General features: G+C 33.3%; 7 protein-coding genes, 1 long non-coding RNA gene and 6 pseudogenes across 10 annotated transcripts; 7 read left to right on the top strand and 7 right to left on the bottom strand.

Moving 5' to 3' along the window:
- Nucleotides 1-5,576: 5,576 nt before the first annotated feature.
- Nucleotides 5,577-8,741, bottom strand: LOC120118030 (annotated as a pseudogene).
- Nucleotides 8,742-14,011: 5,270 nt separating this feature from the next.
- LOC120118032 lies at nucleotides 14,012-17,126 on the bottom strand. Its single transcript, XM_039138179.1, has 10 exons — nucleotides 16,546-17,126; nucleotides 16,314-16,451; nucleotides 15,805-15,993; nucleotides 15,545-15,682; nucleotides 15,304-15,422; nucleotides 15,094-15,226; nucleotides 14,858-14,987; nucleotides 14,682-14,761; nucleotides 14,470-14,604; nucleotides 14,012-14,383 (listed from the first exon to the last, which is right to left on the bottom strand). The coding sequence occupies exons 1-10, from the start codon at nucleotides 16,990-16,992 to the stop codon at nucleotides 14,150-14,152; spliced, it is 1,743 nt and encodes a 580-aa protein (XP_038994110.1). The 5' UTR covers nucleotides 16,993-17,126; the 3' UTR covers nucleotides 14,012-14,149.
- Nucleotides 17,127-19,400: 2,274 nt separating this feature from the next.
- Nucleotides 19,401-33,269, bottom strand: LOC120118035 (uncharacterized protein At4g22758-like). Of its 2 annotated transcripts, XM_039138184.1 has the most exons (3): nucleotides 32,524-33,269; nucleotides 32,216-32,419; nucleotides 19,401-19,430 (listed from the first exon to the last, which is right to left on the bottom strand). In XM_039138184.1, exons 1-2 carry the CDS (start codon nucleotides 32,753-32,755, stop codon nucleotides 32,238-32,240), a joined length of 414 nt encoding a protein of 137 aa, XP_038994115.1. In that variant the 5' UTR covers nucleotides 32,756-33,269; the 3' UTR covers nucleotides 19,401-19,430; nucleotides 32,216-32,237. The 2 variants fall into 2 exon arrangements, with proteins under 2 accessions (XP_038994115.1, XP_038994114.1); XM_039138183.1 differs by lacking the exon at nucleotides 19,401-19,430 and having other exon boundaries at nucleotides 32,114-32,419.
- LOC120118088 (DELLA protein GAIP-B-like) lies at nucleotides 26,487-28,741 on the top strand. The gene has a single exon (XM_039138222.1). It carries the CDS (start codon nucleotides 26,656-26,658, stop codon nucleotides 28,534-28,536), a length of 1,881 nt encoding a protein of 626 aa, XP_038994153.1. The 5' UTR covers nucleotides 26,487-26,655; the 3' UTR covers nucleotides 28,537-28,741.
- A 13,438-nt stretch (nucleotides 33,270-46,707) lies between the features above and the next one.
- Nucleotides 46,708-47,552, bottom strand: LOC120118047 (annotated as a pseudogene).
- An 11,821-nt stretch (nucleotides 47,553-59,373) lies between these two features.
- Nucleotides 59,374-60,786, top strand: LOC120118061 (annotated as a pseudogene).
- A 1,150-nt stretch (nucleotides 60,787-61,936) lies between these two features.
- LOC120118087 lies at nucleotides 61,937-62,490 on the top strand (annotated as a pseudogene).
- A 26-nt stretch (nucleotides 62,491-62,516) lies between these two features.
- On the bottom strand, nucleotides 62,517-62,993 carry LOC120118063. Its single transcript, XR_005515714.1, has 2 exons — nucleotides 62,693-62,993; nucleotides 62,517-62,642 (listed from the first exon to the last, which is right to left on the bottom strand). It is a non-coding gene; the product is annotated as an uncharacterized LOC120118063 (long non-coding RNA).
- A 3,653-nt stretch (nucleotides 62,994-66,646) lies between these two features.
- On the bottom strand, nucleotides 66,647-70,903 carry LOC120117955 (annotated as a pseudogene).
- Nucleotides 70,904-72,451: 1,548 nt separating this feature from the next.
- On the bottom strand, nucleotides 72,452-74,449 carry LOC120118086 (10 kDa chaperonin, mitochondrial-like). Its single transcript, XM_039138221.1, has 6 exons — nucleotides 74,397-74,449; nucleotides 74,241-74,291; nucleotides 73,668-73,764; nucleotides 72,865-72,945; nucleotides 72,640-72,779; nucleotides 72,452-72,548 (listed from the first exon to the last, which is right to left on the bottom strand). The coding sequence occupies exons 1-6, from the start codon at nucleotides 74,447-74,449 to the stop codon at nucleotides 72,500-72,502; spliced, it is 471 nt and encodes a 156-aa protein (XP_038994152.1). The 3' UTR covers nucleotides 72,452-72,499.
- Nucleotides 74,450-79,932: 5,483 nt separating this feature from the next.
- Nucleotides 79,933-83,172, top strand: LOC120118026 (probable sulfate transporter 3.3). Its single transcript, XM_039138174.1, has 10 exons — nucleotides 79,933-80,309; nucleotides 80,385-80,592; nucleotides 80,674-80,845; nucleotides 81,445-81,510; nucleotides 81,594-81,707; nucleotides 81,783-81,899; nucleotides 81,967-82,380; nucleotides 82,467-82,740; nucleotides 82,828-82,904; nucleotides 82,982-83,172. Exons 1-10 carry the CDS (start codon nucleotides 79,952-79,954, stop codon nucleotides 83,138-83,140), a joined length of 1,959 nt encoding a protein of 652 aa, XP_038994105.1. The 5' UTR covers nucleotides 79,933-79,951; the 3' UTR covers nucleotides 83,141-83,172.
- A 417-nt stretch (nucleotides 83,173-83,589) lies between these two features.
- Nucleotides 83,590-87,976, top strand: LOC120118029 (annotated as a pseudogene).
- Nucleotides 87,977-91,911: 3,935 nt separating this feature from the next.
- LOC120118028 (nudix hydrolase 25-like) lies at nucleotides 91,912-100,234 on the top strand. Of its 2 annotated transcripts, XM_039138177.1 has the most exons (7): nucleotides 91,912-92,208; nucleotides 92,539-92,589; nucleotides 92,676-92,768; nucleotides 92,881-92,975; nucleotides 93,496-93,607; nucleotides 93,728-93,855; nucleotides 100,223-100,234. In XM_039138177.1, the coding sequence occupies exons 1-6, from the start codon at nucleotides 92,143-92,145 to the stop codon at nucleotides 93,830-93,832; spliced, it is 522 nt and encodes a 173-aa protein (XP_038994108.1). In that variant the 5' UTR covers nucleotides 91,912-92,142; the 3' UTR covers nucleotides 93,833-93,855; nucleotides 100,223-100,234. The 2 variants fall into 2 exon arrangements, with proteins under 2 accessions (XP_038994108.1, XP_038994107.1); XM_039138176.1 differs by lacking the exon at nucleotides 100,223-100,234 and having other exon boundaries at nucleotides 91,913-92,208; nucleotides 93,728-93,947.
- Nucleotides 98,604-100,860, top strand: LOC120118027 (homeobox-leucine zipper protein HOX3-like). Its single transcript, XM_039138175.1, has 4 exons — nucleotides 98,604-98,795; nucleotides 98,978-99,177; nucleotides 99,304-99,383; nucleotides 100,489-100,860. Exons 1-4 carry the CDS (start codon nucleotides 98,708-98,710, stop codon nucleotides 100,823-100,825), a joined length of 705 nt encoding a protein of 234 aa, XP_038994106.1. The 5' UTR covers nucleotides 98,604-98,707; the 3' UTR covers nucleotides 100,826-100,860.
- Nucleotides 100,861-104,772: the final 3,912 nt, after the last annotated feature.

Below are 104,772 nucleotides of genomic sequence, written 5' to 3'. Positions count from 1 at the left end.
ATAAGATGAAGATACACGACCAAGCGACTTCACTGACAAAGTAATTGTTATTTCTTAAGGTCTCAAATTCGAATATCATAAATATTAAGGACGTGAGCGTTCAATATCAATTAATTTATAATTATCTTTAAATATATATTATATTGTAATTACTTATCATTTCGAGAAAATAATAAGTCCATACTTTTACGTTAATTTCTTTGCGGATACATTTCATGCTTTTAAATTTCAATGTATGGAGAGCATCCGTGGGTTATTAAAGGAAATGATAAGAAATTTTTAAAAGTTAAAAAAAGTTTTTATTTCAGAAAATTAATTAGGAAAATATATTATTTTAAATGTTTGATTTAATAATAAATATTTAAATTATTATTTTTATTATTTTAAATATCTAACATTTTATTATATTATCATTTTAAGATTTAATTATCAATATCCATAACAAAAATTTATCATTCAATAAATATATGACATGCACTTTGATTTTGATTTTGATTTAAAAAAACTCAAAAAAAATCTTTGTTGGGACTCACCCATCTAAGTCAGGTGCAGGTCTCCAGTTTGAGCCATTGTGTATGTAGAAAATCCTCGTTGAGAGATTTATCCACCCAATAAAGTGAATGATCCATATTGTTCCGGATTAATTAGAGAGAAACCTTGAGAACCGAGAGGATAAGAAAAAAGAAATCTTAATCCACAAAGTCTACCTATTTGTGTTAAATTAATCACGGCAAAAGTGCCCAAATAATGATGTTCTACAGGATTTTGGGATCTCTCGGCATCTTTAGGGTAGACCTTGCGTCTTTGAGTGAATTCAATTGTGGAAATCCCGGCGTCTTTAGCATTTAAAAAAGTTGACATTTTTACACAAATATCATCTTAACATAAATTAATTACTTGTTAGGCACTGTTTAAGAATATTTTACAGATCTAATATATTTTAAATATTTTCTATAAAATTATTCATGCATTAAATTACACAATACAATTATGTCTACCAATTACTACTTGACATTTTCTGATGCGTTTTTGACCTTTCAAAATCCTATACGTATAATATATTCTAGGATTTTGAAAAATAATTTTGCAGAAAGACGCGACACATTCGCCGCATAGGATTTTGAAAAATAAATATTAGTTATAAATATTTATAAAATTTTATAAATATTTTTCAAAATTCTATGCGGTACATGTACCGCGTCTTTCTGTAAAAATTATTTTCAAAATGATGATGATCTGTAATATTTTATAAAATTATTTATATTTTAAATTATTTACCCTCAAAGTTTCGTAGAATATACTATACGTATAGGATTTTAAATGGTCAAAAACGCATCAGAAAGTGTCAAGTGGTAATTGGTAGATATAATTGTATTATGTAATTTAATGCATGAATAATTTTATAGAAAGTATTTAAAAATATGCTAGATCCGTAAAATATTCTTAAACAATGACTAACAAGTAATTTTTGTTAAGGTGATATTTGTGTAAAATAACTAATTTTTTTCCTAAAATCCCATTAAGACGCCTAGAAATCCATTAACAATGAAAAGAGCCGAGAGATCTCAAAACTCTATAAAAAAAACACTATATCAAAAATTAATCAGATGAGTACATTACTTTAGGAATTAAAAATTCCCACATTATTATTTGGGCACTTTTGCCAATTAATCACCACCTATATTTGATGCCATCATACTCCCGTAAATTAATCACCCTCTTACTGTTGCACGAAATTCCTAGATTATTTTAAACAACCATGGGTTCAAGTGACACAGACTATCCATTTGATTCAAGTGATAATGCAGATTCATCAACGACGATGAACTAGTGACTAACGATTGGGTGAACGATAAAGTAGGGTCTGAAGGATTTAAATATTTCGTACGATGATAAGACGACAATCAACTAGTGGAGGTCCGAAGACGAAAGGGTGGATGGTGAAAGTTGATTTAACAACATAGATTCACCGTCACCGTTGAATCAATTAGTGATTTAAGAATTTGAGGATTAATGATAGAGATATTTAGGGGAAAAAGGGAATTTAAGAATCTAAAGTTTGTTTCAAAAAACATACATGACATGTAACTTAATTTTTTTATTTGCTTTTATGAATGGCAAAAATGTCAGAATAATGCGGTATGAGAATATTTTTCTCTTATAATAACGTGGTTTCAACATTATTTCTCTTTCTACACGTCTAAATACCCTAAAATATCTCGGCGTCTTCAGGCTAAAATTTTACTCCATAGGATTATTTGATGTCTTTTGTAAAATTCTTTCCATGTGCATTTTTGGAGATTTTCCCAAAAAATCACTTTTTCCGTAAATATTTACGTGTCAGATACCATTTGAGATAATATTCTCGATCTAACACCCTTTAATTTATATATTATTTATTTAATTGTTTTAGGTTTTTTTACAGATATAATACTGTCTCCCTTTCAAACTCTAAGAATGCAGCGAATTTCAGCTATTGTTTATTATGATGGAAAAATTCGGGAAGATGAAATCGACGTTATTTTCGTATCAAATCATTATGTTAAAATATCATTCAAGAGAAACATAACTCTTGAGGAGGTGATAATGAAGATTTCAAGGAATGTTCATGTTGGAAGTACTAGAAGAATGTCGTCGTTTCAGTACAGATTTTCAACATCATTGTTTCCGTTAACTTATACAGATTTCCATCCAAACGAAGCAGATCACCTTCCATTTTATAACTGCAAAAAAATAAAATACTAAAAAATAAATAATACAATAATTAAATAAAATACTAACAAAATATTAAATATAATAAAATATCCTTATAAATGAAATTTGAACGAGGTTTGGTTTTTTAGAGGATTTGAGAGAATTTGAGAGGATTTGTTGTGGTGAAAATAGTTGAGGGAGTGTATTTATAGGGTGGGATGGAGGGTGTGAACGGTCAGTGGGATCGGTGGGATGGAAGGTGCATGGGCCGCACCTTCGGTTTTTATTCTGCCCCAACGTAGGCTGCACCTTACCTCACGTGGTAACACATCAGCATAAGGCGTCCTTTCTGCAAAGAGTGTTAGATCGGAAATTTATCTCAAAGGGTGTATGACACGTAAATATTCAAGGAAAATGTGATTTTTTAGGAAAATCGCCAAACAATACACTAATCAAAGGAAGAACCCCATTAATTATGCATGCAAAATTTTAGTCAGAACACGCCGAGATTTCCTAAGATCTTTTGGCGTGTACTGTAGAAAATACCTTAGATGAGAAATAATATTAGAACCACGATATTGTGGAGGGAATTTCCTATACTGCATTATTCTGGCATTTTTGCCATGAATTTGGATGACATGTTTTTATACTCACATCAACTGTTAAAGCTTAAAATTATAATAAAATAAAACAGGCATAAACTTTTAAAAAAAAAATATTAGGCATCTAAAGTAATAAAAATATATAGTTATTTTTCAGTTAAGTATATTTTAAATAATAATTACTAAAATTATATCCGTTATTTACGAATTTGACAAAATCATCTTTTGTTGGATAAAATAATTGATGATTGTTATACCTCTTGCAGCTCTTCTCTGGAGGGGATACGCTGTTATCGTTCCTCTGTCTATCGAAGATTGAGACTTCCGAAGTTCCTCGAAACCTCTAGAAGGTATTCTCTAGAATTTCTCGAAGCTTATAGAATGTTACATCCTCCAGATAATTAGTAGTCCCTTGATGTGACCTCTGGTAAGCATACGTGATCAATCAGATTTGTTGTAAATATTCTCTGAAGGCAACACCCCGTTACCACTCTTCTATCTATCGAGCACAAAGACCTTCGAATTTCCTCAAAATATCAAAAAATATCCTCTTAAGTTCCTCAAAACTTATAGAATGTTACGTCTAAGCAAATATATTATCTGGTAATTTGATTTTCCACCAGATTATTGTAAAACTCATTAAACAAAATTGAGAAAGAGGAGCTTCTTCTTCTACATCTCTTCCTATCGTGAGATAGAGAATATCGTTTATCATCTTCAAATCGATCATTAATTTAAAATTGATTGACTGTGATTTTTTGTTCAAATTAAAAGAGATAAACCACGTAAAACCGTTCCAATTTAAATATTAATATCAACAACGATTTTGGTGTCAATAATCAAACTAATTTCGTAATGTTGTTTGAAAACTGAACTCACACAAGGGGAAATATAAGAAAAAACATAACAACCATAAAGTTTTGAGTATTGACCAAGTATTTCCTCAATTAAATGGAAACCGCATTTAATTGTCTATTGGTTGATCCAAATAAATAATTAGGTTCCACTTGGATTATTCCTTGAACGTCAATCAAATATCTTCTAGAAAATAAATTCTTAAAAAATAATTATTGAAATTAAATTAAATTTAGATCATATATTCAAATCTTTCTTTCATCAAAAGCTATTATCAAATAAAATTATTTTTTGAGATACATTTTTCTAATTAAAATTATTACTTTCCTGAAGATAGTGAATTCAAATAGCTGTATTTGTAAATATATATAATCGATGGCTAAAAAGAATTTTAAACGTGATATTTTACACAATCCTTATGTTCCATCTCCATTTCTTAAAATAAATGAAAGGTATGCCTCACCTTAACTTCATCATTATCTTAATTATCATAATTAAGCATTTAATCTGCGCCGAAAGTCGTTAAACCAGGGGTTGATACAATCATTAGACAGATCATAGTTGCTTTCTTCTGCTACAACACGTGAAGTGAATAATAAACTAAACTAATCAAACAAATCTTGTGTAGGTATAATTTCAACCCACATGCTTAAAATTATGTATTGTTGCCTCAACGTAGTTGTTCGAATTCAAAGTTTCTGTAAAAAAAATGAATATTTATTTTAGTTACCTAGACCGCTTAATAAATTTTAAAATAAATAATTATAAATATTTAAAAATTATAATAAAATAATCAGTTACAAACTGATTGAACCGATAATTTAACTGATGGGACCAGAATTTTGGCAATATGAAAGCGGGCTGTATGATATTGCATGTTGCAAAGTTACCGTTAAAGCTAATAAGATATAGTATCAAGTGTTAGACCGATGGAGCTGTGTTTATTATTATTATTATTAATTGCAGGGATTATTTTATTGCAAATTGAGTGTCGGCATGTTAGGTGGTGTCTGCATGTTAGGTGGTGTCTTGTGCTTGAAACAACAATCAATTCTGGAAAAGCAATCTTTGCTTCTTAATCTGAATTTAAAGTCAAAATATATTACCATTTCTCTGTTGTTTTTATACTTGTTTTGTTTCTTTACAACCTACCTGTCAACCTCAACCATGGCCCATGGAAGTTCAGAACGAGGAAAAAAGAACAGCTCCAAAACAATATAAACAGACACTTTATATAATTTACAAATCGATGCATGTAGTTTACAAGTAACTCAAATTTGGCCCCCCATATATGGCGAAAATGGTGCAAATGTGAAGGAAAATGGGGTTACTTACCCTTTCATTCCCCTTCCCCCAAGAAGATGACAAAAAGAGCTTTGCAACCTGGAAATGCAATGGGAAAATGACAGACTTTCGATTGTTGTAAATATGGAACTGTGTTGTCCCCGCCAATCGGTGCCGGAGTCGGTCTTTTTTCAGTGGTTGAGCAACTCTGATTGAGCATCCTACAATGATCAAGCACACGAAGTCTTGTAAATTTGTATGATATGAAATTATGAATACATTGAACTGAAGGTTTGGTTTTACCGTTTTGTTTTCCGCGTGTTTTCTGATGAATTCGACTATATAGCGGTGTCTTAGATACTCCTTACTCGGAGTTCGACGCTCCTCAGATCACGAAGGTGTTGTAAAATTTCTTGAAGAAGATAGATCCCTTTGTCTCCTTTGTTCAATGAGCTGGTGCAATGTTTTACGAACTCCCTATCTGCCTCGAGTGCTTGTAATCTCTCGTACACACGATCCACTTCTTCCTTGATAGCGATTGTTTTGCTTTCGAGTTCCAGTGAGGAATGTTGATGGGATACGGAACGGAAGCCGTTTTCGTGTCCGTTTGATATCGTATCTTCTATGTCTGCATCGGTGGCATTGAAATGTGGGAGAAGTCTCTTTGCCTTTGCAGCCATTGGGATTAGTTTGTCTTCGTGATGTTTCCCATTCACTCCCTTGAAATGACCATTGGCAACTCCATTCGTTTCGTGCCCGAAATGGGAACTTTCGTGGAAGACGTTACCGTTCTCTCCGTAAAAGTACTCGAAATGCTGTTCTGCTTCTTCATCGTTTAGTGAAGCCAACTTCTCTTCCAAAAACATGAGCTGCTCTAGAATGGATACCCTCTTTTCTTCGAAGCAAGCCAATGACTCTTCCAAATACAAGACTGCATTGGCAGGCGTGTTCGGGTTAACATCCTCTCGAACTTGATGGTTTTCGAATCTATCTTCTCCCTTCGATTCATGATTTAAATCGACCGATACACCATCACTGTCCTCAGCATTGCTGCAAGATGCTGAACTTGCGCTCCGAGAGCTGTAGTCTTTCCTTCTTATCGGCATCATCATTCTTTCTTTAGCCTCGTAATCCAGCACCTTCCTGCGGTATATCTCGAGTTCCTTTTCGAGCTCCACTTTCTCTTTCTCCCTCTTGACCATAAGCTCATTTAGAAGCTGCAAGGCTTCCTGATCATACTCGGATTGTTCTTCCATCATCCTCTGATACTGCAATGCTTCCATCTGCATTGCTGCTTTCTCTTCTTGAATCCTAGTTATCATCGCCATCGTTTGGCTTGCGGCCACCGCGGAAGCACTCCTCTCTTCTTCGAGCTCCATATACAAAGCATTCAAGGCCTTCCTTTCGGTTTTTAATGCCGATTTCAACTTCTCAACAGTTAGTACCCCATCAGCACCCTCAATGTCACTGAAAATATTTCCATCCATCGGATCTTCGGTTCCGGAGTCTCTTCTGTCGAGCAACAGCAATTTCTTGTGCAACTGGTGGAAACTTTCGATCGAAGTTGGTGTATCGGGAACTTTATCTTCCTCAATCTCATAAAGATCAGAAGATAAAGAGAAATGGTTCTTCATTGCTTGGTCACTTGTCTCAGCTGTTGCAGCTTTAAACAGTGTTATTTCATCCTCAGCATCATTGGAGCCTAATGCAAAGAAACACAAGATTAACACCTCAAAGAACAAATTATTAAAACTAAAAACACATTCTAAATATGAAATTAAGGTTCACCATGATCTTCTTGTGTGCATTCATCGAAATTTTGCATTTGAATATCTTCATTTGGTTGATTTGCTGAAGAAATTGCAGCAAATTGATGAACTGTTCAAATTGTTAATCTTAATGACTAAACAATAGGCATTTGGTAAAATTTATACTAAATTGAATCAAACAAGTACCTTGATTAGTATCTACATTGATTTCCCCTTCCCTTGTTGCTGCATTTGTTTGAACATCATCATCTTCCTCCTCCTCATTGGATTCCATTGATTCAACTACTGCAAGCACTGCAGTACTTGTTTCATTTTCAGTTTCAGTCTCATGGGTTGAAAGGGGTGTTACTTCTTCAGCTGGACTGCAGTTATTCTCCATAGCCAACTTGACCGGTGCCGGACGAAGCGAATCAAAGTCGAAAATAACATCTCCATTATCAGAAACACATTGATTTTCCTCTCTGAGCTTGTATATCTTTTGACTTCCCTCGGCATCAGAATCCATTAATTCAACTGGAATCAAATGACAATCATCCCCCTCGATGTAAAACTCCAGATGCTTGGCTAGAATCTCAGGAGACTCGTCTTTCATTGACAAAATGAAGTCTCCTTCAACAGATTCTTGATCTTTCTCTATAACCGCACAATTTCCATTAGCAGTCACTTGATTGCAATCAAAACTAGAAATGAAACACGAAAACTCATCTTTTTCCACTCCTCTCTCTTCATCACCATCAGAAATGATGCCAACGCCCTTGTTTTCTTCAATCCTCTGTTCATCTTCTCGATCATCAGCCACAACACCTGATCTGATTCCATCTGAAGCATTATCTTTATCAACTTTTTCTCCAGATTCAGCAATTAAATTTCCTTTCTGGGGATATCCAGAACCTCCCAAGAAGGCTTGATCATGAAATAAGGAAGATTCCACTTTTTCTCCAACACGACACCGCAACAAGAACACTTGAAATTCTCATCGCCATTTTCCATCACTTCCGGCGACGACGAGGACAAGCAATCCCCGCACATATCTCGAGATTCAGATAGTCTCCGATGATTCGAGCAAAAACCAAGTTTAGAAATCTCATTGGCATGATCATCACACACGAGATCTCTATAAGAATTTTTATACTTGGATGGCTCAAAGACATGATCGAGCCTAGAACACCAAAGGCAGGGCCTTTTAAGACCAAAGTAATCAGCAAACTTGACGATCAGATAAGAAAACAGAGAATTCAAAAGGAGAAGAACAATCATAACCCATTCTAGTAAAACATAAACAAGAATAAGAGTGATCCTGTTAGTGTTTTCATGCAACATAGTTGCAAATTTGTTGGCAACCATTAATGAAGCTCTGTGTTTTCTGCTATGTACAGAGAGATTTTAGAAGTTATAAAAAGGGACAAAACAAGCATAAGAAGAAAATGAAAGAGCTTAGCTTTCAATGAGAACGAAAGAAGGAAGAAGAAGAAGATACAAGAGTCCGGAGAATTGAAAGTGGTATTTCAATAAAAGAGAGAGAATAATCATAAAGCTTAAAGAAATGGGTACTAGACTTGGAAAATCAGAACAGGGGTTTGAACAGGAAAATGACAGCCAAAGAAGACGGGAAAACTGAGGGTTTTTTTCCTTATTTAAAAAAAAGGAATTAAATAAGAAATTATTATATAAATATTATAATAATAAGAATGTTTATGGTAAGAAAAAGAGGTAAAAATTGTTTGAATTTCAATGGAAGGGTAAAGGAGAGCCAGCTATGGAAGCCCCCACCCATGGAGTCCATACCGTCTGGGTCTTTGTTTTCGGACAAACAAAATGGGAAGGTCCCACCAACCTTACCGATGAGTTGGTTGAGACCACTCTCAAATTTAGATGTGGGCTCCATTTTAGGACAGGTTGCTAATTCATGTTAAATCTCAAATATGATTTTCATTTATGTCTATTTTGGGTAAAATTAGAAGGAAATAGATATCGTTAAAAAAATGGATTTGGGTATAGTATCTGATTAACTAGGGATAGGAATGTGTTTTTTTCTTTTCTTTTCGATTCTCAAAAGATTTTATTTTGATTAATCTATATTGATTTGTATTTTATGTTTAATTTTGATAGGTGAATCATTTAATAAAAATTTTCTACATACATAATCGAGACCTGCTTAAAAGCAAGTAACTTGCCACTTAAATCAACCCTCGTTACTAAGGATAGGAATGCTTTTACGTATAAATAAAATTATTTTAAAATAATTTTAGTAAAATTATTTTAAAATAATTTTAGTAAAATTACAACAACAACAACAACAACAATAAAATCATATTCTCATATGCAATGGGGTAAGGGCCAAGGGGGAGGTAGGGTAGTAGGCTGCCCCCAACGCATGGTTGAGAGTAGCTTCCGTGGAAGACCTCCGGCAGTAAATTTTTTTTAAAATAAAGATAAAATGCAATGCATGTATAAATTAATAAAGAAATACATAATTGAACAGTTTTCATATGCAGTCTTCATATGCGCGTTTGTACTGGAAAATACTTCCAGCAAATAAATCTATGCGTAAAAATCTTTGTATATAGACAGAAACATAAGACCCGACCAAACTTAAAAGAGGAAACATGAAGACAATGTTACACAATAGTCGACGATAGCAAGCTACGAGAAGGTATAAAGTCAAATGGGATAAAACCTAAACTAAGGCAATACTACTCCATTATCATAGTTCTACGACTTCATAAATTCCAATGACAGAAACGTTTAAAAAGTAGAAGTCATGAAAATAACTACAAAGGCGTTAAAAGAAGGCAGAGATGACACACCTTATGTATGTGACCCGCACTACTCAGCTACCATGGTCTTAAGTCTCCATAATTTTCTATCAGAGGTCATGTCCTCGGTAAGGGCTAAATCCTTCAAATCAGATCTCAAGCAGTCTTCCCACTTCCGCCTTGGTTGTCCTCTCTTTCTGACACCGTCGACTGTAATCGACTCAACCCTCCTGACCACATCTGACGGTTGTCGCCTAAGGATATACCCAAACCACCGTAGTATTCCCTCCCTCAATTTTTCGGATACAAGCACCACCCCCAAGAACATCCTAATAGCAGAGTTTGGTGTCATATCCCACAGAGTCTTACCACATGCCCATCGAAGCATTCTCATTTATGCGGCCTCCATCTTCCTTACGTGATCCTTCTTGATTGCCCAACATTCTGATCCATATAGCAACCCTGGTCTTATTGTCATTCTATAAAATTTTCCCTTAAGTTTTAGAGACACCTTCTTGTCACACAAAACTCCAGTAGCAGCCCTCCACTTTAGCCATCCCTCCTTTATACGGTGTGTAACGTCATCATCTATACCCCCATCTTTATGTATCATAGACCCTAGGTACTTGAAACAATCCTTTAAGGGGAGGACGTGTCCTTCTATGCATACTTCTACATCTTCATTGTTTTGGTTCCCACTGAAATTTGAACATAAATACTCTGTCTTTTCAATATTGATCCTTAGACATTTTTCTTCCAAAGCAGTTTTCCAGGTAGTCAGTCTACTATTCAACTCAGTTTTTGTTTCAGCAACTAGTACAATGTCGTCAGCGAAAAGCATGCACCATGGAACATTGTCTGGTGTCGCACAGTAGATGTCGTCCATAATCAAGACGAAGATGTAAGGGCAAAGTGTCAACGCCTGGTGGAGTCTGATTTCCATCGGGAAAGCCTCGGTGTCGCCAACTGTAGTCCTGACGTATGTAGTAGATCTACAGTACATATCACGAATCGCCCGGATATAAGCAATTGGGATCTGTCTCGTTTCCAAGGTCTTCTAGATCGTATCGCGGGGAACGCTATCATATGCCTTCTCAAGGTCAATGAACGTCATGTGAAGATCTCTATTTTTTCCCTATATTTCTCAATAAGCCGTCAAAGTAGATGAATCGTCTCCGTAGTAGACTTGCCTGGCATAAAGCCAAAGTTTTCCGAAACCCTAGTAACCTGTCTTAACCTAGCTCTATAACCCTTTCCCATCTTGTTCTAATATTTTTTTAATTTTAATATTAAATTGAAGATAAATTAAAAATATAGAAATAAATGAAATTTTATAAAAATATATTTTAATAAAATAAAATGGTGTGTTTAAGGAATACCTCTAAACTTCACTTAGTAACGATTTATAAAAAAAATGTATTTTAGTCTTCAATTTTCATTTCTTCGCAAGTTAGTACTAAAATACAAAAGGAATAGTTTAGAGTAAAATCGTCTCCAGATTCATAATTCTTTTTAAAATCTATTTATCCATAATATTACCATTTTGTAATATTTTAATGTATTTAATAAATTAAACAAATTGTTTTATTCATTAAATTGTAATTCTTTTAATGATATTGGTTAATATTTGATTTCGTATTTGATCTTAAAATAAATCTTTTTAATTAAAAAGAATATATATTTTATTACTCCCTAATCTTTGAAGGAACCTACTTTTTCTTACTTTTGCCATAGTTCTGCTTTTCTTTTTGTTGTGTTCTTTATATTTTAAGGTTTTTTTCTTGATTAATTTATATAGATTTATATCGTACATAAATATTTTAGTTGTTAAGTCTCCCAACGAGATATTTTACATACATAAAATCACGAACTTAAGACCTACTTAAGTAATACAAATACTTACAAAACCGACCCTTATTGGTATTACTTTAATCATGCTTTAGTGTCTAAATTCTACCCCCACTGACCTTTTAGCTCCTCTAATCCCAACCCCAAAGTTCAAATTAAACAAGTAATTGAACCATTAAAGATGATTTTGTTACCCCTCTACACTGTTCAAACAGTTGAGTACCAATTTGTGAGAGCTTTATAGTGTGTTTTTTTTTTCTTTTTGACCTAGGGCAGTAAGGGGTGATCCCACAAAAGGGGATGAAAATATCCAGTAAGCCCTAAAATTTTGCAATCAAATATATAAAGGGCCACTCTATGACAGAAAATGAGGAAAATATTATGGACGATAAAAATAGGGAGACAAGACCAACCATATTTTATTGATTGATTAATTTAAATTAAATATAATAAAAATTTGTTAGAGATATAATTATTAAAATTGGAGGGTGGAAGGAGATTTTCATTTACATAAATATGCTTTTATTATTATTAAAACCGAAGATGATAAAATATGTTTAATTGTGGTTTGGGTCCTTCTGCTATTATCAGATTTAGTTATAAGTCTATATGCTTTTATGATCAACAAATGGATCGATCAATAATTTTAGCAAGTGGAGGGTCTTTTTTTAACACTTAACCTAATCACAATCATTAATTGTAGATTGGGAAAAAGAGAGAATAATTCAACGCAATTTTAGAAAAATAATAAATGCATTTGTTGAATTGGTTTCCTTAAAATGAGATTAGAATGTTTAATTGTTGCTTAATGGGGGAAATTGAGCAAATTAAAGGAAGGTGCAGGGGGCCTAAAAGCAATATTAGTTAAACTAGATTGTTGATTTCAGTTGAGATAAGCATCATTGTTAAACTGTCTGAATCAAATAGCTATTTAATGTACAGAAATACTGCATCTCTCCACCACCATTTAATTGTGTTGGATATAATAAACTTGCGATTCAAACTCGATTCAATTTTTTTAAAATTGATTTTTTTTACTGGATTCAACGTTAAAAAGATTAATGATATATATATAAACCACATATGAAAAATATGAAGAAATATATATATTTCGTAATGATTTAGAAAGTCATTTAAATTATAATACAAGCACACTAAAGGTTTCAAAAGTTTAGATATCAAAATGTAAACACGGTAAAAGTTTGGTAATCATTTATAAACGACTTGAATTTTATAAATTCAGTATGACATAAAAAAATTTCGAATTAAAAAATAAGATTCATCGACTCGATCAATTAAAAAACTTATTTGACTCGATCGAATCGAATACTCGTCTTATATGCAATGATTGAGTTTTCTTTGTCTGAATTCCTGAAGACCATTCATGGCATTGGTTTTTTGGTACAAGGGGATTGGCAATGGCAATGGCAATGGCGGGATAAGATTCATTAGATGGGTGGCGCATGGACTTTGGATTCAATGATGAAAAGCAATTACTTTATGAAAACCAGGTGTTATAAGTTATAGGATACCCATGGACATTGTAGGAGGAGTACATATGTACAATGTTAATGAAGAGAGAAAAAGGTAAATAGACACAAATGGGGGAGGTTTGCAATGATGGTGAGTTGAGGCTCGTTTAGAAGATGTAGGACATAAAGGAAACACCTTTATGCAACCAACTTGAGAGCACTTGGTCATGGTTGCTCCTCTTCTCGATCGCATCGCTTCTTGTTTTTTTCCCCCCTTTTATTTTCAAAAGCATATCTTTGTCGTGCTATTTGCACCCTCAAAAGTTTTTGCACAGGCTCTGTATCAACTTGAGGGTGTTCTTCAGCCAATAATTATGGATGCATGACTGAAAGAATGAGCTTTAAGATACTTCCAGTTACCTATGGACAGGTCTTATTACAATTCTGTTCGATTTCCATCGTTGAATTCCATCGCAAATGCGATACTTAAGCACGATAGAAATAGTGCAGATGGTTGCCATGTATGATACGACCAGACAGAGGTGCAGGAGACAACAATTTAGGAGGCTAGTGGTTTCAGAATTAAATAAAGAAATTAGTCGAACCAACTCATATGCAAGATTTCAATATACAAGTCATTAGAATAAATTACTTATAATAAAATACATGTAATTGCAGTAAACCCTGCTCATATTATGCAAGGTTTCCCTCATGATCCTTGGGCTTCTTGGCTTTTTTAAGACGAGAGCCTGTGTTCTGAGACTATAAACACTTTGTTTTCCTTTTTCTGTTTTCCCCTTCTTTCGTGCTAGAAACTCCAGATCGAAGATCTTGTAACTGAGGAAAGAAAGTACCTAAAAGCGAAGTCTTTAAACCGGCAACTGAGAGCTGATAGAAACATACAGTTTATTCCAGTCCGAAGTATCCATGTTGGGAGATACAACAGCAGCACCTACACCAACCGCGACGATCAGTAAGGCCAATGCTTTTAGGCACACATGGCCTCGCGATAGCTTTCCTGATATATGCTTACAGTACTTGTCTGCATCCTGATATAGTGCCCGTATCGCGGCATCCGACTCACTGGTCATTGCTTTCTCATTCTGGACATCACCAAATATAAAAAAAGGATAATCAGGTCACGTCTTAAACGACTTGAAAAGTTTCCCTTCTGAAGCACGGTACGCACCTTGTTCCTAAAACACTTGACGGTTTCCCTCAAAGGGTCAAGAGTAGTTAAGTTTGCAGAGTGTTCTTTCCATTCATTGGAAAGCCTTCGAAGTATACGAACACTCGATTCTAGGTTGTCGGAATAAACCTTGTCCTGTTCACACCAAGCCAATGCTGACAATCAAAAAGAAGATAAATGTTTGCTAAAAACTAGAACAGCTGATTGCTCACCCACTGCTTATAGCATTCGGGGTTCTGGTTCAAACACCATATGACTACTCCAGCGGCTTCTTTCGATAATTCGGGAGAGCCTGTTTATATAAAAGTTAAAGCTCAAGCATTCACATCAACGAAGTAGAGGACGAAATGGAGCCGAGACGAGGGGGGAGAAGAGCGTAAAAACGTACTTTCTCCAGCTGCTTTGACAACAGAGTTGAACATCTGCAAAGACATTTGTCTCATTGCTTTGCTTCCATGAACACCAGTAAGAGCAACTTCCTTGACAGTAGGATATATGGCCTCGAACCTTTCTGTCGCCTGCATCAATAACATAAAACTTACAAGAATGCGAGAACCGAGAAACTATAATGATTTAACATCTAAGAACCGAGACAGCATTCGTGCAAATAAACTCTTAAGCTACCTTCACTCTAGATGATGCAGCAGGGAAGGTAGATCGAATTACTATCTCGAATGAAAACGGTGGAACCAAACGTTCTCCTTTTCTAACAGCAGCATTTACTAAAATCGAGCGAGCCTTTGAGACAGATAAGATCCTTCACCAAGGAAAACAGTTCAATAAAGCTTATGGATTTAAAACTCGATAAAGCACACTATATAGAAGCCATAATACCATTCAACCAGCTGTAAAATTAGATCTCTGGACTGTGGATTACAGTTCTTGCCACCAAGTATAGGCAAGAGGTGATGTGCCCACATGTACAGCCCCACAGGAAGATCTCCTTTGGATGCCTAGACAGAACAATGTTGACATATGAAACAAGATGCATATCAAACAGGAAAGAGTAAGAGTTCATAAACTGCCTTCGAACTCATATTTCGGACGGAATTACATTGTCTCTCCATCTACTGACCTGAACTATCATCCATACAAAAACGGGGAGCTTATCTTGTCCTTGATATTTGGGATGTTCTCTCAGCTTTGGCAACACACTAAGTAAAGCATCAGGTTTACGCCGCAATACCATTGCTAATGCCACAAATATACCGACCTGCAAAACATGTGTCTACATCAAAACCCCATATGATACATTAAAAGCAACCGACAACAAAATAACAGATGAACAGCAACAAAAATAACCGATTCGACGGTAAAACTGCCGGTATATTTTACCTTGGACTTTGCTGATGTCTGTTGCACACCTTTATTGGAGCCCTTAGCACTTGTTTGTTGGGCAGCCGAGTCCTCAAGAATGATGTCTACAGACCATAATACGAAGAAACCAAGTGCCTCAAGGGATTGTTGGCTAATCCAATCAACAGAGATCTTATGTACAACATCAGAGATATGAGAAAGTGGTATCTGTTAATGTACAAATTAGCAACTTCGGTCAGGGGAAGAAAATAGCTAAACGTGAAAACAACAGCGAAGATATCACAAAGAATAAACGTGCACAGTGCTTTTCGAAGACACATATTTACACGCGCAAAAGCCTAGATGATAAAACCATGTATGATAGCTCGTTAATGCAATCAAACAACAAATCAGGAATTGGTAAAAGTTCTCCATGAACTCAGACATGCAAGAACATAATGCATCAAAATCTCCTTCCTGCAACAATTAAGCTAACATAATGAACATATTGCAATTGTGATAAAATCTATAATTATAAAGAAACTCACATCAGCAAGCTTGACGACTGTGCTCTCCCTGAATATCTTCAACCAAGGAAACTGCCCCGCTACCACTTGCTGGAATGCTTTGCCATAGAAATCCGCAAACTTTTGCATTTGAATTTCTTCCTGTTCGCTACTCAATTCCTAATTCCACAAACAAATGAAGAAACTTATATCAGATTATCATCAATCGATTATCCAACAAAAAGACATAAATTTATCACCTTTCGACACTTACCGCAAGATAAACGGAGAGATCATTGGCGTCGATCTTCGCGGAGGCCTCTGCAACGGTAACCTTGGGATTCTTCGTCTTCTTTTGCTTCACCTTCTTTCCCTCATCAGCCGGCTTCCCGTCAGACGTAACGCCATCCTGGTCACTGTCCATGTCGGAATCGTCAAGGCCCGATTTTTTCTGCTTAGCTTTCGCGTTGTCCTCAACGACAACAACAGAAGCACCGTAAGCTCTTTGCACTTCAAGGATCCGAAGGCGACTTTCCTCGGCCTGTTGCTCGACGGAACGGAAAACGCTGGACGTTCCATCTGGTGGAGCTCCGTTATCGGCGTTAGGCTTGTTCTTGGTCTTGCGTTGGCGTTTGGGGTATGACACCTTCTGCCAGCCGTGGTCAACGTGGTTTTCGTTACCGGTGACGTTGGTCGTTTCATTAAGATCGACTGACTCCATTGTTGGAAAAAGTTTTGGGAGGGAGGGGGAAGTGATAGAGGAAAATGGAGTAACGGTAAATATATAAATAAGGAAAGAAATGGATAATTGGAATGGATTATCAGGAATTAAGCAACGCAAAATGCGTAATTCCTCTTGCTGATTTTAGGCATGCATTGCAGACGGAGGAGACAGACGATTAGAGATTAACGGACAAAAATATCGGTTGATAAAAGTTCTCCTTTCGTGACTTATAAAATAATATTTTCTTTTATAAGGTAACTTACCAAAATATGCAGTCAATAAATATATATATATATATATATATAATTTTAGAAATAAAATTCTAGAACTAAAATAATATATGAACAGCTTCAAACTTTAATCCACTATCCAACAATTGCTAATTCACAAAATCCTTTCAAAAAAAAATTAGAGAATCTTTCGACTCATTCAATAGATAGTACCATTAATAAAACAACTTTAGTCATGCCAATTATACTGTCACTGCAAAAAATATATATACTATAAGATGTTTGCTATCCTGCATGTCCTGCTAGAAATGAGCATAAATCCAGTTGTGACATCTTTTAATTAGTTAATATATTAAACTACAAGCATATGATATTAATTATAGGTTCGAACATCAGTGTTTGCATTATATGTGTACGTTATCAAATGTTAAAAAATAATTTGAACAGAAATAGAGGAACTGACTATTTTCATGTTGGTTTTTACTAAGAACTTTACAGCCTGCATGAACCTAATGACCTAGGTTAAGAAAGTAAAAATTATAAACATATATTATTTTATAATCATCATAGTATTTAAAAAAACACGCTACAGCCTACACTGCAAAAATAAAATAAAAGCTAAAGATTAAGCCCAACATGAACCTTAACCTCTATCTTCAGCTCCGTGGCTTGGATTTGCTTAACTACGTTTGGAGGGCCATACTCTTGTTTGGGCCATCATTTCTTTAATTCATAACTCAAATTGGATTCGAATTACATTAAAAGCCGAATCGAATAAAACTTTTTATAGTATTATATTTTGCATTTGTAAAATTCAAACACGACACTTTATTTAAGAAACATCAAAAAGAATTTCAATGACAAAGTCAAATATACATGAATACATATGAGTCTACTTACCTTATCAACCTATAAAAAAATATCATAATTTGATGTATGACACATACGAAGAGTTACTACAAAATACTTTGATCAAGATCAAAAGAATAGAGAGTTGAATCTAAAACCAACCATCTTTTCTAGCAAAATGACGATTTTCTACATTAATTAAAAGTCATATTATATTATTATCATCAATTACAACTCTTTAAACTAAAAAAATAAATCATATTTAATCGTCGTGACATTTATTCTCTTAATAATGTTATTAATTTATATAAAAAATAATGCTATTAATCATTACTTAATAAAACTCGTTAAATAATTTTAATAGTAAAATGATATTATTCTTTAAACAAATATTATCTCATAAACATTAATACTATTAAAAATTATTACTACTTAACCGCATTCGAAGAAATGATTAAGATTAAGTAAAGTTAGTGGAAACGTAGCGCCTATAGGTTGGCTAAAAACATGAATTCCCCTTACTAATATAAAGTTAAAACGGAAAATATAATAATTAATTGATCCTTATTCCCATATATAACGGGACAAGAATGAAATAAGATTGTAGAATATCACCAACGTTAAATTAAGAATAGTTTCCATAAAAAACTCTAAATTATGATTTACACATCGTAACCACAAAATTAAAAAACTTACTACATGACAATATCTGAACGGCCTCCCTCCACCGCCAAGTAGGGGCCAGTTGATGGACCCCACACTGGACGGGAATCTTAACACGTGTAAGAATCACATGGTGTGTGGGACCCACAAATCAGGAATTTACCAAACACTGATTCCCATCAAAACGTATTGTTTTCACACGTGTAAGAACCACGTCGTGTCGTTCTACTGTCAGTGTTACCTTCACAGAACCCCCTTGTCTTTCCTCTGAAAAATTACAGTATTTCAGATTTCAGAGCTGTGAACGGAAATAAATAAATGGGGCTACCTATCTAACGGCGTTAAGACCAGGACAGAGATTGGTACACCTCTTTCCTCTTCCCGTTAACTAAAACGGGGGTTCGAAGACGGGGAGTGTTTGGCCGTTGACGGTGACGGCGGGGCCGTCTTTGTCGAGTAGTCTCCCTCATTAGGGTAGGCATTAAACTGACATTTGATTATTCATGTCAACCTATGAGTCGGTTGACGCCGTTTTTAATATTTTTCTCAAATTAATTTACTAATAATTTTCTTTTTATTATCAATTTAATTGAAACTTCATCGCAAAAAAATGGTCATAGGTAATCTATTTAAATGCCACGTGTTTAAAAATTCAGATGTAATTAATATTTTAGTTATTAATTTATAAGTAAATACACAAAAATATTATTTAACTGGATGAGTATTTGGTGATAATTTACTGATGAAATTATGTCATTAGTTCGTGTAATTATTTAATCTTTAAATTTAAATTATGTCAGAGTTCCAACATTTTTAAACTTTTAAATCTATCTTTTTATTTCCAGTGTAAAATTAGTGCCCCTTCAACTCTATAAGATGTGGTAAATAATTAATTATTTAATTTAAATTAAATTAACAGATTTAATAATTATTATTTAAATTAATACCGAAACTTTAAAATTTACCACTAAAATAAATAACATAAAAAGGGATATTTTTTATTAATTGATGTCAGGTAAAGCAAGTTGGCAGCATATTCCCCACCCACGTTGCGGCAGTCATGCATGAACCTAGGGATGGAACCGAACTCGACGGGTCTGACCCGACTCTACCCGATTGTGTTGTGGTTTTTTTTATATATAAATATTTGTGTTTGTATCGGGTCGCTCTGATTTTTTAAAATTGGTGTTCGGGTTGGTTGTATTCGAGTTTAAGGTGAATAATATCCGATTCGAAAAATTATAATTTTACTTTATATATTTTGAAATAATTACAATAATGTTTCTCTATATATTTTTTTCAATTAAATCACGTTTTTATTAGATACAAATATTTTTTTAAAATTTTTTCTGGTCCGATCAGGTTCGAATTTTATTTTAAAATATCGAGTCGGTCGGATATGATCATATTTCGTGTGGAGGAGTCGTTATTATCGAATTAGATCGAGTGAACCAAAAATCCAACGCAAATCGACCTATAACCACCCCTATATTAACCATTTTTATGTTATAAAAAATTATTTAATTGGTGGCACGGCAGCTGCATGATTACTTCATATGAATCGACATGGAAACCTGGGTTTGGAATAAGAGGTCAACGAAATTAACCATTGAGCAAAAGATCAGCCATTGATCAGCCCGGGCTGACTTAATCCTGAATTTCTTGCTGACCAACCATTTCCGCGTGACCTCGCTACAGTGTACTACTGACACACAAAGTAGGATGGAATACAGATGTTCCTTCCTCGTGCCCACTGTTGTTTAAGATATGGCTGCACTTTCAATTTTTTTGGGTAAAATCCATATAAGGTCACTCAATTATTAAGTATTTTTCAATTGAGTCATTTTTTAAAAATATTATAATTTAGTTATTCAATCAAAAAAATATTATAAATAAATCACTAATGGTTAAATATTAAATTGAATAATTATGAATGTCGTTATAATAATAATTTTAGTCTATAATATTTATACTTTATCAATTTAGTCCTAATTAAAAATAATTCAACAATTTTAATATTTTATAATTAAAATTACCATTAATTTAATCTATGTTTTTCTCTTAAAAATATTATATTTTTATATAGTAACTTATTGATGCTTCATAGTGGAGTGGAAAGCAATTGTTCAATTGTTACTTTGATTCGATGAACTTGCTTGGTTTGATAGTATAGTAAAACTGGAGTAAATTATAAAAAAAATTAAAATTAAATATGAAAGATTAATTTTATTAAATCGGTTGGATTTAGAATCAAATTGATAAAATGTATAAGTTTTGAAAAGTGCATCCATTATTATACTAGGCACATTACACGTTTTGTTTTTTAATTTCAACAACAAAACGACATGTTTGTAACAATGTTTAATTTAAGTGATTAAATTTTAATTTTTATAAAAGATGACATTTTTGTAAACAAATTAATAATTAAGTGACTCAATATGTACTTTATCCATTTTTCTTTAATTTTGAGTGAATAATATTGATATGATATTATTTTAAAAAAAAACATGAATTCGAGTGAGGTTAGAATTTCTGAGTTTTGAAGCCTAATAATGACATGGCGCGAAATTGTGAAATGTGATTTATACCCTTCATTTCAGCCACACAAAGATGGACATAATAGTCTATTGCATGCCTTGTTAATTTTACTTAAAACAAGGTATTTGATTTTAACATGTATTTTTCATTTTTCAATGTCATAATTAACAAAATCCCTTAAAAACAAAACTGAATTCAATAAAAAGGGTAACATTAACAGATTTATATTTATTCTTGTTTTTATATATTCACATATATTTAATTTATTAATCGATTAATCAAAATCAGGAACTTCAGAGACAAGGGAGATACTTTCAATATAATTTGTTCAATCCGCAAACATCATGATTAAAACCCATAACATAACTTAATGGATCTAGTATCTTATCCGACCAGATCAAATGATTATTGGTGATTTTATATTTAATGTATTAATTATGTATAATTTATGTATTATTAGTAAATAGGATTATAATACATCATCAAAATTTAACAATTATATTCTTTAATTTTTTAAATGATGTAGAAATAGTTAACCAACAAATAATATAAATAACATCTAATAAATATATTAAAATTAAGAATGATTTTTTAATACTAAAAAAAATTATACTTCAACCATAAAGACATAAAATAGCCCCCAGCCCAAATGAATATGCTTCTTAAAATGTCAACTCTACAATAATTTATTTTCTTAACCTTATCCTAATAGTAGCACTTTAAAAAAATGGTCCTAAGCTGTAAATTGTAATTAATAACCATAAATTAGTTCCGATTTCAAGGGTTGAAAAAAAACATAAAGAAAAAGGAGAAATATAGGTAAACTTTAAAACATTTATAAAATACTAATATAATAAAAATGTGGGTGTAGATGTAGAAGTATGCATAGAATGACACATTCTCCCCTCAAAGGATTGTTTCAAGTACCTAAGGTCTATGATACATAAAGATAGGGGTGTAGATGATGACGTTACACACCATATAAAGGCGGGATGACTAAAGTGGAGGGCTTCTACTGGAGTTTTGTGTGACAAGAAGGTGCCTCTAAAACTTAAGGAAAATTCTATAAATGACAATAAGACCAGCGTTGCTGTATGAATTATAATGTTGGGCAATCAAGAAGGATAATGTAAGGAGGATAGAGGTTGCATAAATGAGAATGCTTCGATGGTCATGTGGTAGGAATCTGTGGGACATGACCAAACTCTGCTATTAGGATGTCCTTGGGGTGGTGCCTGTATCCGAAAAATTGAGAGAGTGAAGACTATAGTGGTTTGAGCATGTCCTTAGGCGACAACCGTCGGATGCGGTCAGAAGGGTTGAGTCGATTACAGTCGACGGTGCCAGAATGAGAGGACGACCAAGGCGGAAGTGGGCTGATTGAGATATGATTTGAAGGATTTAGCCTTTACCGATGACATGACCTCTGATAGGAAAGTATGGAGACTTAAGACAAGGGTAGCCGAGTAGTGTGGGTCACATCCATATGGTGTATCATCTCTGCCTTCTTTTATGCCTTTGTAGTAATTTCCATGACTTCTACTTCTTATACGTTTCTGTCATTGGAATCTATAAAGGCTTAGAACTATGGTAACGAAGTAGTGTTGCATTAGTTTTAGGTTTAACCCATTTTGACTTTATTCCTTTTCGTAGCTTGCTATCGTTGACTTTTGTGTATTATTCTCTTCATGTTTTCTCTTGTTAAATTTAGCAGGGTCTTACGTTTCTGTCTATATGCAGAGATTTTTACGCAGGGATTTATTGCAGGGATTACTTCCCATTACAGTCGCGCATATGAATACTACATATGAAGACTGTTCAATTATGTATTTTATTTATTTATACATGCATTGCAATTTATCTTTATTTTTAATTTTTTGACTGCCGGAGGTCTTACACAAAGCTGCTCTAAACCTGACATTGGGGACAACCTACTAATCTACCTCCCCCTTACCTCATTGCATATGGGAATAGGGTTTTGTTATTGTTGTATAATAAAAATTAAGATAAAATTTAACTCACATTTAAACCTAACTAGGGTAAACTACACTTTAGTACTCTAACCATAATTTTTATTCTGTTTTGGTCACCCACTTATTTTTTTCCTAAATTCATACATAACATTACGTTTGGTTTTATTTGGTCATCACTGTTAATTTTTTAATAGTGATGTTGATGTGTCACCATAAGACAGTGCCACGTAATAATTGAAAAAAATTAAAAATGTTACATCAATAGTTCTGTTAATTTGTTATTGACAGGTGGCCAAAATGAAACTAAAACATAATGTTAGAGATGATTTGAAACAAATAATATTGAATGATCAAAATTAAATAAAAATGATAGTTGGGCCGTTATACGTATATTACCCATGAAATTAAGATTAATAAAATCGTCGAATATTTTTTATTAGTTTGAGATAATTACAAGGTAGTATTTATTCAAAAAATTCTCAATTATTTTACAAAAATATTCAAACATCCTTATAGAAAACATACTCGAACCTAATACCTATAAAATAACAACATTTCCTTAACCCGTGGCTTAATTCATACAAAATCATCGGATATCTAAATATTAAATAAAAATTTATATTCTATCCATTTAAATAACACAAAAAATAATGTGAGCTCATGAATAATATAGGGGGATAGGGTAGGGCAACAGGTCGCAGTAACTTTTAACAGGGGGAAGATGAGTGGTTAAACCTAGTAACCAAACAGAAATTCAACTGTAAAATAAAAATGTAATTAAACTCTGAAAAAAGATTGTGTATTAAAGGTAAAAAGAAAATAATTGAAGTGGGGATGACATTTTAACAGGGCCCCACAATACTTGTACAACGTTTTAAAAATATTTTTAATTAAAAGAATGAGGGTAAAAATGTATTTTTCTTATCTTATCCGCTTGAGCTGTAGTTGTTGTAGTTAGCCTATGTGGTTCATCGGTAGTCGCGCCCATCACGAGTGTTTTTTCTTTTTAAATCAATACTGATTCCTTTCAAAATTTTGTAAAATAGCTTCCAAGTCCCTCAATAATATATTTGATATAAAATGAACCACTTTCTCTTAAGAAATTATAAACATGTTACTCGATTAAAATTTGATTTAAATGCACCATTACCGCTTAAACTATACACTTTGTGTTGATTTATCCCCTAAAGTATTTTTTTTTGGATATTTTGTCCTCTAAAGTTTAAATTATTATCTAGTTTGCCCTTAACCATTAACATCATAAAAAAATACGAGGCTAATTTACATATTTACTTACTTAACTATTCTGGTGGTTCTTTTTTGGTCGCTCAACTATTTTTTTCTCTCAAAGTCATCACTAAACATGTGAGGAATAAGAGAGTCATGTTTGATATGCAAAACTCCTTGCACTAGAACTCAACGTTCGACCGAGAGTTTGATTTGGAGTCCGTGACGGTGCAGGGCAAGGAGTTTCGAGATGTCGATACCGATAGACACCCTTTGCCTCTCTCATTCGGACACCGTCCCTCTCCTTCCTTAATAGCCAAAATATGTATGTGTTGCAGTCTTATATATAGATTTAGCTTTATTAAATTAAATATGTATAATGGTGTGAGGTCTTACTAGACTTGCATTCTTCTGGTACTGAAGTGACTAAGAAGATTTATCATTTCAAAAAAAGAAAACATTGTTTAGTCAGTTAAAGGAAATAAAGGAAGCATTGAAATTCGGCTACTTAATCATCAAAACTGGATTAGTGTAATTGAGGTTTCTTAGAGGCAAAAATGAGGGGTTTGAGGTTTATTAAGCTTACTCTTCATCGTTGATATATATATATATATTTCACATTGCCTCCCAATAAGAAACGTTCTCTTTAAACAACTTGGAAGTATCAGTTTATTTTAAAGCATATGTATATCAAAATATCACCGACTTACAAATTCTTAATGTGATTTTACAAGTGTTTCTTATGAGAAATATGCAAATCACATATTGTGAGAAATCTATACTGAGTTTTCATGGCTAACCACTAACCAGGTTTATGAGGCACCACTAGTTGCACATGACGAAACTAAACAACCAGTTGCTCCCGTAAGGCAAGATCGGATTGACTTCTTACGCCACAAGCCCCGTCTCACCTTCACTCTGCCACAAACCACTCAACTAAAGTACGCTGTAGTATGCTACATCTCCTCTTTCTTCTGGGATCTATACGTTTCAAATCATGAGTCTATCATCAAACTCGAGCACTTCACAACTTCAGCATTACAGCTCAAAGAAACGATTCACTATATATCGTCTATAGGTATCGACATTCCCGAAACCCCTCACCGTGCACCGTCATGGACTCCATATCAAACTCTCGGTCTAACGTTGAGTTCTGGTGCAAGGAGTTTTGCATATCAAACACGGCTCTTTTCCTTCTCATATATTTAGTGATGATTTTGAGAGAAAAAAATAATTGGATGACCAATATGGAAGCAATAAAATAGTTGAGTGATTAAATATATAATCTACCATCATATTTTTTAACACAATTAACTGTTTTAGACGAATAAAATAACAATTTAAACTTTAAAGAGTAAAATGTCTCAAAAAAAATACTTTAAAGAACAATTCAATACAAAGTATATAGTTTAAAGGACAATATTACATTTAAGTCTTGAAATTTTATTATAAACGACATGCAGTCAGTAGAAAATGAAACATTAATTTAATGTAATTTGATATAATGATACTCATAGTTTTTAAAATACATGTATTTTATTAAATCGGTCTCAATTTAAAATAATTTAATAAATTTATTTTTTATATTTAAAATTCAATCAATGTAGCGTTTTTGTGATAATGTATAATTAAGTGAACACATTGGATTAAAGTAACAATTTGATAACTATATTTCGTCATAAAATATCAACAATTTATTATTAAACAATTATTGTAATATGAAAGTAATATAACGTAATAGTTGCTTAAAATCTTTCTTTACCAATTACAATGTACACACTCTATAGATACGACCGCTAGAACTTGGTCTTTTAAGGGGAAGAATAATATTTTCTCTTACCATTAAGATTGCTCAATGAGTTCCAATGAGTTCTAATAAATTGTAATTGAGTAGCTTATCAAGAACCTTTTAAAAAAGTGGCCTATTTATTTTTGAATACATAGTTGAGTGACTCTAATGTATTTTACCCCTTTTTATTTTAGTTTTTTATTTTATTTTATTTATATGTGATGATGAAGTGGAAGTAGTAGTGAAAAACCAAGCAAAACCCCCAATCCCCAATGCTCAGATTCTTCACCCATTATCTTTTCTCTTAGGTTTCTGACAATCGCCACACAAATCCACAGATACCATTCACAGAAGACACACATACACAGAGGGGGAGAGAGAGAGGTCAACCATGAAGAGAGACCACAATCATCTGCAACCCAACTCAGACCCATCATACTCTCTCTGCGGTAGTTCCTCGACCGGAAAGGCGAAGCTTTGGGAGGAAGAAGCCGCCGAACAAGACTGCGGAATGGATGAGGATTTGGCGGTTCTGGGTTACAAGGTTAAGACTTCGGACATGGTCGAAGTGGCTCAGAAGCTCGAGCAGTTGGACGAAATTATGTGTAGTGTTCAGGATGATGGGATTTCGCATCTTGCTTTCGAGACTGTTCATTATAATCCTTCAGATATGTCGACTTATCTTGAAAGTATGCTTTCTGAACTTATTCCTCCTACTTTTGACCCTTTTGGTCCTTCTGGAACGACGGCCGTGGCGGCGCCGTTGACGGGTGCGTTAGATGATTCTTTTCTCGGCACCGCTGAGTCGTCTACTTTGACGACGTTGGATTTCGAGAGCAATAACCGGAAACATAAAAAAAGTGGGAAACAAATCTTTGAGGAATCTTCTTGCTCGGATTATGATCTCAAAGCAATTCCTGGTAAGGCTATTTATTCTCAAAGCTCTCAAACCCAAATACACGATTCGTCGTCGACTTCGACTCACAACAACTTTAAATCCGAAAAACGCTTGAAATCCACATCCGGGTCGCACTCGGATATCTTCTCTCCTCCTCCTCCTGCTTCATATGGAATTCCGACTGATTCAATTCGTCCCGTTGTCCTTGTCGACTCACAAGAGAATGGAATCCGGCTTGTCCATGCTTTGATGGCATGTGCAGAAGGTGTCCAGCAAAACAATCTCAATCTCGCCGAAGCTTTGGTGAGACAAATTGGATTCTTAGCTATTTCTCAAGCCGGAGCTATGAGGAAAGTGGCGACGTATTTCGCTGAAGCATTAGCTCGAAGGATTTACAGATTGTATCCTCAAAACCCACTCGACCACTCTTTATCAGATGTTCTTCACATACACTTTTACGAGGCCTGCCCTTATCTAAAGTTCGCTCATTTCACAGCGAATCAAGCTATTCTCGAAGCTTTTGAAGGCAAGAAAAGAGTCCATGTTATCGATTTTTCAATGAACCAAGGCATGCAATGGCCTGCTTTGATGCAAGCTTTGGCTTTAAGAGCCGGTGGTCCGCCAGCTTTTAGGTTAACTGGGATCGGACCTCCTAGCCACGACAACTCGGATCATTTGCAGGAAGTTGGTTGGAAGCTGGCTCAGTTAGCTGAAACGATTCACGTTGAGTTCGAGTACCGTGGGTTCGTTGCTAATTCTTTAGCCGATTTGGATGCTTCGATGCTTGATCTCAGACCGAGTGAAGTTGAAGCCGTGGCGGTTAACTCAGTTTTTGAGCTACATAAATTGTTGGCTCGGCCCGGTGGTATCGACAAAGTTTTCTCCGTGGTTGAGCAAATGAAGCCTGAAATTGTTACCATCGTCGAGCAGGAAGCGAACCATAACGGTCCAGTTTTCTTAGACCGGTTCACTGAGTCATTACATTATTACTCGACGCTGTTCGATTCGTTAGAAGGGTCGGCGAGCGGTCAGGACAAGGTTATGTCGGAGGTGTATTTGGGGAAACAGATTTGTAACGTGGTGGCCTGCGAAGGGGTGGATAGAACCGAGAGGCACGAGTCGTCGACTCAGTGGAGAAACCGATTGGTTTCCGCTGGATTTTCACCGGTTCATCTGGGTTCCAACGCGTTCAAGCAGGCTGGTATGTTACTCGCCCTGTTCGCCGGCGGAGACGGGTACGGCGTGGAGGAGAGCAGCGGTTGTTTGATGCTTGGATGGCATAAACGCCCACTCATTACAACTTCAGCTTGGAAGGCCGCCAACTACTCCTCCTCACCTCCACCATTACCAACTGAATTCAGACGAGTTGACTAACGAGTCAACTCAAAGACTGGTCCCTTTGTACGAAACCCTTATCTTTATCTGTCAATGTTGGTCGCAGAACTGGCTGACGCTTCCCGTTACCCATCCCTTTATTATCATCATTTTTCTGTTTAGGTTTATTTTTCTTAGAAGTTTTTATTCTTGGAAATCTTTTTTGTAATTTTCTGTGTGAAATCAAAAATGGGTTAATGTGTTATATATAGCTTTGCTGGAAATAAGTGAAGATAAAAAAATTGCAGAAACTGAGTTGAAAACTCAACAGTTGACAAAATATTGGACTGCAAATATCCCCAGCTTGCTGGCTGCAATAAGTGCACAGCACTGAAAAATTACCAAATCTGTGATATACTTTCCTTTCAGGCATTTAATCAAACACATTGGCAATAACAATGAAAGCATTAGTTAAGGGTATTTCTGTTTGCATATTGTTGAGGAAAAACAAACTATTTACAGAACCCATCACTGTTTTAAATGTCAGCAAAAGCACAAACATAGGAAAGTGAAAGGAAATGCCCACTTCACTTAAATGTCAACTTCTTAATCATGTGTTTTAGCTTTATTTAAAAAGTCTTTCACTTTCTCATCTTCCTTTTAAATTTTCTCGGGAAAACATTTTTCACTTCCCCAGTGCGAGTCCTCACTGATTATGTCTTGCCTTAAAGCTATTTACCTCTCTTCTTCTTTTTGATCTTTCTCTATATGGTTTGCAATTCCCTTTCTGCAATGAGTTATGTTGCTTTTGCACTGAGAATTGATTGTGATTGCCAGTTTGTAAATCAAACTCATTTCATCTTTTTCATGACCCAGGAAAACTTTGATGGCTGCCAGCTAATCTATGCATATATTGATAATTTACGATAAATATAAGTTAATATATGTTTAGAATCGTTTTTAATCAATAACAATATATGCGTATTATAGGTTCATTTGTTCAGACTCAAAACTTTTGAGGAAAATATCATTCTTTTAATATCAAATTTCTATTATTTATTATTATTTATATATATATATATATATAATATATTGATTGATGTTAAGTAAAAATTAATATCAATTTTTTATTATTTTATTTATAATTCTGATTTAAAAAATGGGTTATATATAAAAAGGGTAGATTGGTGAAGATTTGTGAACACAAGAGAGGGCATTATAATGGTATCATGAAGACTAGTAGATCTTGATAAGTGAAAGAAATGACACTTCTCATATTAGCTTTTTTTTAGGAATTGGACCACCTTACGTTACATTACACTGATATAAACTTGTTATAGTTCAATTTATTATACTAATGATAATTAATATAGAGAGACATGTGCAAAATTTTATATTAAAAAAACAGATTTTTTAAAATTAAAAAAATGAATTTATAAAATTTGTAGAGAGATAAAAATATTTTTAAAAAAAACATATATAATAATTTTAAATTTTCAAATAAATGAGGCGACTATTGCACCCGTCCTCTTTCGGTCCATTCATGTTAACATGTGACTTGTTATCCTTTACATTAACGTTATAGTTTTTTCTTTTTAGTTGTATTGTCATGTTCTTCAAAACTGTGAAATTTGAAGTGCTCGTCGCTCTCCCCTATTTGACCTTTGACTCATAATTTTCAACACGTTTAATCAGTCAACTTAAAAATCTCAATCATGAATATGATAATATTTTACTTGTAAGTTGTTATACACGTGCGTGTGCGATGAATAGATTTTAGATTGTAATTTTATGGATGGAGGACATATAATTTCATATATTATTAATAAATAAAAATATCATCATAAAAAGTTAAAATTAAATTTATTACTAAAAATGTGTCATCGTATAGCTTATTAATATGATTTGATTTTTTCACTGTACATGATGCGGTTTAAATTGACATTTTGACTACTTAAATTCATGTTCTATGTAATAAAATAAGGGTTATTATTTCATGTATTGATCTCGCGATTTTTACCGTATTTGTTTGCTGGGCTTTAAGCCTAACATCGAACCTTATTAAGGTTTCAGAGATTTGTTTGGGTTCAAAAACCAAAGGCTGGCCTGACCCTTGGGAAATTGTACTGGACTAATTAATGAACCTCTATTAAGGGTATTGAGAGAGGCCTACAACAAACCAATTTCACTTGGGGGTTAAAATAGAAAAGGTACTTCCAGGACAGGTCGCATGTTAATGTTCATATTATAAAAATAATATAGTATGGGAAAGATAAAGAGTGCCGCATTTTATGAGGTAGTACATGACATTGGATGATAATGCGTCCAATGCGTGAAACAAGCTTTTAGGTGCATTGTCATCATAAATGGGATATTTGAAGCAAGAAGAGGTGCTCTAATTCTTTAATCATTTAGTGATTAAGGACTTGAGCATCTTCAAGTGTAAGTCATGAACCCTTATATTAATCCAGAACAAATATGTTTAAATCTTAAAAACATTTATAAACCCCATATTTACTTAACCTGCAAAGATAGGTATTCAAGAAGATTTGATGAAAGGAAGAGAAATCGAAATTGAAAACCCAGTCAGTTTTGGAACGGTCAGCATAATTAGCTGGAAAGCTCAAGTGATTCTCAAAAGGTCTTCATGTTTCCACGTTTACCAAGAAAACCTACAAGTAGATATTATTGTAAGTCGGCATCTTCATTCTTCAACACAGCCCATAGGCCATGGTCCCTTGGCTACTGCACAAGTTTTGCTGAAAACGACTCTAATGAAAAGGAAAGAACAATGGAACATCAAAATTGATAGAAAATGCCGTGCTGGCCGTAAGTCACCGTGTACTACATGATTAGCACAACGGCTTGCTGGGGACCCTTATCTCTCTCGATTCTTCTTAAGAATATAAACGAGTTCAATAAATTATTTATAAATCAAGTTAAATAAATAAATATTAATATTTTTTATTCATTTTCTTAATAAATGATCATAAACAAATATATATATATTTTATTCATTTGTGTTCATAAAAGTTCAATTATTTGCTCATTTATAAATGTTTATTCGTTTTTTTTACTTCTTTTAAAAGCTTAAGGATTAATAGTAATTTTTTTATTTTTTAAACATATAAACAAACATGCCGGTAAATATTAAAAACATTTAGACAAATATGGGTAAACATTAAACGAACATATTGATAAATATGCTTATGACGTCAAACGAACAGGAAACAAACACCTTCAAAGACCAAAAACGAACACCAACATAACTTTTTCGTTCGTTCTTGATTCTGATGTCCCCAAATGATTTGCCTGATCGATTCATAAAATTCAAAGATAAGAACTAGTGATTCTGATGATTCGAATCCCAACATTTACAAGTGATTTCTTGATCTCCAACTCATGACATCGATCACGTGGTAAAGCAGAAATAGAATTCGTAAATTGTCATAGTTTGAATGCTTCAAAATCCAACTACAGTGTCCTACATATTTTTAAGCAAATCGCCATATCCAACTAGCAAATGAGAAGCATCATGGAAAGCAACTTGCAATATCAAAGGCAATTCTGAAGAACACAAATATAATCATCAATTGAACACCGTAAATGTTCATTCTTTATTGCAATGCAAAAACACTGGAAACCAAGTAGAATTTATTCCTGCGGGTCTTTTCTCAGTTAAATGAGAAAAACAAGATGAAGAACATAAAACCAACATTCTACTAAGGCCATCGGCAATGATAATGGACTTGGGTTTTAGTTTAATGGGAGGAAATCTTAAGATTGAGGGATTTATTAAACCATGCCTTCCAATTCCCAGGTGATTTCCTAGTAATTGATTCAGCTGATTTTGCATCGTTTTCCACTTTCTCAGTTATCTGCTTCTTGAATAGCATGAAATTCCGTGCACCTTGTGATCCAATCGTCTCCCATGGACTCAGTGCTGCAATGAAAAAAATCCAAACACCAAAATCATTAATTTCGTGTTCTGGAGTGAAAATTGACTTGAGTTAACAAGAAATCAAAGTTGGATTTGAATAAATTTACCATCTGATCCAGCAGTGGGGCAATAAAGGAGGAAATCATTAAGATTGGATCTGAGAACAGGGAGGCGACCCTCACGAGCATAAGATTTCAAAGCGGTATCAATGACGGCAGCAACGAGCTCTTCCTCGTTAACAACAAAACGGATCGGCCCAGCACTTCCAATAACGGTGACGCTAATCAAGAGCCGGTTGCCCTTGGGAACCTGTTTCTTCTTCTGCTTGTAAAGCAACATTCTTTCCAACTTTATATCAAAAACCCAAAATCAAAAAAAGAATCTAAACCAAAAAAGATGAATAAATATTTCACCAACAACCGAAAACAGTGCGTTTATTTCGTAATTTTTTTTCTGGGATGTTAAGCAAAACAAAAACAAAATCTGGGTTATTGGTGGGATCGTTGTTTATGGGTCAAGGCCGAGGCAACGGTAGTACCAGCCTTCTTTGCAAGAACCGAATGCGAAAGCAGAAACGGCGGAAACAGGGATGGTTTTGCTCGCCCTCGATTTACAAAGGGAGAGCATCAAAATACTATAGCTCCAAATTGTTTCCACCATTCACAAAAAATACCAAAAGATCAGTGTTTTCTATTCCAATAAAAAAGGGGAAAATCCAGGGGGAGGGAATTTTCTGGGGTTCTCAGCTTTCAACAAAGAAATAAAGAAAGCGTTTCGGGAATTTAATTGAGACGGAAGGGTTTGAGGCTTTGAGCATAGGATTTAACCTATAAAAGCAAAAAGGCTTTGATTTCTCTCTCTTCAGTTTTGTTGTGAAATTTAGGGTTTGATTTGTGTGAGTATTTATAGAAGTTGTTTCCGTGTTAAGTTGGCATTAAAGGCTGCAAATGAGTAGAATTACGCCTCCGGTCCCTCACATAACCAATGCCCGTTAAGTTGGTATTAAGGGCTGCAAATGGGTAGAATTACGCCTCCAGTCCCTCACATAACCAATGCCCCTTTCCTCTGCCAACCCATGACCCAAAAACGCCATATTTTCTCTTTCTTTCTTTAATTAATAATAGTGTTAAATTTCTTTTCTAACCAATTTTTTTTAGTTTTTCAAATTATATTATATTTAAATAGAATTTTGTTTTTTTTATATATATGTAAGTAAGAGTGACAATGAATTTAATCAAGTTCTTGAATTATCTAAATCTGATAAAAGATCATCTTAATAAAATTTAACTACGATCTAATTCTAATGTTAAAAAAAATTCACTCGTTCCAATAATCTAATTTAAATTAAAAATATGATTAGATTCATTTTAATATAAAATTTCACAATTTTTTAATCAACTATTAGAAATAAAATGTATTCATATTTATGAATTTATAATTTCGTTAACAAAATGTTAATTTCAATAATAAATATGATTTTCTAGAAATAGTTTAATTTTCTATATTTCTAAATAAAAATAATACAAAACGTAAACATTAATTTTGTTTGGATTCAGTTATATTAAATCCAAACACTATAAATATTAGGAGTATGAATATTTAATGTCAAGTGATTAATAATCATCTTTAAATTGATATTATCTTATATTTATTCTATATTAATAATAATAAAAAAACACTACACCGAATCCGAAAATAAAATCATTGAGTTTAAATCTCGCCACCAATAATCCACACCCGATTCTCACTCAAAACCAGAACTCAATGGCCCATCAAACTCAACTATCAATCATATAATTAAGCATTGGTTTTAAATAGTAGGTGGCTAGGTGGTAGTATTTTTCGTAGACCAACCGTCCTAAAGGATCCATCCCACTTGCTTTTCTTTTCTGATTACATACTTAATGGTATATTTAGAGATGAAATGGGTTAGTTGGGTCGGTTTTTGTTACCCGATTCGATCTGAGAACAAGAAGTCATCCACCCGAGACTTGACCCGACCCAACAAAAACAAGTTTTTGCCCGATCCGAACCCAATCCGTATTTAACTTAAAAATCATACCCGATCCGAAATAATAAAAAAATATTTTTATTCAATAAAAACAATGAATAAAAACAATGACTTAATTCAAAAAAATATATAGAGAGGTATTATGGTAATTATTTCTAAATATATAAGGTAAAATTATATATTTTTTAGATCGGGTCGGGTCGAATACTTTTCACCCTAAATCCGACCCGAACCTGATTTTTTTTTAAAAAAAATCCGACCCGACCGGTTGTAACCCATCGAGTTCGAATCCCATGACCATCTCTAGGCATACTCCTTACTTCCCGCGTATAAAATCTATATCTATCACAATAGACACCATTTAACAAAATTAATAAAATATTTAAAACAATACATATTATATTATACAAGAATTCGTAAAGTGATTTTAGTAGTAAAAGATAAGTTATTTCTTCATAGAAATCATAAATTCGAAAATTTATGTCTGCAAGGTGTGTTATTAATTGATTAAGAAAGTTCTGAACAAATATTATCTTATAATTATTTCAAACTATTCAATATATATATATATATATATATTATGTAAAAATAATATAAATTGTTAATAATATAATAAAATTTATCACCTATTACAATATCTATTAATAAACTTAATTTTCAAATAACATATATAGATAGAATTACACTGAAATTTAAATTAAATATCATCGATTAAAATTTAAATAAATTCATGAAACCTACCTCCATCCTCTCTTATTCACATTTTCACCTGTCGATCGTAACAGTATAATATGCTAGTTGGACACTTAATTGTATATTGATAATAGAAATGAGTGGTCCGACTCGACTAAAAAGGTATATATGTCAATGTCAATCATTCAATTCCCTAACCCTAAGTGAATCATATAATGTTATATATATTTATTTTATTCATTTATTATTTTGTTTCTATACCATTTGAAACCTAATAGATAGATGATTACCTGCCATCAAAAGTTTTATGAGTTTTAATGGGTAAAGTACATAAATGGTCTCGATTATTAAACACTGTTTTATTGAGTCATACGACTAGTAAAAGTTATAAAATGATCTTTTAATTATAGAGCGTAATTTTGTTGAGTCTTTCAACTATTAAAAGTTACAAAATGATCATTTGATTATTTATATGTTTCACATATTATTTTCCATTAAAAATTGACAATTATCTGATATATTAATTTAATGACCGAAATATACTAAAATCATATTTTAATGATATCTATTGATATTCACGTTGCTTTCCAACGTTAACTCGATATCATAATATTTCAGGCCACTAAATATAATATTTTCATCAACAATTAAAAGACACGCCGGAAATCATTTTAAAATCACAGTTCATCAAACAATTAAAGACGGTAATCAGCACGCCACTAATATGATATTTTCATCAACAATTAAAGCCGTACAGTTCCCTGGTTTGGTATTTTGTTTCTGTTATTATAATATTGACAGATAACTTATCAATTTGAGCTGATAACATTTCACATGCATGCACCGTATGCCGTTTATCTATGTCGTGCTGCCGCATGTCATGTACTGTTTTCATCGATGCAAGTAAAAAAATCATGGCTGTCATCTGCAAATTAAGCACCGAAGTTCGAGAGAGGAACTGTCATTGAGTATATTCTCTGTATCAATACTTCGGCGGCTAGCTGTTGTTGTTCAATGCCCCAAATCTCTCGTCCCTCCAACATTTTGAAAGAAACCCTACCTTCTGCATGTAGGTGGTGATAGCATATAGGTCATTAAAATGTTCTTTTTATGGGCGGTGGACTAGCCATTTGACTTGTAAGATATGAATGCAGATGCAGCTTTTCCATCATAGCAACATCAATCTACGTCTCGTATCACAAGGGATTGCAGTGGATTGGAGCGTCGGCCATTTATGGTTGAGGAAATGAGACCATTGTACTTCGAAGAAATTTCTTACTAAGTCGTAACTTCATATCCTTTTTTCAACTATCGAAAATTTTAGATTCGTTAATTAATTTTTTTAAAAATTCATGTTCTTTGAGCTTAAAATTTTTTGATAAATTTTTAGTAGGGTTCATAATCTATTAGAAATAAATTTATTATTAGACAGTCATATCCATCCGTCATGGTAATCTACAAATAATTATTATAAACTTAGATTTAATACCAATGTTAAGTGTCAATGTCACTGGCATGGTTAGAAAGGACGGCTGAAACCCTATTTTCTTTCTTTCTCTCAACATTATATCCATTGTCTTCATATATTATTTATAGGTCACTAATTACAACTCTCGACTTAAATAAAAAATCATTTATAACTGTTATAATCCAAATTTTACGATCAAGATGAATATTTTAGCTTTGTCCCATGTATGTGGTACGTGGTGAAAAGCATGGACCATGAATAAGGAGAATTGTGATCTATCATAATCCATCTAGCAATTACTACTATATTCTTAACAGAGGTAAAGAAAAATAGGGTTGTCTTGTGTGCTGTATGATTCCCCCCTTTTTTTTAATGTTTCCCATTACAAAAAAATAAACATGTATCATTATGCACATGTTGGGTTGAGTCACTCATACAACCCCATAACTCACTTGTTGGTCCATACGGAAATCGGTCAGTTATGCCTTGGATTCCTGCTTGCTCAGTCATGAACATGGTTGATGGCAGAGTCACATGCGATTTGTAGCCAGAAAAAGAGAGAGGCACTTCTAGTTATCTCACTCCATATCCCATGGACAATGCGACCATATACCAAGGACATATTATAGATACAAATGTCTGGTTCGTCTTATCTCAAAATCTGATTTAGAAAAAATTAATCTATCAAATCAGATCAAATTAAAACCTATAAATTCCAAGTGTTTTTATGATCTCTAATCACATTTAGATGGATTAACGATGTATCAATCATACGATCAGTGCATCAAATATAAATTTTATTATAAAAATATATTTAATGTACGACCACCGATTAAAATTTAAAATTAATATAGTCTAATAGCTCAAAGTTATCCTAGCCTACAAATTGTGTCATTTTTAAGTAGGCTCGGATCGAGAACCTTACATTTGTATGACTTGGGGATCCGTATAATCAAAGGCTTGGAGATCTGGCCCAATTGTTTTAACAATATCTAATTATGGTTTTATTTATTTATATCAAGAACATTACATTTTTATGGCTTAGAAAAATATCAACCTTATATTTATTACTCACGTGGAATGACACATCATCATTTAGACAGATAATATTATTATATTAGTACTTTAGATACACAAGACATGCCATATCAACGATAAAAATCGGTTGTTAATCATAAAGGTGGAACTAGGAATTTATTAGAGGGGTTAATTTTTTTTTATTTGAGGGAAGCTAGTAAATTTTCTTTCTTTATTTCTCAAAAATTTAATCTTTCTAGTATTAGTTAATATTAAAAAAAAATAATTGACAGGTACCCATGCACATGTTGGTCCTTGCGATGTTCCCGCCCATGGTCAGTCAATTATCAATTTTCATCAGACCGATAATCATTTTGACTCAAAATGAAAACATTGAGACCTAAGTATTAAATAGAAGAATAGAGACAAAGTAACTATTTAGTCAAACATTTTGATATTATGCTAAAATCAATCAACCCTTCAATTATTTTAAAGTTTTTATTAAATTCTTTTACTATGTATTATCTACTGTAGATTATCTCGTCAATACTTAGATGGCCACATCAATATCACTGATTGTCATATCGACATCATAGCTCGTAAGAATTAATTTTGTTTTTCATTAATGAAAGGAGCAAGTTAATTTTTTTCATAATTTAAAAATTACATCAAATAACAAATAAATTTAAATATTACATTATTTTTCAAAAATAAATTTTTTACATATTATTAAGCCAAAAATATAATAGAAATTGAATGTATATAGCACACATTATATTGAGTCTTGGCCTATATATAGGTCACAATTAGATTTGTCTAAATATTCGGTATTCCTACCCCCCATTAATAATACTGAATTTTTTTATTGCAAATCATTTATCTTCATTATTCAACTATCCTCGATTTAGTTGCATATAATAAAAACAATTGCCCTTTAAAATTTTACTCAATCTTTTTAATATACATCATCAATCATGTAATAGATTTTAATATCTTCCTTCAAACATCTTTAATATAATAATTGTGATTAGATATATTATGATGGAGTGTTTGACATCAAGCATGCAAATAGAAAACCTAATGACAATTGCTTATATATAATAATATCAACATATAATAGTCATTTTTCTAAGTAAAATCATGAAGAAAATGGATGTTTACCGGAAAATAATCGAAGAAATTATTCTACCATTTGAAAAAATATAAGAATTTTGATATGGCCCATTGGTAAAGTTAAATGTAAAGTGAAAATTTCATGCTTGAAGCACACCCAAACACACGCAATTACATAAATGTAATGTGGAATCAGCTTCTTATTTACTTCAAACATGTATTAAACAACATTCTAAACTTGGGCGTTGGATTGGGAAAATATTAGACAAATGAGAGAAAAGGTTGACTGGCATCGGCTGATCTGGTTCCCAGCTCATGTCCCAAATTCTCTGTGGTTGCTTGGATGGTGATGCTGGATAGACTGACAACAAAGGACAGACTTGGGCGTTTTGGTATTGTGACTGACAATCTATGTGGTCTGTGTGGGGCTAGTCAAGAAACTTTAAAGGTAATCCCCTTGATTTATATTCTCAAGTTAGCTTGGACTAGTTTTGTCTACTTTATCTGGGAGGAGCGAAGTCACAGATGTTTTAGAGGAGTGACTCGCTCGACTGACTTAATTGTAAATAGAATTAGTGAGACTGTTAGAATCAAGCTTCATATATGTCATATGAATAGGTCTGATGCTGTAAATAGTCAGTTGTGCCTCAATTGGGGGCTGATATTGTAGTCATATTGTTCTTTGTAGCAGCCCTGCTGCTTCTTTTGGATGAATAAAATTTACTTATCCAAAAAAAACATTCTAAACTTGGGCGAGGTATGCACCGAGCCCTTTGATCACGTCAACTCCCAGATCCAACAGTGCATGTGGAGTCGAAATATCCTCGGTCAGCTTCACGTACGTGATAGTCAAATGCACCGTGCTTCCCTGAGATTTTGAGCAACATCTATTTTGACAGCGTAAGTGCTGAACTCACCCGTCAAGTCCCCCTCGATCAATCCGTAAGTTATCGATTTGGTAAAGGAATTGATCGAGGTGATGGCCAGCGTTGCGGTTTGAGTAACCCCTTCTATGTTTCAAAAGAAAAAAATATTTTATCATTCAAAGGAATATAACTAGAGATGGTAACAAGTTGGGTTAGATTGATTTTTTTGGCTAACACGACTCGACTTAAGAAATATACACACTCCATCCAAACCCGACCTAACCCAAGAAGCAGACAATGTTCATCCAACCCGATTCGATCCGATGAGTATATTTATTCCACTCAAACTCGAATCAATTCAATTTTTTGGGTTAAAATACATATTCAACCAGACCAAATCCGATATAAATATATAAAAATTATTTTTATTCAATAAAATAAAGAGCTAATTAAAAAAGAAATATTATAATGATTATCCTTAAATTTATAAAAAAAAAATTACCCTAAATCAAATCAAGGATCATTTACCTTAAATCGGATACAACCCGACCTCGTCTCTATAAAATCCGACTCTCATTAAAAGATCTTATAAAGAGGGAGTAAGCATGATTTGACTTACGAAAAACATAACTCCATCGGATGATTGCACCCAAAGCTCCCCACAAACCATCGAGCAAATCACATGATTTAACGATGTCGGGCACGATGGTAGTCAGCTGGAATGGCTCGTTGCATATTGTCGGCTGAAGCACTGATTTCTACGTCAGCCTCTAGTGTACCTATTAAAGAAGACATTTTTGATTAAATAGTTTAGTGCTTGTGAATAAGATTGTAGAACCAAAACCCATTATATAGACTACCAGCTTGCGAGGAAAATTAGTAAGTTTAAGGCAAAAACTTGTTGGTTTAATATTTTTATTTGGAAAGAAGGTAGTCTAAAATACACTCCAACAATATAAGAGTAAAACATGATTATAATCGGTTGTAATAAAAAATTTATCAACAACTTTTTGATAAACTGAGTAACATTTTAGATTAAAACTGAAAATATTACATTCTCCATTACAAATCATATAAATTGTCTAATTATTTTGATTACAACCTAAAAAGTACTATAAAAACTCTGTAAATAGATTTTAATATTTTCATCATAATCTTTTTAATATAATACTTGTGATTAGAAAATAGGGTAAACTACCTATTAAGTTAATTACCTATTTTTTTCTGTTCCATTTTGATCATCCAACTATTTTTTCAAAGTCATATATAACATTATGTTTTGCTTCCTTTTCGATCACCCTGCTGGCGTGACATTTAAAAAAAAAAATTCAATGATGACGTGATATTACGTTATAGTGACATGCCATTATCATTATTAATTTTTTTACGGAAGGTGACAAAACATAACCAAAGCATAACATTAGATATGATTTTAAAAAAATAGTCGAGTCACCAAAAATAAATATTTAAATGTTTTTTTCAACTAAACAGTCAAAATTTTAAATAATATATAGATATACAAAATTCATGAAAACATTTGAATAATTATAAATAACAGATTATACTAATGTACAATAGCATTAAGGTTAAATTTGGTATAAATATGAGAGTTAATATTTAATTTATTTCTTTTGTATACATTTTTCAAATTGTCACTTTCAAGTAAAAAGATGGGTTTTTTAATTAATTTAGATTAGGTATCATATGCACATTATAAAGTGATCATTTTAAACTAGTTTGTCATATTTATATATCGAAATTTGAATCATAGACTTTAATCAAGAGATTTGATATATCATTTTGCTAAATCAATCATTTATAATAACAAGATTCCGGCGTCTGACCTTATTATTCTAACAATAAATGTTATTTATTCACTCACAATCATGCATGTTAGTATTTAACAGTTGGTCCCAATTACTTTAATCCTTTCTAATATAGTGTTCTCTTTCTGTAATTTTTGTCCTTCCGATGGCCTATTGTTTCTCACCCTCCGTAGTAATACAAGTATTCCTAAACCCTAACCAATGAGAATTATTGTAATAAGAGATTTCCCTTTCACGGTATCAATCATCAATCGCCTTTCATGTCGGCCATTACGTACACAAATAAACACACGACACGATACTTAGCTCAAGCAACAACGTCAACACAGAAGCTTTTCATGCATCAATCAAGCACACCCAAACACACGGAATTACATAAATGCGTAGCGGAAGCTGTCGAAATCAGCTTCTTATTTACTTGAACAAACATTAAACAACACTCTAAGCTGGGCGAGGTGTGCACGAGCCCTTTGATCACCTCAACTCCAGATCCAACAGCGCCTGCGGAGTCGAAACATCCTGGGTCAGCTTCACATACTGTGACCGATTGGTAAACGGATTGACCGAGGTGATGGCCAAGATTACAGTTTGAGTTACCCCACCTATGTTTTCTCACCCAAAAAAGGAAAACAATCTTATATTCAAAGGGAAGAATATGTAAAAGATTCCACACACAATATCAAAAATTACTCTAATATTTAATTAAATGATCATTTTGATCCTTACTTTTTAGAGTATTTTAGTCTTAATATTTTATTTTCGGATAAAATAATTATTTATGGACAAATGACCCATAGGTGAAAGGGATGATTTGTCTTACCGATAACATAAGTCCATTGGGTGATTGCACCCAAAGCTCCCCATAGACCATCGAGCAAATTGCTGATTTAACGATGTCGGGCACGATGGAGTCAGCTTGAATGGGGCGTTGCATCACCTCGAAGAATTTGTCTGCTGAAGCACTGATTTCTACGTCAGCTTCTAGTGTACCTATCAAGATGACATTTTTTTAACAAGTGCTTAAGAGTTAGTGGTGTGTTTTGAAGATCGAAGAAACCCAATTCCATTATAGACTACTAGTTTGGGAGGAACAATAATTTAATATTCCTACACAATCATCCTCGGATTAAATTTATTCATATCTACATGTCGTAATTAAATTTATTAATTAATGAATATATTAATCTAAATAAAATATTTGATATTCCTACATAATCAACCTCCTTGACTAAATTGATTTTATTGCAAATAATTTAGCCTTAATTGTTCAACAACCCTCAACTTAATGTATAAATTATAAGAAAAGTTTATCCATAAAAGCCAATCCTTTTTTATTATTATTATTATAATTTGAGTAGTTTAAAGTGAAATTTTAAAAAGTTCACTATATAATTTGTACACGTGGCAATATTTGTAAATTTGTTTTTTAAAAGAATTTTTTGGATTTTAAATGTTGGAGATAATATATATCACATTTGAATTATATCCTCTTAGATGTTATAATAATGATATGTATATTTTTAAAAATAACATTCAACTAACAAATTTAATATTTATCAAGTTGTGATTATAATATATTTTGGTGGTGTGTAATTAACTAATTATATATATAATGAGATTGGTAATAAAATCTAATGACAATTGAATATGTAAAATGACATCCATATATAAAGTCATCAACTTTTAAAAAAAGAGTTGGATCATTCTCCGATCGAAATTGCAAAGAACGATATATATAGCATGTTATAGGAAAAATATTGTACATTTTAAATTAAACATAAACTATTTTTAATATATTTTCAAATTTAATTGTATGAATTAAATAATTTATGTTTGAGGCATTAAATTATCGACATAATATGTTAAAATTCATTCTATAAATTTCGTGAACTGTATCAATGTTATATTTTAAAGTTTAATTTTTTTTGAATATTCTTTAGATAATTTATGGAATTTTAAAAGAAATTAATGAAACCCTTATACTTGATAAAAGTTAATTTTAACCCTTCTATCAAATCATTATTTATACGTGGACCGTACATCAATATTATAGATTGTTATCTTAATACTGTAACGATAATTTTTATCGGTAAAAGAATAACATTAATATAATTTATAAAGTTAAAATTAAAAAACTGATAAACATAATTAATAATTTTAACAGACTGTAAGAACAAAATTAACACTTAACCCGATAATCTATTACTAGAGTTGATATAATCATATGATTCATGCTTGTCGTATTCATATTATTTGTGTCAAATCAAATATGGGGTGAAAGTGATGGCTCTTGAAATTATGGTGTAAATTTGAAAATTGACATGGTCCCATAGGAAAGTCGTTGAGATCACTTATCATTAATTCAGATTTTGTACACGTAATAGTTGGATATATAAAATTAAATTATTTTATAAAATAATTTTATAGATGATCGGTCACACTTAACCTAAATGATTGATGATGATTTTATTCTGGATAGTACCTAGGTTTTCTTTAATTCAATCTTGAATAGAATTAACACTCAATTGGGTATGCCCTATCAATAGTAAAAGAAAAGGTAAACCCTAAAAATGTTGAAAGACATGAAGAAATCATACACGACACACAAGACGTAGAGAAAAACATAGAAAGCTGCGCGCTCCCACTCTTACAGCCTTATCAAACACGGAACAAAGATCCCAACTTTACTCATAGATGGATAGTTTTGAGTGATAATAGAAACATTCAACACGGGATTTTTCATTTAATAAGCGTTGAACTATTTTTCTTTGACGAGGCGAGCACCAATATCGCCGGTGAGTTCGATATAGAACTGGCGCATACTCTCGGGGTGTCCGATGCCCTCGTTTTTCATTTAATAAGCGTTGAACTATTTTTCTTTGACGAGGCGAGCACCAATATCGCCGGTGAGTTCGATATAGAACTGGCCATACTCTCGGGTGTCCGATGCCCTCGTGCAGCATTTCATATTCCAAAATCCAGTGCACTACACAGCCTTTACCATCCTTCTTCGGGAGGGTTTGAATAGTAACCACAAAACTCTTCCATAGGTATAAGGAGAAAAAGAGAGATGAAGGGAAAAGGAAATGAAAGATTTGTTGGTTTGGGTTAAAAATGATGCATACCGTGCACATAATTCCAGAAAAGGTTGGCACCGGGCTTCCCGAATTCGCCTTGGTGTAAATCGCATGATTGTACTTTCTCGGAGTTGGTGTGATGCACATGGTGCGGCCTGTGTGCCCACATATGATGAAATTGTTCGGGAGTAGCGTCGATCTCTACATCGAACTCGAGTTTACCGGTTGGAGGCGACGATGCCATTGTTTCATAACCCATATTTCTCTTTGATTATAGCAAGGATTAGCTTCGAACATTTGTGCATTGGTTGTCACCTTTTATAGACCGAGAACAAAAATCCTCTGCCCCTCTACGTGTCCCTCTTTATGTCCATCTAATAACATTTTTCTGCAAGATTAGTACATGATTCTCATTTTTCAATTCAATACAATAAATCCACACCTTTAGATTTTGTATTGTTATTGTTAACTTAACAGTTGATTCTGGAAAAGCACAACAAGCAGCTTTCGACTGTATTTTCATACAAATGCAAGAAACAAACTTTCGGCTTTTCATGTAAAATAAGAAAGAAATTCAAAGGGAGCAATGGTGTCATTTTGTATTAACCAATTTTTGTGAGCTTATCTTCTCAGTTTACCACTTAATCAAAATGATAAATATACACGCCAATGTCAAACTCTTGTATTCATGTAAATAGAACTAAATTTGCAGACTCGGGGGAGGGGGATGACAGTGATGAAGATTATTTTGAGATCCATCCTCTTGAGTTGATTAAAGGGTGTTGTGAAACTGGAAGGCAAGTCAAAGAAGGAAGATTCAAAGCAAAGTTCATTCACAAGGTTTTACATGTTGGTCTTAAGTGATCCCAGCTCGATGTTATCGGAAGATTCGTCGACCTCGCTCTCTGATTTTAATCTTCACGTGTTTATACTTGGGGAGCTAAAAGTGATAATACAAAACTTTTCATCGACTAATTTTCTGGGCAAGATGAGTTTGGAAAGGTTCAGAGTAATAGTTTTTTAAAGAAAAAATCCAAAAAACAAATGTCATTAGATCATCTCAACCTAATCCCACGACTAGCACGGCAATTCCTAAAAATATTATAAAATATTATACCTCATGATTTCATAACGATAATATAATGAACACTTAAAAAGATCCCTATAAATATTGTATTATGAACTGAAATTTCTAAAAATATTAATTATTTCTTTAACCACAAATATCATTTAGTTCGTGTAATTATTTTAAGGTTAATGTCATAATTTAATAAAAATTTAGGTAAATATACAAAATAATTCTTGACTATTAAAAGTTATAAAATGATCTATCAATTATAAATGATTATTTTATTGAGTATTATTAAAAGTTATAAAATGATCACTGGACTATTTATATGTTCCAAACTCAATCCTTTTCTATTAAAAATTGACAGGACTTTAAACTATTGATTGAAATATTATAAAATCATATTTTAATAATGTATACTTCTACCGTAATTGCTTTCAACGGTTATGAGATTGAATTTTATCATATCTCAATCAACAGGTCAATGTCCAACTCAAACGACTTATAATTTTTAACGAAAAATGATGGATTTAGAACTATAATAGTCAAGTGATCATTTTAACTTTTAATATCGGAGAATTCAATAAAATATACCCTACAGTTGAGGGACCATTTGTATACTTTACCCAAGAATTTATACTGAAAGTTTGAAAATTTTAAATTTGAATTAAAAATATCAGACGAAAGTAAGTGTTAACGTTAGATAAATATAATTAGACGAGGTGTTGATTTTAGAAGTCATGAAGTGTTTTAATCTTTTCCACGTCTTTCGAATTCAATTTTTAAACAAAAAAAATAGTATTATCTTTTAAAGAAAGATTTTTTTAAAAATTCTTTGATGATCGAAATAATTTTTTTTTCTATAATTCCATCTTGAATAGAACTAACACTCACTTGGATATGTTGTATCACTCTGAAAATAAAATGAATTATTCGTCTAGCTCAATTGATAGAACGCAAGACTTTTAACCTTGTGGTCGTGAGATCGAATCTCATGGTGGACAATTCATAATTGTGGAGGTCTTCCACGAAAATTGCTTTCAACCTAGCGTTAGAGTCAACCTACTAGTTATCTCTTCCTACCCTATTACATACGAGAATAGGTACTTACTCTGAAAAGAAAGAGAAAACCTTAAAAATGTAGAAAGACATCAAGAATCATGCACACCAGAGAAGACGTTCATTTAGAAACATAAAACAGAAGACATATAGAGAAACATAGAAAGCTGATGATAGCTCCCACTCTTACAGCCTTATCAAACACGGTACTAAAGATCCCAACTTTATTCTTAGATCGGTACTTTAACAGAAACAATACACGATTCAACATGGGATTTTTTATTTAATAAGCGTTGAATTATTTTTCTTTGACGAGGTGAGCACCCATATCGCGGGCGAGTTCGATGAAGAACTGGCGCATACTCTCGGGGTGTCCGATGCCCTCGTGCAGCATTTCGTATTCCAAAATCCAGTGAGCTACACAGCCTTTACCATCCTTGTTGGGGGAGAGTTTGAATTGTAATCACGAAGCTCTTGTATTCCTCCATCAGATCACCTTCAAGCATCGTGAATACTATCGACTTGTTGTCGTGGTCGTAATCGACCACCTGCTTCGCTGTTTTAGCCTTTCCTTCTATATATTCACACAAAACCATATGGGATATCTTGAGAAAACGACAGAGAGATAAAGGGAAAAAGAAACGAAAGATTATATGTACCGTGCACATATTTCCAGCAAATGGTGACACCGGGCTTCCCGAATTCGCCTTCATGTATATCGCATGCTTGTACTTTCTCCGAGCTGGTGTGGTGCACATGGTGCGGCCTGTGTGCCCACATATGGTGGAACTGTTCGGGAGTAGCGTCGATCTCTACATCGAACTCGAGTTTGCCGGTTAGAGGCGACGATGCCATTGTTTCACAACCCAGACTTCTCTTTGATTATAGCAAGTCTTAGCTTTGAAGAAATGGTTTTTCAGTTGAAGTACTGCATTTGTGCATTGGTTGCCACCTTTTATAGACAGGTGTCCATGTCCTATGTAGTCCGCAATCCTCTCCAAGAAGACACACCAGATTCATAATGCATTAATGTTTAAGATGAATACACATATATAATATAAAATTTTGTACAGAATAAACATAAATAAAATTTCAGTATATATATAATTAATCGAAAAAATAATTACAAATTAAATTTTAGGTAAACACTTACTCATTCTCATGCCTTAATGGATCCATTACCGACAATCACACAACTTCAAACAAAAATCTTCTATGTTCTTACATACCACAAGTAGATTTTACAAAATAAATTTAACTTTATCGAATAACGTTACTTCAAAAATAAAATCTTTTATAGTCCCAAAAAGAATATTGCTGAATCTTTATTTGGTTGAATAAAATGTTTGTTCAAATAAATATATTTATGATAAATTAATTTAAAACTTTGATTTTGAAACCAATTCGAATTCTACAAAACAAATCTGTAAAATATCATCCAATATAAATAATTCTTTCAAAAAATTAACACTTTTAATAAAATATATCAATAAAAAACTATTTTCATTGTTTTTGCACTGATTTCGATTATTGAATTTATGATAGACAACAAATAATTGAGCTGACACATTATCTTCTTATAATAGTGGGGGCAAAGTTTTTATTGTATAAAATTTTATATATATATAAACACTTATATTTGGTCTGTTAATCAAGTATTTATCTTTATTAGGTCATGAGTTTTAAACTTATTAAGAGCACTCTCTTTATTTCTCTAGAGTATTTCTTTCCTTCTCTCTAAATAAGATTAAATTTAATATTTATCAAATATATATATATATATATATATTATAATGTTTGTCAAAAATATAATATTTCCATTTACTTCGCATATTTTATTATTAGTGCTCCCACCGTGATATGCACCATTGGAACTTGCTACTTAACATCGGCAGTGCTATAATTTTGATGCACATGCTGAGATTTATACATTTACTATATAAATTATTTTAGAGATCAATGAACTATAAAATATAATATTAATTTTATTTTGATCATTGGATAAGAAAATGAACTTTATTTATAGAATAATATATTAGATCCTTATTATATATTTTATCAATTTGATTTTAATTTAATTATAAGTAATACAATAAATTTTAATTTTAATTATTTATATAATTACCAAAAGGTGCCCATTGTGTTGATAAGATCACTGATCAAAGCGCCATCCTCTCTCTCTCTCTCTCTCTCTCTCTCTCAATAGAGCAAGAAACAGATTTCCCATCTGACTTAGAAAGCATAATTTGTTGAACTTTAATGCATGTTGGTACACTTTCGTGTCAAAACTCCAATGGTTACTATAACGGAAAAAAGAAGAAGAAGGGAACCATTTCAACAGTCCCTAATTTACCAAGACTTAGATACTCACCATCGAGTAGGCCTACCTACCTGTCTTGTCAACCATTAATGCTCCATACAAAGACTCTCTTTTACTACATCTGTTTCATTCCTTATATGCAACTTCTTTTCTCTCAATCGATATTTGCATATCACTATCCATTTTCCTTGGAAGACAATCAAAGAGTAGTTTCTAAATGCATGCAATGCATTTAAAAACACAGGAACAAGGGTGGTGCAAGTCATCAATGCCGCGGTTCGGTTAACCGATGATTTTAAAGGACAAATTACAACAATGGCTAACCGATGATTATTAGCTTCTGCAAGAGCTTTTAATTTAGATATTAATCGGTGAATATAATAGATGGTAGGATGTTTGAAAGAAAAGAAAATTAGAGAGTTACTTGTGGAGTAAATTAGATAAATTATTGTGTTAAGACGTTGAGGCATTAAGAAAATAGGCATCGATATTTTGGGTCAAGGCGATGAGGCTTGCAGTATACTCGACAAGATCAGGGATGTCCTGGTTCTGTTTCTGGAATTCCATGGTCCATTTCACCAGTTGGCGTGATGTAAAGGATGTTCCTCCAGCTATCATAAGAATGCAGGAGATCACCCTCCACCAATCTACTCTTAATTAGAATGATATATTATTTTGTTACATCTACACTTAATTTTTTTTAAATAAATGAAATATTTAGAGAGTGAGAGAATTTATAATGCAAAAATACATGAAATTTAAATTTATTGAATGATCTTAATGATAAAAGAGAATATTATTCTTTTAAATAACTAGAGTTCAAATAATTACATAAATTAAAAAAAAATTGTGAATAGATTATCGATCAAACTTTCTGACTAAGCATGGAGAACAAAGGGGTGGGTGGAAGCCATAAACAAGGGACTTTGATAAAAGTAAAGGAAGAAAGGATGAGGTAGCTGCAGTCTCATAAGTCCTTCTATATTACCTTCTTCTCTATTTTAAATTACACCAAATATTTATAAAGGCAGTTAATAATATGTTGGAAGGGTGCAATATCCAAGGTGTTTCGAGAAACCGTGTTGGCCCTGCGAGACAGGCATCCTCTTTGAGAATAAATAATGGAAGCATTCAAGTCCATGAAACCAGACATGCATGGCTGCCATTTCTGTGAATAATGTTAATAAATCTAAGCCACTTGAACCCTAGCTAACGGCATTGATCACCTGAGTTCCTCTAAACGAGTTACTGTGTTAGAGAATATATTGGTTGATGATCATCCATACATAATATGTGATGATAATTATATCATTAAAAAGCTAGATGTTGGTGAGAGTGATCATTGAATACTAGAACTATCAGCATTTGAGATTGTATAGTGTCTATTGTTTTTTGTTGGAATTCAAACTCTTGGAATTATGTAGAAAAGTCAAGAAAAGTGGCTAGAAGTTGCAACAATATGTCGGAAAATTTAAGATGGCAAAAGCTAGAAGAATCTTGAATTACATAGTTATTAAGGTGGTCCCATGAAAGGATAAGTTTGCAGCAAACATGAAATAACACGTCAAGTAAAATTGAGAATTCTAAAGTCTTCAATCAATGTCATCGTTTAATACACTATATATATATATATATATATATATATATATATATATATATATATGTAAGCCATATGAAAAACACAAGTGAGATATGAGGAAATGAGTGAATAACGAGTGAGAGAAAGAAAAATATAGAGAATTGTGAGAAAGTTTAGCAAAGTTATATTTGTGAGTTTGTAAACTAGCAGCAGCTAGTATTGCAGTATTGTAATATTGAGAGTGTCGTTGTAACGTATTTTGTTTCGTATAAAAAAAAGTTTGAGTATAAATTACAAGAGAGCCCATCTACGCTTCCAACAAGTGGCCTCAGAGCTTGGTTCGAGTTCAACGTGGTGAGAAGATGGCCAACATGATTCAACCACAAATCCCGAGATTGACAAAGACGAATTACAGCAATTGGAGCATTCAAATGAAGGCGTTACTAGGCTCCCAAGATTGTTGGGATATCATCGAGGATGGTTACACCGAGCCTGAAAATACAGTAGCAGAAGCAGCCCTGGCCAATGAAGAAAAGAAGGTTTTAAAGGAATCCCGGAAAAAAGATAAAAGAGCATTGTTCTTTATTTTTCAAGGAGTAGACGAATCTACATTTGAAAAATTTCTGATGCGAAGACCGCAAAACAAGCGTGTGAGATTTTGCAAAATCTCTACAAGGTGCTGAAAAACAAAGAAGGTACGCTTACAAACTCTCAGAGCTGAGTTTGAGATGTTAAAATGAAAAATACAGAAACCATCGATGATTATATTAGCGTGTGAAAGCGGTCGTAAATGAAATGAAAAGAAATGGTGAATCACTCAACGATGTTAGAGTGATGGAAAAAATTTTGCGGTCATTGACAATAAAATTCGATTACGTGGTGGTGGCAATTGAAGAATCGAAAGATTTATCTCTTATATCGATCGATGAGCTTGTGGGTTCACTTCAAGCCCATGAGCAGAAAATAAAACAAAATGAAGATTCGAAAAATTTGGAGCAAGCTCTACAAAGCAAGATGAATGTCAACGAAGGAGAAACTAGTAGTAGCTACACACGAGGTCGAGGAAATCGTTGTGGTTATCGTGGAAGATACAGATGAGGACAAGGAACTCATGGACGTGGTGGCCGATCATATAGCACTGTTCAAATAAATAGAAACAATCCAACATCAGGTCGTGGACGAGGATTCCGAGGCAGAGGTAGGGGCAGATATCAACAAGAAAATAAATCCCAGGTACAATGTTATAATTGCAATAAATATGGTCATTATAGTTATGAGTGTAGATCTGCTCCTAAACAGGAAGAAAGAAATAACGTAGCATCAGCTGAAGAAGCATGATAAAAGGCAAGCAACTACCGAGAAATTTATGGGCTGAAGCAGTTCGATGTGCAGTTTACCTATTGAATAGATGACCAACAAAAAGTGTGAAGTATATGACGCCAAACAAAGCATGGAGTGGACAGAAACCAGGAGTTGGACACCTCAAGATTTTTGGATGCATTACATATGCCCACGTTCTAGAACAGACTAGAAAGAAGCTTGATGACAGAGGAGAAAAATGTATTTTCATTGGCTATGATGAAAGGAGCAAAGCTTACAGATTATATAATCCTCTTACAAAGAAGATAATAATTTCAAGAGATGTCGAGTTCGATGAAGCAGACTATTGGAGATGGAGCAAAGAGGAAAAGAAAGTTGAAGGACTATTTTTTAAAGATGATGATCTTATCAATCAAGTTGAACAAGATGATCAAGGTCCTCAAGAAAATGTACCATCGTCGTCAAGCAACAGCAGCGATGCCAGCAACATAATAGAAGATCCTGAAGCATCTCCCACAGAACTTCGAAGATCCACAAGAGAGAGAAAAATGCCAGAAAGGTACAACGATTATGAACTAAATAATGTTTCACTTTTCTGCTTGCTTATGAACAGTGATCCAATAAAATACGAAGAAACGGTTTGAAGATGACAAATGGAAGAATGCAATGGATGAAGAAATTGCTTCAATAGAAAGAAATGATACATGGGAGCTAACAAGACAACCAGAATGCCATAACCAAATTGGAGTAAAATGGGTTTACAAGACAAAGACCAATAAAGAAGGAAAGGTCGAGAAGCACAAAGAGAGGCTAATTGTCAAAGGCTATAAGCAAAGACAAGGAATAGATTATGATGAAGTTTGCTCCAGTAGCAAGGATCGAGACCATCAGACTTCTCACAGCAGTTGCAGCACAAAAAGGATGGAAATTTACCAGATGGATGTGAAGTCAGCGTTTAAATGGCTACCTAGAAGAAGAAGTTTATATGAGCAACCACCTGGATACATTAAAAAGGGACATGAAGACAAAGTTTATAGATTGAAGAAATCTCTATATGGTCTGAAGCAAGCCCCGAGAGCATGGAACACGAGAATTGATGAATATTTCCAGAGAAATGGGTTCATGAAGAGTCCATATAAGCATGCTTTATACACAAAGAAAAATGAAGACGGTGATATCATGATCGTATGCTTATATGTGGACGACATGATTTTCACAGGAAATAATCCATGTATGTTCAATGATTTTAAGAAAGCTATGACTAAAGAATTTGAAATGACAGATATTGGAGAAATGTCATACTTCCTTGGAGTTGAAGTGAAGCAAATGCAAGAAGGAATATTTATATCACAAAAGAAGTATGCAGAAGAAATTTTAAGAAAATTCAGAATGGAAGATTGCAAGCCGGTAGCCACTCTAGCAGAACCAGGAATCAAATTAAGTGTGAATTCAACAAGAGAGCACGTGAATCCGCCGTTGTTTAAAAGCATCGTTGGAAGTCTAAGGTATATGACTATCCACGACCAGACATAACATACGTTGTGGGATTGGTAAGCAGATTCATGGAGAATCTGAAACAAGATCATTGGATTGCAGCAAAAAGAATCCTCAGATATGTCAAATGTACAACAGGTCATGGCTTATTCTACACGGGATCAGAAAATTCGAAGCTGGTTGGTTATTCTGATAGTGATTATGGGGGAGACTTAGACGATCGAAAAAGCACAACTGAATATCTCTTTCATATCGGCTCTGCAGCATTTTCATGGTCATCAAAGAAGCAACAAACGGTAGCTCTTTCAACATGTGAAGCAGAATACATAGCCGCAGCAGCGTGCACTTGCCAAGCAATGTGGTTAAAGAATATTTTGAACGAGCTAAATGTGGCACAAGAAGAACCAATTACAATCTATGTCGACAACAAGTCTATAATTTCCCTTGCAAAGAATCCAGTCTCCCATAGTCGAAGCAAGCATATTGATACAAAGTATCATTTTATACGAGAGCAGGTGAAGAACAAAAATGTGGAGCTAATTTACTGCATAACTGAAGATCGAATAGCAGACATTTTTACAAAACCATTGAGAGTAGATATATTCAATCGACTCAAATAAAAGCTAGGAATGGAAAGTCGAGTTTGAGGGGGAGTGTTGGAATTCAAACTCTTTGAATTATGTAGAAAAGTCAAGAAAAGTGGCTAGAAGTTGCAATAATATGTCGGCAAGATTTAAGATGGCAAAAACTAGAAGCATCTTGAATTACTTAGTTATAAAGGTGGTCCCATAAAAGGATAAGTTTGCAGCAAACATGAAACAACACGTCAAGCAAAATTGAGAAGTTTCTAAAGTCTTCAATCAATGTCGGTTTATTACAACTATATATATGTATGTAAGCCATATGAAAAACACAAGTGAGATATGAGGAAAAGAGTGAATAACGAGTGAGAGAAAGAAAAATAGAAAGAATTGTGAGAAAGCTTAACAAAGTTATATTTGTGAGTTTGTAAACTAGCAGCAGCTAGTATTGTAGTATTGTAGAATTGTAATATTGAGAGTGTCATTGTAACGTATTTTATTTCGTATAAATAAAAAATTCGAGTTATAAATTACAAGAGAGCCCATGTATACTTCCAACACTTTTAACTTCCAACACTTTTAACTTGCATGACACACTTGATGAATTCTGCAATTTTAACCTACACGCTAGGCTAAAAATCCCTAGTTATAGTATTCTCGGTGTCAGAATTCTTTCAAGCTTCAACTTTTTTTACCTTTCCTTTTCGGGACATCAATATTGGGGTAAATTATGCTTTTTTAACTCAATTTTAACCATACTCATTTTCTGGTTACTAAGCTTTAAGTTTTTCCCAATTTGATCATTTAACTTTAGAGTTGCTTTATTTTTCGTCACTGGAACATTAAATCAAGAATAACATGGTGGCATAATTATTTTTAACCAATATGAAAACCGTTTTATTTTATTTTAATATCTTCCCAACAACTTTAAAGTTATCAAATTATAACAATATAATCAAGATTGAGTACTGAAATTTGTAGTTTACACTTAGCAGTCAAAACAAAGAATGGCTTCGGTTTGTCTCATTCCCATGTAAAATATAATAGAATCTATTATTAGTTCTTATATAATATGTAAATTGTAAATTTAATTATTGTATATTCATTTAAGTAATTTCTGTATATTTATTGAATTTATAAATTCTAATCATAATTCAAAATAGTATAATAATACGAATTATGATCAAATTTTGAAAAAAAGATAATTAAATTAACATACAAAATCTAAATTCATTACTTAAACATAATAATAAAATTTGACATAAAATCCTATTTATTTTTATATGTATATGCATTTAAGGTCTAAAATATTGTTGACAGAACGTAATGGGCAGACACAAGAGTTGCAGAAGAAAGCAAAAGTAGATGATTGAGTATTATAATTAAAAGTTAATAGAATTGAATGGTACACAGGAGCAGTACAACAGAAGAAGAAGAAGAAAATTTAAAAGAGAAACAAGAAAATTTACACTATCCTTTCCCCTTGTCTTCCCTTTTCTCATCATTTCTAAACCCACTGCCCTATAAACACTCATTCTGAAAAGGCTAAAGTCAATGCTCTCTCCTTCACCTATGCTATAATATCAGCAACAAAAAGCTGGTCCAAGAAGTAGAAGAATAAAGATTCTTACAGTCTCTTTTTCTTGCTTGAATTCTTACAACATGTTTCGTCATTTGTTGTGAAGAGGGTTTGGACCTGTATGAACTATCCTCTTATCATCTTCATTTCCAGAAAACTGAGGTGAGCTTGATGGAGGAGCATGAAATGAAGCAGTGTTATACCGGGATTTCCTTGTGGGTGATCTCAAAGACCGACGACTACTACTTGTAACATCAGCGAAATGTAAACCTAACTGAGAACAAAAGAAGATAATCCACAAGAAGAAAACTGCAGATAGGAACCCTCCAAAAACCCTCATTGGACTGGGGAGGATAACACTACTGGTTTTGGAACTTTCGAACCAGATAGAAACTGGGAATATGAGAAAATTGAGAGAGGAAGCAAAGAGAAAGGTTTTGAAGTGAGAGTTTTGACATGACGTTGGACCTTCAATCATGAAACCTTCTTATATACTAAATCTTTATTCTCTTTTTATATTTTCCTATTCAGCTCAGTTGGTAGAGCACAAGGTTCTTAATCTTGTAGTTGTGGGATCGAGTTCTACGGTGGGCAATTCATAATTCTGACTATCGGAGGTCTTCCACGGAAGCTGTTCTCAACCTAGCGTTAGGGGCAACCTATTACTCTATCTCCTCTCACCCCATTACACATGGAAATAGGGTCAGCTTTTTTTTTTCGTTTTCTGAAATCTCTCCGCTTTGCAATTTTGCTCTCTAAATTACATATAAACTTTATAATGTATATACTATATAACTTAGAAATTTGGCACATACACCACTAAATCTACTTAACTTAACAAATAATCTTAATAATAAAAAAGAGACTTGTTTTTTAGAATCTCTAACTTCAAACAGTTATTTTAATAGATGTAAACAGTTAAAAATACATATGTTACATTGTAATCATTTTAAGAATATTAAAAAAAGTAAAAAAACAACAAATAATTCAATTAAAATTGGGCTAATGTCTAATTAATAAAATATATTTTACTCATTCTATTTCCTCATATTTTGAATTTTATTTCCACCGTACCGAGTTAATATAAGAATTGAGAATATGAACCAAGCGATATCGATGGTAAATGAATTATTGTTATTCTTCGAGTTTCCAGATTCGAGCACCAGAAATACTAGAATTGTGAGTGTTCTGTATCAAATATTGATACATATAAACTTTATAATGTATATATACTATATAACTTAGAAATTTGGCACATACACCACTAAATCTACTAACTTACAAATAATCTTAATAATAAAAAGAGACTTGTTTTTTAGAATCTCTAACCTTCAAACAGTTATTTTAATAGATGTAAACAGTTAAAAATACATATGTTACATTGTAATCATTTTAAGAATATTAAAAAAGTAAAAAAACAACAATAATTCAATTAAATGGGCTAATGTCTAATTAATAAAATATTTTACTCTTCTATTTCCTCATATTTTGAATTTTATTTCCACCGTACCGAGTTAATATAAGAATTGAGAATATCAACCAAGCGATATCTTAGATGTAAATGAATTATTGTTATTCTCGAGTTTCCGATTCTAGCACCAGAAATACTAGAAGTGTGAGTGTTCTGTATCAAATATTGAGAATTATCTTTGAAAAATATTATATTGTAATTACCCCATATAATAAAAAGAATTAAGAAAAAAAGTAAATGCTATTTCATAACTCTAATCTGCATGTTGGAATTAGAATATCAACTTAGTGAGGCCCAATTCTAGTCAAAGATAACCCCAGGGGCCATATGTCTAGCCCAGCTCTTTCTAAAGGAGCAAATGGGCTTTGATTCTGCTGTACCTCGATGTTCCCTCTACTTGAAATTAGAGTATCTCTTCGAATCAATTAAAACCTCTTAAATTATTTTTTATAATTATGCTTTAATAATCATATATTAGACAAATAAGAATTTGATTAAAATATATATTTATAAAAGATGTATCTTTAATATATAAAAAGTTAATTAATTAGTATTTTAGATTTAACATTTTTCAGGCTTTTTTAAACCTAACCCCAACTAATACCTGATATTTTTTAAAAGACTATCATAATCTCATAAGATTTAATGAGTCGAAATACTTTAAATTTGAGTCTTGAACTTATTAAAACTGTCCTCTAGTGTTGTTAATTTCTGGTGTCAGCAATTCATTCTTCCCTAGAAAGTAATCAATCGATTTGAGCAACTATGCTCTCGTTTCCTTTGGAAAGGATCGAATAAAGCTGCCAAAGGTGCCATAATCAGCTGGAACATATAAGCTGCCCCAAACTGAGGGAGGTCCGACTTGAAGAATCTAACTCTTGGAATAGGCTTGCATGATTCAACTCATTAGAAAAATCCTGGCAGGTAACAGATCTTTGTGGGTTGCTTGGCTTCACTGTATAATTAAAAACAGAGATTTAAGTGAAATCAATGTTAATCCTTTAGTTGGAGCATCAGAAAGCTTCTTAAGCTTAGAGAGAGGCCCTCCCTATTATTTCTTCTGGACTCTCTAAAACGAAAGACATATGGAAGAAATAAGGGAACATAGGACAAGGTTCCCTTGCAGAAAATTCTTTGGTTTCCTCTCATATTCCTAAACATAGTATGATTTCTTGGATGATTCTCCTTGATCGGCTTCTTACTCGGATAGACTATTCAGAATGGGGATACTATCGTTTATGCATTCTATGTAATGAAGAACTGAATCCCATAAATCACTTATTTTGACTGTTCTTATGCGTCTTCGATCTGGAGCTCTATCATGATCCTTTCCAGCATACATGATAATTACAGTACTTGGGATTCAAGGATTGATGGTGCCGTTCAAAAATGGAAGGGGAAATTCTTACTTTTCCATCATTCTAAAATTGCTTGGAATGCTTTTAACTACTGATTTGGGAGGAAAGAAACAAAGGATTTCAAAAGTGGTTCAAGAACAACAGACCAAATTCTCCAATGTCAAAGAGCTTGTTCGTATTCAACTTAGTGATAAAGATATCAATAGATCTGATAATGTAAACTCTAATCTTTGTGACTATTGGGTCTTGATTAAGTTTTTCTTTTTTTGGTTGTAAATAGGGTATCTTTCTCCCTCTTGGGATATTTGTGTGTTTTGTTGAACCTTATCTTGGATAATAAAATCTTACTTATCCAATTTTTTTTAAATACGTGACTAAATTGAATTCCGATAGAACGAGGGAGAAATACAGGTGGCGAATTATATAGGGCAAACATTTTGGTACTAAATGAGGCGAAGTCAAGTAGAGGCGAATATGCGTAGAGTTAGATGGCGAAATACAGGTGGCGAATTATACAGGTGGCGAAATACAGGTGGCAAAATACAGATGGCGAGATACAGGTGGCGAAATACAGGTGGCGAATTATACCCCCGCCCATTTCTTTTATATTTACATAACCCAAAACCAAACTGTATTACCTGCCTCAAATCCTGACAGGTATCTCTCTTAAATAATGCTTGCACTATATTTCTTTTGGGAGTTCCTTTTTTGTTCTCCAGAATCTTCACTCAATTCCCAGTTTTTTTTTTTTCAGTTGGAGTTGCCTCTTTTGATTGTGTTTCAGAACCCATTTGTTGGAAGTTAAGGACAAGTGTTCCTGTTTTGGTGTTTTGGTTTTAGGATTCGGGTCCTGCTTTAATGGGACTGTTAATGTTGAATGTATTAGAAGACTAGCAATCCCATTGCTTCACTTAATTTGGTTTAAACTTTGGTCTCGAGTTAGTCTTATTTGGTTCGTTTTTGGGATTAATGAACGATGATGAGCTTAACCTTATTCTGTTTCAAGTGAACTTGTTGAACTTAAACAAAGGTTCAAGTTAGTGTTTTGTACAAAGCTTCCATGCCTTAATTTGTTGAATGTGTGATTTCTACATGTGCTGCTGCTTGTGTTGACTGTACAGAGATTGAGCATATAAGCTGCTTCTTGCTCTCGTAAAGCATTTTGCACGTTCGTTCAAGGATTATGTGTCCCCGGACGGCGTCGAGGCCTAGTAAAGCCTTGGAGGGTGTACACGGGGTTCAAGTGTCCTCATTCACCATTTGCATTTGTGGAGATCAACCAACATGGGGAGTTTCAATCAACTCATGATAGATCAATTATTACAGCAAATCAACCACTATTGATGCAGTAAGTTACAGCAAAACTTATGCATCAGATGATCCGTTCTACCTTATCTGTCGATATATATGTCGATGGTCGTGATAATACGTTGTTATAGTCTGTCACTCACCATAATGTATCGTGTTATATGTTTTTCAGAGTGTGGCAGCAGAGGCCATCTTGTTTAAAGCCTGTAAGATACTGTTGTATGCGAGGTATTGGTCTGTTTGTGCGTGTTTTGTGTGTATCAGCTCTGCCATCTATCCTATGAGATTCTTTTCCTATGCTTATATTCGAAAGCTTTCATCAGGGGACCGGAATCTTCAAGAGACGGTGCTAATGTGTTAACCTCACTTCCTTTTATAGCTCTTGGAATCAAGCCCCAGGTGATTTTCTCTTTCACTTGCTTCGTGAACAAGGTATATATCCTGTTGCTAATATAATTTGTTTACATGAACGCAGGAAAATTTGAACACTACGCTGTATGCTAATTCACTAATTGGAGTTGGAGTGCCTCTTCTTTGTATCATTCTTCCAGAGGAAAGCTGAGGAAGTTTAAGGTGGGCCGACTACACGACGATTGCCACAGCAACCGTGGTATGTTCGAACTGATTCATATCTTTTTCCAGGTTGCACACTTGGATTCGATTATAGATTCAAACCCCTTTTTTTGCAGTGTCTATCAAGATCTCTCAGAACGAGAACCCGAAGTTACTAATGGCGGCTTCGGCTACTTTCTACCTGTGCAGCCTCTGATGGTTTTCAGCTGTTCACACCGGAATGATGGAGGTAACTAGTTTCCTTGGAATTATATTGTATTTTCCATTACAACTTTAAGTTTGATCTGGTTGTTGTGTTGACGCAATTTCAGGTAGCATTTGCAAACAGAGTATTGAAAGAGCCAGAATTAAGGATGGTCACAATGTTCATAAGATGTCATCATTGTTGGGAGGTGTTCTTTTCATTGCAGATGATGTGTTCCACAGAACTCCTTTTATTCATGCTGCTTGGCATCTTGCGGCAGCTGTCGGTGTTGCCACCTGCAACAAGCTTCTTGAGTAGTATATATATATATGATTAATTCATTGCTATCATTTATCCTGAGAACTAAGAACAAAATCTCTTTGTTTTCCATCGGATCATATTCATCGGTATGAACTGCTGCATGCTTGAGCTCGAGCTTAAAATAAAGTGGAGATTCAATTCAACAAAATCATTATTCCAAGCATTGGGTAATAGATCTTTTGGGTCTGATTGGTGATGATTGTAGATGTTTGACCCCAACATTTGGCAAAAGCCCATTAATTCCCAAAGTTTTAAATTAAAATATTTGTACCTCCTTCACTCGAGATAACTTTGTTCTTTCATTTCCCTTGACATGTTCAATGATAATCTCATTACTAATTAAATTTACTACCTGAGCACTTAGACGATTTTCAGATTGAAATAACACCTAAGTCAGCCTTAACCACGTCCTTGTGAGTCTCTAGCTCACTAAACAACGAACAAAACCCGCTAGGGTTAGACAACAACGCGGAAGCAAAATACCACTGGGACTAATCCAAGCCACCTAAGTTGAAGCGGATCTCCGAAGCACGAACAATGTAAGAACTTCTAAGTCACCACGACTTGAATCACTTTGGAACTTCAAAAGAACTCGGAAAGGAACAAGGTTATCTCAACCCTCACGTTTGGCAACACAAGCCACAAAGGCTCAACACAAATAGAAACAAGCCGACAAGATTAAAAAGCTAGAAAACTAGAAGAAAAAAAAGAACTCAGAGGGAGAGTAAGAGTAAATGCATGAGTTTTATTACTCTAACCTACCAATCCATCAATAACTTTCAAAGATCGAGACTGATCAACCTATTGTATGATATAATGGACATTTATACCCGTATAAATAAAACTGAAAGAAAATAATCTTTTAACCTTGTACACATTATCATCCTCTCACTACAACTCTTCACTCAATTTAAATGAGTAAATGGTTAAAGATCATTACCTTCCTACTCCGACCATAATAAAACGTGTTCCAAATTTATCATTATTTATTGATTATATAAACTCGAATTAGAAATATAAACTGAACTTATAATTTATATAAATTACAGAAAACTTGAGCTAACCCAAAATTAAAAAATTTGAATACAAGGTGTACTTTCTAAAAGTAGAAAACAATTTTTAATTTTCTTTCTTTTCCTTCTCTTTCCACATTCTTCTACGATGCGAGTACGAGCACTGGGGAGAGACGAAATGATATATATTATTTGTCTGTGCTTTGTTGCTTCTTCAAAAATGGGATATCACCATATCACAGACCTCAACTTATCTCTTTCGTTCAACAATGCAAAGCCTTCACCTTTGATTCCAAACCCTACTATTAACTCCACCAACCTGTTAGCTTTCAATCATGGTGATTTCGGTAAACCCCACTCTTTCTTCTTTTTATTTTTTAAACTGATATGATCTTGTAACTTAACTCTGGTATATGCATATGTATATGCATGATTTCTTGTTATTGGTATAGCAAGTAATGCAAATGAGGCGAGTCAACAGCCATCAGGGAGTTCACGTTGGAATCCAACGCCGGAGCAGCTACTGACACTCGAGGAACTCTATCGACGCGGGACACGGACGCCGACGGCGGCGCAAATCAACAAATCGCGGCGCGGCTTCAGCGGTTCGGGAAGATCGAAGGGAAGAATGTTTTCTACTGGTTCCAAAACCATAAAGCAAGAGAACGTCAAAAACGCCGCCGTCAACTCAATAAGACTCCTGATGATGCCGATAGCTTGGAGAAGAAGGAATCAGCAGGTAAACCTATATGCACACACAGACAGAGAATTTAAACATATATGTTTTCAAAGAGAAAGTAATGAGATTTCTTTTGTTTTTTCCCCAGTATTTTCATTGAGCTGCTACGAAAATGAACCGACAAACAACAAGGCTTCTCCTTCAACCATATGTAAACTTCAGAGGTTTGTGTCTATCCATGTTTTGTCTTTGTTTCATGCTGAAAGTGATATTTACAGATCAATGTCCAATATATACATATCAATGTTCGGGAAAAGAAGAGGTTTAAAAGCTGCTTTCTTTTACTTTGCTGTTGTTTTATGAATTTGCATTCACTCAATCCTCCACTTTTTGCAATTCCACTTTAATTTTATCTTCTCTTTGAACATTCTTTTAGGGTTTCAAATCAACGCATGGAAGTGCAAAAAGTGGAAAAAACGAGTGGATGCAAATTCACGACAAGGAACTACACTTGGAGCTGTCTTGTTCGGCAACAGCTTCATCGGACACTGGATATTTATGTCCATTGAAACCCCACCAAGAAAAAATTACACTCTCGAAGAAGAAAACAGAAAAGAACAGACCCTCGAGCTGTTTCCCCTTGGAACCGGCATTATTATCGGCAACAAAGACACCCACCAAGAAGTACCCATCACAGCTTTAACTACAACAACAGCAAAAAACACAGTATTTCGAGTTTCTACCTCTGAAGAACTGAACAAGAACACGGGGTGGGTACTGGGTAGTAGCTATTGGCTAAGCTTTAGCATGTGGGCAACAGATCGCAGCAATTAAATACTAGTTTTTCCAGTTGAGTTAAAAAAGATGGTTAAAACTTAGCAGTTAAGCCGTTGTTAGTTTGTTTTTTGTGACAAACTAGGGAGACTGTTTCATTCTGTGTCTGTCACGCATGGTGCAACTGTGATGACAAGGACGTGTAGTTAATTTCGGGGAGGGTTTGCCTTAAACACACATATTGGACCATGTTGGCTAAACCCAAGGAAGAGCCTCCATTCCATTTTTTCCCTTTAAACTGTGCAGGGTTTCTTCTTTGTAAACAGTGTTGTCCATTTTTTCATATACAAAAACTCACTGAACAATTACAAGAATGAAAGAGAGAGAACAGGAGAAAGATGTGAAAAGAGTTGATGGTAATGCGTCCTAAAACTTGAACGGCATATATCTGGGGGGATTTCAGGTATATGTCGGTAATAATTTTTGTTTTTCTCATCTATGTTCAATTCCCATATATTCCTGGGGGAATTAAATGCTACACATTGTTCGATCAAGTAATAAGAAGTTCGATCCAACTCGATTGAGTTGTTGAGATTGGCTCAATAAACCAAATACATTGGTCTTATGCATTATGTATCAATCAGACCTGTAAAATTTGGTGATTACTGTTCTTTTACCAATAAAAGGTGAAAAACAGAAGGCAGAGTTGAAGTTGATGACACACCTGCTAGAAGTTTTGTCCTCTCATCCCTTGAAATACCCAGCCATATTCATACAATCCCTAACAAAATAAGCTTTAACTTGCAACATGATAATTAGGGAGGTAGCCTGGGAAAAAGGTCCGGAGAGATAAAAGAAAGATGCCAATTGAAGGTTTGTCACTGAAACTTGTGCAGCTGAATGTCTGCAGGGGTATGAAACAAGCAGAGCAAAAAGCAAAGAAAAATATACAAAGAAAGCGCGTATTGCCGAGAAAATCCAATGAAGGTCTGGTTGAGCCAGCATTAAACGGAAATGGCCAAAAATGAGGAAGCTAAGGGGATTGTCCTTGTGTCTCTTTTTGTTCCAGTCAACCAGGACAAACAATCTCTGAAGAAAAAGATGGGAAAATTCAGCTGAGTGGAACAGTTGGGGGATGATGGTTGTGGGATTCCTTCAAAATCTGTTTGCAGAGGTAGGCTGGTAGTGGTACTAGTAGACCCATCTTTCAATAAAGATGAATGCTCAGATCCGAATCCATAGCCTTTTCTTTTTCTTTCAAGTCCATACTCTCTGTGCAACTATTAGTATACCATTGACTTCTAAAATTCATAAATTCAATGTCACTTAAATGAAGTCTCGAATTCAAGTCGTTGATAAACTTGAATATACTGGAGTATGCATTGGATCATAACTTTATGTCATGAAATTGTCATGTATGGCGTCCTTCAAAGATCCTCAAAAGACAAAAGAAATGAACACGTACATGCCGGATACATACAGATATCCGACACTCGTATCCAAGTAACATCCACAAGAGAATATATTTTTTCATAGATATATGGAAGCTCCATTCCTTTTCTTCCCTGCTTCCTCAATCTTCATTCACATCCGGCCAAGCTTGCCAAGCTGAGGCTGCCAGTGAATTACCAAGGAAGAAATCCGAGTCTGATCAAGAAGTGTAAAGGACTCTGGCTCGACTTTTCTTCGGATCCTGAAAATGTGAAAAAAGTTCGAGTAAAAAAATGATCAATCATCACATAAACCACATCTATATCTCTTTCAGATAACTGAAGGACCACTACACATTACAACTTACCTCGGGGCATTGAAAGATGAACCATCTCTGAATATGGATATGGAGAAGATACGCATAAATGATCTAATTACTTACCAATTATCAAAATAAGGCGTCATCTATATACTTCAAAAGGTCGCAGATGAGGAAAAGTACAATAATAATAATAATACTTTTGTGAGATTCAGGAATGCCCCAAAGGCAGCCGTTTACAACCAGTGCATCTTCCTGAGCAAGCCACAGACCAGTGCAAGTTTGAGGTTCAGTATAAAGAAATGAGTCGTGCTGATGAGGAGTTACTTCACCTCCTATACTTGGTTGCTGTCAAAAAGGGTCACATATCATTACAACAACTCGAAGTTCAGTATTCAACAAAATACATTATTTGAACTTCCATGAGAAACAATACGGCATTCAAATCTTCATCTATTAACAGGATAAGTAGTGTATTTTTTCTGTTTTTAGGAGATACAGAAGGTTACATTTCCATTTGGATAAAGAAGTAAAGGCATCAAAATAGATCTGCCATGATATCAGAAGAAAATTTTCACATCTTTTAAATGAAACGATAACAAGATTCTTCAATTAACCACTGCCATCATCTTGCCTTTTTTTTTTTGGAAGATACTCGATGGGAGAAGACAGCACAGAATAAAACAACACAGCCACCAAATAGAACCTCACTGCCATAAAAATTCCTAAAATTTACAGAAGACTTCATATCACTAAATTTTATTGACAGGACATTTGAATTAGTATGTAAATATATAAAAGAAGAATCAACCTACACGAGCCAATATACTATTTCACTCTAAAGTTAAACTATTAAGTTCAGGTTACTGAAATCAGAACATTTCAACAACTCAGGGAACCGAAATTCTAAGGTTACCAGCAAAGGGTCTCATCAGTAGATATTAGAGTAAGTTCTCTCAACTGAATACTGTTGAGTTATACCCATAAAAGAATTAAATTAGAAAATTTAAACTTTAGTGACTAAAATTGGAGTGAAAAGATAGTTGAGTGATGAATGATACAATTTATCCATAAAAAAGATGACATGTGCAATTCACCAGTTAAGTTTTTAACGACGAGGTACTAAAACGAAACAAAAACTAAACGTTAGGCATGATTTTGAAAAAAGTTAAAATTTTATGTACTAAAATGGATCAAAACTGATAATTTAGGTACTAGCTTTATAATTTAGCATTAATTTATTTTCTTGATCAATAATTTTTTTAACAAGAAGATTAATAATTTGATAATATTTGAAAGATCGTCGATCAAAAAAGTATTTTTACGTAATGAAATGACCTACTCAAAATTAATTTAATTTTAGGAGTTCTTATATGATTAACCATTAATAATAAACCAATTCTTGAAATAAGGACTAATAATAGAGACCCTTCACAGAATTGAATAAGAAAAACCGATAACAAAACCCTGATTTCTCACAAGATCTACCCCAAAATTTCTTCCAAATCAAACAGCAACCAACCTCCAAAAGAATCATAAACCAACAGTTTTTTAGCTGCAGCAACACTCTCCGGTCGTCCCTCCGATAGCAAAATCGTCGCCTTTTGTTCTCTGATCATTGTATACAATTTGACCTCTGTAAAAAAAGTCCTCTGAGCTCCCAAATTTGAGTTGTATGCACTCTTCCCACACGATGAGGATTGAAAGAAGGACAAAAAAAGGGGGGGTCAGAGGCAAGATGTGCTAGCTATGTAACTATGTTTACAGGAACAAGACACGTTCACCCTTCGAAATCCTCCGAGAGAAGATTACGCAGCCGATGATGATCTTGCTTTTACCGTTCTGGTTATACGACACATGCAATCCGGGCACGGGAAGGTATATATTGAATCGTTGGGCCTTTTAAGTTCAACTCCCTTTGTGTCACTATGAGACCGCATGTTCAGCATTTGTCGCTTGAAAGCTCTCCACCTGCATGATGATACATGTTCCATAGTAAAGCATAGCAGTCTTCCCTCGATCGCCTTACGGATATTTTCCAAATTATCAAATGTAAAGTGTGTGCCATGACTGCTTCAACATGTATTTCTTCATGTTCATCTAGCCACCGAAATCAATCCGGTCTATAAAACAGTTAAAAGTAGAAAAGGTAAATGCATACCCGATATTTGGGTTGTCAAATAGCAGTGCCAACCTTCGCTTGTCTGGTCGAATTGTCTTTGAATGTCCTCCATACAAGTACCTCCTGTGGCCCATCAGGAAATGGGGAAAATTCCCACCTTGAGTCGTCACAAACCTCGCTATGAAGGCAAACAGTATAGTCTATGGCAGCCATCCTGGAAGAAAATCTCTGAAAACAATAATCCAAGTCAAATAGATGACAACAAATTAAGTCCAATATGAAAGCCATTATTGAAGGAGCAAGTTCTTCCTCCGATGCTTCTGACCTTATATGGAGCAAGTTCTTCCTCCGATGCCAGCATCTCCTTTGTTTGCAAGTTAGGGAACATTTCCAATAATGGAGCCATCGTTTTCTCGGAATTGTATATCTTCCCAGAAGCCAAAAAGATATATGTATTGTTATCAAATCCCATCCCTCTAAGCATCAATCCAACCTAATATGTTCAACAAAAATATTAAATGAACTATCACTGATTCATATGAACAATCTAGGGGACATTTAAATTAACACAAGAACGTCGGTCATCACACGGTTGCAGTGCTCATCCATGTCATGTTCACTTCTGATCAAGGTCAAGCATAAAATTGTAACAGGTAGAGATTACTCCAATTAAATTTTCAATTGAAAGCAACTTTATTTAAACAACAAATGTCAACTGACAATACCTCTAGAGGAGTAAGTGGGCATTTCCCATTAATCCTAATTGCTCCAGGGCGTATAACTCGACCAGGTTTTGTAAATTTTCCTTTCCAGCCTCTTTCCCTGGCTTTTATCATGTCTTCTTTTTCTAGCTCCCCACCATCAAATACACAACAAGAGAAAGCAACCATATCCTGCATAAGAAAAGAGTATATTCTACTTACAAAAGTGGAGTTGATAAATTTCTGCTACTAAAAGTCATAACAGTAGTCCTTTCTTATGTTAAGAAAGGTCATCAATCTTCATAACACATTTTCTATTAAAACAACGCCAACCTCCTCAAAGCGAAGATGGACGGAAAGATATTTGCCACCACTGTTTGCACTGCGCTCTTTCATTCTCGCAACCAAAGTTTCTCCAAGATTTAGTATGTGACTTGAAAACCGTAAAGCTTCATAATTCGCCAAGCATCTGAGTCTTTGGACAGCAGGAGGCGAATCAAATGACAAGCGGTTTGCAAAAGGAGAAATCCTTATTACCCTGTGTCATTCAATCAGAAAACAAATAGCCTAAATTAAGAAAATAGAAGAGAATAGCAGTGAAGAAAATGTGCTGCCTATATAAACTACATGCATATAGAAAAAATATGTATATTTTTGATCATACAATGTTGCTACTACAATAATGTCTATAACCACCATTTGGCAATCAATTAAGCAAGCTAAACCTTAAGCAAACAAAATAGGTATGCTACAAGAAATGCTCAAGACTCACTTTTCTTCAAGCAGCTTTGGTAGGACTACTTCCCTATAATACCGAATGGATGACCATGCTTTAATTCTGAAGTTGAAAACATTGGTCAAATTGTTGTCAAATCGTTCCATTATGTAGGTAGGAATCTTATCAACAACTCGTACATCATTCTTTAATGTATTGATGAAATACTCTTCATCATAGATGTCCTTGAATTTGCTGGAAAAAGTAAAAACCACATATGCGATTCAGTCAATGCGATAACAAAACGATTAGTCAGCCAATGAGCTGGATACCGGTGGTTCTACCAAAAAAAAAAGAAGGTTTATAAGTAATGCAAGAAGAAAGAAATGATGTATAAAAAAATGAGGTAAATGAACTGAGAAAATGGAAATTCAAAACCAAGTTTGGTTCAATAAAAAATTTGGGGAATAATATTTTAACAATTCTTCAGCATCTAAGAACTTGTTAAAACTATAAAATATTTTATTTCATTTCTCTTTCCATTTTAGCTCTTTCCTGAAAAATTTTTGTCCCTCTAATTTGACAATAAGCAAAGCTTAAAGAGCCTATCTTTTTTCCTTGAAGGTATAAAACCAACATGCCAACTCAAATAAATGACAGCAAACCTGGGATCTCTCCATATGCTATGAAAATGGAAATTAGGGATTAGAAGTGTCGCATTAAGATAACCTGCCACAGCAACTGCATTGCATATCTACATAGCATCCAAAGCAACCATGTAGAGAAAAATCTAAATTAACATCATAGATACACAAGCTTTATAAAATGGAGGTAAAGCATGAATACGTATTAGAGACTAGTGAGGAATAGAACCAACCGATGTCCTCTGCTGATTTAAGCCTCCATTTGCCTCGACGTATATGTAACCATTTGATTCTGGTAAATCTATAGTAGGAACAGCCGAATCTTAAACTAATGAAGATAGCCAACAACCAAAAGCAGATTTGTACATTTGAACATAAAGCATGCATGAGCACATATGCATAAAGCACATAAGAAATACTTCAAATGTGCAAAGCACCAGGAATGGAACATTTACACTAACATGTTAATGAAGCTCATGAGGTACTCACACATACTAGGAATATGCTTTTCCTTGAAATAACAATCTCAAACTATGTTACTTAGACTCAACAGCAAAACCAACAATGACACAGGTGTAGGTATAGAATATGCTATTCACACAACTTTAACAGAAACAAAGTCATCTTCATAAATAGAGGCATTAGTTGTAAGAAAACCATAAGAGCTTAATTGATGTCAACGAAGCAACAGAAATTTTATTGCGAATCGCTTACGATAAATAACAGGAATAAATTCATACCTTCAGAAGACTTGCTTACACAAGGTCTCCACAGCCCCCCTCTATAGGAATTTCTCCAAACAGTCGAAATCTACAAGAAAGCCAATAAGTTTAGGGTAGATATAATCACAAACCATGGATTAGCATCAGAAATGACTCCAAAATCAGTTTAAAATGCAGCTTTCCATGTTTTTTAGACCAATGTTTTGATTAAAAAGATTGTTGCTCCCGGAAATGAAGCAGTTGCAACAAGACACAAGGGTCTACTGCCTGAGAGCACAATAGTGAAAACAAATTTCTTTTCTAAATGTTAAAACTGATTCATTAATTATACATTATGTTAATACTGTTTTCCTGAATTTGGTTAAAATATTCATTTCTAAATTTTCAATATTTTTTGTAGAATGATTGAAAACAACACAACATAAAACCAACGGGAAAATGTAACTAACAACATTGTCCAAGTTCCTCAAAATTCTATCAAGATCAAACCCATAAGGAAAAATAAATCATACAAAAAGCTAAAAATCCAGAATAATTCAACAAACAAAACCAACCCATCAAGGGAAACCATATAAAAAAAAAGAACAAATCAGAAACCAGAGACTCACGGCATCAGCAGAGGAATTATCAGCATTCATATAAACTTTAAGTTTCTCGTAGACCTGGGGACTCCGGTAAACGGAGCCGGCTGAGGGCTTGTGTCTAACAACGGGAACGACATCAACGGAAGCGGTGCCCATGTAAAGAAGCATCCCAGAGATATAAACGAGAGGAACAACGAGGAAAATCCGTTGTCGACGAAGAAGAACATAGAGAAGTGACCAAGAGAGACGATGGGCTAAGGTCCGCACCGGTTGGAACGGGCTGGACCTACCCGACTTCCTACCGTGGTGGTACTTCGGTGACTGTACTGGTGATGCCGGAGGTGATGGGGAGCTTTGGCCGCTATTAGGTACCCTATTTTTGGGGTGCATTTGAAGAAAAAACAAACACCCGAAAAAATGGCTAAATAAACAAAAATCAGTTCCTCTGTTCTTCCTTCCTCGTGGCTACATCATAGAGGAAGATGAAAGCTTTGAATGTGTTCGTTTTATTAATTTTCTACGTCATCGAGAGACGACGAGAGGAAATATATGCTTTGATTGCATGTAATTGAATAAAACAGAGGTTAAAGAGAAAATGTGTACGTGGTGTTTTTGGAGGGAGGGACTGGGGGAGAAGATGAAGGGAAAAGTATGTGTTTTCCGTTTAACTTCCGTAACGGTTGGATTCGATGTAAAAAAATGGATTGGGTTAATTCACCATACATCTCTAAACTTTTATCTCAATTTTAAAATGATCCTACCAAATATTCATATTAAATCCTTAAAATATAGAGTAAATGTTAACTCAAATTTACTTAAAACATATAATTAGAAATAGGTGTAGGTATAGATAAATTATATTATATATAATTAAATTTTAGACATTATATTATTTAGGTATAATTAGAAATAGATGTAGGAATGGACAAATTATATCAAATAGCATTAAATTTTAGATATTGTATTGTTTAAATACAATAATAAAATTAATCCCCGATGTTTATATAAATTATTATTTTGTATCATATTCTTTTATTTTAAGTATTTTATAATGTTTTAATTTATATTTAAAATAGTCTATGTTAGATTAAAATCGTTAATTGATTAACGATCAACACATATGATTAATTTAACGTTTTCACATGTGTTTAATTGATAACGTGGCATATATCATATCACAAAGATAATGATAAGACATATATCACACCATTAAGATAATTATATAACATGTGTTATGTCATCTAAAGTGATAACATGATATGTGCTATTAAAATAATAATGTGACATATATTACGTCATTCAAAATAAGTATGTATGTGACACATCATTTTATATAATGATGTTATATGTGACACTTCATATGCTACATGATCAATTATATAAATGTAAAAAAGTCACGTCAATAACATCCATTAATTCTTAGTCAATAAGAATTATTTTAATCTAAAAATACTTTAAAAAATAATAAATAAATGATCCTTTATGTAAACGTTAAGAATTAATTTAATTATATGTCTATTGTTTAAATTGTTAAATTGTTAAATTTTATTTTTAACTTATTTTATTTTTGGCTTCGATTATATTATTAATATTTTTTAATATTATCAAATTGTAATAAGTTTTGTAATATGAAAAAATATTAAATATTTTAATATTATTCTTACAGAAAATAATCAATGACAAAAAATGAATTACAATTAACAACAACCAAAAAATACAATATCAAATAATAAACTGCTTAATATAACACTGAAATTTAATACCTAGAACATATCTGAAATAATGTTATTTTAAATATCAATAATCGCATCAAAATAATATTATATTGTATATGTTATCATGCTATTTGAATTTTAACACCCAAAAGGTGTAATTGAAATTGAAATTAAAATTAAATGGTGTGATTGAAAATTTAGTGATATAAGTGAAAAACTATCTAAACTAAAATTCAAAGGAAGTTCTTTTGATTGATGAACTGATTTATGATTGAACTAAATAAAGATGGTTAATCAGTTCCATCCAATTTGATTAATCCTCAAAAACCCATAACAACACAAACATAAAAACAAAGCTAAAGCCCCATAACAATCGATCAATCATGGAGATTGCCCAAAATATCTTCATCTCTATACAGATGAAACCTGCAGATAAAACCCCAAAAGTGATTTAACTTATCAAACCCAAACAAAATTATAATGATAAAATCAGATAAAGAGAGCTTAATGAACATACTCTTTATCGCCGAGCTTGACTTGGGAACCACCAAATTCAGGCAAAAGAACAGTGTCGCCTTCTTTAAAAGGAACTGGGATCGTTTTCCCTTCCTTATCTCTTGTTCCCGGACCCACGGCCACCACTTTCCCCGAGTTCAGCTGCCCTTGGATCAAACATAATCAATAAATGACATTTAAAGAGACGGGACAAAAAGGAGAAAATAATTGAATGGGAAGAAACTACCTTGGTGGATTTCTCCGGCAGGAGAATGCCGGCAGTGGTTTTGGAAGGGGGGAGGATTTTCTCGACAAGAACTCTGTTAAGCTTTAGGGTTTTATTTTTGGGTAAAGTATAGAAATGGTATATTGACTATATTTTTCTGTTTTGTTAATCTCACCGACTATTAAAAGTTATAAAATATTTTTTTAATTATAAAATATTTTTCTAATTATAAAATATTATTTTATTAAATACATCAATCATTAAAAGTTACAAAATAATCATCTTACTACTTTCAAACTTGTCATACTCCATTAAAAATTGACGGTCGCTTAAGTTAGATGTCAACCTACTAATTGATATATGATACAATCATATTTTAATGATGTATATTGGCACCGTTGTTGCTTTCAAGCATTGGATTGTCAACATTATATTTTAAGCACCGGTTCGAAGATATAATGTAAACGGAGAATCGATCCACAAAATAAAACTCAAGTAGCTCTGGGTCAGATTTTATCATATACCAGTTAACAAGTTAACATCCAGCTCATGTTGTTGCTAATTTTTTTTATTAAAAAAGATGAGTTTGAAATATATTAATAGTTGAATGACTATTTTATAATTTTTAATAGTCGGAAAATTCAACAAAATAACACCTTATATTATAATAAGGGGATTATTTTATAATTTTTAATAGTTGAGAGGCTCAACAAAATAATATTCTATAATAAGGTAACCATTTGTTCACTTTACCCTTTATTTTTTAGGGTTTAAGAAAAAGATTAGTTTTTTTTCCTTTCAATTTCATATCTGATTTAACAAACAAAAGTCCAAAATCGAAATCCATTATCAGGTCCATCTAAGGAGCTCCACATTTGGCCATTGGCAAATGCCAGTCTACTAATACTCATGGACATGAACCTACAAATGAAATAGACAGGCACAGAAAGATTCACCTTGAGACTTCCAGGTTGACATTATCAACGCAGATTTCTTTGATAAATACGTAAAGTGAAATTTCAGGATCATGTATCATGGGAACGCCCACCAGGCGTTCTATTTTATGTCACAGAATGGCTGCGTTACATTTAGCCCAGCTCTCTCTCTCTCTCTCTCTCTCTAGTTGCTTTTGCTCAAGAATGGTAGTTGACGACTTGACGTTTGGGCCATATACAGTGATCGACCAAGAGGAGAATGGGGGGAGAAAGTTAAAAATTTAAGATTATATACTTTATATTTTTTATTAATAATCTATATCCTCTTATATTTTAGAAGTTTGTGTATTCTTTAAAATTTTAAAAATTAATCCCACTAATATAAAATTATTCGACCTGACCACATATATGCATACATATATAGACGTACGTGTGGATATTCCAACACCGGCCGAGTTGAACCGGCTTTGCCCTTTACCATCCAATTTGCGGATATGGGGGCTACGGCCCTGTCTGTGGTTCAAAATGTTTCCAATAAAAAGAAAACAACTACGCATGTTCAACCCCCTGAGTCTTCTTTCTGGAGAAGAAAACAAATAAAATGGGGTTGGCGCCTACCTTTTGTCCACGTTACTCTCTTTTGCTTTACAATATTCTCTTTTAGGGACCATACACTATACTTTGAATGTTAAATTCATCCAGAACAAGCAACCACTCGGTTGCAGAGGAGCGATTAAACCAAGAAGCTGCATGAATGATATGTACGTTTAACATCAAAACTCCTTTATGATCATATCAATAACCTAAGTAGTTTATGTATCTCTTCAACTAGTTTATATTATATGCATGACGCAATCAGCAAAAGTCTCATTAATGGGTGATGGTTAACACTAATGGCACTTTTGCTTCCCTTAGTGGGTACATACGGATTTATAATTGTTGTTAGTAATATTTGGATTATCACAATTATAGGTGGTTTATTTATCTATTTTAATTTGGATAGAGAGCTTATGACGGTGTTATTACAAACGATTAATATTGACTAGTCAGAAAGATTTGAAAAGTATGTGGGAGAGCTTGAGACGAAGAAGAAAGTCTCATTCCCTCGGTCTTGGTTGAAAGATTTTATATTATCTCTTGTGTCAGTGTTAAGTCTAGGGTAATGATGGTTACTAGGCTCACAAATTGAATATGAATATGATTGTTTGACAATAAATTTAATTCTGACAAATCACGTGAATTTATCACTAATCATATCAAAAATCACATCGAGAGAAAATGATTAATTGAAAGTACGGTGGTTTTACGGACAAAGATATGAAGCCTTAAAAAAATATTTTATTTATTTATTTTAAAGACTTTGATTATAAAAATAGTTGTTAGTTGAATAAAATCAAAAGGAGTGTAACACTAATATCGATGTTGTGCATTTACAATTAAAATTACAAGCTTCCTAGAAAAGCTTTACCAATTGTAAACCATAGGTATTTGTATATCTTTTTAGTTTTGGATAAGGCCAAAAGCAGGTGCTTGGAGGATGATTCAGAGATGATATAATAATCACGTAATCATAGCATGATAGCAAAACATTTTGAGCAAGTAGAGGTGTAAATGAGGCGTTATTAGGACTGTGGATTAAAATTATTTTAAATTTAATTAGATGATAATCGAGTTTGAATAACTTAATTTATCGATCGAATCAAATTCAAATATCATTATACATTCGAATACACAAGTTATTAACTTGAAAAATTATGCTCGAGTTTGGCACGGGTAGTTTTCAAGTAGAAGTTCTCTTTTTGTTCATGTCTTTCGGGAAGGCGACTTGTAAGGCAGTATTTGCATGGCCTTTTCACCAGGTCCTTAAAAGATTCTTTTGAGTGTTGTTTTTTTTAGGGTTTCCTTTTCTTCTTCCATTCAAGATCTCTTGCACTATGTTGACGATGAGTTATGGAACGTGGGTCCATTCCGAGATACCAAGAATCCACCTTTAAGGTGGTCTGGTTCTGCGTTCATCATTTTCTAGCTCTTCGTCAACCTTCAATGCTGGAATATGTCAATAACAATAATGTATGGAGCATTAGTGCACCTTTTTTCACCCGATGTCACAACTCGACTTAGCCCATCTACTATCAAGTGCATGGAACAAACTATTTAATCACTTAGATTCATTTATTTAAGTTAATGAAATAAAGATGACTATGTCGGATGATGATGATTTATTCCTTCTTATTCGTAATCAATTATCGGACGATAATTAACCAATTGTCAGTAATGAAGTTTCATATGTTTAAGATTATCTTGTTAGATTTTCTGGATTTACTGGGGGGGGGGGGAACGCACATACAGGATCGTGATACTGTCTGCTTGATTTGGATCTACGGTCCAAAACACAAGTGGGCAAAGTTTGGAATTGAGTTACTTTTAGGACCGTATTTTTTTAACATTACTTTATAAAACTAGTAACTTGCCTAACTATATGATAATAATTGGACCAAAATGTGCAAATGAAATTATCGAATGTGACATTGTAATGCGGTTTACCTTCTTTTAACCATCAAACCTAACACAACATTTTTTTAATGGCCCTTTTAGGTCCCCTTAGGGAATCAATCACCATTAATTGACTAAAACTTCATACACCCTTATTATCTTCCTCCTTTGGATTGAACAATAAAGAACTTTTTATTTTATAAATAAAGCTACAGGAGTTTTGTAGGTAAAAAGAAAACAGTAAGAGAACTTTGTATATCTACTTAAGGATTTCATCTAATTCAACTCTAAATATAATCGGACTCACTAATGTAATCACATAAAAAAAGTTGTATGTTGTCATCCAATTTTTTTTTTAATTTTATATATAAAAAGTTAACATCATTTTTGTAAATTATCGTCATCACTCAAAATAATAATAATATTGATTTTTTAGATTCTAATACCGTAATTTAAATTTCTGACTTCACTTCTAGTCGGAAGTTACGCGTGTAACACCCTCAACCCGATTTAATTGATCAAAATTTAATCTAATTCGAATCAAAATCAAATTAAACATTTAATCTTCCAAAACATCATAAATTATTGAAATATATAAAATTTAGAACTATTTAATTTATTAGTCATACTCGCAACCCATACAATATGATTTGTGCTATTTATTCGTCGTTGAACGGGTAATATGATCAAATTTAGAACGATTCTATCTAATTTGGCCGCTGTCAATGTTTCTGTTTCATTTAATGTATCAATAATGATTCATTTAAAACGTAATTAATTAATGAACTTGCTGGTATAAGGAGCTTGGTTTTGAGGGTTGAAAATTATTAATTCTGCTAGGTTGAGAGTCGTCTTTGGATGTTTATGGTTTGGGTAAAATTAAATTAACCAATCAAAATGAATTAATTTGATCAAGTGGTCGGCCACACAAAATTTATTCAGTCTGAGGATAATTAAATATTACATAGAAATCATGAGGGAACCCCACAGGGTGAGATGGATGAAACCTCCGAGAAGGATGTTGGATCCTAAATACAGATGGAGCGTGTAAGACAAGGTCGGGATTTGCAGCAGCAGGAGGTCTGATCAGAGACGAGAATGGCGAGTGGGTAAAGGGATTCATGAGCAAAATTGGAAGAGCAAACAGCGCCACTGCAGAGGCTTGGGGGGGGGGTCAGAGAAGGTCTCTTACCGGCAAAAGAACTAAACGCTAGAAATTTGATTGTTGAAGTAGATGCTAAAGGGATCGTTGACGAACTAAACGATGGACTGATTGAAGGAAATCCTGGGTATACGATCTTGAGGGATTGCGAAGAACTTCGAAAGGAAATCCTGGCGACAGGGAATACGTGTGTTGATAAACTGGCACAAATGGCCCTTGAACAAGAAACAACTCTAGAGATTTTGTATGAACCCCCTGCTGAAATTCGTCCCTTGATTTTGGCAGATGCCAATGGGGAAGAAAGGATAAGATTGTAAATTCAACTGCGGTTGCAGTTTCTACTCTTTGTACCAAAAAAAAAAATTAAAGTTTATTAGTGTGTTAAACTAAAAAAAAACATAAGTAGCAAAGAAAATATCCCATCCGAAATGGAAAAATATATAATCAAACATCATAATTTATAACACATTTTAATTAATTTCAAAATTATCAAAACAAAACCTATTGAGTGACTTCAGTTATCAAATGAAGTGTTGTTCTCTCTTAAGATCTTAGGTTCAAACAGTTGTATCTGTAGGTTGTATGCATTATCAATGGCTAAAAAAGATTATAAACACATATTATTTTGTAATCCTTTCAAACTATTAAAAATCGATCAAAATAGTCAAAATTTATTTTATTCGATTAATAATTTTACTAATTTAATTAATTGTTAAAATTTTGAAAAAATATTAAATTAATTTCAAATAATTTAATTTGATTATTAATCGAATTAATCATTTCAGCATTTTAATAAAGAAGACTAAAACAAATAGCAAAGAGAGTTTGTTAATTGAGTAGATAATGCTTAATGTAAAAATAACTGCTCAAACTATACTCAAAGTTAACTTGGGTGTCTAAAGATTTTTCGTTAAAAATAAGTGTCTAACGTTCCCAACGTTACCATTTTAGGTGTCCGAGGCATAACCGCTGTTAAAAAATTCTGTAAATGATTATGGTAATTTTGATAATTTTTACTTAAAATAAAAAAAAATATATAATATTTGTTTTAAAGAAAAAACTCAAAATTTTCTCAAATCTTTTAAAAAAAACCCTCAAAACTTTAAAAGCCATAATTTTAATCCCTATTTTCACGCCGACCGCTACCCTTTATTGTCGTCGTTGCCATCGATTGGACCTAACTCCGACCGCGCCTCAACCCGACGACCAACCACTTGATGAACAACCACCGACGAACCTCAAATCGTGATTTAAACCTGACGACAACAAAGAAAAAATGTGACCTTTGTGTGATTCCACGGGGCCCAACGGTGCGATCGACGACAAAGAAAACGATGGACAAGAAGGGAGATGGAAATGGTGACAACGGCATCGGTCGTCAGTGGCAAAGGAAAAATAAAGGTCATGGTTAGGGATTTGGGATTAATTTAGGGATTTGAGTTTTTTTGTTGTAATTTTAGATAAATTAGGGTTTTTTTTAATAAATATAATAAAATTTTAAAGTTTTTTAAATAATTTTTTTAAAAATTATTAAAACGTGACATATGTCACTTAACGAAATTTGTTAATGACAGTTACGGTCCAAACATCTAAAATGGTAACACTTATAACGTTAGACATGATTCTATCAAACAATGGTTCTTGTGTAGTGATCAAAGTCAAGTGTGACATTTTCTTCGTCTCTAATGAAAAACATTAGCCCACCAAAGTATAATTGCGACGAGGCGTAAACATCTATCAAAACGAAATTTCCAAAAATTAGTTTGAGAGGTTAGGTTCATATCAAGGTCAAACAAAGACCGTTTGAGTCTCAAAACTTATTCAACGAGGACGAGATATTTGGTAATTCATAACTTAACTTTATAAGTTTAAATCGAACCAAAATCTCTCCTAATACAGATCTTATGCTTTTCTTTAACAAAGATCCCACAGCTGATCCTGAGAAATGTTAGTTTTGGAATCAGAACACTGTTTGCTTAATTTACTTGACGTGAGTAAAGTGTTGACACATCTATTCTCACACTTCACTCGTGAATTTATTCATTCCGTAACTACAATGATTTCAACTTCAAACGTGTTTAATTATTGTCCTTTATTGATAAAATTAGTATGTATAAATAATTGTTTTGTTTTTATTTCTTTCGGGTTGTATTTTAGTTTTTAACGTTTTAATTTTTAGTCAAACTAATTTTTACTAGATGAAAATTATTGGTTGACTAACGATAAATATGCATTACTGACGTTATATTATTATATGTGTTTAATTAATGATGTAATATGTGCTACGTTATCCAAAATTATATATTATGTGTCATGTCATCACTTGAGGACGTGATACATGTTCCAGAAAAAAAAATGATGTAAAATGATTATTTATACAAATATTAGGGACTAATTTTGTCGTTATACTTTTTTTTATTAGTTTGTTTGTTAGCGGTCTTCTGGACACATGCATAAATTGCAAGCATTGGTAAACACAAAACACAAGCTTTTTATGGTGTTTGATTCCACTAAAACCATGGAGTACTCCAATTCAAGCAACACAGATGATCATCCTCAATGCTGCCTGGAAATAGCCATGGAGGTTCACAGAGTTGTCCCACCACCCCATGAAATAGCCATTCGCAAGCTCAAAACCACCCTCAAAGAAACTTTCTTCCCCGAAGACCCTTTGCGCCAATTCAAAGGCCAACCCGCCAACAAGAAATGGATCCTCTCGGCTCAGTACATCTTCCCTATTCTCCAATGGGGTCCTACTTACAGTCTCAACCTCTTTAAATCAGATGTTGTCTCTGGTCTCACCATTGCTAGCTTAGCCATCCCACAGGGCATCAGTTATGCCAAGCTTGCTAATCTCCCACCAATTGTTGGTCTCTGTGAGTAAACAAAGTAACCCTGTGTCTTTTTCAATGAAAAAAGCTTTTTTTTTTGAATTCTGTGTTTTTCTCTAGATTCTAGCTTTGTGCCTCCTCTTGTATATGCTGTACTTGGAAGCTCCAGGGACCTTGCAGTAGGGCCTGTTTCCATTGCTTCACTTATACTTGGTTCCATGCTTAGACAAGAAGTATCCCCTGTCAATGATCCTGTCTTGTTCCTTCAACTAGCTTTTACTTCAACTTTCTTTGCTGGTTTTTTCCAAGCTTCTTTGGGATTTTTAAGGTAAACGGTAAACCCTTCTTCCTCATCTTCAGTTTTCTTTCATTTAACCTTTTCTGATGAGTTCTGGTCTTAATCTACCAGGCTGGGATTAATTGTTGATTTCCTCTCCAAGGCGACGCTTATCGGTTTCATGGCTGGGGCTGCTATTATAGTTTCTCTGCAACAACTGAAAGCCCTTCTTGGAATCACTCATTTCACTAAAAAAATGGGTTTGGTACCAGTTCTCAGCTCTGTTTTCCACAACACAAAGGAGGTAAATGGTGTTTTTAATATTTTTAATTAATATGTTCGTGTTTATTTATTTATTTTTGAAATTATTCATATTTGATTTGTGTTTAAATTTTTGATTTCATATTTGTGTTCGTTTATTTATTTTTTAAAGTGTTTATATTTTTATCGTTTAGCATTCACGAATATGTGCATTTAACGTTCTTGAATATGTTCCTTTAACTTTCATTAACATATTCGTTTAGCAAATATATTCACTAAAATAATGAAATTACACTATTAGTCTTTAAACTCTTTAGGCTTCACAATTTAAACTCAAAAGTTCATCAATATAATCTCTATCTTCACCAATATTTAAAACGTAAAAAAATAAAAGATAAATGAGAATCAGGTAAATAAGTTTATAAACGAGTCGATAAACAAATTTATTCATAAACATAAATGAATCAAATATACCTCTGTTTGTGTTGGTTTATTTATTAAATGAATATAAAAAATTTATTTCATAAACAAACATAAATTATCGAAAGGTTCACGAAAGTAATGTTACACCCGCTCACTTTGCACTAACGTTTTCATGTAAATGACACTTAAATTTATGGCGTTGTGCTTTTCTTTCTGCAGTGGTCTTGGCAAACAATACTGATGGGCTTCTTCTTCCTGGTGTTCTTGTTACTGGCAAGATATTTTGTACGTTCTTATTTACTCATCTATTTGTCTTCAAGCCTTAAGTGGAATTGGGTGTATTTGACTTGGGTTTGTGTGCCATGCAGAGCATTAAAAAACCAAAGCTGTTTTGGGTATCAGCTGGCGCACCTCTGGTTTCAGTCATCCTCTCCACCCTTCTGGTTTTTGCATTCAAAGCACAGCGCCATGGCATCAGTGTGGTAAGTTTCCATGGTCCCCCCAGGTTTCCATTTTTGCTGTTTTGGATTTACAGCTATTTGATTTGCCTATTATAGATTGGAAAATTACAACAAGGATTGAATCCTCCTTCATGGAATATGTTGCAATTTCATGGAAGTCACCTTGGACTTTCTATAAAAACTGGCCTTGTTACTGGCATCATCTCCCTCACTGTAAGTTCTTTTTTACAGTCAGTTAATATTAATGAACATAGATTAACAATGGAGAACTTTGAAACAGGAAGGCGTTGCAGTAGGAAGGACTTTTGCTGCTCTCAAGGATTACAAAGTGGATGGCAACAAGGAAATGATGGCGATTGGGCTGATGAACATGATCGGCTCCACCACTTCCTGCTACGTCACGACCGGTGCCTTTTCTCGGTCCGCGGTTAATCACAACGCGGGGGCGAAGACCGCAGTGTCCAACGTAATAATGTCTGTCACGGTTATGGTGACCCTCCTCTTCCTGATGCCTCTATTCCAGTACACCCCAAATGTGGTGTTGGGAGCTATCATCGTGTCGGCCGTGGTCGGCCTTATCGACATTCCGGCTGCCTGTCAAATTTGGAAGATCGACAAATTCGATTTTGTCGTGATGTTGTGTGCTTTCTTTGGTGTTATCTTCATCTCGGTCCAAGATGGTCTAGCCATTGCGGTAAGTCCTGTTCCTAGGTTCTTCCACCTTATTATATAACATGCAATCCCACAATTTAAAGCCATGGGATTAATATGAATGACCAGGTTGGGATATCTATTTTCAAGATCCTCCTGCAAATTACTAGGCCAAAGACAGTGATGTTAGGGAACATTCCCGGGACAAATATTTTCCGCGATCTTGACCATTATAAAGAATCGATGAAGATCCCCGGTTTCCTTATCCTAAGCATCGAAGCTCCGATCAACTTCGCTAATTCGACATATCTGAACGAAAGAGTATTGAGATGGATAGACGAATACAAAGGAGAAGATCATAAGACGCAATCGAGCCTTCGATTCGTGCTTTTAGAGATGTCAGGTAAGCTGGTTTCAAGCTCCAACCATGAATTATGAACACTGATCCCGGTAACTCAAACTCCGTGCATTGTTTGCTTTCGTTTCTCAGCGGTGAGCGGCATTGACACGAGCGGCGTATCATTCTTTAAAGAACTGAAGAAGATGGTCGAAAAGAAAGGCGCCGAGGTGAGTTCCTGGCGCTTTGTTGCATTGTATGCGTATGTGTTCTTATGTTCAAAATGCTTAGACTTTGTTGTGTACAGCTTGTGTTGGTGAATCCTCTGGGAGAAGTGATGGAAAAACTGAAGAAATCAGATGAAAGTGGGGAATTCATGAGACCGGATTGCTTGTACTTGACGGTAGGGGAAGCTGTGGCTACGCTTTCAGCAACAATCAAAGTGCAACCATCCACTGACGTCTGAAAAACCAAAAATGTAACTCGACAAAGCTATCATCTGCGGTGTTTTATGATGAAAATTATCACATGTGTTTGATGATATTAAGAAAAATCAAAGCCATTACTAAACATTTTACTTTGTACAATTACAAAAAAAAGTAATTTAAATAATAATCCTATTTATCAAACAATTATATCTATATATAATTTTATAAGAGTTAAAAAAATTAAAATATTAAACGAGATTACTGAAAATTATCCTGATCATTTTTTTCTTTTAAAATAAGCATTATGATGTTGTAATAAATTATAAAAATGATAAAATTAATAATTATTTTATTATAATTTCGTAAATTTAAAAATCATTATTAACTGTTTAAAATATATAATGACCATATTGTATATTATGAAAGTTTGGTAGCCAAAATTTTGGTTTGAGTATAGTTTAATGACCATTGTACTTTACCCAAATAAAATAAAATGGCTGTATACGCAGCCGTAGCAAATGAAAACCTAAAATCCTGCTTTGCTGACACACAAATTGGAGAATCATGACAGACGCCCCCTCCGATCTCCAAAAATATGGCGTTCCGTTCTACGGAGTCGGCTGGGCTCCTTATAATCATATCAGATCCAAGGTCGCCTCCAAAGAAAAGAATGAAGAAGAGGATAAGAAAGATGAAAAAGATCCAATTCCATCCAACGATGACGGGACTACTACACCTCTAAACTACGTTGTTTTAGCCGGCGGTGGCGGTGAAGGCCGCAGCGGTATCCCAAACGCGATCGTCGTCTCCCACGTTGATATCGCCTCTAATTCTCTCTCTAATCAACCTGTAAGTAGATTTCGATTATTTTAATTTACAAATTGTTTGAACTATTTCGATCTTTTGTTTGCGATTATCAAAGTATGAACTATAGATATTTTAGTTCAGCAGTTCTGAATTAAGGAAATGTTGCCAAATTCTGATTGTAAGCTACTGCTTTTATTTATTTGTTTTCGGTAAGGGGGTTAAGCATGAAACCGGTTCTGATTTGCCTTATCGAATGACCGTTCATCCTCATGGAGATATAATTATCTGTGCATTTCAACAGAATTGCAGGGTTTTTTTACCCTTTTATTCTTTTCGTTGTTGACTCATTTTTTTCTTCTTTCTTATTATGTGCTTTTCAAATTTCAAGGCATATATGACATAGTTTAGCTCCGGTCACTTAATTGGATAGGGGGAATGTGATCTTGAGAACCCTTGGAGGATTTTAAAGTGTCGAGCTATAGTGAACTGAGTGATTGATATATATATACACAAGCATTTTCTGGTAAAAGAGTATCTCTGACTGTAGTTGTTGGTTAATCAGTACATAGTTCTTGAGAGAAACCTCTCCCCGTTTAGATATGTTTATTAAAAATTATGACACAAATACGAGGGTATGGAATCACCTATATATTAAGAGGTGGAAGCAGACTGCCAATATAATATGACTGTCTTGGAGTTAACAATATTACTCTGGCTTTATTGCATGCTCTAGAAACAGAACAGGACGAGTAATGGCATAGAAGCGGGACCATATTAGAAAGGTGTACCTGAAGTTATGCTAGCGTATAGTCAAAGAAATTTTGATGCTCTTAAGTTCAAAATACGGTTGTCAAAGATGTAACCTACATGCAACACCTAGGACCAGATAGGAAGTTCTTGTGTGATTTTTGCTGCAAAACCTTGGTTCTGGCTATTTTTGGTGTTCCCTTTTTATTGACTCACTTCTAACATACATCTTTGTTGATATTATGCTCTATTTTTTATCTTCAGGTTGTTTGAGTGGAAAGAATCTGAGGACAATGAAGTCCACAAATTGGGTGTCAAAGTATCGGAGAAAGTTCTGATACAGTTAGAAGATGTTGGGCAACGGTTATCCCTGACATTTAACAGTGAGGGTTCCATACTCGCTGTTGGTGGTGAGGTAGAGCGTACCTTTTATTTTTTTTCCATTTGTCGGATTAACTTTGTTGCAGTTTCTGTCACTAACCAAAGGGGGGAAACTGTGGTCCTCAATTGCTCAAATAATCTGAAATGATGCAGAAGATGAGCCACAGGTTTTCCTATAAACTTAAAAGGCATATGCTAATGTATTGTAATATGATGAATCACACTAGGCTATAAGCAGCAAGGTAATTTTCATGGTTAGACTTGGATTCTGAAGTCATATTGATGCAGTGGCTATTACTATGATGCTATTTTATTATTTTAGTTTTATGTAGTTATTAGACACATGGATGGATGGCTAGGATTATGAGTTATTGCTAGAGCTTTACTCTAGGCCTAGGATTAAATCGTTCTCTATTACTAATAAGCTTTAAAATAGTTTTATGGCCATCATTTTTTTAATTAATAGTTTCATGTAGAGGTTTTATGACCCTTGTTTAGAGTTCCAACTTCTATCTTGTTTTCAGCTTTAGTTCTATTGATTTGCAGTTGTTTTCTCCCTAACCACACAACATATGATGATGGAAAAAAGAAAAGAAAAAAATTAAGATGTTAACTGCACCAAACATATGGCATTTTTATTACCTTTATATTGTGCCCTCTCTAGTACTGTAGATCCCACTCTTGTCTTTCTTTTGGTGCCATAGTGGACCTGTGTTCTGTGTGTAGTTTCATTCTTCAGACTTGGCTACCCTTTTGAAAGGCAGATTATAGCAAGTTATAGTATCTTTCATTTCAGTCCTTTTTTATTGGAAGTCTTCCCATTTGTGTTTGTTATGTTCATTTTCTAAATTTCACCATTTTCTGCATAATGTGTAATGAATTGCAATTTGCAGCTTTCTTTTTTTTTAAAAGAAAAAAATGATGGAATATACATATTATGCTCTGGTTTTGGTGCAGTACAGGATGGGAGTTTAAGGATTTTCGAATGGCCTAGCATGGAAAAAACTCTCAATGAAGCCCAATCTGTTAAGGACTTGGAGTTTAGGTTTGTTCCTGTGTTTCCCCTGCTTCAGTTTTAAAGGAAGGGAGCATGTAAGCAGAGGAAAATTCATCTGCTTGGTAATTATTTATTTTCTGACATTTTATCTGTATTGCAGCTGTGATGGGAAATTTCTCGTCTCATTGGGAAGTGTTCTTTGTAGGATTTGGGATGTAATATCATCAAAAGTTATTACTTCTCTGGTAAAGGGAAATATGAGTGAGTGAATCAAGGTTTACAAATATAGTTGCTATTAGTGCTAGCTTTTCAAGCTATATATGAATGAGGAGAGTTATGACTTGTCTAGATTATTAGCTTTATGTGATTATCTCTGTCGTTGATGTTGTGAAATGAAGCCCTAGCTAAATGTGCAACCATCTAATAATTTAGTAAGCTAGCCATAGTTTTTGTCAGATTTCTGGTGGTCATGAAATATTTAGGGAACTGTCAATCTTTTCTGATGATTCAAGTTGATCATTTTCTATGTGTTGGGTTTGAACTGGTTTATTTTGTTTACGTGAACTACAAGATGAGGTTTTTGCCTTCTGCAGATTTTCTCCAATTAATGATAAGAATACACATCTTTACATTGCTGCAGTCACAGGTAAAATATAGCATCGGACTCTGCACTTTTCTGTGTTGTAAAAGGAGCTCTATTAGTTTTAGAATTTACCTTCATAACTTCATCTTAACAGACCATGGTGGAAGTATTATAACATATAACACAACCACATGGAAGAAAATACGCACAAGACAAGTTGTCTGGGAACCTATCTCTGCATTCAATGTCTCATCTGATGGGAAGTTCCTTGCAGTGTAAGAACAGTTACTTTGTCATCTTCAATTTGTTACATACCCAAAAAGTTGAGTACAAGTTTGAGGTTTCTGGTGCTTACTGAATTAAGTGATTATCTTGCCTGTTTCCCCCTTTCAACTTTTTCTATTTTGTTGTAGATTTTTTAAGGCCTCACGGCCTGTTAGATGGGGTTTCAACTTCAGACTGCTAGATCCCTATCATGAATAAATACATCTATCACAGTCTAAACTCCACAAGCCTTTGCTTTCAGAAAATTAGTAATTTCTCTTTTTCTGGTTTGCATGCAGTGGAACAGTTGATGGAGACCTTTTTATCATAAATTCTGCCAATATGAGGGTTCAAATGATGGTAAAAAAGCTCACCTTGGTTTGGTTACAGTATTGACATTTTCCCCTGATTCAAGGTTGTACACAATTATGTGTTCTATATATTCTTCTCTGCAGCACTCCTTATAAGAATAAGCATGATACTGAGGGGTGCAAATTGAATACAGGGCTTTGGTTTCTGCATCACTGGATTCGAGTGCTAGGGTGACACTAGTCAAAGACAAAAGAAAAAGTGGTAGGTGCCTTTTCCTGATTTTCTTGGTTTTGTTAACTCAAAAGGACATGTGACAACCATTAAACTTTATGGTCGTTAATCTCCCGTTTTCAGACATTATTTGAGACCCATCATAACACGGTTCATATGAATTAAATGAAATATTAATTAGAGTTTTGACATAATCAAGGTAAAGCCTTAACTGTTGCCTTGGGGAATGTTCTAACCCAACCATCAAAGCATTTGGTACAGAGGTAAATGCACTTGTGTCTGTTCTTGGGTTTGCGATGGATGCTTGAAGCTAATCAACCCAGACATGGGCGAACTGAGTTGCCTGTCTGTTTTGAATATGAAGTGTTGGCTTGGCCAATTTTGTAATTCTAAATTGTAGAGAAATTCAGTTCCTACATAAAAAGCTGTAATTGTTTGGTGGAATGAGATGGGTTATCATCATATCAATGATACTACTTGCTATCGCTGTGTATTTTATGAAGGGGAAGGGAATCATACCCTCAGGCCTACTAAAATTGCAATCTTAGTGTTGTTCCAAACTTCTGAAATTGCTTGCGGCTAACATAACGTAGATTATTATCATTGTTCATGCTCATTAGCGTGATGTTAATTATCCTAATAATTTACGCATGGCATATAGTTTTTAAAATTGAAGTCATAATTGTTGTGAAAGGCCAAAGCAGTCATGATTGATTCGAACTTTACAACTAGTATGTTTTCGATGCCAACTAAGAAACATAAAAACTACATGAAATTAAAATCCCAAAATCATTGTTTTTGATTTGACTTTCACACATGCTAAACAGAGACATCTAAAACATAATCGAACTGGCTGAAACTATATATTTAAAAATATATTCATGTTTCTTTTGAGAACCTTCACAGGCCTCGTAAGAACATTCGGGTATAAGAATATAAGATTCATATATCTGCAAATTATTAGTAGTGATCACTTGTTAAATATTTGTTATTATCTTGAATATCATCCATGCATGATCACCAACGATCACGTGTTAACACATATGATATCTTTTGATGACTAACTAGTTTAAGTTATTACTTCTTAGGACATTAATCAACACTAATGTCAAGACAACTCTCAATCGAGACACGTCTAGGTAATGGTGCATGTATATGTATTTTATGATGGGTATGTGCTAACCTTTAAATTCAAATTTTTATGTTAGTTGTTTATTTTATTGACAGTGTTCACCTTGAAATTTTATTTGTGTCTAGCTCATTTAAAAATTTTATATTATTACTATATATGTGTCCACTCCAAAATATTTCTTAATCCGTTATTATATCTAAAATATTATAAATAATGCAACAGAATTATCCTAAAAAATCAGATCCAGACTATAAAATTAACCTTCCATACGGTTGCCTACTCCAACGATTAACTATTCAAGTCAATTAATATCAATTTGAACACCAACCCAATGTTTTATACCATTAAATAGGGAGAAAAAGTTTTAGTTTTGTTTAACCTTGTATTATATTAGGCTAAGGTCCACTACTTGAATCAAAGGCAAGGCCTTTTACCTACATTCATTTATAAAAGATATTCGGCAATATGGTATTAAAAAATATAGAAGCGTGTGAAAGACGCTCACACTGCGACGAGTAGGGGAAGTGAGGCTCGATATGACAAGTGTAAAAAGTATTTTGACATTTTTACATCTGGTGGACTAGATGACGAGAAAATAAACGACGTCCAACGGAAAAAAGAAAAGATTCTTTTGTTAACAATCAGATTTTCTCTCTCTTACCCAAAGTCAACGCCTATCTCTCCCCCCACTACTTTATGTGTTTCAACCTTTTCTAAATTTTGTCGTTTAATGAAATTCAATGATTTATTTTTTATAAATATCATTATCTTATTTATCAATTAATTAATTAATTCAGTATGAATATTAAAAAAATTCATTGTACCATTATTTTAATCTTATATTTTTATTTATAATATCAGAATTTAATGTTCAAACTTAATTAAATGAGTTGTTGTGTTATATCATTATTTTCCACAATTAATTTTTTTGATAGTTTTGATTAATTATAATATATTATCCGTTCAAAATTTATTTTAACAATTAACAAAACATACATCTTCCACATGTAATTGTTGAAACCTAAGCTTTCAAAAATAATAATTACTCTCATGGTTTTCAGAACCGGACCGGTTAGCGAACCGGTCATGTTATCGGTTTACTGGTTTAACTAGTTGAATCGGTCTGACCGGTTGGAAGAACCGGACGACGTCATAATTATTTAAAAAATTAAATAAAATTACCAAAAATATTTAATAAAAAATAATTTTTTATATCACAAGTCATATTCAAAGCAAGTCATAACATATATAAGTTAAAAACCATAAAATCAAGTGAAACAAAATGATTCAAATTAACTACAACATAATATTTAAGGTAAAACATATTGAATAATAAATATAATTATATAACTATAATTAAAAAATAAATTTTCGGTTAAAAAAATCATAACAAAATGATATTGTTTGGTTTAATTTTTTTTAAAAAAAAACAATCCCACATGGCTAAAAAACATAGAAGAACATCCCAAAAGTCTAAAGAGTAAAAATATGAGAACAAAATAATCTCACATTGCTAAGAAACATAAAAGTGCATCACAACTAACTTATATAAATAATAGAGGTAATTTGACATTCAAAATCATGGAGCCTTTTGGTGAGCATTGAGTGAACTATTCTTTCACTTCAATCAAGCTCGGATTTTAGGCTTCAATCGAGTTTCTAAATTTTTTTTGAGTTCAAGCCTTTTTTAGTTCAAGTTTCAATATTATATTTCGAGTTTAAGTTGAACTTGATAATTTTTAGCTTGTGAGTTTTAGTTGAGTTGAGCTTACTTTTAAAGTTTTCAAGTTCGAGTCGAGCTCAGCAATACTCGAGTTCGACTTAGCTCGTTTAACAAACGACGTTGTTTGGTTTAATTTTTAAAAAAAAATCCCGATTTTTTCCGGTTTTCAACTGGTCCGGTTCGAACAGTTCAACAGTTCTGATCGGTTCATTAATAACGGTTCAACCGGTTTAGATTAAACCAGACTAAGCAATAGTTCTCGGTTGAATCAATTAAACCAATTGAACCGACCGATTGAATCCGATTTTCAAAACAGAGATTACTCCTCTTGAAGTCAATCAATGAGTTATCTAATAATAATTATTAAGGCTTAAAGAATTTGCAGCCATATATTTTCTAATTAATATTTATTTAACTTATTTTAATTATAAATTGGATTCAATGTCTTAACACCATTGATAGCTAATAATGATGAAATGACTTGTTAATCATGCTTCGTCATTGTTGATAACTTGGCCCTTTAAGGATATGTATGGTTAGGAATTTATTGGTTCTTTTCTTACGAGTAACTTTATGACACCAATTAATGTTGTTAAATGCAAGACACTATGACATTAATGCATCTCATTGCATCAATGTATGCAATGTTTTTAAAGTAATTTTTTAATCATAGTCAATGGAATTAATTATCTTCAAGTTATGATTGTGTGATTCTTATCGCATGTAAATTATTCGTAACATTATCTTTAAATTTTTTAATAGTAGGAGATGATTATAAGGTATTATTCATTCATAATTTTTAAATTCATTAATATAATGCATGCACACCCTGTAAATATAATTATTCGAACTCAAAAGTTCTAAGAAAAATAATATTTTTTTATCATTGAAATAACTTGATCAATTCGTTTTTAGATTTTATTCTAGTTCATTTTACTATGCATAGATACTCTTAACTATATTATGATTATTAGTTCAATTATATTTTATAATTATTAACTATGATCATATTTTGTTTTGATACGTATTACACGTAATTGTAATTATACCTTGTTTTTGTATCAATGATTTTGAGAAAATAAATCTAATACTTTTTAATCGATATACATAATTAAAATCAATCATTATAAGATATATTTAGTTTTGAAAATCAAAATATCACTTTAAATTAAATCGTAATTAGATCATAATTATATAAATTTAGACCTAAATCAAAATTTATTAGAGAACACACATACTATATATATACAAAGTCGGACTCAACCTTAAATTTTTAAAGTTTATTTATTTAGTGAGTTAATTTGTAGGGCAAGTCGTTGAATTTTAAAGGAAGAAGATTAACGTATCACACCAATTTTTATTAACAACAGCTAACAATAATTATTATAATAAAAATAAATTATTATAATATAAGTTTAATAATTTAATTTTCATCCGTGTAGCTTACCTTAATTTGTATTAGGGTGTACGTGGCAGAACATTATTAGTGGAGTTGATGATGAGCAAAATTGAAGAGAGGCAGAATAAAAAAACAAGGAGAATCTATAAAGAAACTGGTAAAAAAAACAAGGCAATCTTGAAACAGTGGGTGCGCAGGATAAGAGACAGCAATATAAAACAGTCGCCCCATTTTCACCAATTTTGCTCAAGGTCAGCGACACTCATCCCCATGAACACCTCCCCAACCCACTCCCCAAATACTTCATAAAAATCATTTATTTTCTCAAAAGAAAAAACCCAGTTTTTCTTCATCTTCATCATCTCCTTCTTTTGATCCCTCTTTCATTTCCTCAAACTTTAACACAACATTCACTCCCTGTTTTATTTCCCTGAAAAGGAAAAAAAAGTTGTGGGCATTTAAGAATGGAGGGACTGCCCCCTGGTTATCGCCCCAACGTTGGTGTTTGTCTAGTCAACTCGGATAATCAGGTACCCTTTCTCTTTTTTTTCCATCTTAGATTTTGATAGCAGGGCCGATTGAGCTGGCTAAATTAAGTCAAATTTGGATTTTTTTTTTGTTTGAAAGAATTGATAGACTTTTTTTGTATTTACTGTTTATTGAGTAAAATGTTTAGATTTGAGAAAAGAGAAGTTCTTGGAGTACTTTGGAGCCTGAGCTTCAATTAAGCCAGATTTAAATTTCCATTTTTTTGTGTGAAAAAAATGTATTTTTAATGGGGTTTTTAGGTTAGTTCTTGAGGAATATATGGATTGAAAAAAGCTGAAAATATTTTTATTTTTTTTTGTTTCTGGTTGCAGGTTTTTGTAGCTTCCAGACTGAATGTTCCAGGAGCCTGGCAGATGCCTCAGGTAATACACTGTTGAATATCCATTTATTGCAGGCCTCAATCCTCAGTGCTTAATGAGAATTCAAATAATTCTGGGATTTTACTTAGGGGGGTATTGAAGATGGTGAGGAGCCAAGATCTGCAGCTATCAGGGAATTGCGAGAAGAAACCGGTGTTGTATCTGCTGAAATTATTGCTGAGGTTTTGCTATAGAAAATATAGTCTTGTTTATGCTGCAATTTTTATTCATTCTACGCCACTTCTTTCTTTCCCCATTGCTACAGCATATCTAATTAGCATTGTGGTTTGGCAGGTTCCTAATTGGTTAACATATGATTTTCCTCCTGCTGTGAAGGCGAAAGTGAATCGACTCTGGGGTGGTGAATGGCATGGACAGGCTCAGAAATGGTTTGTTCCTCATTTCTTCCATTCCTTTTATCTACTAGAAGAATATCATACTGGTTTTGTATTGGCTTAGTTTAGTTTTTAATGTAATTTCATTGTTTTAGCTAGTGACTTCCGAAATCTTGCTGCAGTCGCCGCCTCTAGCATGCCTATCGCTGCATGTTTCTCATTATGTTCTGTGAATTCATGTACCCTTCATATCATACTGTGTAAGGAGGAAATCTGCTATTCCATTTTCTAGTCAGGGAAAAACTGAATCATTTGGACACTTACATGGTATCTTTTATGTTTGACTGTTTCTCCGACGAGCTGATATTGCTCTCTTTAGCAATATGAAAGTGAGTTTCGAGTACCATCCTGTCTCGTATATCTGGCCTTTTCTGTCCACCTTTCCCTGTACAAGTGGTGCATGAAGATGACTTCATACTTCTTTTGTTAAATTAAGAATGAAAGCATAGGAAGAAAGTACGAGAGTTGTTTTCTTATGATTTATGAGCTGACAAAAGATTGGGACACTTGACAGGTTTCTTATGAGATTAACAAAAGATGAGAGTGAGATCAATTTAGCAACCGGCGAGGCCGACCCGGAATTCACAGAGTGGAAGTGGACAACCCCTGAAGAGGTCGTTGAGCAGGTATTATGCCGTATGCAGTAGCTGCATAATGTTTGATACATTCGTGCAGTAGATGCATTTTAAGACTACTATTATCGCTTTTTGCTAATGAGTATCATCGTGTCAATGAATTGGCTGCAGGCTGTGGACTATAAGAGGCCGACGTATGAAGAAGTTATGAAGACCTTCGGGCCTTACCTAAGTGAGAATAGCAAAGCCGCTAAGTGTAAATCGACAAAATGGTGAACGCTATGCCGTGTTTCTTGTTTGTAAGGCTTGAATCCATCTTCTCTCTCTCTCTCCCCCCGTAAATGGACATGGCAGTTTAGAACTTTTTATGAAGTTTAGATTGTTTGTTTCATTGTAATAACATGTTTGTGCGAAACATATATGACGGTCTTGGGTTTTCTCCTTTCTAGACATTTTGGACGTCAGAATCATCTTATGCTTTTATTGTTTTCTCTTTCGAGTTTCGACCTTTCGGATTTTCCTTTTCGTTTTTGACAGTTCCATAGCGTAGAGTTTCCGTGATCGAATATGAGTATGAAAATAGTGCAATAAGCATAACAGGACATATGTGAACATACAGAGAAGCAGCTGTCAGAGCTGCAGTTTGTAGGTAATTTGGTGCATGTGTTTCTTAGTAAAAAGGTTAAAGAGAAGCTAACTCCCAATTTCTATAGGCCATATGCACTGAAGAGGTTACTGTTTCATATCCCTTTGCTGAATGGCCAATACACGTAGAATGAGGCCTAACATATCCATCTTTGATTTTTTAAAATTTGGTCCATAAAATTTTTTTAATCCACTTTCATATTTAAATTAGTTATTTTTTTAGTCGACATTAATCTCAGATTTTGATAATTCTTTTAACTTGGATTCCACCATACATTTGTAACATATTATACTCATGTTAATCATATACTAATCACACATCTCATTAACAAAATTTACTTGGTGATGCAGTTCTTTGATGTGTCATTAAGTTGCATTTACTTGGTCTGCTCTGATCTACGAACTGACACTTTCTTCAAACGATGTTTTTTTATTATCTTTTTTCGATTACAGTGCTTGTATGTTTAGGTTGTCGGCTCTCTTCTACAGTTTCGCATGTTTCGTCAATATTTATGTCCATCTTACCCTATCTTGAGCTGTAGAAGTTAATTAATTGTTATTATTCAATCAGGTATCGAGTTCGAGCACTATACATGTAAAATATATATGTAAGGGAGTATAGACATTAAATATCAAGTTATTAAAAGTGTTTGAACAGATACTATCTTATAATCACTCCATACAAATAAAAAGAATAGCATTCGACAAAGGAATTACGGTGTTGTTGCATCTGCAATAGATACTCGTACAATAGAGAAGGTGGTTACGAGGGTACTTAAATTGCCATTGTATGAAAATGAGAGTTCGCTTTCAACATTAGCAACATGTTAACGAAACAATCTCCGCCAAGAAAAATATGATTTTACTTGAATTTTTTTCTTCTAAATCTGAAGTTATTTTAATCAATTTAAACTTTTAATTTGAATTTAAATTTTATATAAATAAAAATGAAACATGTGACATAAACAAAAATATATATGATAAATTGTACTCTCTAAAAGTACGCTCAATTAATTATATCTTTATGAATACATAATATAAAAAAGAAATTTCATTAATAAATAAATTAGGATGAAAGATTTTTCGATAATTAATATTTTTGAGTAAATTAGGTAAAGAAAAAGGAATTAGTGTTGGGTAGAGGGCCGCATGTTGAGATTACAAAACATAGAAGAAGAAGGGTTGAATATACAAGAAGACAAGTGGGGCCTACATCTGGTTTCCGCCCAATCATAAAAAATGGGATTAAATTATCATGTTTCTGAGTGTTGTTCACTTTTTCCAAATCATCATCAATGTGGGTCCCACACCACCACCCAAAACGCATGCTTCTGTATTTAATTTTATAAAAATCTATTATAAGAACGATTTTATAAAAATCTATTATAAGAACGATTTTTTAAAACTAATTTATTTCATTCGAAAATGTTATAATTCAATTGTTAATACACAATTAATTGTTTATTTATTAGATAAATTATATTAATATCATTCAAATACGATTTTATTAAATATATCAATTTTCTCTTATAAAAATAAATAAATTCTTTAATTAAATTATTATTATAATCATATTATTTAATCATTAAATATTAGATAAAATAGTGACATAACCTGATATAATAATAATTTTAATCTTTCAAACTTATACAATCCATCAATTTGATTTTAATCTAAAATAAATCAATAAATTTAACTCCTCATACTTAAAAATTTCATCATTTTACTATTTATTTTTTCCTAAATTATTTATTCTTATCTCTGAAATATTATATTGCTTTCATGTCATTTTTTTAGTATAATAACAGTTTAACAATTACTTAAAAGTCAGACTCCTTCACTAGCAAAAATATTTATATGTTTATAATATGTTTATAACTATACTTTTAAAAGCTCAACAAATAAAACGATCATTTAAGCATAAATCAACGCCATCAGTTGTACTTTATCAAAAATTAAATTATCCAATGTAAATAAAATTAGCCGACATTATTCCCATATGTAATGGGGTAAGGAGAGGTAGGGTAGTAGGTTACCCCTAACGCCAAGTTGGGAGCTTCTGTGAAATAACTCCGTTATGAATTACCCTCAGTGGGACTCGATCCCACGACCACAAAATTAAAAGCCTTGCGATCTACCAACTGAGCTAGACAAGCAATTCAAGAATATAAATTGCACCAGCCGGGAAACGAACTCGGGTCTATACCGTGGCAGGGTACTATTCTACCACTAGTGCTAGTTGGATATCCAATGTAAAATAGTATCCTTTTATAAAATTATCTTAAATCAAATATTATACTTGAAAATATTATTATAAAAGCTTGCACCTTCGAGAATGTAAAATTACTTAAATTAAACCATTTATTATAATAATTAATTTGATGTATCAACTTGTAAAGGGAGCAAAAGATAACTGAAATTCTGAGAATTGTGCGCATATATATACACGTGGGTGGACGCATAACTTCATGTTAGAAGTATAAATCTTTAAAAAGTATAAAATTAGATCAATAATATAAAATAAAAAAATATTTAAATTATATAAAAATCTAAAATTTTCAAAAATACGACGACACGATCGAATGTACATAGACACACTAATTGGTTTTACTAGTTGATGATTGAGGGGGGAGAACAACTCCAAAACATCATGAATCAAGGGATTGACTTTTTGTTTTTTCACTTTTAGTGACCAAACTGTCGGCATTGTACTGGTCACATAACTTTATCAGTTGTTCACATTACTATATAATTTATAAATATATTTTAAAATTTAATAACTAAAATAATTATTTAAACATAATTTAACTACCTTTAATATATTTTACCCGAAATTAAATATTATTCCTAGAAGATATATATTTAATAAATTGTTTTAATGAAATTTGAATTGTCCTTAATACATGCATTCAATTGTGTTGGGTACAATATGCTAATCAAAATATATACAGTTCAATTATTGGAGCGTATATATAGGATATGATTTAGTTACACTGTGTAAAACTCTTTTAGTTTTATATTGAATTAGGATCGTCGGAAGAGTGTAAATAGAACGCCTAGATTAACAATATGATATGAGAAAAATATTCATTATAAAAAAATGAGTTAATCTCAACTTTCTATTTTGATTTTACGTGTGTAACAAGATCCTAACTCTCGTGTGTGTATATATGTATGTATGTATGTATGTATATATAACTATTTTGGTAGGTGTAGTGATAAAAGAAATAGACCTAAGATTGTATTAGCTTTTAGGGTTAGATTGAACCTAATTGAATGCTCATAAAAGAAATTCATATGTATATAGGATTTTTGCTGTGTTAATTATTATGCAAGGAAAAGAGAAGCCAAATTCATTTGAGATATGATTGCTAAATTCAATGTGTGCACCAAAGCATTTAAAGTATATTACTTTAAAATGAAATTAGTATACATATTTTTATACTTGAAACTAATAATAATATAAATCGGAAGGTCAAGTTCCCAAGTCCCAAATTCTAATTCATTTAATGATGCAGATTTCATTTACGCCCTAAACACATACAAATCCCTCTATCAATGAATCAAATAATATCAATAATTATATTATAAGATATTTAATTATATTCAGTTATTTATTTTTGCATTTATGAACCAATACCACAAAACAATGAATTGCGTTTTCTTTTACCATTTATGAATCAAACTTACCAAATGAATAGAAAGTTTCTTTTCCATAGAAATAAATGATGATGATGATAATTGCTGTACAATTAAAAGCACGGGTCTATAAAGGTAGAAGTAATAAAGAAGAGTGAGATCCCAAAAGCATCAGCAGAAATGGTTGCAGAGACATAGACATTCATTCACCTTTCTTTCCCTTCCTCCATTAATGCATCCTTTGAATACGAACGTTACCATATAATTTATACATCATTAATTATCCGCTAATCAGAAACAATTCTCATGTTTACTTAAATAACATCAAAGTTTTTAGTATTTGATCTTAGATCATCGATAAAAAAAGTTCGAGATAACTCAAATACCATAAAAATGCAATGAGTGAGGCGTAGGGTATAGGAAGGCACCCATTCTAAGCTTCCCCAATCATTTTAAGCTGGCCTTTGAACCAAACCATGAGACTTGCACTTTATGAACAGAAAACCTACCCTATATTGTGTACCACACAGATGTTTTAGTGTCTAATATGGCAGGACACGTGTCTAGCATCAGATGGGTCAGGGACTTTGACTTTGATAACCACAGACAAAAACCCTAGCTAGTTTAGCACTTCTCCCCTCTCATCATCAACTTTAATTCTTATTTTGATACCTCTGTTTATTTATTTATATCTATTTATAAGACTTTTTATATCTATTCCACCACACCCCCTTTCTTCTTTTCTCGTTCGTTTCCTTTCATATTCTTGCGCTTCTTGTTGTCTCCTTTTAGTTTCCCTTATACTTGTTTATTTATTTATTTATTTTATAAACTTTACCTTCTTATCTTCTTAAATCTGCAAGTTTCATGGCGGTTTTACCCATCTGTTCTTCACACTTGGAGTTGAAAATATCTGCTCCCGGCTTTGCTTCTTCCCCTTCTCTTCCTTCTTCTGGTAAGCCCAAAACAAAGTCATATGTGTGTGTGTGTGTGTGAAAGCTTCATCAGCCTTTGATCTTATTCTAATTTCTAAGCTCAGATAAATCCATGCATGGTTTCCATAAAAGGGTTTTTTGTTGTTGTTCCTTTTTAAGATCGATTGATTTTGCATATGAAAATTTGATAAAGGTGATCAAGGGGGTTCTATGGTGAGATATTTGGATATAAACCAAGTACCATCAGGAGAAGATGAATGGATCACAGCAAACATGGAAGACGAAGAGGAAAGCTGCAACACTAACGGAGGAGCCGCCGCTCCTCGGAAAAAGCTCCGTCTGACAAAAGAACAGTCTAGACTACTCGAAGAAAGTTTCAGACTAAACCATACCCTAAACCCTGTATGTAGATTAAAAAATCAAACACTCATTATTAATTATCCAACATTTCCCTCTTTTAGGCATAAAATAATAAACCCATCACACCTAAATCTCTTCATGCCCTTTTGGATTTTTTGTGTTTTCCAGAAGCGGAAAGAGGCATTGGCTCTGCAGCTGAAGCTTAGGGCAAGGCAGGTTGAAGTTTGGTTCCAGAACCGGAGGGCCAGGTACCTATACGTTTATATACACACCAAATATATTTTCGTTCATTTAAATGGGTCATTATTTCGTTGGTTGGTGCGATTAAAAAGTAGCATTGGATAGATATCAGATAATTTCATGGATAATTATATTTTATGGTTTATTTTCATGGGGTTTCTCTGGTCATTTCCCAGACAAAACAGTTGTGTTTGGACGTTGATATATCACTATCCCCTCTTTAATACATGCATTAGATTATATGTTTATTAGAGTTATTAAAAGCAAGCTTTATCTATAACACGACGTCTGCACTGTAAAATTCTATGAATAAAACCACTTTTTAATATCCTTCAGACATCTGCCATTGGATGCTCTTATAGGAAAGGTTTTTACTTTCCTTTTACCATATATATATACATTAGAGTATGCATGACCTATGATAGTGTTCAACGTTGTCGTTGTGGTCGTTGTCATTATCGTTGTTTTGACCCATCATTCTTTGGACTTAGCCATGCATGATGAACTATTATTATTGCATACGTGTATAACTTCATTGAATGAAATCAGTGAATGTGAAGAAAAAGATCATGATTTGCTATATTATGAACATGCTTTTTTCTTTTGTTTTATTTTCTTCTTGTTTGTTTCGAGTATAAGTTGATTTTGTCTGTATGTAAATATGATAATAAATGAGCTTAAGCCTTAACTTGGTATATGAAATAAAATTCAATTTTGAATTTATTACTGAATAAAAAAGGTAAAAGAATTAGAAGAGAAATCACAAAACAGATTTACTTATTTAAGAACTTGTTTACTTTGACACTTAAATAATTCGTTCTTTTAAGTATTTTTTATAAGCAGCAAGCTAGGTTTATCACGCCACATGAAAGTCCAAAATACCTTGCACTGCACGTCTGTATTATATACGTATATAAACTTATATATTGTCGATATATACGAGTAATTCTTTGACATTAACTAATGACATGAAAAAGGAAAAAGAACATAAAAGTAAGTCGTTTTATAATCTTGCTGAAATTAGATTGTGCTGGATGTTATTGTCTTGGCTACAAGCTTATTAATTAAATTGTGTACATGTTAATGACAAAAGAAAACCCTATATATGTATAGGAGCAAGTTGAAGCAGACGGAGATGGAGTGTGAGTATCTAAAGAGATGGTTAGGATCGTTGACCGAACAAAACCGAAGGCTTCAACGGGAAGTCGAGGAGCTTCGGGCAATGAAAGTAGCTCCGCCAACCATGATCTCCCCACACAGTTGCGAGCCTCTGCCCGCTTCGACACTTACGATGTGCCCTCGGTGTGAGCATGTGACCACCACTACAACCGCTGCCCTCGACAGGGGCTCCACAAAAATGACAGTCGCTACCACCACCGCCGCCACCACATTATCGTCTAAAGTTGGAACATCAGCCCTCCAATCAAGGCCATCTCCGGCGGCTTGCTAATCAGGCTTAGTGACCCACTTTATCAACTTAATTTAAAAGAAAAAAAAAGAGAAATGATTTAGGGAATGTTCATATTAGTTTACCGTCAATTTGTAAGGGATAGATATTACATATTGGCCATCTAATCTACATAGGGATTTTACTTTATTTTATTCATCATATTTTATTATTGCATGTATATATATATATCCACGACAACATCTCCATTCCCAAGGCTGAGGCTATATGAACAATCGTAATTAATTCAAAACTTTGTAGCTAAGCCATGAAATTAAGTCTTGACCCTACTCATCACGGGCTCGAGGGGGATTTGGTCCGCATTTCGATAATGGATGGTGGTAAAAGGATGAGCAAAGTTATTTTCAAAATGATTTTTGGCAGAAGAATGTGCTCCAACTTGGTCGACACTTTTCTCGTGTGGCGGACTATAATATATATATAGAGAGAGAGAGAGAAAGTATCCTATTGTATAATTTTATAAAAAAAATTATATTTTAAAATCGTTTAATAAGTAAAAATAAAAACTGTAAGTAATAATAGAAAATGAAAAAATATTCATTAAAAAATAAATAAGAAGATAATCTCAGTCATTTATCCTCTCTCATCTAACGTCCCTAAAGAAGTGTAAAATTAAAAGTTTTACGCTATGATGTAAGTAGATCCTAACCTTATATGAGATAAGATTCGTTTATATTATGTAAAACCTTTTAGTTTTACTATCTTTTAAGGATCATTATGAGTGAAAATAGACAGTTGAGATTAACAGTATGAAATAAGAAGATATTCATAGAAAAAATAAGGATATAATTTTAGTCATCTTCTCTTACTCATCCATGATCTTAAAAAGGGTAAAACTAATTTTATATCAAGTATAAGTGGTTCCTAACCCTATATGAAACAAGATTCGTTTACGGTATATAATTTTTTTTAATTTTACATCATTTTAGAATAGGTGGATAAATGTAAAACATGGTAGGGCGTCAAATTCCATACCAATCTTCGCTTATATAAGATAATTGCTTCTTACAGCTTTGTGTGAGGAGGTACCGATGTATTATAATTCAAGGATTGATGTGTACTTGAAGAACCAGCCAAGCAATGGCCCATCTCACTTGAACCCAAAATCTCAACTTATTAGGTCATAGATCCAGTACCATCAAACTAATTGGACTTCACCTTAACAAAACCCTGATTTTGAGCCTTTTCCTTGAAAAATTATGACCCGACAAATCCTTGAATGTTTTGAGTTAGGTAATAACACTAGGAAAGCAGGAAGGGGTTCCCATGATCCTGTCCGGGACAAACACCTTACCCTACCATCTATATCTTCTCATGAATCCGAATTTATTTCAACTGATTCATAAATCATCTTAATAAATAACATTCATAGTGTGATTAGGATTCATGGCTATTTCTTTATATAAATTTATCTTTTAAGATAAGAGTCTGAGTTCTTTTTTTAAAGTAAAATACGTCTTATCATTACATTTAACACTTATAGATATTAGGGTTACTCCCAACCGAATAATCTGAGCTAATAAACCAAATCAAATGGGCCTCAAAAGCTCTAGGTTGTGCCTCACCACCACTACAATATTAGGGTTGCGGCATACCCGGGGTGACACCTTCCCATAAAAGCCCAACCCAAAAATCTGTCATGGAAAAAAACATAAACTCAACATGTCCCCAACTCCCATCCAGTATGTCCCATATATATATATATATTACCTCAATAAAAGTCCAAGAGGGTAAAGGGAAAATCGAAAAAGAAACGAGATTGTTCGATGCAAACCCTTAGCTGTCTTTGGGAACAAAGATGAGTGATGACAAATGGTAATTAAGTGCAGCCTAGCATTTTGCCGTAAGGGCAGGGTTTTATGTTGCGGTCGGAGTGGCACTATCTTAAAAGAATGTCTTTCGCATGGAATGCTTTGGACTCAATAAACAATGGTGATTTAAGCAATACCCCACCACCATTGCATGGAAACCCTATCTTCCATACAAAATTCTCATTGCCATTATCCCGACTTTTATTATTATTATTTACCTTGGTTTGATTAAACCCTAGCTTAAGCATGATCATGGCTCGAGATCGATGTCGATGTATATCGAGTCAACATATTTGACGGAACACGTGTTGGACCAGTACCGGCTGTGGTTCAACCGTCCACATAACTATGCATTGTGGAAAACGGTGATAGCATGTCTATTAAGAGAGGGAGCTTGCTAGGGACAAATGAACTCATGGGAATTGGAGCAAGGGGATTTTCATCCTCGGTCCAAACGAGAAATTTGAACAAACCCCAATGGAAGAAGGGTCCGTTCCTTGACGCGTGAGCTGATTGTTTGCAGTTGGTTTTGCACGTGCACGTGCGTTTGTTGAATGTCGAGGGACCTAGTGTTGGCCTTTAACAAGAGCCGACGACCCTTTAAAAGAGGCCATTAATGATACCAAATAAAAAAAGAGGTCATTAATTAGATTATTATATGTTTTGGGATTGGCCTAACAGTACTTGGTTGAATACCCAAAATTGGAATTGGCTGCTTATTCAATAAGGTCATCTTGTCCTAATAAATTTATATCAATAGTTCTTTTTTTTTAATTGCATTAATTTTATTTTTAACTCACTTAATTATATTAATTATGTCAATTGATTAACGTTGACCATTATGATATGAACATGATGTCTATGATGTTAATGTGACAATGCACAATATTAACATAATAATATACACATGACGCATAAATGATAACGTGGTAAAGATGCTTCATTGATTTTTTTAACAAAGTTGAAACACATAATTGATTTTAATTGAAAATGCAAGAGTTTATGTAATATTTAGGGAGAATTAAGATTTTAAGAAATTATTTGAAATTTTAAATATTAGATATTCTTAAAATTCTTAAAATAAAAATATTATATTTTTTAAAAAACTATAAAAATTTATAAAATATTATATTATACATTTTAAGAACTAAAATTTAAAATATTTATTAAGTATTAACTTTTATCGAATTAAAAATATTTATTAAGTATTAACTTTTATCGAAAAAGTCTTGACTATCTCTGGTCAATTTTAATATATTACTATTTTTTGAACATATTTTTTATGAAATTAACTTTATATTGTAAAATCCAAATTCTCCTTTGATTTTCCTTTTTTACACTTTTGTGGATTGTTAGATTAACTTAATTTAATGGTTAAGATAATAGTTTTTAAAATTGAGGATAATCCATTTTTTTGGTAAAAATCACTCTATTTAATATTATTAATCTGAGTCATTTTTTACTTATCTAACGATTTAAAAAAATTAAGTTTTACATCGCGTTATCTTACCTCTCTCTATATAAATAACTAGAATAAAGTATGTAAAATCACCGCTTCATTAATTTTTTTTTTGTTATTAGGATTTTATTTTTGATAACCAACGAATCATATGATTATTAACAAATATGTTTTAAAATTTATTTCATCTTTAATGTATAAAGAAATTTTATTTATCGTTATAGATGAGACTTGGTAAATTAGTTTAATTAAATGAAGTACTCAAATTGAAATGAGGGAAAAGAAAAAGCCTCAGTCCCCTTTAGGTCTTAAGAATATATATAGCAACCTTTATCAATCGCAGTGCATAAAGGAGCACGTACAATTTTAACTAGGATCGATGTTGCTTATACGACGGCTCACTCGTCCAGGATCTCAAAACCCTACCACATTTGTTGGGTAAGCTTCTTTAAATTCATCCCCCACCACTCAATGAGTTGAACCATGGTCCAAGATTCTTGTTCTTGATTAAAGTTTATTGGGAAACCTTTTTAGCACCCAAAATTAACACATGCTGTGGGGTTTAAATGGCAAAAGTGACAAAATAATGATGTGGAAATTTTTAATTCCCAAAGTAATGTAGTTACCCGATTAATTTTTGATATAGGGTTTTTCTACAG

Source organism: Hibiscus syriacus, unplaced genomic scaffold (genome assembly GCF_006381635.1).
Source record: "Hibiscus syriacus cultivar Baekdansim isolate YM2019G1 unplaced genomic scaffold, ASM638163v2 tig00110325_pilon, whole genome shotgun sequence".
NCBI lineage: Eukaryota > Viridiplantae > Streptophyta > Magnoliopsida > Malvales > Malvaceae > Hibiscus > Hibiscus syriacus.
The sequence above is the reverse complement of the archived record's forward strand: the minus strand, read 5'-3'. Positions and strand labels throughout refer to the sequence as shown.

Excerpts from the sequence above, each read along its gene's own strand:
- LOC120118032 (XM_039138179.1), bottom strand. The coding sequence starts at position 16,992 with ATGGAGTCAGTCGATCTTAATGAAACGACCAACGTCACCGGTAACGAA. Across the intron at positions 15,227-15,303 it reads ATTTTACAGCTGGTTGAATG|GATCTTATCTGTCTCAAAGG; the intron begins GTATTATGGCTT and ends TCCTTGGTGAAG. Across the intron at positions 14,762-14,857 it reads TGTCAAAGCAGCTGGAGAAA|GCTCTCCCGAATTATCGAAA; the intron begins GTACGTTTTTAC and ends TTATATAAACAG.
- LOC120118088 (XM_039138222.1), top strand. The coding sequence starts at position 26,656 with ATGAAGAGAGACCACAATCATCTGCAACCCAACTCAGACCCATCATAC.
- LOC120118035 (XM_039138184.1), bottom strand. The coding sequence starts at position 32,755 with ATGTTGCTTTACAAGCAGAAGAAGAAACAGGTTCCCAAGGGCAACCGG. Across the intron at positions 32,420-32,523 it reads CCCCACTGCTGGATCAGATG|CACTGAGTCCATGGGAGACG; the intron begins GTAAATTTATTC and ends TTTTCATTGCAG.
- LOC120118086 (XM_039138221.1), bottom strand. The coding sequence starts at position 74,449 with ATGGTCCCTAAAAGAGAATATTGTAAAGCAAAAGAGAGTAACGTGGAC. Across the intron at positions 74,292-74,396 it reads GAGAGTAACGTGGACAAAAG|ACAGGGCCGTAGCCCCCATA; the intron begins GTAGGCGCCAAC and ends TTTGAACCACAG. Across the intron at positions 72,780-72,864 it reads TGCCGGAGAAATCCACCAAG|CTGAACTCGGGGAAAGTGGT; the intron begins GTAGTTTCTTCC and ends ATCCAAGGGCAG.
- LOC120118026 (XM_039138174.1), top strand. The coding sequence starts at position 79,952 with ATGGAGTACTCCAATTCAAGCAACACAGATGATCATCCTCAATGCTGC. Across the intron at positions 80,593-80,673 it reads GCTTCTTTGGGATTTTTAAG|GCTGGGATTAATTGTTGATT; the intron begins GTAAACGGTAAA and ends TTAATCTACCAG. Across the intron at positions 80,846-81,444 it reads TTTTCCACAACACAAAGGAG|TGGTCTTGGCAAACAATACT; the intron begins GTAAATGGTGTT and ends TTCTTTCTGCAG.
- LOC120118028 (XM_039138177.1), top strand. The coding sequence starts at position 92,143 with ATGGAGGGACTGCCCCCTGGTTATCGCCCCAACGTTGGTGTTTGTCTA. Across the intron at positions 92,590-92,675 it reads GAGCCTGGCAGATGCCTCAG|GGGGGTATTGAAGATGGTGA; the intron begins GTAATACACTGT and ends GATTTTACTTAG. Across the intron at positions 93,608-93,727 it reads CTGAAGAGGTCGTTGAGCAG|GCTGTGGACTATAAGAGGCC; the intron begins GTATTATGCCGT and ends AATTGGCTGCAG.
- LOC120118027 (XM_039138175.1), top strand. The coding sequence starts at position 98,708 with ATGGCGGTTTTACCCATCTGTTCTTCACACTTGGAGTTGAAAATATCT. Across the intron at positions 99,178-99,303 it reads TAAACCATACCCTAAACCCT|AAGCGGAAAGAGGCATTGGC; the intron begins GTATGTAGATTA and ends TGTGTTTTCCAG. Across the intron at positions 99,384-100,488 it reads TTCCAGAACCGGAGGGCCAG|GAGCAAGTTGAAGCAGACGG; the intron begins GTACCTATACGT and ends ATATATGTATAG.